The sequence below is a fragment of the Salvelinus namaycush genome, chromosome 35 (genome assembly GCF_016432855.1).
Source record: "Salvelinus namaycush isolate Seneca chromosome 35, SaNama_1.0, whole genome shotgun sequence".
Taxonomy (NCBI): Eukaryota; Metazoa; Chordata; class Actinopteri; order Salmoniformes; family Salmonidae; genus Salvelinus; species Salvelinus namaycush.
The window spans coordinates 8918164-9060729 of NC_052341.1; the positions used below are offsets into that span (position 1 = coordinate 8918164).

The following is a 142566-nucleotide window of genomic DNA, read 5'->3' on the forward strand; positions in this document are numbered from 1 at the left end:
CATACTGTATGCGTCTCATATTTTTTCTGTTAGAAACATTTAAATGTACCCCTCCTAAATATACTTAAGTATCAAATGTAACAAGTACTTTTGGGTGGTAGGGAAAATGTATGGAGTAAAAAGTACATTATTTTCTTTAGGAATGTAGTGAAGTAAAAGTTGTCAAAAATAGTAAAGTACAGATACCCCAAAATACTTCATAAGTAGTACTTTAAAGTATTTTTACCTAAGTACTTTACACAACTGTATACTGTATAGATCTATCTATTACAGCAGCATGAATCACAAGGATAAACTATGAATGTAACTTTTTCTTAACTCTTTAGACTTTTATTCAAATAGTATTTTACTTTTACTCAAGTGTGACAATTTAGTACTTTTTCCACCACTGACAGTATATTTGATACGATTTGTATTTGACAGTGTGGTATTAACGTTTAGCTTTGGTTTAGAATATTTATAGGAAATGTGAAGTTTTTACTCTCCGTCTCATTATGCTTTTTAAACAACCACATTACTTTAGTTCCCTTTTCCTTTAGATTGTATCACACATCTAAAGCAACTTCCATATTTCTTGGTATGGAAATCCCAGTAATATGAAGTTGGACTAGGAGTTTGCTATGCATCAAAGATGGTTACTTATACAACAAACTGATACAGGGACCAGACTAGTGCTTTCATCCATTTGACATTCAGTCAGTCATTTACCTTCAAGATATACTGCAGATCACATATCAGATACACACTACTACCAAAATAGCTTGCAAACTCAGAGCATTTTAAGCAGATCTTGCTTTACTGCGGCGAGCACCTGGCACTGTTATTTTATACCTCAGACTGACACCAGCAAGTTAGCAACTGTCCACTCTTAGCAACCACCACTTCAGAACTCTTCTTTAGACCAATGAGCTTGCAAGATGTTGGTAAGTGGCTTACGAGTTACGCCCCATTACACCATGGAGTCCATGGTAGAGGCAGTTTTTGAATCGAAGTTATAACTTAACTGTGGGCCAAGGAGAACTTAGATTATAAGCATGTAGTTGTGATTTACCAATGTAGTTTAAACCGTTATTTTGTAAGACAGCATTTAATCTTTTGGGTCATGGGCCCGTTGAGCAGTGTTTAGCGAAAGCTTGTAGCTAGCCGCGGCGTAAGCTAACGTTAGCCGTTTAGCTAGGTAAAGTTAGGTGGCTATCGGAGATTCGAGGTCGTTTGCTAGTTGTTACGTTGAACTTTTGCGATATGCATAACATTGACATGTGGTATTACTATAACGTTATGCTTTTTTTCTCCATTTGCAACTTCTCACTACGATAATTTGGGGTGGCTGTCAAGCTTCCGCTAACGCGTTAGCTATCTCTTGCTTTGACAGTTTACAAAGATAACGGTCAACAGAGAAGAAGTGAAAGTGCTGTCTGGTATTAATATACCAGATATCTTGTAACGTTAGTTGTCGCTACTTGAACAAGCTATTACGCAGTACAGAATGCTGCTCTCCCTTGTTGTGCACACGTACTCGTTGCGGTACTGGTTTCCTGCAGCGGTTATGATAGGCACAGCTCCGGCTTATATACTGTCATGGGGTGCTTGTCGCTTGATTTCGGCTTTCCTACCATCAAGAATATACCGCAGGATGGACGACCACCTCTATAACATCTACCAGAGCCTCGTCCTCTTTTTCTTTGAAAACTATACCGGGGTGGAGGTGAGTAGGCATACATTTCACTTAGTTTAAGGATACACTGACTTACAGCTTGTGAAGTATCTTGTATGGTGACATGTTATTACATGATGTCACCAGAGAAAGATAGTATTAGGTCTAATGGTATGTAGTAAGAGTGTTGGTAGTCATTAGTGCCGGGCTACTTGGCCAGTACTAGAGATCAAAATAATGGCTAATTTAAAGCTGAGAAATGAATGTGGTCTGTATACATATATTAGGCCTATACGAGTCTGGGACATTGCACAAGGCATCCAGTTTTACCTGTGGTATGCTGTTTTTTTCCCGTCTTTTTAAAATTTTATTTAACTAGGCATGTCAGTTAAGAACAAATTCTTATTTACAATGACGGCCTACTCCGGCCTAACCCGGACGACGCTGGGCCAATTGTGCACCACCCTATGGGACTCCCAATCACAGCCGGTTGTGATACAGCCTGGAATCAGACCAGAGTCTGTAGTGATGCCTCTAGCCTTAGACCACTGCGCCACTCGGTTTATCAGTGTTTGTCTGATCAGTCAAATAGTTAACTTCACAGCCACCCTTTTTTCGTTCATCTTGGTGTTTTCTATTTAAGCCTAGTCTGGTGGTGATTTATTGTGGGTGTTCTTGAATATGGCTCTCATAATGATATAATTGCACATATGCCTACAGTAGGAATACCAGTAGACCCATTGAAGACCTGGAGTTCCGTACTGTTTCAAACATGTTATCTTATGAAGCACAGCAATGCCTCAGGTGTTTGAACAGGTGACAAAGTTTAGACGCTCTTGATTCATTATTAACAGCTTGTATAAGGCTATTAAGATGATGAGAACAGTTTATGAACAAAAACACTGAGACATGGCTGGTGTGCCATTGGATTTCTCAGTGCCAAGTGGATTTTCCACGACAAAATCCTGGGTGAAAGTCTAATTACAAAGGTTGGCACAAATTATATCAGTTTGGCAACCACCCAAATTTCTTCCATTTTGTTTCTGATGTCCCTCATTATGCCATTAAGGTGTCTTTTAGGCCTAAAATAGTGCTCATTCCTCCTTCTTTAGATTGTTATTTATGGAGACATACCAAAGAATAAAGAGAATGTGGTCTACCTTTCCAACCATCAATGCACAGGTGAGCTTTTCCTATTCAACAAGATGTTTTACTAATTCATCTCTTTTCATTCTGAGATAAAAGTGTGGCATATGATGTGGTGAAATTGGAGGATTTCATCAGAACGCTGCAGTTTGCACTGCAGTTGGACTAAAACCCTTATTTTCCATTGTCTTGTCATACAGCGGACTGGATCATTGCTGACATGTTAGCCATTAGGCAGAAAGCACTTGGCCATGTGAGATATGTCCTGAAAGATGGTCTGAAGTGGCTCCCATTGTACGGATGGTATTTCTCTCAGGTAATATATTTATGTAAAATATGTAGGCCTTTGTTTCCTTTTTCTGTACGTACTGAGTTTATTACTTATGAATACTTTAGTTATGTACCTTTTTGTAATGTTTTTTTTTTTTCTTCATCTGAGTGGCAGCCCCCAGGTATAACGTGTGTGTGTGTGTGTGTGTGAAATAACGAATGAAAAATAAATTAACTGAATATGAAATTAGATTAATTTAAATATTATACCTGTAACAACCCCCCCCCCCTCCCCCAACAACAAATTATTACACTTTGGTCACTAAAAAATCGGAAAGATTTTTGCACTGTCAAAGATATGTTGTGTGTTATACTTATTGGTATGATTCATTTAAGCCTGTTTTTTGTACATTTTTTTTACCAAATGTTTAATTTTATTTATTTATTTTAGCATGGAGGTGTCTACGTGAAGCGAAGTGCAACGTTTGACGAGAAGGCAATGAAAAAGAAGCTCTCTTCACAGACAGTGTTGGGAACACCAGTAAGTATTTATGGAGCACACTGACAGAAACTGTCTATGTGAATGTTATTTCCTTACAAAAACCATTTTGTAAAAAACCAACCGTTTTTTGCATTGCAGCCTATAACTTTTTACATGGCTGCCAACAAAACGAATGTTTAATACTGTCACTTCATTCAAATGGATTATATTGATGGGCTGTCAGTGAATACCATGAAAATGCTCTTACATTATCCAAATTGTCATTTTTTTAAAGAGCATTGCTATTCTAAAAGATACAAAATACATGAAACCAACTGAAATATTTATAATGGCCTTTTTGGTCACTGGCATGTCCCTTCTAAATGTTTCTCTGTGTCTAGTCTATATCAGGAAGGACAGCTGTTGCCAAATAACTTTTTCCCAGGACATGAAGATCCACAGCTTGTTGTTTGGTCTTCTGGGCTAGCGTTTTGGCATGATTTTATGACTTGTCTAGTCTACATGACACCCAAGTTGCAGAGTTTTCAGATGTGCAGCCATGGGTATGTAGAGTATAGACAGGGATGTATGAAATGGGTACCAGTCAGTACCTTGATGTCTAGTAACCTTGCTGTAAAACTGTACTCGTATACTACTTATCTTAAGAGCAATGATGTGCTGATCTCCCCTGTAAGACTTCCTGTCCTAACTCCATCCCTGTTTGTTTTGTTTTCTGTGCAGATGTATCTTGTCATCTTCCCAGAAGGAACCCGATACAACCCTGAACTCAAGAAGATGATCAGCGACAGTCAGGCTTTTTCCGCTAAAGAAGGTGCTCTTTCATACTTTCAAATGTAGTATTATTGATTTAGAGGGAGTGTATTCTTGCATGACTAATAGCAAAGCTTTGGGGATGAAGAATGAATGAGGGGTCATGTATGTTAATGCATTGCAACAGGTACTTCAGCTTCTACAAAGGTTTTTAATACAATTCGCAACATGAAAGCAAAATCCATTTACTATAACAGCAGATACGTTCTACCCACAACTAACTTTTTGCCATCTATGTAAAAATGTCAAGACCCAAGTATTTGTTGACAGCATTAGAGGGGGAGCTTAGACAAAATGAAAAGCCGCCTGGCTGTTTTGTATTTTTTCTCATCGTCAGTGGATTGCTGGTACAGCGCCAAGAGCTTGGCAGCTCCAACCAGTGATCAGCTTTAATGAAATATCCCAGAGGCTGTAGCTTAAAAATTGGGCAAAAGATTAACTTGTGATTACAAAAGTATTTTACTGCTGGCTGATAAGTGATTTATAATGTTGCTAGACCTAATTCGCAAGGGCAAATTGTAATGGTTTAAAAGCTGGTGCATATGACATTTTGTTTAATAATTAGAATATATTAGTTTGGTAGCAGACATTTTGTTTAATAAAGTAGGATTTATTAGTTTGGCAGCCGACTGACTATATTACTTATAGTTTACTATAAGGTACTTATTTTTTTAAATTTAAAGTGGAATATTAATAAAAATTATTAATTCCTTGTCTGAGCTTATAACATTTGTCCATCAGATTTCAGATTTCCCAATGAATTGCTTTGGCCCTCACAGCTATATCACCATGTTATGGAGCGTAACATATACACAGTGTGGTACTTGATAAACTGCAGTCCTTTGCGTGCGTAGCTACAGATTTAACTTGAAAAATCTGTCACTGAAATCAAAATGTGAAATATCACCTGCCCCTCTAAGTCCTAGTAAACCGCTCTAGGGATTTGGGCTTGGCACATGACTATATGATCTGCTTGCCGTAAGGTGGGGGGTATAGTAGAGAAAATAATCAAATCAAATTTTATTGGTCATATACAGTGGGGCAAAAAAGTATTTAGTCAGCCACCAATTGTGCAAGTTATCCCACTTAAAAAGATGAGAGAGGTCTGTAATTTTCATCATAGGTCCACTTCAACTATGACAGACAAAATGAGAAAAAAAAATCCAGAAAATCACATTGTAGGATTTTTAATGAATTTATTTGCAAATTATGGTGGAAAATAAGTATTTGGTCACCTACAAACAAGCAAGATTTCTGGCTCTCACAGACCTGTAACTTCTTCTTTAAGAGGCTCCTCTGTCCTCCACTCGTTACCTGTATTAATGGTACCTGTTTGAACTTGTTATCAGTATAAAAGACACCTGTCCACAACCTCAAACAGTCACACTCCAAACTCCACTATGGCCAAGACCAAAGAGCTGTCAAAGGACACCAGAAACAAAATTGTAGACCTGCACCAGGCTGGGAAGACTGAATCTGCAATAGGTAAGCAGCTTGGTTTGAAGAAATCAACTGTGGGAGCAATTATTAGGAAATGGAAGACATACAAGACCACTGATAATCTCCCTCGATCTGGGGCTCCACGCAAGATCTCACCCCGTGGGGTCAAAATGATCACAAGAACGGTGAGCAAAAATCCCAGAACCACACGGGGGGACCTAGTGAATGACCTGCAGAGAGCTGGGACCAAAGTAACAAAGCCTACCATCAGTAACACACTACGCCGCCAGGGACTCAAATCCTGCAGTGCCAGACGTGTCCCCCTGCTTAAGCCAGTACATGTCCAGGCCCGTCTGAAGTTTGCTAGAGAGCATTTGGATGATCCAGAAGAAGATTGGGAGAATGTCATATGGTCAGATGAAACCAAAATATAACTTTTTGGTAAAAACTCAACTCGTCGTGTTTGGAGGACAAAGAATGCTGAGTTGCATCCAAAGAACACCATACCTACTGTGAAGCATGGGGGTGGAAACATCATTCTTTGGGGCTGTTTTTCTGCAAAGGGACCAGGACGACTGATCCGTGTAAAGGACAGAATGAATGGGGCCATGTATCGTGAGATTTTGAGTGAAAACCTCCTTCCATCAGCAAGGGCATTGAAGATAAAAGGTGGCTGGGTCTTTCAGCATGACAATGATCCCAAACACACCACCCGGGAAACGAAGGAGTGGCTTCGTAAGAAGCATTTCAAGGTCCTGGAGTGGCCTAGCCAGTCTCCAGATCTCAACCCCATAGAAAATCTTTGGAGGGAGTTGAAAGTCCGTGTTGCCCAGCAACAGCCCCAAAACATCACTGCTCTAGAGGATATCTGCATGGAGGAATGGGCCAAAATACCAGCAACAGTGTGTGAAAACCTTGTGAGGACTTACAGAAAACGTTTGACCTCTGTCATTGCCAACAAAGGGTATATAACAAAGTATTGAGAAACTTTTGTTATTGACCAAATACTTATTTTCCACCATAATTGCAAATAAATTCATAAAAAATCCTACAATGTGATTTTCTGGATTTTTTCTTCTCATTTTGTCTGTCATAGTAGTGAAATGCTTGTGTTTCTAGCACCACCAGTGCAGTAATATCTAACAATTCACAACAATGCACACAACCTGAAAGTAAAAGAATGGAATTAAGGAATATATAAATATTAGGACGAGCAATGTTGGAGTGGCATAGACTAAAATACAGTAGAAAATAATACAGTGTGTATATATGTGTATATATGAGATGAGTAAAGCAAAAATATGTAAACATTATTAAAGTGGCCAGTGATTTCAAGTCTATGTATATAGGGCAGCAGCCTCTAAGGTGCAGGGTTACGTAACCGGGTGGAAGCCGCCTAGTGATGGTGCCACTATATTCTACTAACAACAGGATGGGACAACACATTTGTTATGCAGTAGTAGTTGGTCCCAAAGAAAAACCTGTGGACTTTGGACAGAGTACAATCAAGATTAAATCAGGGGAGAATAACAGGCCTGTTAAATGACCTATTAATTGTGTGTATATATGGTTTTAGATAATTTCTGGTCTCAAATGCAGCCAACAATCTTTCTGATCAGTGATTACAACAACCGGGTGACATTTGGAAGACGTCATTATGGGATAGTTTGACCGTTGCTAATTAAATTTGTCCACTGTTGTCTACCATTCAGTTATGTGAACAAGTCAAGGTTATGTGACCTGATCATTTGAATGGAGGTCTTTATTCCCCAGACACTATACTTTTTCTTGGCATTCATTGAAAGATCCAAGTGAAATGCTGGTACTAGAAACAGTGTCTTGTTTAGCACTGCTATTGGAAACTTGCTATAATTAACATTGCATGTCACCTGGCACAACCAAGAGATTTGACAGCGGCAGGTAGCCTAGGGGTTAAGAGCGTTGCAACCAAACTCCAGTAACTGAAAGGTCCCTGGTTTGAATCCCGAGCTGACTAGGTGAAAAATCTGTCTGTGCCCTTGAGCAAGGCACCGAACCCGAATTGCTCCTCTAAGTGTCTCTGGATAAGATGTAAATGTAAAAAAAGGAACAAATGCTCTCCTGTTCATTTCCTTCAGGACTGGCTGTCTTGGACCACGTTCTGACCCCAAGAATGAAAGCCTCGCACATTGCCATAGAAACCATGAGGGACCACCTGGATGCTGTGTATGATGTCACCGTGGTGTATGAGGGAACACTGGGCACAAGCAGTGAAAGACATCCTGCCCCATCAATGCCAGGTATGAGGTTGTTCCAGATAATTCAGTTCTTTCAGGTATTACGGGGGGATTTTGATGCATGCAATAATCTTCTAAATTCCCACACGCAACTGGAGTTACTCAGTTCATTATCAGTATAACATTGTTCTCCTAATTAAAACAGAAAATAAGTTGGCTTCCTGTAAACAGTGCGTGTTATGTTGTGGTGTTTTTGATTCCTCTGTGTTCCCAAAGTGTTTTTGAAAAGCCTTGGTGTGAAAACATCCTGTTGCTTTCAGGAATAAACAGTGATGTACTGGTAGTAAACAGCATGGGAAGAATAGAAAAGCATGTTTGTCTAAGTACACCTCCTGTTAATTTCCCAGTATTTCACATGTTATTGAGATGACTGTATTGAGGGAAGAAATGATTGGACCGTGTTTGAACTGAAACCAGGAATGTTTTACTCACTGAAACGGTTAACCTTCTTGCAACCAAACTCAATGGGTATCAAATCATTTGGAAATCAAATCTTGTCACCCCTAATCTTTCACCCTTATTGATAAAACACACAAGCATTTGCTCTGATTGGCTGGTGTCCAGGCTATTCCTGGTTTCAAGCTAGGTTGAAATAACAACGGTTAAGACAACGTAATAATTCCATGCAGAAGTTTTTGAAAATAAACAAATTCATTGGACCAGTCTTAGAGCAAAAATGACTGGAGGTGAATGTTTGCACTACAGAAAGTTTGCCATCGAAGTGGAAAATAAACACAGTCTTAGTGAATTTCAGCTAACTACTCAGCAAACAGATAGCATACCTGTTTTACTGTCTATTCATTTAAATGTTTTTCAAATTATCTACAGCCAATGCTGGTCACGATTTCAATAAATCCGCAACAGCGCTGGTCCACTGAATGTGTTTCTTTTCGAATGCTCCGCATTGATCAGTCCCTTAACCTGCATATTTTTGACCTAGGTATCATGTGAACCCATGTTGATATTAACTGAAATCAAATGTAATATCCATTGAATGACTGATGCAGTGGTTATGGGAGTTTGGTTGAAATTATTCCATGGGAATGTTTCGATGCACGGCCCCAGATTCAGCTGTTTGCTTACTTTTAACGGCAACGTTTCCATGGGAGCTTTCAGCTAAGCTGTCTGACCAGAGTTATTGTTTTGTTATGTACAACATGCGCAGGGATTTTACTTTTCTCTAATCTTGGCTTTTAACCTTCATGTGGCAGGATTCAAAATGCTGCCAGTCCTCAAGACTAATGCCCCTCTTGCATTGATGGAATTATCATGACATCAGAACATGTCAGTGATGTTTGATATAGTGGTTTTAAAATGTCACCTGCGATTAGGACCTCTAATATTTATCGGATGACGCCATGTCTTTTGAACAAAATGGCTCAAGGAATTGAAGACCATCCGAGCATTCATTCTTGTCAAATCAATTCTCGAGAAATTTGACATACGAATCAGAGCTGGTGTGTAATGCGTTTGTCTATCATGAGATAATAGCTCTACGCTTTAGAATCACTGTGCCATCTTGACCTTCTTTAAAAGGCAGGAGTTAGTGTAAATCAACCATGTAATGGATGTTTTCTAATGGGTCACAGGAAAGGCTGACTTCTGTCATAAGTGCTCTCCCTCTGGGGAGGCTCGAGTGACGTGACATGCGGTCTTTGGGCTTTCTTATATCTCAGGAGGCTTTTGTCAAACTATCCAGCTGTTTCTCCATTTCCACAAATTGCCCTCACGAGTGTAGTGTGAGGGATAATGATTTTAATCACAGCTTTACCCTTGTGGATCTGGCTGATTGGATGAGTCATATGAAAATGCCAAATGGGTACTATGATTACGAATAGGCCTATAGGCTAATCTGAGGGCCTGTAAGAAAAACAGAGCAGGCAGGGCTTTTGAGGAGACTATAGTTTCTAAAGCTGGTCATTCAAATCCTGCTCAGATTGTACAGTGTTTTGTAAACACACCTCTGTGGAAGCTGTAGCCACTTAATTCCTGTTTTTGGAGTTAGAGGACGGAAGTTCAGATCCATAAGATACTGTATCTGAACCTACGTAGTGCCTCATTCACAAACACAATTTGATGGCTACGTGGTCTTTGGCTGCTATGGTCTTCCTGATGTTGTTTTCTCTCTCATTCATGTTTTCTCTGTTTGACAGAATTCCTGTGTAAGGAATGTCCCAAAGTTCACATCCACTTTGAACGTGTGGACGTGAAGGAAATTCCTCCGGAGTCTGTGTTTTTCCGCAGGTGGCTGCACGAGAGATTTGAGATCAAGGACCAGTGAGTATCCTCTTTCCACCCTCTCTCTAACCCTGTCTGACATTACGACACTGACCGATGCACCAATTCCACATTTAGGCCAAGGTTGAGTTCATGTTAAGAAAATGTATCTGAAATGAATCTGAAATGCCCGGCAGCACTTCAACTACTCAAATGGTGGACTGCAATATTAGGTTTAAGGATGCTGGAGCTAGTCTGCTTTGATAACTAATTTAATAATGTGTTGATGCCCCCATTGCACATGAAGTGTGCACTGACTACGGTTGCAAAATTCTGGTAAATTGCCTGGTTTTACAGAAATCCTGGTTGGAGGATTCTGGATTTTGTGGTTATTCTCACTTAATTACGGGACTCTTTCCACCAGAATTACTGGAAAACCTGGGAATTTTGGGTAAGGTTATTGGAATTTTGCAACCATACCACTTACTAACAATCACAGTTATAAATTGTCATGATTGGCTGATTAGACATGAGCTGGGGATATGCTTTAACTCTAAAGGGAACCTTCTCTCTTTCGCCACAGGATGTTGACTACTTTCTATGAGTCTGAGGATCCAGACAAAAAAGGCAGATTCCCTGGAGAAGGTCAAAGGTCCCATCTGAGCATTACGAAGACGTTGCCATCGCTGCTATTTCTGAGCGGGCTAACACTGCCAATGCTGTTGACAGAGTCTGGCAGGAAACTCTATGTCCGAACCTGGGTGTATGGGACTCTGTTGGGATGGCTCTGGGTGAATGTTAGTCCATAGGAAGCTCATGGTGGTCATCAATGCCATCTGCTATGGCTATGGAAAGACCTTGCCCTTTCACTCACCCATCAGGCAGGGGGCGTATGTTTTTCGAAACAAAGCACTTGTTGCTGTTAAGGTTTGGTTCTTCTAGAATTCTGTCCAAATGGATGGCTCATTGCCTACCTAACAGCTGTAAGAAGAGAGATAGGGAGATAGATAGAGAAGCGGTTTTGTTTCTTGTGCTGCTTCTTCATTGCTCTATGGTTGTGTGCATCAACTTGCAACCAGATAAGGTGAGAAAAATAGAAATGGGGATGTTGTATGTATATCTTTCCTTGAATTTCCCCCTTTTATCTCAGCCATAAAGTATGAATAGACAGATTTTCTTCCCTATACCGTTTAGCCTATTACATAATTAAATTCTGTGCTTTTGCATATCCAGTGTCCAGCATCCCTTTTCAACATGAGTTTACCAGAGTTAGGGTTCAGCTCTCTGTTTGAGATGATATGCTGTGTTCATGTGCTCTTGGAATTATTAACAACTCGGGACTGAGAAACTCTCAGAATGTTCATAACTCTGAGTTGACAATGTCCAAAAAGTTATTTATGATCATCCAAGTAGGAAATAGGAGAGGGGAGATAACATGTATCGTCCTCTGATCTGTCCAGTAAGATAGTTTAGACTTTCTTATTCTGAGGAGCATGTGAACCCAGCATTAGAGAGCAGATTTAATTTTCAGTACTAATTACAAAGTACTCATTGCAAAAGAGAGTGATTAGTGTTTATTCATTGTCCAATTAATACATTATTGAGGGTGATGGAGTGTTTAGGTCTAAGTGATGGTTACTTAGCCATGTGTTTAAAGTTCTCCTTTTTATTGCCCGGTTACAATGTGTCTGCTGTATATGTGCTTTGTTTGAGTTTTTGCAAAAGTTCCACAAATTGTTGCCAAACTCTATACAAGTGCAGGGGTATCAAACAAGTGTTTTAGTTAGAGGAATGTATCTGTAATCAGGTCAGCTGTACCTGAGGAACCAATATTGTATTTTTTAATTGACCTAAAGAGCTTGTTATAGAGTAATTTTTGTATATGCTGCCTTTGCCATGTTACAGATTACACAAAAGGTAGAGATAGCTATATATTGAGAAGGCCAATTGTAGTGTATCACAATATAGAATTCATATTCCTTTGTTTACAAAGTCAACTGTATATGCGTCACTATTCTAAAAACAGTTATATACTGTATGTCCATCATTTTTCATAATGAAAACAACTTTTTCAACTGTTGTCACTTTACATGTTGGTATTCTTATTTTATTGAATAATTAAAGTGGTCTTCCAATATGGATTAAATTAGCCCATGGTAATTACACCTGCCATACCAAGGTCTCATTTACATATCCTTCCTTTAATAACAATGTGGAATGGCAATAGTTTAAAAACTTTAATTCATTCAATTTATTTTGTTCAATTCTGTCAACTTGATTAAAAAAAACTGATTGTAAATAATCAAACAATTCTGGTAGACACTATTGTGCCAATTGAACCCAGAAATGTGTGCCTTCTACCAGAGGAGTTAGTCCTCAGCTTCCACCCAGAGGACTGCACTGGGACTCTATCTACTGGACAGCACTGGAACTGTTTTGCACAGCATAGTTTATTGGTGTAATTGTCTTCAGTTATGAGCTTTTGGTGTCAGTAGTATGTGGTTGAATATTGTTTTTAAAGGACTTGATTTTGAGAAACAAAAGTAATATGTTTTAGTTTTTATTTCCTTTTGTAAATAAAGTACCTCTTGGTGTTTCATCAAGTAAGAGTTTATTGTCCATGTTGTCTTTTTCATACTCTGGCGCAAAGCTACAAGTCTTTTTATTCCGTTATTACAGTAATGTGTCATGCTTTTGAATGTCACTGGTCAAAAAATACATTGTGGCTACCAAACACACCCACATACAGTGCAAAATGTTTACCCAATGCCATGGTATAAAATGTTCATAATCACAAATGTTGCTATTTCACTCTGTTCCAATGGTATTTTATTATTCACTTTGGAGTTTGTTTCAAGTATACTTTTAAATTCAGTTTTCTTTGAAGTTGTTTATCATACACAACATCTACAAAAGTATGTGGACATCCCTTCAAATTAGTGGATTCGGCTAATTCAGCTACACCCGTTGCTGACAGGTGTATAAAATCAAGCACACAGCCATGCAATCTCCATAGACATACTTTGGAAGTAGAATTGGCCCTACTGAAGAGCTCAGTGACTTTCAACATGGCACCGTCATAGGACGCCACCTTTACACCAAGTCAGTTTGTCAAATTTCTGCTCTGCTTGAGCTGCCCCGGTCAACTGTAAGTGCTGTTATTGTGAAGTGGAAATGTCTATGAGCAACAACGGCTCAGCCGCGAGGTGGTAGGCAACACAAGCTCACAGAACGGGACCGCAGAGTGCTATAGCGCGTAAAAAAATATTCTGTCCTCGGTTCCAACACTCACTACTGAGTTCCAAACTACCTCTGGAAGCAACGTCAGCACAAGAACTGTTCGTCGGGAGCTTCCATGGCCAAGCAGCCTATCACCATGCGCAATGCCAAGCGTCGGCTGGAGTGTGTAAAGTTTGCCGCCACTGGACTCTGGAGTAGTGGAAACGCGTTCTCTGGTGTGATGAATCATGCTTCACCATCTGGCAGTCCGATGGACTAATCTGGGTCTGGTGGATGCCAGGAGAACGCTAACTACCCAATTGCATAGTGAGAACTATAACGTTTGGTGGGGGAGGAATAATGGTCTGGGGCTATTTTTCATGGTTCAGACTAGGCCCCTTAATTCCAGTGAAGGGAAATCTTAACGCTACAGCATACAATGACATTCTAGATGATTCTGGGCTTCCAACTTTGTGGCAACAGTTTGGGGAATGCCCTTTCCTGTTTTCAGCATGACAATGCCCTCGTGCACAAAGTGAGGTCCATACAGAAATGGTTTGTCGAGATCAGTGTGGAAGAACACAGATCCCTGACCTCAACCCCATCAAACACCTTTGGGATGAATTGGAACGCTGACTGAGAGCCAGGCCTTATCGCCCAACATCAGTGCCCGATCTCACTAATGCTTGTGGCTGAATGGAAGCAAGTCCCCGCAGCAATGTTCCAACATCTAGTGGAAAGCCTTCCCAGAAGAGTGGAGGCTGTTATAGCAGCAAAAGGGGGACCAAATCCATATTAATGCCCATGATTTGAAATGAGATGTTCGACGAGCAGGTGTCCACATACTTCTGGTTATGTAGTGTATTTACATGGACAGACTGTTTTGTTGACATCCTGTACCTTACTTGAACAGTTGTGCATGCCTTTCCTGAAATGCAGATACAAAAAATCCTATGAATATAGAATGAAAATGTTACCTTGTTGATTGAAGAGATACATTTATATTTTGTATTTGTTAATTTCCTAAATATTCCTCTCAAATTATCTAATGCGCTGCTAAGAAAGTTCAGAAGATTGTGCTGCTCTTATGCATATCCTTTAATACTTGTTAATGCAATGCAGAAAAAGTGCCTTAGTCATAAATGTACTTTGACCTACTCACCTTGTCCTATACCACATTTGAACCTGATCTGACACCATAAACTTGTTCAATGATTCAATTATGCTTGTGTTCATTTGTGTTTTTGAGACTTATGTAATAACGGAATGACAATCAAAAGCGTTTGGTATTTTCTTTGTTCGTTTCTTTTTCGTTATTAATTTCTTTTTTATGTATTTTTTAGTGGGTTATTGAAGACAGGTTGAAAGGGAAGTGATGCAGTTGTGAGCGCGTAATTTGTACGCGCATGCGCACTTTCACATAACACTTCCTAGTGCCACTGGGCGAGTTCGTTTTGCATGGACCGGTACCCGGGTGGCTAAAAATTTAACCTAAGCACCAATGGAATGGTCGCAAATGTACTACCTCCACCCATCCTGGACACCGGGGCATGCAAAACGAACAGACCCATTGGGACAACAGGCGTACATTTTTACTCATTTATTTTACGTTTAAATGAGCAAATACCAGGTATAAATGAATTCATTATATTCCTATCTGAGTTGTATGCATATATTTCAAGTGGTCAGTGTTTGTCAAGTGTCCGTTTCCGTTCGCTACATAATTGTATCTAGCTACAGTATCTTGTAACAGTTAGCAATGTAGTCTAAGATGAATTGGTGTTTACCCATACTCCTGCTCCACAGCACTGCAATGGCAATTGACTGGCTTGGATTTGGCTACGCTGCAGCCATAGTCTTTGGGGGATTCATGGGATACAAGAAAAAAGGTAGGAGTTTCTAGTCAAGCAGTTCAAAATGCACAAAGCAACATTAATTTGTCATTATCACAGTTTCATTCAAGTTTCAAGTTTTGAATGTCACTTGCATAAATAAGTACAGTGAAATGCCTTTCTTGCAAACTCAAAACCCAACAATGCAATAATCAATAACAGTGTAATACTTGAAAAAACACCAGAAAGAAGAAGAAATATGAAGAACACAATAACTAAGTAATTATACTGTGTACAGGGTCAGTTCCAATACCATATTAACAATGTGCAGGGATACTGGAGTGGTGGGAGGTAGATATGTATAGGGGTAAGGTGACTAGGCAACAGGATATAAGATAAACAGAGTAGCAGCAGCAGCTTGTATGTGAGTGTGTATAGAGTCAGTATAAATGTATGTGCATATACTGTGAGTGAGCAGATGATGGAGTGTGTGTATGTGCAGGGCCCTGTGCAAAACTAAAAGGTAAATAAAGATTGTCCGTGTAGCTATTTTGTTAGCTATTTATCAGTCTTATTGCTTGGAGATAGAAGCTGTTCAAGAGCCTGTTGGTGTCAGACTTGATGCACCGGTACCGGTTGCCGTACGGAAGCAGACAAAATAGTCTATGGCTGGGGGGGTTGGAGTCTAACGATTTTCAGGGCCTTCCTTCCACGCTGCCTGATATAGATGTCCAGGATGGCAGGGAGCTCGGCCCCAATGATGTGGTGGGCTGTCCGCACCATCCTCTGTAGCGCCATGCGATCGAGGACGGTGCTATTGTCATACTAGGCAGTGATGCAGCCAGTCAAAATGCTCTCAATGGTACAGCTGAAGAACTTTTTGAGGATTTGACAAACTTTTTCAACCTCCTGAGGGGGAAGAGACGCTGTCGCGCCTTCTTCACGACTGTACACGTGTTTTTGGACCCCGTTCCTGTAGTATATCATAATCAGCTCCTTGGTCTTACTGACTTTGATCCTGTTAACAAGCTGAGCAAGTAACAGATATTCTATATATTTTTTACTACAGGTAGTGTCATGTCACTGATAGCTGGGCTATTGTTTGGCAGCATAGCCGCCTATGGGGCCTTCATGATTTCAAATGACCCAACCAAGACTTTCTACTCCCTCGGTTAGTATGCCTGCTATGCTGGGATGTATACATGCTGGGATGTGTATATTTTAGGTCTTGACATGTCTTGACATAGAATTTCCTACATCTTCTTTTTTTTCTCAGTTGCCTCAGGAGCGCTGACAATAGTAATGGGAATGAGATTCAAGAAATCTGGTAAAATAATGCCAGGTGGTATCATGGCAGGACTAAGGTGAGAATCATCAAAAGTCCACTATACTCATTATTGCATGGTTTTGAAATATATGGAGGTTAGGTGAAACTCTTTGCTGATTTTCATTGTATTTTGATGGCTGTTACAATTGACCCTGTTTTGGAATGTTTCTAATTAAATAATTAATGTGCACAATCAATATGAAGTTATCATATCTGTTTTCTTTACTCAGTGTGCTGATGGTCCTACGACTTCTCTTCATGAGTGTCATTGTAATGTGATTTGAACAATACAACAACCAACTAAAGCAAGATGGAAAATGTCATCACAAGGGATGAATTTGCATTTGCACATTGTTTGTGCTTGCCTATATGTATTATTGTAATCATCCTTAATGTTTGTACGTTCTTTAAAGAACTTGATCCTGCAACCTATGATCATATTACTGCTTTTATGTAATTCCTAAAGTATGCAGCACTGGGGCAATGAGTGCACATACACAATGACTAAATGCTATGTGAATGGTGAGTAAAAAGGTTGTTACAGTGCCTTGCAAAAGTATTCATCCCCCTTGGTGTTTTCCCCATTTTTTTGCATTACAACCTGTAATTTAAATTGATTTTTATTTGGATTTCATGTAATGGACATACACAAAATAGTCCAAATTGGATGAAGTGAAATTTTAAAAAGTACTTGTTTAAAAAAAATCAAAAAAATTAAAATGGAAAAGTGGTGCGTGCATATGTATTCACCCCCTTTGCTATGATACCCCTAAATAAGATCTGGTGCAACCAATTACCTTCAGAAGTCACATAATTTGTTAAATAAAGTCCACCTGTGTGCAATCTAAGTGTCACATGATCTGTCACATGATCTCAGTATATATAAACATGTTCTGAAAGGCCCCAGTCTGCAACACCACTAAGCAAGGGGCACCACCAAGCAAGCGGCACCATGAAGACCAAGGAGCTCTACAAACAGGTCAGGGACAAAGTTGTGGAGAAGTACAGATCAGGGTTGGGTTATAAAAAAAATCAGAAACTTTGAACATCCCACAGAGCACCATTAAATCCATTATTAAAAAATGGAAAGAATATGACAAACCTGCCAAGAGAGGGCCGTCCACCAAAACTCACAGACCAGGCAAGGAGGGCATTAATCAGAGAGGCAACAAAGAGACCAAAGATAACCCTGAAGGAGCTGCAAAGCTCTACAGCGGAGATTGGAGTATCTGTCCATAGGACCACTTTAAGCGGTACACTCCACATAGCTGGGCTTTATGGAAGAATGGACAGAAAAAAGCCATTGCTTAAAGAAGGGGAAAAAAGCTAACACATTTGGTGTTTGCCAAAAGGCATCTGGGAGACTCCCCAAACATATGGAAGAAGGTACTCTGGTCAGATGAGACTAAAATTGAGCTTTTTGGCCATCAAGGAAAACGCTATGTCTGGTGCAAACCCAACACCTCCCATCACCCCGAGAACACCATCCTCACAGTGAAGCATGGTGGTGGAAGCATCGTGCTGTGGGGATGTTTTTCATCAGCAGGGACTGGGGAAACTGGTCAGAATTGAAGGAATGATGGCTGGCTCTAAATACAGGGAAATTCTTGAGGGAAACCTGTTTCAGTCTTCCAGAGACTAGACTGGGACGGAGGTTCACCTTCCAGCAGGACAATGACCCTAAGCATACTACTAAAGCAACACTTGAGTGGTTTAAGGGGAAACATTTAAACGTCTTGGAAAGCTCAGACCTCAATCCAATTGAGAATCTGTGCTATGACTTAAAGATTGCTGTACACCAGTGGAACGACTTGGGGGGTGAATAGTTATGCATGCTCAAGTTTTCCATTTTTTTTCTTATTTCTTGTTTCACAAAAAAAAAAAGCATCTTCAAAGTGGTAGGATGTTGTGTAAATCACATGATACAACCCCCCCAAAAAATCCATTTGAATTCCAGGTTGTAAGGCAACAAAATAGGAAACATGCCAAGGGGGTGAATAGTTTCGCAAGCCACTGTACTTCCTTGAATAGTTATGTGTCTCATAGGAAATTGTTTAAGTTGAATGAAGTACAGTCTAACTATTCACTCAGTCATTGTAAGAACAAAGGAGCACTTTTTGTTGAACAATTAAATATACTACTGGTTATAAGCACACAGGCTATGATTTGTTCAATGGATATGGGAACAGAAATACAATGACATTTACTACTCGTACAAAATACATTTATAGCATTGCAGGTTTGACTACTTACCTTTCAATAGTTTTACATAATCATATTCAGTTGCATGACAGTAAATATCCTCTATCAATGATGGAAAACTCACAACAGACACGGAGGGTTTAATTACAGCGGATATTTTGTTTGTTCAGCAGCCTTTTTCTTTATGTGCACATTATTGGAAAACCTAAAATACTTGTGCTCGTTAAACAATTGTCCTTACAAATTGTAATAGAAACTACCATCAAGGACTCATCAAGTCAATTAGTAAATTAACTTTATTAAGAGTCACACCAGTGGAAAGGTTACAACAAATTCTGCACACTCAGTACAGGTCGGTCAGAAGCTCTACGAGGGGACTGTCCCCAAGCACCTTTTATACTAGGATACACACAACTCACACAGACATGATTCATCCTCAGCACGAGGAGTTTTGGGTACAAAAGAGAATGTGTAACAAGACACCTGCTCCTGATAAAGTTCTCAGAGGCTATTTCTGGGCGTTCACCCAAGTAAATCAAGGTTCTCTCTTGGGTATTGTCGGAAACTTCTTCTTGTGAGCACAAAGGGAACAAGTTATAAAACAGTTTTGCAACCAATACACCACACTCATATTGCCAGGGTTAAACAATTCATAAGCTTATGTCATAATTTCTCCACCACAACATGTTACAAGAAATTATGACTTTGGAATGACAATATGGAATAATGTATAGATAATGTATTATATTAGCTTCAACTCTTTAAAGTCAATTTTACTTGATGTTTAGATGAGCATCAGAGCTTGAAGTCTAACACCTCACACACAGTCTTTACATATACGTCATCTGGTTGAGGCTTCCTCTTGCTGCCTGGCTGCAGGAACTTGTGAATGGCTGGTAGGCTTTTCATCCTCCCTTGAAAAGCCTGAAAAGAAAACCATTCACACCCAATCAAGAATGAATCAACTGAAGTATTCATGGATCTTTTTACCCTTCTTTTAAATCTGCTGTGTAATATGTCCTAATCATCTATCCTTCCTCCCAGAGTGTGCACTTGTTCACTTCCCTTCACTGATTTGAAAGGCAATTACTGGTAAAAGAAATATGCCTCCACTAATCCAATGCTTTGAGATTTGTGGGAAGTACTGAAAGAGTATAGACTTCATGAGAGAGGAGAGATTATTGGGACACACCCAGGGTTTTGTAGCAGTACATTTGAACCGGTATGGCCAGTCATATTGTATACTGATATCTAACAAATGTGCTGTGGAGCTGGTATGTGATATTCATTTGCTACTGGGGTTATGTCAACCTCTAACATGTTTTGATGAGACTCAAATGTAACAAGATGATTTGACTAATGATTATTTCGTCAAGAACAAAATACATTTGTAATCAACTTTACCTTAACAACAGGGAATTTGGAAAGAATTGTTGGACATTTCTCCTCCAACATCAAGGTGGTTTCAAGTAGCAGGACATCAGCACAGCTCAACTGATAACCCACCAGGTACTGGGAGCTAATTAGCGCCTGTGAGAAAATCACAATCAAATCAAATCAAATGTATTTGTCACATACACATGGTTAGCAGATGTTAATGTGAGTGTAGCGAAATGCTTGTGCTTCTAGTTCCGACAATGCAGTAATAACCAACGAGTAATCTAACAATTCCACAACTACTACCTTATACACACACGTGTAAAGGGATAAAGAATATGTACATAAAGATATATGAATGAGTGATGGTACAGAACGGCATAGGCAAGATGCAGTAGATGGTATAGAGTACAGTATATACATATGAGATGAGTAATGTAGGGTATATAAACAAAGTGGCATAGTTTAAAGTGGCTAGTGATACATGTATTACATAAAGATGGCAAGATGCAGTATATGATATAGAGTACAGTATATACATATACATATGAGATGAGTAATGTAGGGTATGTAAACATTATATTAAGTGGCATTGTTTAAAGTGGCTAGTGATACATTTTTACATAAATTTCCATCAATTCCCATTATTAAAGTGGCTGGAGTTGAGTCAGTATGTTGGCAGCAGCCACTAAATGTTAGTGGTGGCTTTAACAGTCTGATGGCCTTGAGATAGAAGCTGTTTTTCAGGCTCTCGGTCCCTGCTTTGATGCACCTGTACTGACCTCGCCTTCTGGATGATAGCGGGGTGAACAGGCAGTGGCTCGGGTGGTTGTTGTCCTTGATGATCTTTATGGCCTTCCTGTGACATCGGGTGGTGTAGGTGTCCTGGAGGGCAGGTAGTTTGCCCCCGGTGATGCGTTGTGCAGACCTCACTACCCTCTGGAGAGCCTTACGGTTGTGGGCGGAGCAGTTGCCGTACCAGGCGGTGATACAGCCCGACAGGATGCTCTCGATTGTGCATCTGTAGAAGTTTGTGAGTGCTTTTGGTGACAAGCCGAATTTCTTCAGCCTCCTGAGGTTGAAGAGGCGCTGCTGCGCCTTCTTCACCACGCTGTCTATGTGGGTGGACCAATTCAGTTTGTCCGTGATGTGTACGCCGAGGAACTTAAAACTTACTACCCTCTCCACTACTGTCCCGTCGATGTGGATAGGGGGGTGCTCCCTCTGCTGTTTCCTGAAGTCCACAATCATCTCCTTTGTTTTGTTGACGTTGAGTGTGAGGTTATTTTCCTGACACCACACTCCGAGGGCCCTCACCTCCTCCCTGTAGGCCGTCTCGTCGTTGTTGGTAATCAAGCCTACCACTGTAGTGTCGTCCGCAAACTTGATGATTGAGTTGGAGGCGTGCATGGCCACGCAGTCGTGGGTGAACAGGGAGTACAGGAGAGGGCTCAGAACGCACCCTTGTGGGGCCCCAGTGTTGAGGATCAGCGGGGTGGAGATGTTGTTACCTACCCTCACCACCTGGGGGTGGCCCGTCAGGAAGTCCAGTACCCAGTTGCACAGGGCGTGGTCGAGACCCAGGGTCTCGAGCTTGATGACGAGTTTGGAGGGTACTATGGTGTTAAATGCTGAGCTGTAGTCGATGAACAGCATTCTCACATAGGTATTCCTCTTGTCCAGATGGGTTAGGGCAGTGTGCAGTGTGGTTGCGATTGCGTCGTCTGTGGACCTATTGGGTCGGTAAGCAAATTGGAGTGGGTCTAGGGTGTCAGGTAGGGTGGAGGTGATATGGTCCTTGACTAGTCTCTCAAAGCACTTCATGATGACGGAAGTGAGTGCTACGGGGCGGTAGTCGTTTATCTCAGTTACCTTAGCTTTCTTGGGAACAGGAACAATGGTGGCCCTCTTGAAGCATGTGGGAACAGCAGACTGGGATAAGGATTGATTGAATATGTCCGTAAACACACCAGCCAGCTGGTCTGCGCATGCTCTGAGGACGCGGCTGGGAATGCCGTCTGGGCCTGCAGCCTTGCGAGGGTTAACACGTTTAAATGTTTTACTCACCTCGGCTGCAGTGAAGGAGATCCCGCAGGTTTTGGTAGCGGGCCGTGTCAGTGGCACTGTATTGTCCTCAAAGCGGGCAAAAAAGTTATTTAGTCTGTCTGGGAGCAAGACATCCTGGTCCGCGACGGGGCTGGTTTTCTTTTTGTAATCCGTGATTGACTGTAGACCCTGCCACATACCTCTTGTGTCTGAGCTGTTGAATTGCGACTCTATTTTGTCTCTATACTGGCACTTAGCTTGTTTGATTGCCTTGCGGAGGGAATAGCTACACTGTTTGTATTCGGTCATGTTTCCAGTCACCTTGCCCTGGTTAAAAGCAGTGGTTCGCGCTTTCAGTTTCGTGCGAATGCTGCCATCAATCCACGGTTTCTGGTTTGGGAATGTTTTAATCGTTGCTGTGGGTATAACGTCGCCGATGCACTTTCTAATGAACTCGCTCACCGAATCAGTGTATTCGTCAATGTTGTTGTTGGACGCAATGCGGGAACATATCCCAATCCACGTGATCGAAGCAGTCTTGAAGCGTGGAATCAGATTGGTCGGACCAGCGTTGATCAGACCTGAGCGCGGGAGCTTCTTGTTTTAGTTTCTGTTTGTAGACCAGAAGCAACAAAATGGAGTCGTGGTCAGCTTTTCCGAAAGGAGGGCGGGGGAGGGCCTTATATGCGTCGCGGAAGTTAGAATAACAATGATCCAGGGTTTTACCAGCCCTGGTAGCACAATCGATATGCTGATAGAATTTAGGGAGTCTTGTTTTCAGATTAGCCTTGTTAAAATCCCCAGCTACAATGAATGCAGCCTCAGGATGTGTGGTTTCCAGTTTACATAGAGTCAGATAAAGTTCGTTCAGGGCCATTGATGTGTCTGCTTGGGGGGGAATATATACGGCTGTGATTATAATCGAAGAGAATTCCCTTGGTAGATAATGCGGTCGACATTTGATTGTGAGGAATTCTAAGTCAGGTGAACAGAAGGACTTGAGTTCCTGTATGTTGTTATGATCACACCACGTCTCGTTAATCATAAGGCATACCCCCCCGCCCCTCTTCTTACCAGAAAGATGCTTGTTTCTGTCGGCGCGATGCGTGAAGAAACCAGCTGGCTGCACCGACTCCGTTAGCGTCTCTCGAGTGAGCCATGTTTCCGTGAAGCAAAGAACGTTACAGTCTCTGATGTCTCTCTGGAATGCTACCCTTGCTCGGATTTCATCAACCTTGTTGTCAAGAGACTGGACATTGGCGAGTAGTATGCTAGGGAGTGGACAGCCTCTTTATGCAATACAACTTGTGCAAACGTGCCAACCTTCTTTTCTGTTGCCTTAGCAAACATGGTATGTTGCAATTGTTATGCTAATATAACAGCTTAGATTAGATTTCCTCCCCTTAGTGAGCTCTACTCTTCCCATCTGGCCAAGGCCCAAATCATACAGTACCTTCTCGAACACAGGGAGGTAACGGCTTGTTGCTTTCCTCTCTATCTCCTCCAGTTTAGTTTTCTTGGCGTCAGGCGGCATGAAGGGCAACGCCATCATCATTTGCATCAAGTCCTGCACGCCCTCAGCATACATGTCAATCCTAAAAGTAAATGAAAACCAAACCCTTTGAAACCATAGCAGATTTCCCTCCTTTTTTGTACAAACAGCTTCACTTATGTCTCTGCAATACAACCAAACAAGTAAATAAAAGTTAGAATTCAATCATAAAAAATGTCATACATACATGACTCGTTCTTTTAAGTCTTTCCCATAGAGATTGTATTTCCCTGCTATGTAGTTCAGGATAGCCTTGGTTTGAACCAGCTTCATTCCATCCATTTCCACCAAGGGAACTTGCTCAAACATGAGTGCTCCATCTAAAAAGAATTAAGGTGAAACAATTAAACACCCTTCAAATCAATGAGCATGTTATCAGAGTTCTATTACCATTGTGACCAAACTTACCACTCAACAGTTTTACATATTCCTGGCGCTTTGTTATATTCACTTCCTCAAACTGTGGACATAAAATGTATATTTTAATTACGACAGAACATCCAGTTCAGTGATCCATCTGTGGGCATCACATGTTTGTCAAGCCACTATTTCACTCTAGCCACTATTTCACTCTAGCCACCATTTCACTCTAGCCACCATTTCACTCTAGCCACTATTTCACTCTAGCCACTATTTCACTCTAGCCACCATTTCACTCTAGCCACCATTTCACTCTAGCCACTATTTCACTCTAGCCACCATTTCACTCTAGCCACTATTTCAACTCATGTAAACAACCTACAGTAAAATTGTGTTTTATTTGTTCAGCCTACTTACCTCAACTCCAACAACTGCTAAAAGCCATCGAATTGACTCCATTCTCCCCCTCCCATTAAAATAAGTCAACACCACTTTTCCAGACATGGTGAAATTGTAGTTTACTGTTGGAAAGAAATAACCACATTCCATTACGCTTTCATGTGTGCTAGATGCATTGCATTAGATTTTTTGGTGCATGCATGCCTGTCAAATACATTACTGTACATTGTGAACAGCCTACTCTGAAACTAGAACACTGAAACATACAAGAAAATTAAGCTGAAAAACAAAAGCATTCAAAACATGCGGTTGTCTGTGTAATTATCAACCAATAATTTCTAGATAAGTCTAAGTAATACTGACCTTATATGTCGAGAGTCAAGTATGCACCTTTAATGTGGGGCAGCAGGGTAGCCTAGTGGTTAGGGCGTTGGACTCGTAAACGAAAAGTTGCAAGTTCGAATTCCCGAGCTGACAAGGTACAAATCTGTCGTTCTGCCACTGAACAAGCAGTTAGCCCACCGTCATTGAAATTAAGAATTTATTATTTACTGACTTGCCTAGTTAAATAAAGATAAACTAAAATAAAACATTTGTGTGAACTCCGAATAAGTTAATTAACAAAGCTAACGAAGCTAACCTCAAGCACTGTGTCATATGACCAACATGAGAGTTGAGTTGGAGATTTGCATGTCTGCAAGGCATCATGGGTAAAATAACAAATGCATTTTGAAACAATCATATTAGAAGGCAAATCACATATTCTCCGACTCTTTCCATCTTACCGGAGATGTTATAACACACAATATTTTAAAATACGAACTCCAAAAACAACACAACCCGTAACTGCAAATCGTATGACTCTTTCTTGGTATATAAACCGACGAGCTACTCCTCTACTGCGGATGTGAGGGCGATCTGGCTGCGACATCTGTCACCCCATTGATCGCTAGGGTTGATTCGGCTGATCTGGCTGGCTAGGCGGGTGTCCCCTTCCTCCCTCACCGCTCCATGTGCGTCCCTCCCGAAGCCCCGCGCTCGGTGGAAGAGGACGAGTTTCCCGGACGAGCATCGTTGGTATACGCGTAGCTGCACTCCCTGCTAGAACCTCCAAACAAGCTCAAGGCCCATTTGTAGGAGAAACGTAGGGAAGTCAAGCTCCAAGACTTCAGACACATCCAAATGAGGCACTGCACGTGGCAGTCTGCCTTCTTTTGTAAAAAAAAATTGTAACTTCGCTTTTAAACAGTAAATAAATACACTTCAGCAGTTGTCAAGGTTCTCTCTTCACTGTCAGGCGATTTGTTTTATCTGGATTGGTTTGCCTTGTTCGTTTGTGGGGGGCAGGTAGCCAAGTGCGTTACAGAGCGTTGGGCCAGTAACCAAAAGGTCGCCGGATCGAAACCCAGAGCTGACAAAGTAAAAATCTATTGTTCTTCCCCTGAGCAAGGCAGTTAATCCACAACAACTCGGTAGGCCTTCGTTGTAAATAAGAATTTGTTCTTAACTAGTTAATTACTAAATCAGACGATATACACACATCAATGAGTTTATTGATTATAAACCAGAACTATGTCAAAGAGATGACCATTACAAAAAAAAAAAACAGTTGTTAATGAAATGGTCATTACAATACCACATAAATAAAATGTTAGCAATGGCATTTGGTAACTGGCAGTTATAAAAAAAATTACAATTTGGCCCAGCAGATAAACCAAGTCAACGTACAGTAAATCTCTCAATAAAAAAAATTGAGCCACACAATTCATTACAAAGAAAGATAACACTAAAGCCAATTGTGTCATTAATTCTGATTGAAATAAAGCAGAGTTATTGTTTCAGAGAAAAAAAACAATGAATAAAATATAAAAATGAACACGATACAAGCGTTTCCTGTATTCCAGAATGTCTCATGAAAGAAAGCACCAAGAAAAATGTTTAAAAAAATAAAAAGACAAATTGGCAACAGAAAAACAGTGTTGGCCAAAATATCACAGTGATATTTGCAATATAAAATGCATAAAGACTGGATCGTGGGGATGTCATGGGGACGTTTTACAAAATCTATGGAACAAACATTTTAAGAAGGGGTTGAGAAAGTTATGCTACACAATAAACAAAACAAAAAAATTGTATGGAATTTGTCACTGAACAAAATGGAACGACACCAACATTTTGCAGAGGTCATTTATCCATATAATACACACATACACTGAAAAAGTTGTACATTGAACAATATAGACACAGATTAATACAAAACCAAGGTTATTGCTGTATAACATGTACATACTTTGATATGAAAACATACATTTTTCCTTTTATAGGGAAAAGACAAATCTGAAGTACTGAAATAACACAAGTGTCCCAAAGAGGCCACTAGCGGTGTCCATATTTGGCAGACCAGTCTGTGCGCACATGGATGGCCTGTGCTGGGGGGCGAGACCGTAGGCCAGGCGTAGTCTTGGTGGGCGACGGCACATAGGACGAGGCACCCATCTGACTTCTGCTAGACGACCTCCAGGTTGCATAATCTGTGACAGCAGAGACAAGCCACATTATTACCTTACAATAGAATTACATTACTCCACAGCACCTAGCCTGGATTGACAACTGTGCATCGAGACTACAAAGATCCCTCACTTAATGCTGTCAAGTCCCCTATAGATCCCTCACTTGATGCTGTCGAGTCCCCTATAGATCCCTCACTTGATGCTGTTGAGTCCCCTATAGATCACTCACTTGATGCTGTCGAGTCCCCTATAGATCACTCACTCGATGCTGTTGAGTCCCCTATAGATCACTCACTTGATGCTGTTGAGTCCCCTATAGATCACTCACTTGATGCTGTCGAGTCCCCTATAGATCACTCACTTGATGCTGTTGAGTCCCCTATAGATCACTCACTTGATGCTGTTGAGTCCCCTATAGGTGCGAGTTGCACTCTTTGCCCGGCAGAGCCAACCTCTTTTTTGTAATAGTTCGGTACATATCCACTTGGAAGAGTATTTGAACCTGTGATTGGGCCATCAAAGATAACAGGAAATGTACCTTACATTTAATACTGTTAGCACACACCACAGATAGACATCACCCTAGCTTATACCACACAGCCCTCTCACTAGTGTAGTAGGATGACAGGTGATAAACATGCAGGACATTGGTCCCAACACAAATCATTACCATGAGTGCCTCGGTTAGGAAGTGTTCCTCCAACAGGAATGTTGCTGCCCCAGAGGTTGCTTTCACTGTAGTTGGAATTTATTGCCATATTCTTTTTAGTACTTAAACCTGCAGGGTTAGATAGGATAGATTAGGAAATAGAGTTTGCTATGTAATTTCCATTGCAACAAGCTGCCCCTTGTGGTTCAACAAGACTACATCATCATGACTCAGCAACATAGCCACTCTTGAGATGATGATCATTGATAATCAGGTGCTGAAAAGAATGTGTGGTTTCATCCAGGTTTGAAAACCATTAGGCATTCTATATCAGAGCATGTACATATGCTTATGCCTCTGATTTGGTAGACAAATGGCAGTTACATCAAGTTCAAAGTTTACTGACAAAGAAGGCTCAATGCCAATTAGTTACCCCATTTTATGATATAAACCACCGTTCGGGGTCACAGAGAAATGTCCTTGTTTTCCATGAAAACATACCTGAAATGAGTTGCAAAATGAATAGGAAATATAGTCAAGATGTTGACAAGGTTATAAATAATGATTCTTAATTGAAATACTAATTGTGTCCTTCAAACATTGCTTTCGTCAAAGAATCCTCCATTTGCAGCAATTACAGCCTTGCAGAACTTTGGCATTCTAGTTGTCAATTCATTGAGGTAATCTGAATAGATTTCACTCCATGCTTCCTGAACCTCCCACAAGTTGGATTGGCTTGATGGGCACTTCTTACGTACCATACGGTCAAGCTGCTCCCACAACAGCTCAATAGGGTTGAGATCCGGTGACTGTGCTGGCCACTCCATTATAGACAGAATACCAGCTGACTGCTTCTTCCCTAAATAGTTCTTGCATAGTTTGGAGCTGTGCTTTGGATCATTGTTCTGTTGTAGGAGGAAATTGGCTCCAATTAAGCACCGTCCACAGGGTATGGCATGGCGTTGCAAAATGGAGTGATAGCCTTTCTTCTTCAAGATCCCTTTTACCCTGTGCAAATCTCCCACTTTACCACCACCAAAGCACCCCCAGACCATCACATTGCCTTCACCATGCTTGACAGATGGCGTCAAGCACTCCTCCAGCATCTGCGTCTCACGAATGTTCTTCTTTGTGATCCGAACACCTCAAACTTAAATTAATCTGTAATTACACTGTTTTCCAATCTTCCAGTCTGTTCTTTTGCCCATCTTAATCTTTTCTTTTTATTGGCCAGTCTGAGATATGGCTTTTTCTTTGCAACTCTGCCTAGAAGGCCAGCATCCCGGAGTCACCTCTTCACTGTTGAAGTTGAGACTGGTGTTTTGTGGGTACTATTTAATGAAGCTGCCAGTTGATGACTTGTGAGGCGTCTGTTTCTCAAACTAGACACTCTAATGTACTTGACCTCTTGCTCAGTTGTGCACCGGGGCCTCCCACTCCTCTTTCTATTCTGGTTAGAGCCAGTTTACGCTGTTCTGTGAAGGGAGTAGTACACAGCATTGTAGATCTTCAGTTTCTTGGCAATTTCTCGCATGAAATAGCCTTCATTTCTCAGAACAAGAATAGACTGTTGAATTTCAGAAGAAATGTCTTTGTTTCTGGACATTTTGAGCCTGTAATCGAATCCACAAATGCTGATGCTTCAGATACTCAACTAGTCTAAAGGCCAGTTTTATTGCTTCTTTAAAATCAGCACAACAGTTTCAGCTGTCCTAACATAATTGCAAAAGGGTGTTCTAATGATCAATTAGCCTTTTAAAATGATGAACTTGGATTAGCTAACACAACGTGCCATTGGAAGACAGGAGTGATGGTTGCTGATAATGGCCTCTGTACGCCTATGTAGATATCCCCCTTTTTTTTTTTTTTAAAGCCGTTTCCAGCTACAATAGTAATTTACTACAATGTCTACACTGTATTTCTGATCAATTTGATGTTATTTTAAATGGACAGAAAATGTGTTTTCTTTCAAAAACAAGGACATTTCTAAGTGACCCCAAACTTTTGAACAGTAGTGTACATTGGCACTAACTGGAAGTGCCTTATTAGAAATATCCACTTGGAAGGAAGGTAATGTTTTTGTATTTTCTACCTGGTAGATATCTTGACTGCTTCAAGTAATACTGTTTGGCAGAGGCTGTCCTCGAAGGCTCCTGGTAGGACATGGCCTTGTTCAGATTCAAAGGTGCATCGTCACCTGTCGTCACCTGCCCCTTAACTTTGGGGCTGCTAAAATCCAAAACATTTCCGTACCTGAAAGGCATAACAGAAATACATAAAGCCCTTATCTGAAAAGATCAGACTGATAACGCAGGTCACTGGGATAAAGCAGATTAACGCAGTTCACTGGGATAACGCAGGTTAAAGCAGGTCACTGGGATAACGCAGGTTAAAGCAGGTCACTGGGATAACGCAGGTTAAAGCAGTTCACTGGGATAAAGCAGGTTAAAGCAGGTCACTGGGATAAAGCAGGTTAAAGCAGGTCACTGGGATAACGCAGGTTAAAGCAGGTCACTGGGATAACGCAGGTTAAAGCAGGTCACTGGGATAACGCAGGTTAAAGCAGGTCACTGGGATAACGCAGGGAGACCATCTTCACCTGCTCAACGTCTCCTCTCTTCGTTTTTCTGTAGGAAATTTTGTTTTGCCCAGAAAAGTTAGTGAGGTCAGCTCCGTGTCCTCAAAGTCATCCCACTCGTCACCCTTTAGGAGGCCTGTGCCATGGCCCCATCGCCGGCGTCCTCCACCCTTAGGTTTCGTCTGATAGCTTAAGAAGTTGGCATTCTCAGCCTCCTGGGTCAACTGTTAAAAAAAGGAAATGGTGTATTAACAATCTCTATGGAGAGAGAAGGAAGAAAAACAGTTAAATTACATTTCTGAAGAATTCATCAACTTTCCATTCCTAGCCATTTCATTTTGTATTCATTTAACAAGGTATTCTAACATTTAATGACATTACACTGATGAATGCTTGCCGTGCTCAAGTAGCCCTGGTTGGTGACTAAAAACTCACCTGGCTCTGCAAGCTCTTGTCAACAACGTAAGTTAAGTGAGTCTGTGGGGCCCTCTCAGTCTCCTCCTGCTTCACCATGCGGTTGGGCTGCTCTCGCAACAGCTTTGAGTGCCTCTGGTATGATGGAACTGGGGTGGGGGCTGAGACTGGGGCTGGATGGATCTGTTGCAAGGGCCTGGACGAGGTGAAATGCTGATTTGGGGGTGCTGGCTGGGGAGGGGGCGCTGGCTGGGGAGGGGGCGCTGGCTTGAGCAGCAGCAGTGGTTGTAGCTGCTGCAGGGGCTGCTGTAATGGTTGTGGTGGCTGTGGAGGTAGGGGACCTGGCTGAGGCCTGCCCTGCTCCAGGATCTGCTGAGGAGTGCCCAACGCCTGACCCACGTAGAAGTAGGAGTACCTGAGGGCCTGCAAATGTAGAATAAAATAATTGATTGGCTTTGAAGGATCCCTAAGCAGGACATATTAATCAGTTAACATGCCATGAAATGTTAGAATATCTAACCTGTTTAGCAATGTACAAGCTAACATAGCTTTAAATCTAATAATTATTTCAGTATTCACCATTCTATCGGTGGATGGTAAAATAACTATTCTAAGGATCCATTCTAAACATTTATTTAAGCATAGATTATAACAGAGATATGCCCCAGCCAGGGTTTGCTACATGGGCAGAGGCTGGCCTCTTCTTAGGGTCCCACTGGAGTAGGGCTCTCATCAGTTGGATGGCCTCAGTACTGGCGTTGGGGATCAGACTGCTCAGATTACTGGGGACACACTGGGGCCAGCGGAAATTCATGGCTGCTGACAACTGGAAGCCCTCCAGCCAGTCATTCTAGAAGAAGTGGATCCAACACAATGATTATTGACCTGCTTATTTTACCATATAGTAATAAAATAGATAGATGTAACCGTTTTTTAAATGTTATGACAAAAATAATCTGTGAAGTTTGTCATTTCAAAAGCACATTACACAAGACTGATCACATCTTCAGTGAAGTTTGATTTATGTATTTAACACCACCAAAATACATTTTACATGACGATGTGAGGACAGTATAGCTTGCTTTTGGCTGATATTCTGGATCTAACAGCCCCGGAGAACAAGGCTACCTTCATTGGAGTTCCCAGGACTTGGCAGATTTTGAAGATGGTGTCCACTTCACTGGAGCCAGGGAACAGAGGCCTGAGGGTGTAAAGCTCTGCCATGATGCAGCCCACAGCCCACTGGTCTATGGGAGAGCTGTACGAGGTGGACCTCAGCAGCACCTCTGGAGCTCTGTACCTGGAAGACAACGCCGGGAAGGGAGAAGGGCTTTATAGGCTGGTCGATGCTCCCCATGATGAGAGAAATACAAGAGGTTTCATGTCACAAATTGACAGTAAATTAGACAAATAAATTCAGATATAACTAAATATGGTGTCAGTAGTTAGGTTTCCATCCAATTGGTGAAGATTCTAAAATTCGCATTGAAAATATGTGCATTTTCCCACCAGTGGTGTTTCCACCAAACTGACGTGTGTGATGACGTAGTGCACACAAAATGCTTATGTTTTTATGTACCGGATAAAAATCTAAAGTTCAATGTGTTTCCATCGGACTTTCAACTCTATCAATAGTTTTGTCACAAAAAGTGTTGCGTTAAATAGCAAATGTGTCTACTCTGGGCTTGGCACGTGCGCTCTAGCCAACAGCGCACAGATACAGTACGGGTAGGCTGGCCTACTGTATATGATGAGATTATGGATAAGAGCGAGAATATTTTTTTATTTGTCAAATGGCATTCAAGCATCGATCATCATGTCACCAGAATAAGACCCTCAATATTTATTGGAAAGCAGCATCAAGCTCATCACCGTGCACTTTCACCACCCTGTGAAGTTCATCATAACTGATTTCATCTGTAGCCTTATAAACTGTATGGTTTCCCAAGTCGTAGTGGGAGGGCCAAACACCATATTATCGAGTGACTCAAAGTTTACTTTGATATGTGTGAGGGAAAAAAATTGTATTCACCTTATCTGTTTGAGATTAATAGTTAGAAATGATTTACTTAACTAATACTGTAGTAAGATATTTCCTTCATCCTGAGTGAAATGAGAGGAGTTTTTTGAAGCTGGGGCTGGCAACTGATTAAGTGATGGCTAAGTAAAAACCTACAGCTGGCATTCCATAGATAAGATGCGGTGGGTGTCACCGAGATAGAGAGAGCCTGGAGGAACAGAGCGAAGGCCTTAGTAGTCCCAATCTTCCTGGCATCTGGGAGACAGCACCAGAGGCAGATGACCATAGGATGAACCCAAAGTGACTTATCTATATGAGGGGGGGGGTGAACCAGCTATGATTGAGCAATCTTGGTATGAGGTATATAAGGAACAGCATGGTCTGTAAAGGGTAGGCTCTCAGCCTAACAGTCAAGACTGAGTTGACGGTTTCATTATTGCAATAAGATGATTGTTTGAAGAAATGACTAAGTCTCTCTCAGTACTGAAATTCCACGACATATGATGGTTAATATATCAATATTTGCGCATAAAGGCGTTTCCACCGCCATTTCTCGCATTATTAACTTTACCGACACAAAAATATCCCACCATGTCGAATTAACAAATTATCTGTAGGCATTTATACAATTGTACCGAATCTTCATTTTTCCATCTCAAATGGCGTGATTTATTTTTTATATACGGTATGACTTTACTCGCATAAAAACTGTGGATAGAAATGTGGTTAGTGACACATAAACCCATCATATGGAGGTAACAAAACTAACCATCTTGTTGAAACATAATCTGTGTATGGCGGCCGAGATCTTATCTCACGGGCAAGCCCAAAGTCAGCTATTTTCACAAGCTCTGGTCCCATGCACAGAAGATTCTCAGGTTTCATATCCCTGTGAAAAAATCCTAGGGGGAAAATCATACAGTGAGCATACAAAGTAACAAGTAAAAAGCATTAGTAAAAAAAGTGCTAGTGTATCATTGTAATCATACCATGCTTATGAATAAAAGCTAATCCCTGCAGTATCTGGAACATAATATTTCGCACGGCAGATTCAGGGAACAGCCGAGACCTGTAACATGATACAAATAACAATATATGAGCTATGATTTTGACCTACTGACATTTATCCCCAAAGCACTAAACCCATTTCAAATAGCCTATATTTAAGCTATGTGAATCAAAAAAAGCTATATTTACCTGTCTTTCATTAGTTGATACAAGTTCTCCTTCATGTATTCAAACACAAAGTACAAGTGGTCATTTTCCCGTATAACCTCCTTGAGTTTGACCACATTCGCATGGTTGAGTTTCTTCAAGGACTGAAAGGAGTGAACAAATTAGATGGTACCTTAGCAATCAAGACAAAGCATGAGGGAAATAACCTCAATCTGTAAATCATCAAAAACAGCTCTGCAACACTCCATCATGGCCAGACTTAGATACCACAGGATGCTGCTGAGGGGAGGACGGCTCATAACAATGGCTGAAACGGCGCAAATGGAATGGCATTAACCACCTGGAAACCATTTGTTTGATGTATTTGATACCATTCCAATAATTCCGCTCCAGCCATTACCACGAGCCCATTCTCCCCAATTAAGTTGCAGTCGGCCTCCAGACTTAGAAACATAAAAAAGGTAAGACATAGAAGATCTGACCCTTAAAACTGGCATACAACAAATACGCTTTAGTTCAAAATAAAAACATTGATTGACAATCAAAGCATGAATAAACTGTATATTATCTTGGGTACAGTGTGGGGAACAACTGGTATTTCTTAAGGTGCAGCCTTTAGGGATTTCTTTATGCTTTATAACTCAGGTGTAATAAAGAAAACTAGAGCAGATCATAGTAAATGCGGGTGAAGTTTTCCCATGCGCTGAAAAGTTTGGAGGTAAATGGAGGCAACTTTCACCATGCCATAGTTTTGAGTAGAGGGGAAAGTCGTTATGGGTCTTGGTGGTGGCACATGCTATTTACAGCTGACATTCTAACCAAGATCCCTGGAGGGCTGGTTTCTTCTAGAATGCTGCTACGCTCCTTTGGATTCAAGCTCTCGGCAAAGAATGAATGTCTGGGTCTGAGTGAGGAACTAGAGAGTTAAAATCCAAAGACAGTACACACAAGAGTCACCTTCTAGATTCTTTGTGCTGGTTTCTGTGGTTCTGAGTAGAGGTGGAATTGAAATGGTGGTACAAAAACACTAACTGGTGAAACAGTAGACAACTGAAAGCATAGGATGTATTCTTTAGGCTGCCCTATACCGGTGTGGTGCAGTGCCTACCCTTTCCACCACTGCTGGAAAAAATCCTAGGGAAAACACTGCAATAGGTGGAGCATTTTACCCACAAGCATCATATCTGAAAAGGAGAACTTACTATGACTTCACGAAGATTCATGCATTCCTCCCATGAGTAGAATTTTCTCTTCATTCTGAAACAAATATGCAATCATTTATGATTAGCCTAACTGAATTAAAAGGACCAACATATCATAGATCATACTTTTTATTGAAAACATATTGGGACTCTTTTCATTGATATAAGAAGTTGGATGAATACGCATAAAATGTATGATTGAAAAGAGCAGGTTTATAACATGTAGGCCGAGGCCCTGTCCATTTCAATCTCAAGAGAGCGACGCCACCAACATCATAGATTTATGCAACTATTCTGTGGCTGCCGAACCCCCCACATACTTCCTGTCAAAGCTATAACTAGAAGCCCAAAGTTTTTATGATGCTGCCCAAAGGTACTCACCAACAGATGCCTTTTTTTCAAATCAGCCAAATAGGTGGGCCTGTCAGTCATCCGTGCACTTTCATTCGTCTACATCTGCCTAGACAGCTGTCAGCTTAACCACGCGTGGGATTGGCCACCGGCTAATGCCATTCCTAGCGAATCCCATAGGCACTGGCAGCTAATTTTACTACACGGCTTAGCAGCTAAAACAACTTGTAAGCTGAAGCCCTTCAATTTAGGTACCAGAGGATAATATGTAACTATACACCAACCCTTCAAAGATGGGACTGCAATTGCACACAGAGATCACAGCCATCTTTTTTTCATACTAACAATGCTATGACAATGTGACCTACACTCACTTCTTAATTGCGACCAGTTCTCCTGATTCCAGGCTGCGGCCGAGAATGACTGAGCCGTAGGTGCCATCCCCGAGCTGCCTGAGCGTGGTGTATCTATTCATGGTGCTGCCCTCTCCTCACCATCGCCCAGGGGCAGATCAGATCAATACGTGCTGAAGGAACACAGAGAGGTGGTAGGCTGGCAGCCCCCTGCAGCTGTTGAGTGTAACCTTTTGTTCCTGTGACAACAACAGTGGACCACAGGCACAGCTGGAGGACTCATGTTGTCATGGGCTTCTTGCCTCCTGAGGAAAAGGGATGGGAAGGGGTGGGGTGTCATTAGAGGAAGCCATAGAACCAGAAATTCAATCACAGGGGGGAAATATACACTTATTTTTCCGTTTCCAGACAATACAAGTTATCTGAGACAGATGGTTTCTAATTTCATGCAAATTATCTTCTGACTAGACCTTCAACAGACAGTAGTCAGACTGTTTTAGCCTATTTCATTACTAGCTACCTAGCAAACGTTACCTACAGGGCAGGCATGCATAAGATGTTAGGAGTAAAAACTGTCTGGTCAGATTTCTGACCAGAATGTCATGTTATGGTTACATAGCTACTGCTGCAACGAGAAACAACAGATGTTGCAGTCGAGCTAAGGTTAACGTTAGCTAGACACACGATCAATCTGTGACTTCTGCTGATAATAATGACAAAAAGCAAAGTCAAAATAGTTAAAAAGACACTCACCCAATCCGTTTCAACTCGAATAACGGACATTTGAAGACAACACCACTAAACTATTTGTATAGAGTCGAGCACACTCACTCACATTACCTCCAGGCCCATCACAATAAATCACAGCTGCGCGACCAAGGGCGTCCCAGATTTGCGAATTCTACATCAGTGGTGTTTGACGGAGGTTGGCAACCAATGTTATGTCACATTACCGCCATCTACTGGACTTGGTGTTCTTACCACATCTGACCAAGACTGCGTTCATAGCGTATCATCTCTGCTTTGACCAATGATTTATATAATGCCGCGTTCAAAAGAACTCGGAACTGGGAACTCGGAAATGTCCGACTTCAGTGCGTTCAAAGCAACTGAAAAATACGACTGCGAAAAATCGATCTGAACGTGACAATAGCATATGCAATCCAGGGTTTATGCCATGTTCAAAAGAACTCATGACGTCAGTGGTTTGAAAGTCGGAGCTCTAGAAAGAGTCCCGAGTTGGAATTCCAGCCACTGGTCGGCCATATTGGCACTCCCCAGAAGGAGCGGTCCTCCATAGCAATAAATGGAATTCTACGGTATTTCATTACATTTTTCAAGAACAAAATAACATGTATTTAATATATTTTTTTTTGTAGTGGGGACAGTAACAGAACTTTCAAAAAACTATACTTTAAAGAAAATGTTTTATATTTACATTTACATTTAAGTCATTTAGCAGACGCTCTTATCCAGAGCGACTTACAAATTGGTGCATTCACCTTATGATATCCAGTGGAACAACCACTTTACAATAGTGCATCTAACTCTTTTAAGGGGGGGGGGGGGTTAGAAGAATTACTTTATCCTATCCTAGGTATTCCTTAAAGAGGTGGGGTTTCAGGTGTCTCCGGAAGGTGGTGATTGACTCCGCTGACCTGGCGTCGTGAGGGAGTTTGTTCCACCATTGGGGTGCCAGAGCAGCGAACAGTTTTGACTGGGCTGAGCGGGAACTGTACTTCCTCAGAGGTAGGGAGGCGAGCAGGCCAGAGGTGGATGAACGCAGTGCCCTTGTTTGGGTGTAGGGCCTGATCAGAGCCTGAAGGTACGGTATAAGGTATACTTTTCATCTTTTATTTTTCTGTTTATCTCACATAATATATTTGAAAAGTATTCATTAAGGTGTCTGAAATAGAACCAACGTGGCAAAAACAAATGTAGACATTAATAAATGCATTTCTATAGCTTCCAAAATATTTTTTACACCGCGAGGGAGTGCCAAGATGGAGGTGTGGTGGCTTCAGAACAGTGCCCCCTGTGCACAATCTAGTGTATATATAAATAATTTGACCTGACACCAAGCCAATTTTCAACACATAATGCCATGTCATATTGTTATGTTGAGTCAGTTGGAGTTGACTAACGTTAGCCTCTTCAGCAGCTTCACAGTTAGCAAGCTTCACCAAGCTTTCGTAGCTGCCAACCCACACTCCCTGCTTGGGTCCAGGTGACCTTTCCTGTTTCTACCCCCTCTACCAGTTGCGTCACTGGTGTCAGAAGTGGGAAGGCGCCTCTGTGAAGCTTTCGAAAGAGTTGGTATAACGAGTTCCCTCCCTGACCCTCTCCTTGGCCCTAACCCTTCGATGTTTGAAGATCTGAAGGGTCTGAATAAGTATATGGAGGAGCTTCCACCAAATTGCTTCCACCTTACAGATCTACTGGGGAGGGTTAGGGAACGTGGCTGGTTGAGTAATGAGTATGGAGAAGCAGGGGTCCAATTGGGTCAAGGTATCCAAATACTGCTACGGTGAACTAAATTGAGCTTTCCCATTTATTTTTGATGAAAATTTACAGTACCAGTCAAAAGTTTGGACACACCTACTCATTCCAGGGATTTTCTTTATTTTGACTATTTTCTATATTGTAGAATAATAGTGAAGACATCAACACTATGAAATAGCACATACGGAATCATGTATTAACCAAAAAAGTGTTAAACTAATCTAAATATATTTTATATTTGAGATTCTTCAAAGTAGCCACCCTTTGCCTTGATGATGGCTTTGCACACTCTTGGCATTCTCTCAACCAGCTTCATGTGGCAGTCACCTGGAATGCATTTCAATGAACAGGTGTGCCTTGTTAAAAGTTAATTTGTGGAATTTCTTTCCTTCTTAATGCGTTTGAGCCAATCAGTTGTGTTGTGACAAGGTAGGGGTGGTATACAGAAGATAGTCCTATTTGGTAAAAGACCAAGTCCATATTATGGCAAGAACACCTCAAATAACCAAAGAGAAATGACAATCCATCATTACTTTAAGACATGAAGGTCAGTCAATACGGAAAATTTCAAGAACTTTGAAAGTTTATTCAAGTGCAGTTGCAAAAACCATCAAGCGCTATGATGAAACTGGCTCTCATGAGGACTGCCACAGGAAAGGAAGACCCAGAGTTACCTCTGCTGCAGAGGATAAGTTCATTAGAGTTACAAGCCTCAGGAATTGCAGCCCAAACAAATGCTTCACAGAGTTCAAGTAACAGACACATCTCAACATCAACTGTTCAGAGGAGACTGCGTGAATCAGGCCTTGATGGTTGAATTACTGCAAAGAAACCACTACTAAAGGACACCAATAAGAAGAAGAGACTTGCTTGGGCCAAGAAACACGAACAATGGACATTAGACCGGTGGAAATCTATCCTTTGGTCTGATGAGTCCAAATTTGAGATTTTTGGTTCAACCGCCGTGTCTTTGTGAGATGCAGAGTAGGTGAACGGATGATCTCTGCATGTGTGGTTCCCACCGTGAAGCATGAATGAGGAGGTGTGGGAGTGCTTTGCTGGTGACACTGTCAGTGTTTTACTTAGAATTCAAGGGACACAGCATTCTGCAGCGATACGCCATCCCATCTGGTTTGGGCTTAGGGGGATTATTGTTTGTTTTTCAACAGGACAATGACCCAACACACCCTCAGGCAGTGTAAGGACTATTTGGCCAAGAACGAGAGTGATGGAGTGCTGCATCAGAAGACCTGGCTTCCACAATCCCCCGACCTCAACCCAATTGAGATGGTTTAGGATGAGTTGAACCGCAGAGTGAAGGAAAAGCAGCTAACACGTGCTCAGTCCCTCAAGACTGTTAGAAAAGCATTCCAGGTGAAGCTGGTTGAGAGAATGCCAAGAGTGTGCAAAGCTGTCATCAAAGCAAAGGGTGATTACTTGGAAGAATCTAAAATATAAATTATATTTTGATTGGTTTAATACTTTTTTGGTTAATACATGATTTCATATGTGTTATTTCATAGTTTTGATGTCTTCACTACTATTCTATAATGTAGAAAATAGTCAAAATAAATAAAAACCCTTGAATGAGTAGGTGTATCCAAACGTTTGACTTGTACTGTACGCTGGGAGTCTGTGATTGGCTGCTTTTAGGGTGGGACAGAGGTGAGGGTACCACTTTTTTTATGTTATGAAGTTTAATAAAATTAAAGGTACAGTCAGGAATCAGGATCACTCTACGATGGAACGATTTTAGCAAAAGATGCTAATCAAGGAAGGATGATACTTTTTTTGTGTGGCCCATGTACTAGCCTACAACAAAATCATTAAAGCAGAAAGGTAAAAACTTCTATGATACGTGTGCTGATATAGTGTAGAATAGTTAGTCACGTGGTGTACCGACGTCACGCCCACACACCCTTGTAAGTGGCTTTCTAGCTACACACAGTACTCAGCACGTCGTCGAAATGGCTGCATTTCTGCGATCCCTCAAATTTCCACGTTGTGTTGTCCGTTTTTCTGACCGTGATCTGTAGACCCTTTCCTGAAAACGTTTACGGACAACAGAAGAGCTTACAGATAAGCCATAATGGTAGCTCAATGTCGTTTGTTTTTTAGGCTAATCCTTGCACACGGCTACTTGTTGTCGAGCTAGCTAGCTAGCTAACGTTAGCTATGGTCACTCACGCCTACTGCTGGTGGTTGCATGACGTGTCCCGTAGTCGTAAACATGCATGTAAAAAATGTAACCTTTTGTCAGTTAAGAACAACTTCTTACTTCCAATCACGGCCGGTGTGATACAGCCTGGAATCGAACCAGGGTCTGTAGTGACATCTCTAGCACTGAGATGCAGTGCTTTAGACTGCTGCGCCACTCGGGAGTCCCACAATGATACGAACTAGTAAACGTTTGCTAACTAGTTAGCTACTGGTAGTTAATGTATTGATACATTAAAAATGACCAGCTGTCAAAAGATGAATAGACAAGCTTAACTGTCTGAAAAGTAAATTCTGGCAATGTGGCGTGCTAAACCATGCTTGCTTCCTGTTCGTCACATGTTTAGGTAACGTTAAGTTAGTGCCTTGCTGGGCAGAGGCGAAAGCCAATGCAGTTCGTCTCCAGTTAGCTAGCTATGTGGTGGCAAATTTGTTTGATTACTAGGAGCTAGCTAGCTATGTGTTCTACTTAACGTATGCACATTGTGCATGCTACACCTCAAAGTAACTTCAACCGTGATCCCATCCTGCTTGAATATTTGTTGGGCTTGTCTTTCTGTCCAACCACATTACTCCCATAAACAAAGCTTGTATTTGGTTAATGACTTCAATATTTGCTGATTTATTTCAACCCTATTTGTTAGACAGCCAAACAGTCCATGTTTTAGGCCTAGTTATTTTAACAAAACATGTTTTTCTGCCCAGGCTGAAAGCGTTATCAATTCTCTTGGCATTGTAGAAGATCAAGATGGAGAGAATGGAAGTACTGATGATGCAAACCTCTACGTAAGATGACTTGTTTGACAGAATATTTTGTATTGTTATTTATTTAGCCATTATTTAACTAGGCAAGTCAGTTAAGAACAAATTCTTATTTACAAGCTACCCCGGCCAAACCCTAACCCGGATGATGCTGGGCCATTTGTGCTCTGCCCTATGGGACTCCCAATCACGGCCGGTTGTGATACAGACCAGAATCGAACCAGGGTCTGTAGTGACACCTCTAGCACCGAGATGCAGTGCCCTAGACCGCTGCACCACAATACAAAGTCTACACAATTATTGTTACGTCTCAGGATTGCGTGATAATGAAGTCTTTTTAAATGTAGAAATCCATATTGACTTTATTAAATGTTTTTCATGATAGCAGACATGCACTCAGTTATGATTAACAAAGCTTACACGATGGAGTGTTGTAGCTCATGCTTTGTCATTTTGTGTGTGTACACATTAAAGTCTTAAAGGCACCAGGTGTATTTTTTTTTGGGTTGGCTGAAGATTATGATCACTTGCCCTGAGAAATTTTACAAGCTTTTTACATGCAGAAGTGCAATATTATATTGGCTGCTATTCACCTACACATAGGGGAGGAATCAGAAAGATCAGTACTGGAGTTCTTTGTGTTTTGGTTGTTCTCAGTAAAAAAAAAAATATCAAGCAGGTCTTAACTTGCCGGATTTACATCAATTGTCAGTCTTTTACTTAAACAATAGGGAGGAACTAGAAAGATCTGTTTAAGGCTACTGGAATGCTTTCTTGTTTTCACCTGCCCACTGGGGTAACCTCAGAGCAGGCTAAACTTACTAGACTGCTCACTTTACTTGACCCAGGCAATAAGAAAACGCTTCATGTCAGTCACTTGTACATCATTGTCCATATGTCTAGGTGGAGCTCAATGTGTTCAGGGCCCAGTGGATGTCTGAACTGAAGCCCAACTCTGCGTCCAATGGGGGGAACCGAGGACTGTCGTCGAGAGCTGCAGACATGAAAAGAAAACAGGAACTGGCCCGGGAGGAAAAAGTCAGCCCTTTTGTTTCAGCCATTTAGAATAGTAGTTTTACAACAGATTTGACTGCATGCTAATAGTCATCTTCATTATCGTTACCATCTTTTGTTTCTTTGTCTTAGGCCAGAGAGTTGTTCCTTAAAGCTGTTGAGGAAGAAGAGAATGGAGCTGTTTATGAAGGTATGCATGTCTGTGAGACAAGTTGAGAAAAGCAAAATAGCACTCACTTTTGAAAATTAGTATTTTTTCTCAGTATGGTTAAAATTATGGACCTTTTAAAGGGATGGTTCACCCAATTACAAAGTGACACATTGGTTTCCTTGCCCTCTAAGCAGTCTATGGACAAGGTATGACAGCAATCCATGCTTTGGTTTAGTTGAGTAATATTTTAGCATTTGTGGCAAAACTCTCATTCAAGTCATGGAACCGATATCATTTTTTTTGTGTCATGTCTAAAGGAGTCCCTTGATGGATTCTATAGGGCTTGACTACAGGTAGGGGCCTCAGTCACTCACTGGTTTCCTTGTTGTGATGTGCTAATTATCATAGTCAGTATGTATCTAAAATGTATTGTGAAGCTCAACAAAGTATCTTATTGATGATTATAAAATGATGCGGCAAAAAATACTAATATCAGTAACATGACTTGAATGGGATTCTTGTGTGACTGTAGTTGGGATTGGGAATAATGGTTTTACATAAAAGCACAGCTAAACCCTTTTCCTGCCCTAATTTGCAGCAATTAAGTACTATCGCAGGGCAATGCAGATTGTGCCTGACATTGAGTTCAAAATCAACTACAGTCGTTCCCCTGATCCAGATGGCGGGTAAGTCTTTTTATCGTAATACTTTGGCAATTTGTAACACTACAATGAATACCGTACACATTGAAAGTGTGCTCCATCTGAACTCATTGTCACTCCTCTTTTCCATACAAGTCCTACCATGTGTGACACTGCATATCTGTTTCCTAGCAATGAGAATGACATGGATGGTGAAATAGAGGATCTATTGGCTTACTTCCATCAGCAGCTCACTCTGCAAGACAACTCTCTGAAGATATGTGTTCCTGAGGTGGATATGGCTCAGATGCACATCTCAGGTAGGGAGAGCTCAGGCAATAATAATAATAATATATGCCATTTAGCAGATGACTTTATCCAAAGCAACTTAGTCATACGTGCATACATTTTACATATGGGTGGTACCGGGAATCGAACCCACTACCCTGGCATTACAAGTGCCATGCTCTACCAACTGAGCTACAAAGACCACTGCAATTCAGGTCCTAGACAGAAGGTATGAATAACATGTCAAAAGTAATGTTGGCAATGCTCATAATATGCTCCCACAGTGGTTTATTAAGACACACACACAGTGTTTCAATCCCACTGGGATCTTGGTCAGGATGGAAACGTCTCAATAAACCACTGTCTGGAAGCATATTAGATTGGCACTACTCTATTATTATACTGTATTTACGGTCTGGTTTCTGTCCCCAGCCCTGCCCCCAGAGGTCTTGATGTACATCTTCCGCTGGGTTGTGTCCCGTGATCTGGACCTACGTGCCCTGGAGCAGCTCTCCTTAGTCTGTAGAGGCTTCTACATTTGTGCTAGGTCAGACCATAGACTATACAAATCCAACATATTTTCAATGAACATGGCTTGGATTCATTTTAATTCACGCCAGTGCTGTGAATGACTGGTCCTTACACTGGATCAAAACAGGCTCCTAAATGACGTATTGGTTTTTCAAATGAAACAGAGATGATTATTTTCCCTCGATGTTGATATTTCCAGGGACCCAGAGATTTGGCGTTCGGCCTGTCTGAGAGCGTGGGGCCGGAGCTGTACCAAACTGGTCCCCTTCAACTCCTGGAGGGAGATGTTTCTTGAGAGGCCACGTGTGCGCTTTGATGGTAAACATTTAAGGAACATTAATTATTTATCTTTCTTAGAGAAAGAAAAACCCTTCTAAGATAAGTGGGATTGTTTCATAGACTAGTCTATTTCCTCAATACCAATGCACAATTGACATGTCTAGCATAAGTTGCATAGCTAAAACTAGATTGTTTTATTTGGTAAATTCAATCTGTGGTTTTCAATGTTGATTTTGAAGGTGTTTACATCAGCAAGACGACATACATCCGTCAGGGAGAGGAGTCCCTTGATGGATTCTATAGGGCTTGGCACCAAGTGGAGTATTACAGGTAGGGGCCTCAGTCAGTCACTGGTTTCCTTGTTGTGATATGCTAATGATCTATCATGCAGTCAGACAAGACTAGGTGTACTGTTTGTGTCCCCAGATATCTGCGTTTCTTCCCTGATGGCCAAGTCATGATGCTGACCACGCCTGAGGACCCACTGGTCACTGTTCCCCGTCTACGTAGCAGGAACACCAGGTATTTAGAACACAACATACACTGTCATCCAAGTCTGGAGTGTAACATTTCAGGGCAATATTATTTTGTTGTTGTTGTTGTCAGAACGGTTTGATTTGTAACATTAATGGCTTTAATTTTCCCTTTACACAGGGTGGAGTCCATTATGTGTGGTCATTATCGTCTGTCGCAGGACACAGACAATCAAACCAAAGTCTTTGTTGTTGTCTCCAAGAGAAAAGAAGAGGTGAGAGAAGTTACAGCATTGGACAGGGATAACTTGATGTTGAAAGTTATTTGCATATTTTCCATTCCTGTTATAACTTAACACAACAAGATAGGCAGTTTCCTCACACATTAACTGGGTCAACTGGTGCAGTGCAGGCCACAGAATACAAGGAGAAAATTACAAATGACCAAATCGTTAACACTTCAGACTTCTTAGACCTGTGTCATCGTCCACAGATGATTGAAGAGTGCTTTGGCTGTCCAGTTCTGACTCCCTGTGTGTCTTCTCTTGACAGAAGGTGGCAGAGTACCAGAGAATCTCTCGGTTCTGCCGGCGGATCCCAGCGGCGCCCGAGACAGAACACAGCTTTCACGTTGGACTGCAGTTGTCCTCCGGGGGGCGCCAGAGCTTCAACAAGCTGAATTGGATCCACCATTCCTGCCACATCACCTACAGGTAATACATTGGTTAGCCAGGGTTTTGATTTTGACAGCATTCAGTCTATGAATGTCATTGCAAGAGAAAAATGATTGGGAACATAAAATTTGATATTAATGTTGACTTTTTCCTGCAGATCCACCGGAGAGACAGTTGTCACTGCCTTCGACTTGGACCAGATGTACGCATCTTTTTACTTTGCACGCGTGAAGAGCTACACAGCATTTTCTGAACGCCCATTGTAGGGCAACCGAGACAGAAGAGTTTACACATCACCTAGACTAAATGCATAACTCTCTTCCTGTTGGTTTGTGGCTGAAATTATGTTTTTTAATGAATGTATGTATACCAATCAACTTGCATCTGCTTCTAATCTTATGGTGTGAGTGGGTCACATAGCCATTATGTTTTTGGCTGTCACAGAAAACAAAAATCATTCCTTCTTTTAAAGACTGGATCGATGTCCAGTATGATGACATAAAATGGCATTAGTAGGATGTTTTTCACCTGTTCCCAACAATGAATGTTTTCACATTTTGTTAATTCTGTAGTAAGCTATTTTCTCCCATCTGGGAGATCAACTGGAATAAACACATGTGGGAACTACGTAGTTGTTTTTCTTGTCAGATTTAGGATGAGAGGGGACACACTCAACAGTAGTGTACTAAGCATTGCATTTGACTTCTCAAAGCATTTGGTATAATATATTACACTATAAATTGAAGTTTTGAATTAAATGACATTTTTCGGTGGTTGTAGCTGCCTGGTGCAGTGAAAACGTGTGGCCTACTTTGGCACAGTAAGTAGTTCACTAGCTTTTACAATCCAGGAAATGGAATCCGTGCAGCAAACTGAAATCTAAACAGTGCTGTCATCTGTGACTATAAAGCGTAAAGCGTGCACACACACCAACAACCAAAACACAACTCTGATAGAGTTCTTACACAACCCCAATCATAATACAACACTGCCCCATACCCAACACAAGAAAAAATCCCAGGCACACATAATCCACCTATTACATATTCTAGGAACCCAGGGCTGAAAAGATGAAACGGATTAGAAAAATATTTGATCTACTACATTAAATTTGTATCGGATTACAAAATATGATGATTGGAAGCTTGCTGCGTCGCATCACTACCTTATCGTATTAAAGGTTCTCTTTAGCAAATTTTATCAAAATGAAAATGGTTGAATGCAAAAATTCAATAAAAAATTAGCTTTCCTCTCATGATAATGGGGAAATCTGATCTTTCACATGACCTTTGATAGTTGTCCAGGTGTCATGTTGGGGTGTGTCCTCATAAGCACTGTCATAATACTGTCATGTTTTCATGCTCTTCAAGGTCATGATTATAACCCATGGATCAAAGTCTGTGGATTGAACAGAGTATTCCCCATGTGATACTTTGGTTCACCAACCAGGGAAAATTAACATACAACAGAGGAAGAAATCATCAGAGATTTGTGAAATAACAATCCCCACAAGCTTGAAATGATGATTACTTATGGGGTGCAAAACTGAATACACACTTTAAAATGATTTATATCTATAATATAAATAATAAGCTTACTGTAAAATAGCTGGCTTAATAATAACAAGGAGCGAGAGATACTGTAGCTAGGGAATATCCGTGTAAGTGATAATTGCAATGTGCCCTGAGGGTGATGATGCTAATGAGGAAGCAGTAATGGCTGTGGCTTGATCAGAGTGCTCCATCTAGATTCTAGAATGATGCCTGAAATACACCATGAGAGATCCAGACGAAGCATGAATGCTTTTATTAATTCCAATCTCAGTGACATTACAAATGCAACAGCTTCGAGGCTGGCTTCACTTGTATTGTTAGAAAACTGAGTACATTTCTACAGATTACTGTGGATCCAAATCTGATTTTGCAGTCTATTCGCAGATTGTGAGGACATAATAATGTTGTGTCCTGCTGTTTCTCTCTCAAAACGGCATTCATCTGATCACATTTCAACAGTTGATGACATAATTCATGTGACCACATTTACAAAAGTTGATTACATTATTCATCTGACCACATTTCAAAAGTTGATTACATCATTCATCTGACCACATTTCAACAGTTGATGACATAATTCATCTGACCACATTTACAAAAGTTGATTACATCATTCATCTGACCACATTTCAAAAGTTGATTACATCATTCATCTGACCACATTTACAACAGTTGATGACATCATTCATCTGACCACATTTACAACAGTTGATTACATAATTAATCTGACCACATTTCAAAGGACACCCAGAACTACATCATTCATCCGGCCACATTTACAACAGTTGATTACACCATTCATCTCACCATATTTCAACAGTAGATTACATCCTTCAGTTGATTTAGGTTGCGTTTAAACAGGCAACCCAATTCTGCTATTTTTTCCACTAATTGGTCTTTTGACCAATCACATCAGATCTTTTCACATCAGATCTACTTCTGAGCTGATCTGACTGGTCAAAATACCAATTAGTGAAACAAATATCAGAATTGGGTTGCCTGCATTGGGCTGCATGTGTAAACGCAGCCATAGAGAAGCGTTTCCACTTTTCAGTGCTAAGTGGCTTTAAATGGCTTTCAAAGCGAGACACATCTCTACAACAGAAGTTGGCGATTTGGCCCCTGTATTTCATAATTAAGGCATACATGGACTACAATATAATTCCATAACGAAGAGAACAAGTTAAACATATAGGTAGCAACATCTATTAAGGCAACGCTTTGGAGAAAACACAATAGTCACATCATGGCTTGATGTAACGTTTATCCTGATTCAATCTAATGTGGCAAACACTAGTGTAAGAGGGAGGAATGGGTTTAAAACACAGCACATATAAACTATATTAATATGATACAGAGTTTAAGTTTAGTTTATAATTGTATTCATTGTTTTCTGCAGTCCATGGAGATGAGGTTGAAATTCTAAGCAAACAGATGACAGTAAAACGGTGACTTCGGGTTCAGAGAGATAATGAGAATATATGTCATATAATAATAGCCATTTAGCAGATGCTGTTATACAAAGTGACTTACAATCTTGCATGCATACATTAATATCATATCGGGCTGAATTCTGAGTAGACACATTTAACTATTTCAACATACTTCATCTATTTTTAACACAATCCATGACACTATCAGTGTGATTTTAGCTTTTTGTTGTATGTGTTGCAATAAAGTAGGAAATAAATATTCCAAACTGGGAAAAGATTAGATAGAAACTAAATTGCTACTGTAGAGGCCTAGTCACAGACACCCAGAACTAAAATCGCATAATTGCGTCAGATGCTCGATTTCTGTTACCTGCATCTGTCCACAAGAGATTAGGGCTCTCATAAAATGTTCTTGTACGTAAACTATTGCTACAACAACAGCAATATCTAAAGCAAGACCTAAAATAAAACTGTGAATTTATAGTATTTCTTGTTCACATAAAGTATTGTTCTGTTCAGTGCCATTTGACAGCCAAATACTTTTCAAACCTGTTTAACTGATACAGACAATAGACAAATCTATTATTGCAACTGGTTTTAAACTAAACTTTACAATGCAAACAATGAAGGTGAACCTCTCTAAAGTTACTCAGTGGACACATTTGACACTGTGACAGCCTTGTCTCTACGCAAGGGAATCCCCAAAATAGATTTTGTCCCGATTTGTCCAATCAGGACACAATCTAGCATGTAGACAAGTGCATATGTTGTGAATTAAAACATGGAAAAACATTGTTATTTCTGTATGGGTCAAGGTTGCTTAATAAAACGATGTCCCACCAGACATAGTCAAAGATCTTGTACAGCATTAAAAGGAAGTGGGTCTCTGGGGCTGTGCTGTACTGTGCTCCCTCTGCTATCCTTGTTACTTAACTGTAAAGAACTTAGATTCAATATGAATAATAACAGGCTGCGGTGTGCAAAACATTAGGAATCTCTTTCAGATAAACATGGCTTTTTGTATATTGTGAATAAACTAGCTATGCTCTTCTAATACATTTCTTTATAAGAAATCCTACATCTCTCCTAGCAATATTACATACATAGTAGATATGCACAAAAGTTAGGATTGTGAGGTTATTCAAGCTTCAGTCCGCCCGCACTTTCCTGTGTGTAATGGTTTCCGTGGGTGTCACCCCATTCACATGGCCATTCAGTGAATCAACAGAGCCATTCTGGTGATACGCCTTCTTTTGTGAAACACGGTGTTTCTTGTAAGTCTAAAAACAGAGGCAAGAAGTCAACACATTAGGATGTGCTCAAAATCTGAAGAACACTACTGTAGACAACAATGCAAGATTTTATTTAACCCCGTCACCACCAGTGTAAAATACTTAACACCATAATGAATTGAAATAATGTCTAATTAATGCAAGAGTTTTACATTTGCTCACCTGAATGTAGAAGTTTGAGAAAAAGACAATAAGCGAGACTAAATAGAATATTTGGAAAAACAGCCAGCCTCTGGGGAAACCACATGGCCATATGACTGCACAGATGGTCTGGGACATGGTCAAAAAGAATTGAATCTATAGAGGAATGAGACAAAAATGTAATTAATTGTTTGTAAACTAAGTCAACATCAATACGCACATGCACACACAGTATGCATAAATAAATACCATCGATCCAATGGCCTACAGAATACCTTAAATGGATGGGGGAAATATTGCACTTTCAATCTATACCAATGGTTCATGTTTCATCTCATTGGGCCTTTGTCACATTCACTAAAACCCTGAGATTGGCTGAGATATACACTGGATGACACAGGAGGTTAGTGGCACCTTAATTGGGGAGAACAGGCTTGTGGGAATGACCGGAGCAGAATGGTATCAAATACATCAAACACAGGGTTTACAGGTGTTTGTTGCCATTCCATTTGCTCCGTTCCGGACATTATTATGAGCCGTCCTCCCCTCAGCAGCCTCCACTATGGTTGATAACTATGGATGTGAAATCCCATCTCTGAGGTTTGAATCAGGGACATGCAGGCTCACCAGCTGGCCTTGTGTGATATATTTCTTCCACCATAGATAGGGCCGTATGGCCGGGACAGCAGAGAGCCCATAGTAAGAGTACATCAGGATATGGATGAAGCTGTTGAGAGAGGCACCAAAGTAGGCTAAGGAAGAGAGGAGAGAGGGGGTGGATGAATCATCTAGAGTACAGTAGCAGGGTCAGAGACATCAGTGAAATACAAAATTACAATTCTTGCTGTTTTATAATAGTAAGAAATAGCTGCGTCAATGGCATAGAGTAGAAAGCAGCTGAGGTGTTCATTCTCAGAGTCCACTGTAAAACACAGAGCTGTAAGACATCGGTCAGTGTCCTGTTCTAGGACACAGTGTGCCACACTGTCAGTGTAAAGCAAGTAGGAGGAAAGTGTATGGTATATCACTGAAATAATACATGCTGTGCAGTCCTGAAATAGCAGTAGGTTCAATTCACACTTGATTTCTTTACCATTTAACAACAGATCAACTTCACTTGAAAGTATCTCAGTCACAGAATCAATTAAAGATAAACATGTCATCTATAACACCTGTATAGCTACTTAAAAATATAACATACCATGTATATACAGTACACTCTTAGGGAAAAAAGGTGCTTCCTAGAACCTAAAAGGGTTATTTGGCTGTCCCCATAGGATAACCCTTTGAAGAGCCCTTATTGGTTCCAGGTAAAAACCCTTTTGGGTTCCATGAAAAACTTGTCCAGAGGGTTCTGTGGCTCAGTACCGGTACCACCTGTATATAGCCTCGTTATTGTTATGTCAGTTTCTTGTGTTACTTCTTGATTTGATTATTTAGTAAATAAAACAATATTTATTCAACTGCATTGTTGGTTAAGGCCTTGTAAGTAAGCATTTCACAGTAAGGTGAAATGCCTGTTGTATTCGGCGCAGCCCCCTCCTGTACTCCCTGTTCACCCATGACCGCGTGGCCATGCACGCCTCCAACTCAATCATCAAGTTTGCAGATGACACTACAGCGGTAGTCCTGATTACCAACAACGACGAGAAGGCCTACACGGAGGAGGTGAGGGCCCTCGGAGTGTGGTGTCAGGAATATAACCTCTCACGCAACGTCAACAAAACAAAGGAGATGATCGTGGACTTCAGGAAACAGCAGAGGTAGCATCCCCAATCCACATTGACGGGACAGTAGCGGAGAAGGTGGAAAGTTCCTCAGCGTACACATCACGGACAAACTGAAATGATCCACCCACACAGACAACGTGGTGAAGGCGCAACAGCGCCTCTTCAACCTCAGGAGGCTGAAGAAATTAAGCTTGTCACGAAAAACAATCAAACTTTTACAGATGCACAATCAAGAGCCTCCTGTCGGGTTGTATCACCGCCTGGTACAGCAACTACACCGCCCACAACCGCAAGGCTCTCCAGAGGGTGGTGCGGTCTGCACAGCACATCACCGGGGGCAAACTACCTGCATTCCAGGACACCTACAGCACCCAATGTCACAGGAAGGACAAAAAGATCATCACAGACAACCACCCGAGCCACTGCCTGTTCACCCCGCCATCATCCAGAAGGCGAGGTCAGTACAGGTGCATCAAAGCTGGGGCCGAGAGAATGAAAAACAGCTTCTATCTCAAGGCCATCAGACTGTTAAACAGCCATCACTAACATAGAGTGGCCGCTGCCAACATACAGACTCAAATCTCTTGCCACTTCAATGGATTTAATAAAGGTAACACTAGTCACTTAAATAACACCAATTGAATAATATCTACATATCCTACATTACTCATCTCATATGTACAGTTGAAGTCAGAAGTTTACATACACCTTAGCCAAATACATTTAAACAGTTTCACAATTCCTGACATTTAATCCTAGTAAAAATGCCCTGTCTTAGGTCAGTTAGGATCACCACTTTATTTTAAGAATGTGAAAAGTCAGAATAATAGTATGATTTATTTCACCTTTTATTTCTTTCATCCCTTCCCAGTGGGTCAGAGGTTTACATACACTCAATGAGTCTTTGGTAGCATTGCCTTTAAATTGTTTAACTTGGGTCAAACGTGTCGGGTAGCCTTCCACAAGCTTCCCACAATAAGTTGGATGAATTTTGGCCCATTCCTCCTGACAGGGCTGGTGTAACTGAGTCAGGTTTGTAGGCCTCCTTGCGTGCACACGCTTTTTCAGTTTTGCCCACATATTTCTATAGAATTGAGGTCAGGGCTTTGTGATGGCCACTCCAATACCTTGACTTTGTTGTCCTTAAGCCATTTTGCCACAACTTTGGAATTATGCTTGGGGTCATTGCCCATTTGGAAGACCCATTTGCAACCAAGCTTTAACTTCCTGACTGATGTCTTGAGATGTTGCTTCAATATAGCCACATAATTTTCCATCCTCATGATGCCATCTATTTTGTGAAGTGTACCATTCCTTCCTGCAGCAAAGCACCCCCACAACATGATGCTGCAACCCCGTGCTTCATGGTTGGGATGGTGTTCTTCGGCTTGCAAGCATCCCCCTTTTTCCTCCAAACATAACGATGGTCATTATGGCCAAACAGTTCTATTTTTGTTTCATCAGACCAGAGGACATTTCTCCAAAAAGTACGATCTTTGTCCCCATGTGCAGTTGCAAACCGTAGTCTGGCTTTTTTATGGCGGTTTTGGAGCAGTGGCTTCTTCCTTGCTGAGCGGCCTTTCAGGTTATGTCGATATATGACTCATTTTACTGTGGATATAGATACTTTTGTACCTGTTTCCGCCAGCATCTTTACAAGGTCCTTTGCTGTTGTTCTGGGATTGATTTGCACTTTTCACACCAAAGTACGTTCATCTCTAGGAGACAGAACGCGCCTCCTTCCTGAGAGGTATGACGGCTGCATGGTGTTTATACTTGCGTACTATTGTTTGTCCCAAGGATGAAGCAGACTTGTGGAGGTCCTAACATTTATTTCTGAGGTCTTGGCTGATTTCTTTTGATTTTCCCATGATGTCAAGCAAAGAGGCACTGAGTTTGAAGGTAGGGCTTGAAATACATCCACAGGTACACCTCCAATTGACTCAAATGATGTCAATTAGCCTATCAGAAGCTTCTAATGCCATGACATAATTTTTTGGAATTTTCCAAGCTGTTTACAGGCACAGTCAACTTAGTATATGTAAACTTCTGACCCACTGGAATTGTGATACAGTGATTTATAAGTGAAATAATCTGTCTGCAAACAATTGTTGGAAAAATGACTTGTGTCATGCACAAAGTAGACGTCTTAACCGACTTGCCAAAACTATAGTTTGTTAACAAGGAATTTGTGGAGTGGTTGAAAAACGAGTTAAGGACTCCAACCTAAGTGTACTGCCGACTTCAACTATATATACTGTATTCTATACAGTCTACTGCATCTTGCCTATGCCGCACGGCCATCGCTCATCCATTTATTTATATGAACATATTCTTATTCATCCCTTTACATTTGTGTGCATAAGGTAGTCCTTGTGAATTTGTTAGATTACTTGTTAGATATTACTGCACTGTCGGAACTAGAAGCACAAGCACTTCGCTACACTCGCATTAACATCTGCTAACCATGTGTATGTGACCAATAAAATTTGATTTGATTTGAAAACACTCAGTGTTGAGGATAGAAAGGGAATTTTGAGTTAGAACACTCACAGTGACCACAGGGCACCCAGTTCATGACGAACCACCAGATGTTGAGCATGCTAGCGTGGTGGTAGATGTGCAGAAACGTGATCTGATGGTTGTTCTTCCGTAGGATGAAGAAGAAGGTGTCCATAAACTCTATGATCTTGGAGAAGTAGTACCACCACAGCACATTTATGATCTGAGATGATACAAATATAAGAAGAACAGTCAAGCTTTCAAGCAATACAATGTATTTTCTAGTAGTTCCCTTTCCTGCAAGGACATACTCAATGTTCCTCCTGAGAGGCATACATCGGCAGATTTGTATTTTACCTAATGAGGACTGGCCAGTGCAAATAATTTGACCAAAAAAGTGAAATGTTTTGAGAGACAAAGATGATTATCTGCACTTACAGGCCTATGAAATATTTATTAAGGACAAAGTGAAAAATAAGTTCAATCACTGGTGTAACAGCAGGGACACTTTTACATGTTTTAATCAGCGCAGAACTGCAATCCAATCGCACATTTCAGTGAGAATAAGTTTCCTCTCAGTGTTCAATGTTCCCAAGGGACATTACAGAGAGTAACTACTGATGACACAACAGTACAGATTAAATAAACTGTCTGTCTGACCCTATGGCTTATCTGTTAGGATTTGCAGGTACTGTCTGACATAAAATGTACCAATAAAATTGGAAGCCACCATGACAAAAATAGCTGGAGAGAACAAAGTACATATTGATCTGGAAATATCATAAAGGGAATGAGTGACAGGGTGAAGTCCAGCTGGTGTCTGGTGACGATGCATTTGTTACCCCATATACAGTCCATATTTTGAACCTAACACAGATTGTTCACTTATATAGAATCTTATATAAAACAGAGGGGTGACATAGTGATATTGAGTAAGACCGTCTTACCTTGGTATCTGTTTCTCCCGCACTGCGTGTGTCTTGGCAGTAGAAGTTATAACCCCCTTGCCACACAGCAGACACCAGCTGGAGACAGAACACAAGGTGATGTAGAAACACATAGATTGTCATGTCTTTGACATCTTCAAACAACGTGAATCACCCAAATACTGCACTGCCCTTGTAATATCAAATGCATTTCATTATTGTATTGCAAGTGTCACAAGATCCAAATTTAAAATCACTTGCAACATCAATTTGCTTTCTCCCACCCAAAAGCTGATTGTAAAACTGTTTACATTGGCATTTAGGATGCTAGCTTCACATACTTGCTGCAGGAGTGGAAAGAGGAAGTAGTGGACAATATTATATCCCAGAGTCTGTCCTCTCCATTTAGTCTCCTTTACCAGAGATAATATCATTATCCTTTTTGTTGCCACTGCAACATTGGGTCCCTGTATTGTTTGTTATTGAGCAGGCCAGTGATGTCACCGTTTTTAAATAGAGCCCTTGTTCACACGTTTCATCTAATTTGGGATGGATGGAAATAGCTCTGCCTTTATCCACCACTGCTTTGAATAACTGACAAAAACAAGGAGTTAAATGTATAGCATCTAAAGACATACCAAGATTCAGGTTCAGCTTCAAGTGTTTTGTGCTCAATATGACCTCAAACTCAGAGCAGAACCCATGGTCAGAATTGCCCCCCTGGTTATGTTCTACTGAATAAAACATGATTCTGAGGAATATTAAGCTTCCCCACAAGATTTTAGTGCATTTGGCTCAAGACAGGACCCATTCCAGAACAGGATGGTAAAAAAGCAGTGCAAAGCAGGGATCTAATTACATTGATGACTTCGAGACATACAGTGGCATTATCCGATGATTGTGGCACCAGGAGAGTGACTGCCCTGCATGTGCCCATGGGGATGAAAGCAGAACAAGGACAGGCCTGGGATTGGCAGATGTTGTGCTCCACTACTCAACTGGGTAATCCCGAAACATGCAGAGGACTCATTGAAGAACAAGCCAAAAGTCTCTACACAGAGAGTCTAATCATTCAACAATACCACTGTCATGCCTTTCGTTGTTTTAAACGTGCTGCTGCTTTGACATTTTTACTGTGTTTTAACAGCATGATTATTAACAACAATATGCTGCAGGCTAGACTATGTCCCTTGAGTTATAATACACTATTTATTACTAATACACTACTACTAAATCGTCTTTATTCGTATTATGTAACTCAAAACAAAGGACAAATGGGCTAAATGTCCATATAGATTAGGGTGGAACAGTGCTGATTCGTGATATTAGTGAAGACGCGGTTTCCTGCAGAAAAACCTGTTTTAATTAGCTTAAGAACCAGCGCATTCCAATCGATATTGACTATGTAAAATGCAGAGTGAGCTCAGGATCTGTTTCTAAACCTAAAGTCTTTATTGTGGCCAGCTTGCATCCACAGTAACTTAACGAACCTACAAACCCATCAGGCTTATGCCCTTGGCTATTTTGCTATTCAGTATGGCTATTTAAAACACATGTTAAATCAAGCCACACCAATAACATTTTTAAAATGCAATTTCTATAGGTGCCGTAGACATGGGATAACAGCAAGCAACTGCTTTGTACTTTAATTGGAATCGTGTGACATTGATTTATGAGGGCTAAAAGTTCTCCCTAAAGCAGGGGTAAAGTCAGAACGAGAGAGTTTAATGATTTACACAGCATGGGCACAGCCAATTTTTTCAGTGGTTATGCAATGCAGACCAAATTGAGCCCATTTGGCCAGGGTGGTGAGAACAGAAAAGACTTTAGACTTACAGGTGCATGGAGTACAGACTTTGTCCCTCGGGATCAGTATAACTAGCTCATGACATATAGATAGTGTAATATGACATTATGTTGACATATTTACTACAACAACTGATTACACTACAGAACGCATTGGCAGCTCACTCTCTCTCCCGTCTCATTACACTATACAATAATTAGGGATAATGCTACTAATCAACTACTAGCCTAGATATCCACTGAGGATACAGACAGTTCATCAGTATATACTGTCAACCGTTTCAGAACTAGACGTTGCAACTTCAAACATTCTAATAATAGTAGCAGGTTTTCAGAAAACAATTAAGGTTTGTGTTGAGGTTGGGTGAGAGATTTGTTTGTGTTGACAACAATCCTGTCAGAGACCAGCTGTGCCCCACTCACTCCCCCACAGCATTGTGTCCCGGGGTGGCTTCAGTGCAAGACGCCATTTGTGTCTAATCTGAATCAAAGATCACAGTTTCCCTCATCCTCACAGAGTCCTTTAGCGACTTCTACCAGTCACCCGATCCTCTCACTTCCCCTCATCCGCCAGCAGTGTTGCACTGCGATGATACCAACACCACCTTCAGGTGCAGCCTGCCTACCTCATAGAACATATAGAAAGATAATAGAGTGAGGGCCAGATTGTAGAGCACCAGGAGGCCCTGGCAAGACACCGGCTGTCTGTGTCTCATGTACTTGGGCCCCAGCCATACGATCAGCAAGTACATGAGTGTTAGTGCAAAGGTTGGAGGGTAGTTGTCTAGCAGCAGCCATCCCTGTACCCGTTCATCTGAAATACATAGACAACAGCCTGGTATTACAACATACAGTAGAATGTTCCCTTTTTTTCTGAACCTTATTCCCATATTTACTGTATCCCCTGAACCAGTGCGATAGCACTGAGCGTAGAGAGGGGCACAGATGTAAGGTCTTAATTTGACCTATGTTGTTCACAGCAAAATAATCCTGCATTAACAGGATTTCAACATTTAGTATATAATGTTGCTTGATCGGTGGTTAGGCTATTAGCTGGCCATAATTAGGCTACATGAAAAGTGCAATAGTGTTTATATAACCGTGTGTTAGTGTGGGTTTTCAGTGAAATTATGTAAATCACAAAGCTCATCAGCAACAGAAAAGTGATCAAATTAAGATCCTACATCTGTAGCTACACTGCAGGCCGGGCATATTGCTTGGAGAGGGCAAGAGAACACAACACAGTTTGAGTGAGAATTGGCAGTGACTACCGAAGCATGTTTGTTTAACTCCTGGAAAGGTTATGCTAGAATCATGGAGGTGCAAAAAGACCTGGTGCATTCCACTGGAGGACCATGTATTAACGCATAAGGCAAACATTTTGTGAGGAGATATATGGTTATAAATCATTTTATGTCAATAGTCCATAACTAAGTATTTAGTCATATGATAATTATACTGTAATTTAATCTACAGTAATGCAACAGTAATAAAACTTACCTCTGGGACCCATCCATGAGTCTATGTACGTGTTCAGTTTATGATTAAAAGCCTCCATTTCTAACCTGAATAGACAGATGAGAGAGTACCTACAGTCACACATTGCAGCTTATCACCAGAGCCATAGTTACAGTATACACTCTGATAAGACTGAAATGTATGGTAAACTACTACCACTTAGGTCAGGGATCATCAACTAGATTCAGCCGGGGGACGACTTTTTCTTGAGCGGATGGTCAGGGGGTCGGAAACCATAATTGCAAATAATTTGTCAACTGCAAATTGACCGCAAGAAGCCCAAACGGATATAATATTTCCAAAATTAAAATCACTTGAAGCTGATTTGCTGGTGTTTTTACAGTCTTTTATGTCCAACAATAAAATAATAATAATAAAATATATATATATATATATATAACTACAAGTCATCACTCACAATATCTTTTTATTTTTTTTGCTCAGAAACTTGGGGGGGTAAATAATAAAATCACCTGCGGGCCGCCAGTTGGGGAACCCTGATTTAGATATTTAAAAAATACCATATTCAAGCAGCACTGCTGTTGAGTGACGGCACAAATCAGCTTAACTGTGTTGACAAAATATGTATGTCTGTTTAATTCCATAAAGCAGCTGAAGGGAAATCAAAGCTTGGTTCATTGTAACAGAGGTACAATCATTGTCACGATGACGTCACAATAAAACCACTTTCGGACTGAAGAAACATGCAAAGATGCCTGTCTACTTACGGCTTCAACGTTCATTCAGAAGGTTAAGGCTGGAGCTATAATCCTGACTATTGGCCCAATGCAATAGTTCATTCCAGTTAATTATTAATGTCAACAGAATTCTAATTCCAAATTTTCCTCATGGAAAAGCATTGAAGAGAATTTGAATTAGAATTTCAGTGTACTTCCTGAATTGAAATTGAATTGACCCCAACTCTGTTAAGAACGCTGATATGTTTTATCATTCAGATATTTCCTTTATAATGATTAAGTAGATGAAGTATCTGCTCAAGCAGTCCCAAACGCACAGAAATACAAACATAAACATTTACATTATTCTTGGAAGATAATTTCTGGCTCAACAGAGGTCAATTACTTCTCTTTATTGTGAGTGATGACTTGTAGTTATAACTGACTTGTCTCAAAATATTGTCCTTTGATCAGATCTAACTAGCACATAAACATGTTAAAGTTCTCTAATAAAAACAATGCAAAAAAAACTAGAGAGAGAGAGCATCATAGCCAAATAGCGCTACAATGTATTATATATAGCAGCCAAGTTAGATAGCCTACGGCTGCTGTGCTGGATCAGGATGCAGGCTACGACACTAGGCTACTGTCTAAGTGTAGTCTTGTAGACAAATCCTATATTATAATTATGTCGTTAACGAAAAGTAAAATGTCTAAATCATTAGCCCAACTCTTATTGCACACATATCGCAAACAACAATCGCAATCGTTCGCATCACAGAGGTCACCGATTTAGGATCAATTGTTTTACATAGCCTACATACATGATCTAGCTAGCGAGACATGAAATAGTATGAAATCGCTGCTAAAAGTAGATTATCAAGTATATCAATTATGTATGCTAAATACTGTTACAGCATTTCCAGAACAAAAAAAAACGAAGACAATCTTATTTCCAGCCACATTCTAGCTCATAAAACGTACCTCTGGAGGATGCGTAATCTTGCCTGCCCAGGTCCCAAAGCACAAATGTGCAGCCTTGTCGGTCAGTGGAAACAGCGGGAGAAACACATGAACTCAGTCTATATGGCAAATTGTCCTGAGCGTCATAAGTGACGAGATCTAGCTATTAGGCTATCATCTTCAGATGGTAGATAATTGGCTATCAGCCACCCTAATGGCCTACCTCATTGGCAGTGATCATCACCCAGAAGGTGATTTGACCGTCTGCTGATGTTGGCGTCCCACTTAAACTAGGTTTCCATTCAATTGGCGACAAATTTTCATGTGAATATTTTAAAACCGGCATAAAGAAAATATGGGCATTTTCCTACCAATTGTTTTCCCACCAAACCGACTTGTTGCAAATAAAAATCAGTGCGTGATGACATAGTGCACACAACATGTACCGTTTCTCTTAAATTCAATGTGTTTATAGCATTTTCAACTCTACCGATTGTTTTGTGACAAAAACTGTTGCATTAAATAGCAAATGTGCCTACACTGGTCTTGTCATGTGCGCTCTAGCCAACAGCTTGTAGATGCTGTGCGGGTAGCTACATGATGAGATTATTATGGAGCGGCCAAGCATTGATCATAATTTATTGAAAATGAGCATCAAACTCATCACAGTGCAGTGTCTCCACCCTGTAAAGTTTAGCATTATTTAATCTGTAGACTAATAAACTGCATGGTTTGCTGAGTAGTGAAAATCTTGGTTGTAGAGGCAAGTTTTAAATGCACAACTGCGCATTTACGTATGCCAAAGAGCTATTCTCTTTTAGCCAATGTGCTTAATAATATTTGTGCACTCTTGTACATTTTGCCTGGGCTACAGACACCCGGGATGTACATTGTAGTCGAGACAATGTTATTCGTGAGGTTTTATTCGTAGCCTATAGTATAGTAGGTGACATGCTGGATTTAGAAAAAGTGACAAGAAAACGTGTCCAATGGCCTATGCCCCAATGCTGCGTTCAAGGGAATTTCCGACTTGCTAACTGGTTGAACGCGGCACGTGTATAACTACAACCTAGTTCAGTTGCCAAACGTTCTCGAACGTTGCAGATAGAAATGCAATGACTAGAGCCGATGTGATTCCTTATATATGCCAGAGAGGCATGTTTGAGCTATATTTTAACCTATTTCTATCTGAACGTTCCAAAACCTTCAACCCTGCTGAACGCGTCCCAGATAGCAAGTCGGTAAGCAAGCGATGTCACCCCATTCATTTCGCATCAGTGGAGTGACCAATCAAATCAGTGCATTACTCACAACCAGTTAATAAATCAGTTAGCAAGCCGATGTCACCCCATTCATTTCTCGCCAGTGGAGACCAATCAAATCACTGCATCATTCACATGGTTACACAGAGCAGAGCTCAGTAACCTGTGTTGTGATACTGATGGATTTTTGAGACGGATGGTCTGTACGGTTGTGGATACTAGTACAGCGCCATCTAGTTGTCGCGTCGGGGATAAGAGTTGTTGACAACCGTAGCATTTTAGCTAGGCCTAACCCTAACTCTTTTGCTAACCTTAACCTCATTCTCCTAACCTGCTACGTTAATTATCTTAACCTGCCATGTTAATTCTCCAAACCTACTATGTAAACAGACATCCAGTCTCAACAATCCATCAGTATCACCACACCGATATGTGTTGTCTTATAGTGAGGCAGAATGTCAATCTCTAGAGTGTAGGCAACTAAACAGAAATACATTTTTCTTTTCAAACTGTATGTTTTATAAATATATGGCTTATACACATCAAATGTCCAACTGTCCAATTGCTGCAACAAACCATAGCCTAGCTAGCCTACTATGTGGAGACTTCAAAGCCTGAAAACAGTTTGAACTGCTTGCCTTACAAAACATGGCAGCATCTTTGAACATTTTGGCTAGGAAAAATATGGCCTTGGTCAGATGGTGATAAAGTTGAACATTGGCACTATACTAGGATGACTTGCTGAACAAGACTAATCCGATTAATAGGTTGGCATTTTGACACTAACCAAGTGTAGGCCTACATTTTTAGAGCTTGGAACACCATCAGTTCTTTACATTTGCACTGATTTGTCATGTACGTGATGTTCCCTTGGAGGTACTATGTAAATCACAGGTGTCAAATGCATTCCATGGAGGGCCGAGTGTCTGCAGGTTCATGCTCCACTCTTGTACTTGATTTGAATTAATGGTCACTAATTAGTAAGGAACTGCCCCCACCAGGTTGAAAGGAAAAAAGGAAAACCCGCACACTAGGCCTTCCATGGAATGTTTTCCACCCCTGAAGTAAATGGACTATATTGTTAATGCATCCATCCTTAATATGTTAATCTATCATCAAAGAGGTTTACGTTGAAAAGATTGGCATAAAGCTCCAAATGAACACATCTCCATAATGGGGCAGCAGGTGGTTAGAGCATTGGGCCAGTAACCGAAAGATTGCTGGATCGAATCCCCAAGCTGACAAGGTAAAAATCTGTTGTTTTGCCCCTGAGCAAGGCAGTTAACTCACTGTTCCCCGGAACCCAAAGACGTGGATGTTGATTAAGTCGATCCCCACACCTCTCTGATTCAGAGGGGTTGGGTTAAATGTGGAAGACACATATCAGTTGAAGGCATTCAGTTGTACAACTGTCCAACTTTCCTTTCCCATATTGTCCATTTGGCCACATTACAGTCATGTACATTATGTATATGTCACCGGCAGCCTCTAGTGGACTAAAGGCCTCACTCCACATTGAGCATATTATCCAGAGATGTTTTTTTTTTTTCACCTTTATTTAACCAGGTAGGCCAGTTGAGAACAAGTTCTTATTTACAACTGCGACCTGGCCAAGATAAAGCAAAGCAGTGCGACAAAAACAGAGTTACACAAACAAATGTACAGTCAATAACACAATATAAAAATCTATGTACAGTGTGTGCAAATGTAGAAGAGTATGGAGGTAAGGCAATAAATATGCCATAGAGGCAAAATAACACTGGAGTGATAGATGTGCAAGTTGAGATACTGGGGTGCAAAAGAGCAAGATAAATAACAATATGGGGATGAGGTAGTTGGGTGTACTATTTACAGATTGGCTGTGTACAGGTACAGTGAACTGTAAGCTGCTCTGACAGCTGATGCGTAAAGTTAGAAAGGGAGATATAAGACTCCAGCTTCAGTGATTTTTGCAATTCATTCCAGTCATTGGCAGCCAAAGGAAGTGTTGGCTTTGGGGGTGACCAGTGAAATATACCTGCTGGAGCGCGTGCTATGGGTGGGTGTTGCTATGGTGACCAGTGGGCTGAGAAGGCAGGGCTTTACCTAGCAAAGACTTATAGATGACCTGGAGCCAGTGGGTTTGGCGACGAATATGTAGTGAGGGCCAGCCAATGAGAGCATACAGTTCGCAGTGGTGGGTAGTATATCGGGCTTTGGTGGCAAAACAGATGGCACTGTGATAGACTACATCCAGTTTCCTGAGTAGTGTTGGAGGCTATTTTGTAAATGACTTTGCCGAAGTCAAGGATCGGTAGGATAGGCAGTTTTACGATGGTATGTTTGGCAGCATGAGTGAAGGAGGCTTTGTTGCAAAATAGGAAGCCAATTCTAGATTTAATTTTGGATTGGAGATGCTTAATGTGAGTCTGGAAGGAGAGTTTACAGTCTAACCAGACACCTAGATATTTGTAGTAGTCCACATATTCTAAGTCAGAACCATCCAGAGTAGTGATGCTAGTCGCGCAGGCAACAATCGGTTGAAGAGCATAACATAGAATCATGTAACCAAGTGAAATACTATGCTTAGTCAGTGCTGTACACAGATTTATTGATTGAGACAAAACATTCCAATCAAACGTTCACTTCAATGCAAGAGTCCTTTAACATTTTTTAAAGATTTTACTATATCATCACAGCAAATCAAACACTTTCATTTGACACTTCTCACATTAAAAGGCCAAATCATTTGACAGATAATGCAGATATAGGACATTCGGAAATGAAATAACCCTTGTTAAATGTTTGAAGAGCAGATCAAAGTTCAGTATTTACAGTAGACTTAAAGATTAAAATGAATCTAGTCTACAACTTTGTTTGCTGCATTTACATAATTTCACACTCAGACTTTGTTAGCATGAACACAGGATATCAAATTACATATCCAATTGCTATCACACATCCGATTGAATTTCACTTATTAAAATAATTTTCGAATTGTACAAATCTGATACTGTATATACAAATGCAATACACCCGCTTGACCATCGCAACTATATTCTCCATTAAAACTGAATTTGTTTGGACCACTTTGTCCAGACAGATATTTGGTCTTTTTCATGCTAATGAGTATCAATGATGATGGACAACACATTCATTAATTGATTACAGCTGTGACAGTAAGTTCATTTGCCCCGATTGACTGGGTCACCAATAAGTTCTGGGCATCGCTCCTCTCCTTTTGTGATGCTGTCACACTTGCGGAGTAGGTCGTAGTTGATTCTGTCAGTTATGACACTGTCTTGCTTGTATTGGGGGTGCTTGTCCACAAACTCCCTCATCCATTTAGCCATGGTCATCAGTTCACCTACATCAGCAACAAGAACAATGTGAGCAAACATCATGTTTATTTTTTTGGTTGATAATTAAGATACATAAACAAGTGCATGTTTGGCATTTATAACCCTGTACATTAAATTGTTAATGTGGCTTGAGTTCAGATTCAACACTGTAAAGCACGAAGGCTGCGTTTAGACAGGCAGCCCAATTCTACACTTTTTTTCACCAAATTGGTAATTTGATCAATCAGATCTGCTCTGAAAAAGATCTGATGTGAAAAGACCTGATGTGATTGGTCAAAAGATCAATTAGTGAAGAAAAAAAAAGTTCAGCATTGGGCTGCCTGTCTCAATGCAGCCAAAGTGTTATCAAACCTTGTTGACAGTTTCAGGGAGCAACATGTGCGTTATACTACTGGAATGCTGCATGCTTTTGCTAATCTCCACCAATGATGTGGAAAGCCCACAACAATACCTCACAAAACCCTGTTACCCAACCCAGAGTCAAATTGTCAGTGTTAATTTGCTAAATATACCAGAGGCACGTCTCTTGATGAGCTTCAGGTAGTTCAGGATGGTGCATCTTGTATCAACATCCACCTCCATGTTTTCTAGGTAGCAGTTGAGGATTGGTATCAACCCTTGAAAAATTCCTTCCTAAATGATAAGAAACAACAACTTATGGTTTAAAGTAAAGAGTGCAGTAGAAAGATATATTTAATGATATTATTAAAAGAGATTGAACATGATCTTTACCACTTACAAATTAATAACATATTGTATAAATTGGAATTCGTAACATATCATATGATATGCTTTTCCCCCCCAGGACGTTACGTAACATACAAAATGGATGATGTTGTACTACTGGCTGAAATGATCCAAAACCTTTATATTGCATCTTTAATAAGCACCTTTCCATTGATGATTGTGTCAATGCTCATCAGTGTGTACTCATTGTCGCCCTCACTGTCCAAGCCATTCTGGGCAGCCGATGAGGAGCTATCGAGGGCAGGGTTGCAGCCTATGGGAGGACACAAGAGAAGCTTTAGCATCAACCTGTTCAGGCATTTCGCCAAAACGCTCCCCGACCAGGTTTCAAAACACTGGAATCTGACTCGTATCCTCTCACCTTTATAGATGTCCTTCCGGAAGTAAAACATGCCCTCTTGGACTGCATTTCTTTTCTGGGCAACTTTCATGTTTTCGTCAACCTTTTGATAGAAAACAGAATGCGTAAATGGTATATCATTACCCTACATGCACTAGAATTTCCTAAAATCCAGCTAATTAAAAGTGTATCAGAAGAACAGCTGATCTCACCTTTGACAAGGGGATGAGAAAGTCCAGTTTATAGGACAGTATAACCCTGGTGAGCAGGACGATGAAAACAACGAATGCAGAGTTTTCAAAATCGGTAAGTTGCACCTGGAACAAACGAAAACATGCACTCAATATTTCTACACTAAACATTGTGCAAAAAACTGGTTAAGACACAGTACATGTAAATACTTAAAACAATATTTACTTAACACAATGTGTATTTCAGGTAAATATCCAAATGACATGCAATCTTGTGTGTTAATAGAGTTGTAAGGCTTATGTTACCTCCATGGGACGGAACTCAACTCGCCATCCGATGTCCGAGTTTGGAGGAGGAGGTTTGAACCTCATTGTCTGCCAGTTGGTTGACTGCAGATTCTACAAGACAGACAAATGTGATTATATCAACTAAAATGCCTCCTTATAAAATCAAAAAAATCACAGGTATTAGTCTAGTCGCAAACAGTCACGTCGTCACTATAAGTCAGTATAGGGTGGGTATCATTTTTACCTCAAAATGATCAGACTCGTTTTCATCATCCAAGTAAATTTTCTCTTCAAATAGTGAGAGCGGATCCCGGATGAAGAGATGGGCTATGTGTTGGGCCAGCAGTTTGTCAATCCCTACAAATACAGATTTTGATCACTTCTCTATAGAAGGTTTAATGATTAAAATACGAATAAACACATTGTTATTGTACAAACAGTTTCATTGCTTGAAAAATACATAAAAAGTTAATTTCACATTTCATCTTGAAAGTCTTTTTCACCAGTTACTTATCCTTCACCATATTTTATTATTTCTATACACCATCTAGAATCGACTACTCACGTCATTGTTACAAAGTTCTTTACCTGCATCCAGCAGTTGTTTGTTGATCTCCTCGTCTATTGTCAGATCTATGTCATTGTACCTATCGCCACAGCTGGAGAGGTAGCTGTCGATTGAATCATATCTGGATTTCAAGATTCGAAATTTGTTGGTTTTCAAAGGCTGCAAAGAAAACACATTTCCACGCATATTGAAAGAGAAGTCTGATAAACCTCTTGACATTTCAAGGAACAATGCAGACAAATAACTGAAAACCTGTTCTGGCTAACATAATTGAACACCAGGAAATCAACAGAGAAATGAATAATGCCTGTCTGAGCCTGACACTATCTGAGTCTTACATTCAACCCGCTGAAGCAACTAGCAACAAGCGAGTGGGCCTTGTTTGGGTGGGTCATGTTTCTTTAATTAGGAGCCAGTTTTTCCTGATTCATCTGCTCACCTCCAGCCCCCTCTCTTCCCCGGTCCTGTCATCTACCGAGGCAGAAATAACTCCCCAGCGACAATCAATGTCTGACACATAGCCTCTGTAGAACGGCGAAGCAGCACTGAGGGCCATCTATAAACAGATCAGCAGTTAGCTTTCCAGTTTCCACCACAGAAAAGGCACTCGAAAAAACCAAAGCGTTATTGAATACTGTAAGGATTCAAAAATGTGGTTAACCAAAGCTGTTTACGACACCTTTGAATTTTTTTATTACCATTGAGGCAATTAATACTTTTTCCTGTATGTTTTCTAAGAAAATCTTACCATTATAGGGCAGAATGTTGCTAGTTGGTCATAAAGGTACCTCGCCTCTTCAATGCTGCAGGCTTGGAATGTCACCTGGAAAAACATTATAAAAAGGGTTCAAGTTAATTCAAAGATTACTCAACCTGCTTATATAAAACATGTCCATGACTTTAAAAATATTCTCTAGTCTAGTAAATTAACATAAGTATACCAGGTTTATAGTCCTATAATGTGTTGCGTATACCTGAAGACAGCAGTTGCCCATTCCAAATCCCATGGCATCCATGTAGATGTGATCAGGTAGAGCTGCCCTGGCGGCCTCCCCATCATCTTCCGGAAACTTCTCCACAAATGGAGATGGGGTGCATTTGTCTTTAAAGACTAACAAGGAGAAAGAAGCACAAAGTAAAGTAGATACTGATAAGAAAGTCGTTGCAACTAATAAAAAAATGTTGCGCCAAATTTGGGGCGATGGGTAGCCTAGCGGTTAAAAGCATTGGGCCAGTAACAGAAAGGTCACTTTTTCGAATCCTCGAGCAGACTAGGTCCCCTTGAACAAGGCCTTTAACCCAAATTGCTCCTGTAAGTCGCTCTGGATAAGAGCACCTGTTAAATTACTAAATTGTAAATGTGGCCTAAATTTGACCACTGACAATAAAATATGACTAAATGTATTTGACTGAAAGGTGTAATTATTGAGTGCAAATGGTGAAGACCTGTTCTGATTTAGACTTACTGGGTACATTGATCACCACCTTCTCTCCTCTTCTGTGACGAATGTTTCTGGTCAGGGTGCTGAAAAAACATTCACAACATACTTTGTTAAATGGGATGCAAATATAGAGCTCAAATGTCACATATCATGCAGTGACACAACATAGTGCAAATACCTGTGACAAACTTAATACCATAGCAACCTCTATAGAACAGTTGGTAGAGCATGGTGCTTGCAACGCCAGGATAGTGGGTTCGATACCTGGGACCATCCGCATATCGAATATATATTATTCAAGCCTACCTGAATCTTGGGTGTCTGTTTATGGCTTCATCTGGGAAGAACAGTGATTTTGACACTCCCTTTTCAACAGGTGTTGGCTTGTATTCTGGCTGTGTGAAGCCTGGGCAGCCTAACCTAAAACCATTGTTACAAGAATAACAATGTTAAGGTACTATAAATAAAATCCAACCGTTTCAAGTGATTTAGTGAAATACAATAGGTAGTTAACTACCTTGGGAATGACGTGATGGTGGCAAGTGTTTCATTCTTATTCAGCACAGATGAGGCCTCTCGCCTTCGCTTCCCCATGTTGTCCTCCACTGTGTTGAACTCTGACATCGTCCCACCGTAGGGCTGCCCCGGAGTCCCTTCGATCATGTAGCTGCCATACTCTGGCCTCCAAAGGGTAGGATGGCTACCAGGAAAAACAATGCATTATATATATTTTAATAAGCCAACTTCCATTTTTAGAAGCCATTGAATAATGTTGTCTAACAAACAAGGTCTCTGTCCGACAGAGTCGATTGTATTATGCCAATCTTTCACATTAAAGTAAACATGTTTTTGTTATTTTTTTTAATCTGATGTGAGCCACTATCTCAGTGGATGGAAATTGCTGTGGGCAATGCATTTGTGCTACAGGGCACGTGCTCTTCAATATGTGCGACAGAGAGGCAGTAATGAGGAATGCTACAGCTATAGTTACAATTCCCCTGGGTTAAGTCGGCTTCACAGATTTAGCACGTCATGGACAGTTAGCAAGCAGACTACTACAGTGAGGCTTGTACAAAAACATTCACATCAAATGGAGATGAAGGCTTTTTAACCCATGTTAAAAATTTAGTAGCCCAGGGTAGAGCGGCAGGTTGAATACCAGTGCAATTTGTAAGGTAATAGTTCAAGAAAACAAAACATGTAAAACTCATGCTGAAGTTGCAAACTTGTAAAGGAGCTTTTGCATGAGCCATGAGGGGAGTGCCACTTTTATAGTATGTTTTTATTCAAAAGTTGCAGAACAGGCTAATGGAACACTGCCTTATTGAGCGACAGAAGCGGTCTTTAGTTCCTGCAGTGTAAACCACCCAAATGAGTTAGCATAAAAGGCCGATACATAGCAGCCAATTTCACACACAACCTGGTCATTTTCTAAACAGATTTAAAGACGACTTACTTGGGGTTGGTCTTTTCTCCTTTGTCTTGAAGGGTTTCCAAAACCTCTCCACCATTGAGAACAAGACGAACCTTTCCATTTTTCTCATCCATTTCAATCAACATGTATTCCACCTAAAAGGGCAAAAACATTATTATTATTATTATTTATTTATACATACGTTTGTATTTCGAACCATAAAAACTGTGCAAAGTCAATGCCTTTCATGTTGAAATCAATTAGGCCTACTGCACATGTTGACATATGAGATTAGAAGACACCACAGAGGCTTTCAACATCAATAGGATGGTGTGGCCTAAATCGCAAAACAGTTTTTTCCTATTCTCCAATGACAATGCAAGATTATCAGCCATGAAGCTAAACTTTTGTTGTTGTTCATTAGACCAGAATGGTGCAGACCATGTCTACAAACACCACCTTTCTTTCCAATGTGCGTCACTGTGTAGACCCAAAGCCTTGATCCATATTTCCCAAGATCAAAACGGGGCGCCATCACATCCATTCCAATTCATCAATTATGTTTCCTTGACTTTGACTCTAGTACCCTGTAATCCCTCTGTCTGAAAGAGGGATTAATCTGTAACAACAACATTCCACATGAAATTGAGGCACACTGAAGGCAGTACAGACAGAAATCACATATCGACTACATCTAGATGCTATGTGCAACTTTTTTTAAACAACCTATCGACATGCCAGATGCATGTTAAGGGACAACCTTTGAACATGTTTAGAAGCATATAAAGCTCAGATATTTATTTTTTTTGATTTCTTATCTCAATAGGTGCAAACCATGTTATGATAAATAAGCATATTTATTCCGTTTTAGACATTTAACGTTACTTACCAAACCATTTTTCGATTAGACATTTGTAACACGTTTGTATTAAGTATGCATCGGTTCTCATGAAAATGTAAACAATTGTATAGATAAGAAATGTTTAAAAAATATATTTCACATACACCGAATGGATAGGTTGTTGTTTTACGAGGTCAGCCACACTTGTATGGTTCCTCTGGAGCAAATTCGGGTTAAGTGCCTTTCTCAAGAGCACATCGAGGTATTCAAACCAGCGACCTTTCGATTACTGGCACAACGTTATAACCGCTAGGCTACCTGCCGCTCCTAGCAACAATATAAACGGTTCAATGGCCTAAGTAACTTAATAACACATCAGTTACTGATTCAAGTTGTCTAGATCTAAAACAGTTATGTAATGGTCAGATGCTTTGAATGGGTTCATTGTCTATGGACGGAGTATAAACATCTAAGCATTCGCTACAACTACTTGTACTGTATGCACTACTATCCTGACGACATGATGTAGCCTAAAACACTTGTTACACTTTGCTGCAATTCGGTTACAGTCTTTCATCTGCACAACCTAAGTTGGCAACATAGTTATAACTTCACTTAACTGGTGATAGAGCAGACTCACTGACAATGCCATTTGTGTGGATCACATGTACATTTTTGTTATGCAAAAGTAAAAAATAAATAAAAAAAAAAGCAGCATGTTATGCAAAGGTTAAGTAATACGACACCCTTACCTCATCGCCCCACAATAAGACATCTTTCTGTCGTTCTTTCACCTTGTTATAGATGTTGAGAAACTGAACGATGCCATGTTTCCTAACATGGTCTGCATATTTTTTGGTTTCTTCCCAGTTGAGCGGTGACCCTTTTGACAGCAAGCCCATATCGCAAGTGTTCGGCACCAACAGCGAGACTGGCGTTTGCTATTTTGTTTAGCTATCTATACTTTTTGCTCGCTAACCTGTCAACAAAACAGAACTTGAACCCAACCAACAATGGTCTTGCTATTTTAACTGTAACGCTGGATACTTGTTAGCTAGCCAACAAGGGGGAGGCCTTCACACATCTCTTGTTATCTAACGTTATCTATCGAGCTAGCAAGCTATTAAAATTACCCGCTGACACAATGTCCCAAGCGCCAATGATAATGCCAAGGTTGTCCCCACAGCAATACCTATGTAATTCAGCACCTACACCTAAATATATTTTCCTTGATGAAATCACTTCTATATAGTGAGGACCGGTCAATTCACTCAACTAGCCAATAATCCTCTGTTTCAGTGTGCAACACCGAGTGAACAAAATTTCCTTCCTTGTACTCTTCACACTCACAGTGACTGAACACGTGTGACTGTGGGCGCGTTTCTCCGGTCAGACGTTTCCTATGCTTTGTCTGACAGATCTTACAACGCCTGGAGAGATATTTTACATATCAACTAACCACATTATATGTTATAGTAATCTGTACATCTATGACGTTGTGAATTAGTTAAACCACAACAGGGGAACGCGACCTGTGTCACAGGCGGAACGCGTCATTATGACTCAGCAACCTTTCCCTCCTCCCTCAAAACAGTAGACATACGCCTACTTAACCGCTATATTACTGCCGCGTTCAAAACAACTGGGAATTGGGGGCAAAAAATAGCTCCAACAAGGAAAACCTTTTGAATGGTCATTCAACTCGGGATTCCAAGTTGGAAACTCGGGCATCTTTGTATAGCTCCGATTTTGTAGAGCTCCATCATTGTAAAAACGAATGTGTTCTTAACTGACTTGCCTAGTTAAATAAAGGTTCAATTATTATTTGACCTCGGTTATTTCCGAGTTCACAGCTGTCTTGAAAGCACCATAAGGCGTGTCTTTAAAAAAATGAAAATATTGTAACGATGACAATGCAAGTGATTGCACGTACTGTGCTGGTCTTTCACCTAGTTTCCCATTTTTTGCCAAACTGGGCGTTATGCAAAAGACATAGTTTGGCATAATATAATGAGTAGCCTAGCCTATAGCCCAGGAATAAATGTGTTGAGAGCTATGTGGCTGACACCACACCGTGCACCACTCTGTAAAATTCATAATATAAAAATAAAAAAATCTGTAGCCTAATAAACTGTAAGAGAACATCAGGAGTGTCTACTATCTGTTCCAATATCACCACTTAGTCAGAGTGTAATTACATTGTGTTGAGATGCCAGCCCGGAGGAATGCAAGTAAAGTTGGGCTAAGGGCCGGTGTCAACTGGGGACAATGTCGGGCGAAGAAAAAACGGAAGCCATTCATTTTCAATGAAAGAAAAGCAATGAGAAGCGAAGTGGGGCGAGGCGGGGGACAGTTGGGCGATGCAAACATAGGTGAGGGAGCGTGAGGAGGGCGGGACTTAAATTGGGAAAATCGGGACTTTATGCAAATACTTGTCTTTTGATTGACCAATCAAAGCTCACTATAGCTCCTAACCGCTACTGGATTGGCAGTTGATACCTAGCACTTTAGGCGAAGGTAAGCGAAACAGTGCAATTTAGTTTTATTTGTGTGTTTTTTGTTAGCAATAGGGTAATGGTGTACTAATTTGATTCCCTTTATTTGTATTTATGTACTACAATTTGTTTCTCTTTGTATTTGTTACTTTTTGATATTTATGAGTGTAATGATGTGCGCTGAGAGTCGGGAAGCAAGTTCAGGGAATGAGTGTTAATACAAAACAAGAAACATGCAGTTTATTAGGTTACAGATTAATTAAATTATGATGAACTTCACAGGGTGGTAAAAGTGCACGTGATAAGCTTGATGCTCCTTTGCAATAAATACAGAGGGTCTTATTCTGGTGACATGATGATCGATGCTTGGCTGCCGTTTGACAAAAAAAATAATTTCGCTTTTCTCCATAATAATATCATCATGAAAATCTGTGCGCATGGAAATCTGTCGCCAATTGGATGGAAAAGTATCGACTGTTAAAAAAAACACCCTATCCTAAAGCAATGTAAGCAGATGTGAAACTCACTCCTCAGCATGAAGTGTCCCCACTTGCGCTGAATCAGGAGGAAGCAAGCACAAATCCTATATCACACAAATAGAGTAACACACTTATAAAGAGGAGACCCTGATTATTGCACTTCAAACAAGAAACACACAAACTAAATTGCACCACTGCCATCTAACCCTGACCTTTCTTGCCTTCCTTGATGCAAAGTCATCAATTAGGAAACTGCCCAGCAATTGCATGGTTAATACTGATGACAGCAAGGCCACCAAGGTGTTCCTGTGACATGGTGGACCTCATGAAGGATTTGATGAGCTTCAGCTTTGAAAAGATCCTCTCTGCTTCAGCTACGGTCACTGGAAGAGTAAGACAAATTCTGAGAGCAGACCACAAATGTGGATACATTTCTGAGAGCTCCCTTTCTTGTATAAATATCAGCAGCTCAAGCAGGGTCATGGTCTTTGATGGCAAGTCAGGCAAGTTCTTCAGTTCCTGTGCAAGCTCTCTGCCATCCAAGTCTGAGTGTTCTTTATAGTGCAGTGTCATACTAAGGGCCTCACAGTGTTCTATCAGCTCCTCATTTGAGAGACTTTGGAAGGTTGTCAGCACTCCAAACTTCTCTCCCACATTTTCCAATGTGGAAAATCTTTCCTGAAGGGCTGAGGTTGCAGCATCAACGACGACATTAAAAAATGTCACCTCCAGCTTCTTCAGGGTATCACTCAAAGGCTCATCAAATGATTCATATGAAAAGTGCCGCTTTGTGGACCTCAGCCTTTTTTGTTGTAGAACGGCCTCTACATTCATACCCTCACAAATATCCTTGGCTGATGTTTGTGCAGTCATAAAGCCTGTTGCCCTGTAGTTGCTAAGACCTCTCTCTGTCTTTCTGAAACTGACTGCAACATCCACATGCATACTGTGAGACTGCATCAGATTGCTCACATGTTGGATCTGGCTAAAGATGTCATACCACACCACTGTACAGATGCTGAAGCGGTATGATCCCACCTCCTCTGACAAGGACTGGGCCTCAATCTTTATCACAGGTTCTTTGGTTTGATCCCTCACCTCAATCAGTGCCTCTCTCACCGCTGCTGCCTGATACCTCAGTGGCTCGACACTCTTAACTTACCTCTCCCACCTTGTCTCAGTCCACATCTTCAAAGTGATGTCCACATGTTTTTTCAGGATGGCCCATCGCTGTGTGGAGGCTGGGAACAAGGTGTACAGTTTGTGTAAGATGCCAAAGTAACCTGTGGCATCGACAGAACTTTTAGCAGCATCAGCCACAACCAGGTTCAATGTGTGAGCCCCACATGGCACAAATAGAGATCTTGGATTCATTTCCAGGAGTCTGGCTTGGACACCTTTGTTTTTGCCTCTCGTGTTGGCCCCATTATCATAAGACTGTCCTCTGCAGTCCTCAAAAGGAATTTTTAGCTCCTCTAATCTTTTGAGAATCAGGGATACCAAATGTTTGCACGTGGACTCCTCTGCCGCCAAAACCCCCATAAAATGTTCCTTTATGTAGGGCTCCTCCTTCAGTGACACAATTCTAATCACAACTGACAACTGTTCAGTGTGGTTGACATCTGAGGTGCAATCTAGAATGATAGAGAATAATTTTGCCATCTTGATGTCACTCACCATTATTGAATTGACCTTGCTGCTCAACAAATCAATGAGTTCATTCTGTATTTGGTGGCCAAGGTAGCTGGTGGTGTGACTCCAGGTCCCCTTTTGGACACGGTTAAGGTGCTCTTTCATGACTGGATCAAATTGTGCCATCAGTTCAACCTCTTTGGGGAAATTTAAATTTGATGGAGAGTACAGTGTTTCTGTGTGTCCCCTTAAGGCCAGATTTCTAATTGCCAGAGACTGCACAATAGCAGTCAGACGTGTCAACACCTCTCTCCATCTTATCCTCTCAGCCTCCATAAGTGCTATCTCATGCTTATCAATTGTTTCCCCTTTTTTGATCCTGATTGCCAGTTCTTTCCATCTTTTCATGCAGTTTTGGTGTTCGTGACTGCTGTCGTGTGAAGTCAGCAAAGAACTTGCATGTTTCCAGTCTGTCAGTCCTGAGTATGCTAAGTTAATTGTCTGCTTTGAAAATAGTTTACAGCAGAAGCAGAAGAGGCTGGTGTTTCTTTCAGAATACACCAACCAGCTTCTCAGGATTTTTTCACCACTCACCAAGGTCTTCCTGAAATTCTGGTGGTGGCAACTTCTTCCATCACTCTCATTCCTTTGGGAAACTAAGTTAGGTGGTACCTCACTTGGTCTTCTGCAACTAGTTTTGCCCGAATTCTGTCAGTCAGAACTGAAGGCCAGTCAGCAGGGTCTGTAGACAGTGGTTCATCCTCAGCAGCAGGATCTGGTGGGGATTCTGCTACAGGCATTTCTAATGGAGAGCACATGGGCATTCGTTTACACACATTATTCACAGCATTTATAGTGATGGAACATCCCACATACATACCCAGTAATAATAAAATTATTGTTACCTACAATATGGAAACTCAAACTTTGCAAAAGGGAAATTATTTATTTTGTTTATGTTATGCAGGGATGCACACATAAACACATGTGCGTGTACCCAGACACACACACACACACGTGCGCACAAACACACCTGAAGAATCCTGCTGGGGGGAAGTGGAAGAAAATGAGTCTTCATCCTCAGGTTCAGACAACATTCGTGGAGACGCCTGTGTGGCTGAGGAGGTGGATGGCTCCTCATCCTGGCCAGTGCCAGAGGGTGCTCCAAAATATTTCAGAAGTGCCCATGAATTTGCATTGAAATACAGTATATGAGTCTGACACAAAATGTATTTGTTGCGCAATTAAATATACATGTCATTATGCACAATTTATGAAACTTTCAGAATAGGAGCCAAATGAACCATACAACATCCTTGGCTAATTCTAGGCATAAGACACCCCAAAAGACTCTATATATCACAAAAGATACTAAATATCAGCATAATGTAGACCTTTTAAGTTAGCCTACAGCATTGGAAATTACCCTATGCAATCAGTCAAATCAGTCACACTACGAAATGCTACCAAATAAACCACAATTCATTCATAATACTGTGGATATATAGTTTCACACACATATTGTTGCATTTTTTTCTGGTTTGTGTGAAATTGTTAAGAATAATATAAAACCAGTCTGCACACCACCAAGGTGAATTGGTTTAGTCTTGACTCTTGGTTGACAGTGTTGGGGGATGGGTAATGTAGTCTTGACTCTTGGTTGACAGTGTTGGGGGATGGGTAATGTATTGATGCTCCAGTGCCAAATCAACACACATGGATAAGAAAAGGTCTAAGCCATCAGGTGTCCAGTTTAGGAAAAAGAGGAGAGAAGAAGAGGAGAAACAAGCAAAAGATAAAGGTATGCAGCTATGTCATCTCTTTATGAGTATAATATTATGCATGTAATGAAATAGGCTAGTATAAAACTTATGTTTGTTAGCCTATGTTGCTATGTTGCTTGCTATGCTGAGTAAGTTGCATTAGTACTGTACAAAGTTAGAGGTGCACTATTTGATAGATTCCCCCGCTCTCCCTACCTCGGACTTCCAGTGGGGAGACTGTTACAATAACCTGACTGTTATACAGTATACATTCATTCCAATGCCTACTATACTAGTTATAATAAATAAATAATACAGTAATACAAATAATACTGTACATTGAATTTGTGTAGCACTTCTAATTACAGAGTTATCTCAAATCTTTACTTAAGAAAAAAACAACAACATACATTTAGAATCACAGTAGGAAAAATAGAAATACTGGGCTAGGTGCTAAAAATGTGTGTGTGTGTGTGTGTGTGTGTGTGTGTGTGTGTGTGTGTGTGTGTGTGTGTGTGTGTGTGTGTGTGTGTGTGTGTGTGTGTGTGTGTGTTTTTGTGTGTGGGTGGGTGGGTGGGTATGTGTGCGCATGAGTGTCTGGATGTGTGTATGTGTTTTTGCATATGTGTGAGTGAATGTATGTGCGAGAGCATGTGTGCTAAGTTGCGAAGAGTCAGTGCAAGGAGACTGTTGATGTACAGGTGGTCGTCTCGGCTCAGGTGTTCAGCAGTTTGATGGCTTGAAGGTAAAAGCTGTCCGGTGGTCTGTGTCCCGATGCTCCGATACCGTCTGCCAGACAGTAAAGGAGTGAACAGGTTCAATGTGTGTCCACGGTTGTTGCACAAGGTTTAGCCAGCCCAGTTAAGGAAGTCAGCAGCCATAGAGCACTTGGGTTAGTCAACATGGATGTTAAAGTCTCCCAGAATTACAGTGTTGGAGAGGGTGGGGCATACAGAGATTATTAGTTCAGAAAAATCTGAGATAAAAGAGGTGCTTGTCTATTTGAGGAATTCTACTATTCTCTTTGGTACTCTCTCTCTCTCATGATCCTTCAGATCTCTTCCTCTCTCTTCCTCTCTTCCTCTCTCTTCCTCTCTACCTCTCTCTTCCTCTCTCTTCCTCTCCCTTCCGCTCTACCTCTCTCTTCCTTTCTCTTCCTCTCTACTGCTCTCTTCCTCTCTACCTCTCTCTTCCCCTCTCTTCCTCTCTACCTCTTCCTCTCTCTTCCTCTCTTCCCCTCTCTTCCTCTCTACCTCTTCCTCTCTCTTCCTCTCTCTTCCTCTCTTCCTCTCCCTTCCTCTCTACCTCTCTTCCTCTCTACCTCTCTCTTCCTCTCTCCCTCTCTCTCCCTCTCTACCACTCTCACTCTCTACACTCTCTTGCTCTCTCCCTCTCTACCTCTTCCTCTCTCTTCCTCTCTTCCCCTCTCTTCCTCTCTACCTCTTCCTCTCTCTTCCTCTCTTCCTCTCCCTTCCTCTCTCCCTCTCCCTTCCTCTCTCCCTCTCCCTTCCTCTCTCCCTCTCTTCCTCTCTCCCTCTCTTCCTCTCTCCCTCTCTCTCCCTCTCTCTCCCTCTCTCTTCCTCTCTACCACTCTCACTCTCTACCACTCTCTTGCTCTCTCCCTCTCTCTCCTTCTCTACCTCTCTCTTCCTCCCTACCTCTCTCTCCCTCTCCCTCTCTACCTCTCTCTCCCTCTCTCTCCCTCCCTACCTCTCTCTTCCTCTCTACCTCTCTCTTCCTCTCTACCTCTCTCTTCCTCGCTACCTCTCTCTTCCTCTCTACCTCTCTCTTCCTCTCTACCTCTCTCTTCCTCTCTACCTCTCTCTTCCTCTCTCTACTTCTCTCTTCCTCTCTACCTCTCTCTTCCTCTCTTCCTCTCTCTTCCTCCCTTTGTCTCCTTTCCAATTATTCAAGTTTATAATCAAGTTGATTAAAACAATAAAGTTGATTATAATAAAGTGAATAGGACATCTTTATAACTTTAAAAGGTTTACTTTCTAAACCAAACTACTATACAATGAAAAACAACAATGTAGGTTTTTCAGATATCAAAACATACTTGCTGTCTCTTGAAAATAGCAAAATAATGGAATAATGAAGTCATAGAGTGACCTACACTACCGATCCTTATTGCATTACATATACACACTTAACTTTAGATCTGTATTATACTATTGATACCTCACAGACGTCGTAAAATAGGTCTGTATTATATATACTGCAAGTTATAGGACAAAAACGTTGTTTGTACATTTCGGCACTGTGAAGCGGACTGAAAATGACGCCGTCTGTAGTCTTCTACATTAGGTTTGAACCTGATAGTCACAATGATTCAACAACTATGACTCTTAGACCATGAAACAGGGTGACTCACATACAGGTGGCTTTATCTCATCTATAGTATTCATAGGCAAATATGTCTCACAGCCACTGGATTTACTGCACTAAAGCAAGGTAAGCTCATACATGCTCAGCAGACATGGGTCAAATGCATGTCATGTGTACTTGAGGTGTGATCTCACTCCTTCAATTAGATTACTCCCTTGGTTCCATTGTACAGGGCAAACTTAAACAACTACTCAAGTACAGTTGATATACTGATTGATGAGGCGTAACTTTTTTTGTCACACCCTGATCTGTTTCACCTGTCTTTGTGCTTGTCTCCACCCCCTCCAGGCGTTGCCCATCTTCCCCATTATCCCCAGTGTATTTTTACCTGTGTTCTCTGTTTGTCTGTTGGCAGTTTGTTTTGTTCGTCAAGCCTACCAGCGGTTTTCCCCTTGCGCCTGTCTTTTTCTATTGGCTGTTTTACCGGTTTTTACAATTCTGCCTGCCCTGACCCTGACCCTGAGCCTGCCTGCCTGCTGTTCTGTACCTTGTCATACCACCCTGGATTATTGACCTCTGCCTGCCCTGAGACTGCCTGCCGTTCTGTACCTTATGGACTCTGATCTGGTTTACTGACCTCTGCCTGACCCCTGTTCTAGTAATAAACTGTTGGCCGGAAAACATGATAGTTTTCCAGCCAAAACCGAAAGCAAAATGCTTCTGTGGCCTCGTAAAAATATGAGAACTTATGCCAAAGATAAAGTGAAAAAGTGTTTGCATATATGATTGTAAAATATAGCTTTGCATAAATTACAGGAAAAGACAAATTCAGACTATTTATGTAGGATTTTTTTTATACTGGTGTATTGCCTTGAAAATGGTATGGCGAGACTAATCAATTCAGCTTCACCTACAAGTGAGGGCATGTTTTGTGAAAATTAGAACCATCCACCTCTTACACAATTTCAGTTATATATCATACACACAACTTTTTAAAATGTTTAATATAAGAACAAAATAAATCATGAGCTGTCAGGGAAATTACGAGGCACTGTTGCAGAGTGCCCACACCATTAACAGCTCAGGCTAATAGCTGTATTTTCCAGTATTCACTCTTTTTACAAAACAAATATTCCCAATGTCATAACAACTTTTTCCCAACAGCTTCTTCTGAGTCAGGAAAGTACATACAATTCACATGACTGTCGTGTGTTAAAGAAAACAAACAAACAAGAAACCAGCAGCGTCTACTCCTTGTAGCTACAATATCATCATATTTCAGCAACAAAGAATGCTCAGTAATTCCTTTATCTTCTGCATTGACATCTGAAGATTTTAAAGGGAAATGTATGATCTCTAGCAGCACCACAACATCAACATACTGGATGCAAACCGATGATGTCTGTGAAAACACTCATCTTCCTCCATCTACATAGAAACACGCCATCATTTACATATGTTGTATGTTGGGGTGGTGCTGGAGATGATGAATATGAGTTTACATTTTTTTTTTTTTAAATGTCCCTTTAAATGTTAATCACAGTTGTATACCTGTATATCACAGGAGGTTGGTGGCACCTGAATCGTGGAGAACAGGCTCGTGGTTTACCATGAGTTTGATGCCATTCCATGGATTCCAGACATTTTTATGAGCTGTCCTCTCCTCAGCAGCCTCCACTGCTGTATATGAGGATTTAAGTCAATGGTCTTCCATCATCATCATATGTCCAGTCGTTGATTATACGATATACAGTGTATTTAGCTTTATGTCACTGGAAAATAATGACAGTGACATAACAAGGGTTCACCATATAGTCATGTTTATGTGTATTGTACAAATAATGCAGTTACTATTAGCACATATACACCAACACCAAAGAAGTTTAATATTGGGAATCAAATCTGTGGTCTACGGAGAGTAGGGCTGATTCAACTATTACGGCTGAATTGGCCCCAAAAGGAAAGAAATGTTTCCCTTGATAATAAAATATTTAAATTTGTCTCACAACACAAAACAACTTCCTGAATTCATGTCGCACATAACAGTTTTATGATTTGCCTTAATTTGGAAGAAATTCCATCCTTAATAAAACGTATAAAAAACTATTTGAATATATCTGATTCAATTCCAAATTAGATGTGTGTGTGTGTGACACACATGTATGTTATCAGTTTTTTTTCTGAACTCAAAGAGGGATGATCACTTTCTGCATAAAGGATTTTCTGAATTGGACTGGCTCGAGGATTTTTGGTCCTCTAGCAGACTACATCAAACAACCTGACAGATTCTATATGCTGACTGGTGCAGATGAAACTGAGCTGGCCCTGGACTCTCGTGTTTTGCGTGTGGGTATGGTAACGACACAGCATGAGATGCCAACTGTAGCCTCTGGCAACTCATCATCCTCAGTCCATACATTGAGGTCAGGGTTAAACACCTGGATGCATTTCTTGTACTTCTTCTCAATCTCGTTCCAGCCTCCAAGGAGATAGATCTTATTATTCATGCTGACTATACCAGCAGTGCTCACTCCTGTGTTTAGCGGGGCAGAGTAGCTCCACTGTCCATTGTGAGGGTTGAAACACTCAACAGCCAAGACATCCACCCTCTCTCCACGACCACCCAGCTGGCTGCCACCAATCACATAAGCCCGGTCTCCGACTGTAGCAGCGGAATGCCAGCCTCTAGGGGAGCTCAAACTGTTCTTATCCTGCCACATATCAGTGGAAGGGTTATAGCTGCACACAGCCCTGGAGTACGCATTGTTGATGTAACCACCACTAACAAGGATCTTGCCATCAATGATGAAGCTGGCATGGCAGCACCGGGGGATCTCCATGGGGGTTTTCATCTGCCATTGGTTGGAGGAAGGCACGTAGCACTCCATTGAAGCTTGGCATCCATCAGAGTTACGACCTCCAATAGCGAACAAGAGACCATTGAAGGTGTTGAGACTGAAGTGGGTGCGCTTCTGGATCATGTTGGTCAAATGAATCCAGGTGTTGAATCGAGGATCATACCTAATGGACAAAGACATGTTATTACATACAAATTATTAATTGAATGTACAGTACAATATCTTGTCATGGTCTGTGTAATATCAGCCATACTTTAAGAGCAGAAAGGATACATTTACAATAGAATAAGCTTATACAGAATCAAATGTTCACCTGCAGAAGTTGCTGACAGCATGTTTCGCCTGGTTCCTGGCATCATTCTGGTCTTCGCCACCAGCAACATAAAGGAAGCCATCCAGGACTGCCACACACTGATTGAAGCTCTTGGCTGGCATCTCTGTCAGCCTATTCCATACGTCGTCCTCATCCCTGTAGAGAACCTCTTTGCTGAGAGATTTTTCCGCCAAGGCTGGTCGTCCACCCACTGTCAGCATGACACGGAGGCCACCACGTACCTTTGTTCTGCGGGACTGCAGAATGTTCTGCTGGTAAGGCAACAGGTGGTAATTCATGGCGTCCACCAGGAGACGATGGCACTCGGGGTCCTGCATCATTCTGGGCACACTCTGGACATGATTGACCAGGTCCATAGCTGAGATGGTGCCAAAGCGAATGTTGGTCAGAAGATCTGGGGCGTATTTCAGTCTCTTCTCATCGAAGTCCAACCACTTCATGGCTATCTGGAAGGCTGTAATCTCAGAGGGCAATTGCAGGGAGTCATCACTGAGGAAGTCATTGATCTGCTCATAGGTGAGCTTCCGGAACTGTTCCATCTCAGAGAACTCGATAAAGTTCCCCCTCATGAACTTCTGGGCGGCCTCTTTGGTTTCTTTGAGGCCGTAGGTGTCGGCAATGTTGGCCACGTACATGCAGTTCTCCACGCTGAGTTCCTGCATGAGGAAGTCGCTGCACATCTTCACCAGGGTGTTGATCTTCAACAACATGGCTGCTGCAATGGTGCTGCCAATGCTGTACAATGACAGGGTTAGTTTACCTGAGTAGGCGTATGTGATGGCAGTGGCCAGGCCTGTGGGTGAAAGGTCATTCAAGTCGATCTTCGTGAGGGCGGAATCCTTCTTCAGGATATTCTGAATGTACTCACTGCAGGAGGCCATGACAATTTTGTGGACATCAAAGGACTTTGACTTGGTGGAGACGGTCAGGTCACAGAGGAAACTGTCCTGCCTCATGGTACAAAGACCTTCCAGGAGGTTAGGAGCATAGACAGGGTCAGTGACTTCACTTGAGATGCAGGTGAAGCTGTTTCCTCCCTCCAACAAGGTGTTCAGCCCGTTAATGTTTTTGATCGGGCTATCCTCGACCATTATAGTAATTTCATTGATATCCCCTTTGTTCTTTTTGGCAGTCTTGTTTTTTTTGGGTGCCATGGCTGCAGCAGATGGACACAGCCCAGACCTACTGGAAAGAAAAGAATAATAGGTCAGAGCAAGAGCAACCTGTTGATATGAACAATCACAATCACAACACCATATGGCAACTAATAAATTTATGCCAAATCTGACAGATGTACAGTTGAGTGAAATATTGTCACACAAAATATTGTCAAATTCAAATGTCTAATATCATAATCATTACAGCTTTACTTGTATTTGTGGTTATAAGTAGGCCTTCTTTTCGAAAAGTCAGTCCTGCATCTAGGCATGTGAAGGCCCATTCTATCCTACTTGCATTTTTTTACATAAAAATTTGATAACAATTTAAAGCAATGTTGTTAGACTTAATCAACGTAAACATGATTACAATAGACTACCATTTTTTTCTCCATCAAATAAGTTAAAATGACATATAGTAGGCCTATACCAGAATAATGCTGTAGCGCAAGTCAGCGAATCAACATTCCGCTATCTGCATCTGTCGCGATGTATCAGTGTCATGACCAGGAATAGTAACGCTGGATAGCTCACCCATGACGTTCCTTTTATAGACTTGTGTCAGGAGGACCTAGCCAAATGTCCTTCTAAAAAGTTCAGTTAATTCTGAAGATTTAAAAAAAGAAGGCCCAATGATCAACTAATAAATTAAATAATTCACCTTTGTAGAAATGATAAATGTAAAGAAACTGAAAGTTGAACGAAAAATCCAAAACATTATCCAGAAAGTCAGCAGATCTATATTATAGCCTATAAAATAATCAGCCTATAGTAAAAACTTTCCTAGTTCATTTGAAATCTGATGGAAATAAACTGACAATAAAACTATGGTGTCAAACTTACACATTAGGTTATTGTATTGTGTCACTGTGCCAAAATCAAACCAAACATGTTAACAAACATTTAGGCAACTTTTGTAATTGACAGACAGACACAAAGACATTACAAACATAGGAATAATATGGCCTAAACGTGGCTTACTTACCAAAGAGATGAGAAGCAGGTGAAAAAAGACTTGCACCTCCAGATAGTGTGCAATAGAGACTGGTTATACTCAACAGTGCCAGAAAAGTGGAGCAAACTCCTCCTCTGAGCATGCGAATGGAAGTATTGCGCAATAGCGTGAGGGGGACACAATACTAGTCTACTGACTTGTAATATGGTAGCTGGGAACACCCTGAATAACTTCAATCAAATTCAATCAAATTTATTTATAAAGCACTTCTTACATCAGCTGATGTCACAAAGTGCTGTACAGAAACCCAGCCTAAAACCCCAAACAGCAAGCAATGCAGGTGTAGAAGCATGGTGGCTAGGAAAAACTCCCTAGAAAGGCCAGAACCTAGGAAGAAACCTAGAGAGGAACCAGGCTATGAGGGGTGGCCAGTCCTCTTCTGGCTGTGCCAGGTGGAGATTATAACAGAACATGGCCAAATAATAATAATAATCACAGTGGTTGTAGAGGGTGCAATAGGTCAGCACCTCAGGAGTAAATGTCAGTTGGCTTTTCATAGCCGATCATTCAGAGTATCTCTACCTCTCCTGCTGTCTCTAGAGAGTTGAAAACAGCAGGTCTGGGACAGGTAGCACGTCCAGTAAACAGGTCAGGGTTTTAACTTGTCATATAGCTTAGGCTATATTCAAATCCATCTCTCTGGCTTGATTATTACGGGTAGGGCCTAATTGTCAACCCAATGTAATAACTCAAATAGACGTCATGGTTATCTGGTGATTCATTCGACTAGTGATAAAGTTCAGATTGCAAATGGAGAAACATTTTTATCATGAGGATGAAGATTCTCAGACAACCGTGATGTCTAATGTGTCTAATGGATGTGTAATTTGTGATTTTAGGACCACATCATTTAATCGGCTCATTTGTATACTAAAGGCTTTTTGGGATGCTCTGATGTAGAGGGGGTCTTTTACAGTGTCTTTTACAGTGACATTGACATCTGCTCACGTTCACTAATTGATATTTGTATAATTGGACATATCTCTTTAATAAAATCACTTTGACACCGCCCCTTATATAATGTGACCGTGGCGCAATAGAGCTTTCGGGTCTGCAGGTGAATGAATGCACGTGAGCCAACGTGATGGATGCACTTGACGTGTCGAAGAAAGTGCTGCAGTTAAAACTTCAGCTCAAAGAAACGACAGAATCAAAGAAGGTATTTTAGACGCACTAATAACAAGTGTAATTGCTTGTTGTTTTAAGCCGGTTCTTTATTGTACAATTACTCTACCTGGACAGTAATAAATAGATTAACACCAATGGTTCAAATTTGATAGCCTTCTCGACTGAATCACAATTATTGTACGGTAGGCTAGTGATGGAAGCACTGAGGTTTACAAAATAAATCACGTGGTCTATATTTGAACATATTCAATGTCAGCAGGGCTGCTCCCCCAAATCAATTCATTAAATGCGGGTTTTGTTTGACACGAATGTTTGGAAGAGTTTATGAACAACTTTAACAACATGGGAATCTTGTGACTAAGTATATGCTGGTGATGATGCGTTGTCTGAGCATGTGTGCAACAACTTCATATTGGGGTAGGCGTGTGGAGGAGGATTATGGCAGAAAGGGCTGCAGCTAATGTCAAAGTTACGTCAAAAATTGCCTGTTCGAGTCGCGTCGGATTTTGGGGGGATTTTAGTTGACCCTTTTCCCTACCTTAACACAATTCACATAACCTGCTACGAAAAGTCACATTTGACATACAATGCATCCCGTCTAGTCAACCAGTGTGGAGTGGGGGGGGTTGTTGGGGGGGAATGAGAAGTGCTCTGGCGCTATAATTAACAACCCAGCCAGTTGCCCAACTTGTGGCTACTGTCTGTCAACTCGGCACTGATTTGCGGAAACACTTACTGGAATAGTTATGTTTGAGAGAATTATGAATACAGATGAAATGTTTGTCACGTGAAGACCTTGTTTCAGGTGTGTCTTGTGTTTCTGGGTTGGATGTGAGGCCTCTGTTGCACACATGCAGTAGGCTACATACTGTAGTCAGCCATATTTTTTTTACAACTGATGTGGATGCAGGCAAGCTGGGAGGGGATTGTCCCATACTTCAGCAATTTTGACTTTCTAGGAGTACTTGACTCAAACTGAAATAGGATCTGGTACTCACTTTCGGTGCTGTTACTGTTTCTATGTAGGTGCAGGAGCACCACAATACTTAAGAGGAACAGGACCTCAATCAGTGGAACATTTTAGGTGCCGGTACTCTACTCCGGTGCGCTCTTGTCCAAATCAAGCACTGATTTTTAGTGAACTAAAATTAGGATTACCATATTGGGCATGTCTGTCCATTTGTCCTGTTGATGTTTCAGCTTTCGATAACTTTTTTAAACAATTTTTTTTCATACAAACTCAGCATGATCCCAGTGGTAGTTGTTCATGATAAGCATGATCCACCCCCGTGGCAATTGTTCATGATTAACATGATCCACCCGTGGTGGTAGTTGTTCATGATAAACATGATCCACCCCTGTGGTGGTAGTTCATGATAAACATGATTCCCCCCCTGTGGTAGTTGTTCATGATAAACATGATCCACCCCTGTGGTGGTAGTTCATGATAAACATGATTCCCCCCCTGTGGTAGTTGTTCATGATAAACATGATTCCCCCCCTGTGGTAGTTCATGATAAACATGATTCCCCCCTGTGGTGGTTGTTCATGATAAACATGATCCACCCCTGTGGTGGTAGTTCATGATAAACATGATTCCCCCCCTGTGGTGGTAGTTCATGATAAACATGATTCCCCCCCTGTGGTAGTTGTTCATGATAAACATGATCCACCCCTGTGGTGGTAGTTCATGATAAACATGATTCCCCCCCTGTGGTGGTAGTTCATGATAAACATGATCCCCCTGTGGTAGTTCATGATAAACATGATCCCCCTGTGGTAGTTGTTCATGATAAACATGATCCACCCCTGTGGTAGTTGTTCATGATAAACATGATCCACCCCTGTGGTAGTTGTTCATGATAAACATGATCCACCCCTGTGGTAGTTGTTCATGATAAACATGATCCACCCCTGTGGTAGTTGTTCATGATAAACATGATCCCCCTGTGGTAGTTGTTCGTGATAAACATGATCCACCCCTGTGGTAGTTGTTCGTGATAAACATGATCCACCCCTGTGGTAGTTGTTCATGATAAACATGATCCCCCTGTGGTAGTTGTTCATGATAAACATGATCCCCCTGTGGTAGTTGTTCGTGATAAACATGATCCACCCCTGTGGTAGTTGTTCATGATAAACATGATCCACCCCTGTGGTAGTTGTTCATGATAAACATGATCCCCCTGTGGTAGTTGTTCGTGATAAACATGATCCCCCTGTGGTAGTTGTTCATGATAAACATGTTAGCCGTTCTAAACGTGCAAGGACAGTTTTGTAAAAATGTTTGGAAATGGGCACTGTTTGCATCCTAATGTAAACTGAAAATGTATACCATATACAGTCTATGGTTTATGCATAGCCATCTGTTTATTTTACAGGTCCTGAAAATCTTAAAGAAACTAAGGGAGTTGGATATAACCCTAGACATTCTTGCAGTAAGACACTCCTATACTTAAAATTGTGTGTATTGCATGAAGAGTTGTGGTTTGCATGTGCCCATTTGTACTCAATTGAATATTTTTATCTTGATTATGATTAGGAGACCGGAATCGGCAAAGCTGTAAACTCTTTGCGCAAGCATGGGGATGCAGGAGAAGCCGTCAGGCTATTGGTCAGTCACTGGAAGAAATTGGTTCCAAAAGAAACCTTGAGGTATTGTACTTAAAACACTTGCTTTGGAATAATTTGAATGATTGTCCAGTGTTCATTACTAGAGTGTTTGAATTTCTTCCTCATACAGCCATACAGAGAAGGATGATGCTTCGCAGAGCAAGCTTTTGGTAACTGATGCAGAGTTTCAAAACTGTTCAAAAGAGACGTGCTCAAAAATAGAGGACCGAAGTCAAAATGCTTCAGATGATGAGCGTTTAAAAACCGATGAGGACAACCAAGATGGGCCTACTTCAAGAGGGGTGCATTTAAAAACCGATGAGGACAACCAAGATGGGTCTACTTCAAGAGGGGTGCATTTAAAAACCGATGAGGACAACCAAGATGGGCCTACTTCAAGAGGGGTGCATTTAAAAACCGATGAGGACAACCAAGATGGGTCTACTTCAAGAGGGGTGCATTTAAAAACCGATGAGGACAACCAAGGAACTTCAGAAAAAGAGCATTTGAAAATTGACAAAAATGAAGAAAATTTGAAAAATGAAGACAAAAACCGAGGTTCTGCAGAGATATCTCATTTACAGGAAGTAGATGAAGACTCAAGTGAATTGAAAAATGATCATTTTAAAAGTGAGAAGGAAAACAAGTGTACTTGGAAGAAGGACAAGGATGAGTGGAAAAAACAGAAGGGGACACGAGAGTGTTTAATGGTTACTGGGAAAAAAAGTAATTGGAGTAGAAATTCTGAAGATGAAAATGTTGTGTTTGGAAGCACAACATCTAAGAGCAGCCACAAGAAAGCCAAGTCGATTTCCAGGGAAGAATCTAAAAACAATTCGGATAACGGCGGGAAATGTGGGATAAGGAGAGACTCCAATAGAAAAACACTGCCGTGTCCAAAACCATCCAGCGAAGAGTCTTCAAAATCTAAACCTGATAGAAAATGGACAGTTATTGACAAATCCAATGACCAAGACAACAAAAAAGCAAGTGACTCCCTAGGTTGTAATGGAGAGAGGCGGAAACCAAGTGAAAGAAAGCAAGTCTGCCATGAAGACAAAAAGACTAAACAAGAGGGAAAATCGAAGACCAAAGAGAAAATGGCGATTATTGAGAACAAGCCGAATGGCAATGACGTCGAGGTGCCCTCCATGTCTTTTGAGTCTTTCTTGAGCTATGACATCAACACGCCTAAGAGGAAGAAAAAATCTGACAGTAAAAAACCACCTAAGAAATTTAAGACTGTTGAAAAAGAAGTAAAGGTTGTGAAGACACCCAGCACGAAATCCAGTAAGCAGTTACCTGCGGCGACTGCAGATTTGTCACTGCCTAAAAAGGTACATTTGGCATGGAGTTGTAATGCATTACAAATATTTCATAAATGTTTTGTGGTGACATTCTGATTCAACAATGTCACATTGATCAAGGACATCCTTTTTAAGGCTATGAAGGGGTCTGTGATGGACTTGCTTAATATTCCATTGCCAACATTTCTACCCGAATATGATGAGCTCTCCAACTTCAACTACTATGACAGGAAAAGTGAGTGTCAACTGTGGTTTGTTGTGATTGAGCAAGCTTTACAAACTTAATCTAACTCCACTGAATGCATAGTTGCATGTCATGACTTGAATCCTATTTAATCTTGCTATGTAAAATGCTGGGCTCCCTTGTTAGACTTTGGTCTCAATGGGACTCCCTGTTGAATTAATGATCAAATAAAATATTTTCGGGGTGTTGCGTGTAATTTGTTTCAGTGGAAGACAAATCTAAAGTCTTGGTCTCTGAGGGCCCGGTCTTCACTGGTCAAAGACTCAACCGGAAGATGCAGGTCTATTCTGGTGTAAAGTCCGCCTTTCTCCCAACTATGATGTCCTTGTACCAGCAATGTATCCGGGCACTGCAGAACAACATTGACTGTGAGTATGGCCCAGGCAGGGAACCTCAACACTCTTACACAGGCTGTCCTTTGGATGGAGAGAATGTTAACGCTCTGATCTTTTCTTAGTGCTCTATGAGATCGGAGGGGTCCCATTTGAAATCCTTGAGCCAGTACTAGAGCGCTGTACACCTGATCAGCTGTTTCGTATTGAAGAGTGCAACCCGGTAAGAATCCCATTAAGTTGATTTGGGGAGGCCTGATTTAAGTGTTGTGCCTGCAAGGGTTAATGCTGGACAGGCCTCCCATCACTTAACTTGACCTCTGAGTGCCAACCTGCAAGTACTTCCTGTATATCTGATAGTAGTGCTGCATAGGTATTATAGCTTTACCATGGCAACTTGGTATAAAAATAATATTCTTACACCAATTTGACACTTCATAGCTGTGAATACTGATGGCTTAGATTTGTAAGGTTTGGTAAGAAATATGGGTACGGTGAGCAGATTTGTCATTTTGACTGATCAGCCAATAGATGGGTTGGTTGTTTAGCAAGAAAACTGACGCTCACGCAACTATGGGGCAAAACAGACTTGGTTGGCTTAGATTATTTACAACATGTAAGCTATATTTCAATGTTTAAATACATTTGCACAATGAGTGTTTGTCTCAAATACATTGTTATCGTTGTTGGTTGGCTAGCTTGCAATTTTTTTGCCAAATTAGCATAGACATGACATTAGTCAACACCTCAAGACATGGTATCAAGAACAAGCTGACATGAGCCACCTACGATTCCCCACATGGCAGGTTCTTATTGTTGCTAGCTATCTGGCCATCCAGAATCGCAGGACTTCTGCCCCATTGAATCGTGCACATTGTTTTCGTGACGTTGTCAGCTAAACCGTCTATGCTCTCTGACAGATGTATGTTGGAGTGACTGATCACTTATGGGAGAAGCACTGTCAGCGGGACTTCAGGAATGCCCATCTAGAGGAGTACGAGTCCTGGAGAGAGATGCATATGAGGCTATCTGAGGAAAGGGAGAGGAAGCTCCAAAGACTGACTAAAACCATAGTCTCTGCCCATTCAGGAAAACCCAAAGGTTTGCTATTCCATCACGTTTTTGTATTGCTTCACATCATTCACAGGAACACCTTGACATTCAATTTCTTGGACAGGTCAAAAAGTAACCCTAGATGACTTACCAATCAGCCTTTGGACAGTGCTCATGCTCTGTTGACGTTAAGTTATGCTACCTTTTGAACTGAGATCCTCCGCTTTACAAACTCTGGTCTTGGGTTGAAAGGGACTGAGCAACAGTTGGCCCAGTTGTTTTGAAGTGATCTGAGCAAGACTACTCCTAAATGCTGACCAGGCAGTGGGTTAATGTCGACCTGGCCATCTGTCCCCCGACCAACAGAGGCTATGAATAGATCTGAAGGGAGACTGGCTACGGGGTTAAATCTAAACCTTGTTATTCTGTCATGGCCTCTGCTGGACTTGTAGGGCTGGAGATTATGTAGAATGAGGTTCCTAAAGCCTTTCCCATCACTGACTGGGGTTCTGTAAAATCCATATCTCCCCATTTCTAATAGTAAACTAAATGCTATAGTGCAGTTATCCCTTAATGTGTAAATGGTAGTATTTTAATTATTGGGTCAAACAGCTTTGGTTTAAGTCTCTCCAATCATATCTTCTAGACTCCACACAGTTGGCATATTTACTTACTGTAGGTCTTTTCACTAATAGTAGTTGTGGAATAAGAATTTGTCTTCTAAAATGTAATTTCTTCCCTCTTTCTCCCACTCCCAGGCCGGCAGGTGAAAATGGCGTTTATTAACTCTGTTGCCAAGCCGCCTAGAAATGTGAGAATTCAGCAAGAGATCCATGGAACTGCTAGACATCCACGAATCCAGCAGGAGAACAATGGAACTACTGGTGTCGTACTGCCGCCTCACCCACTGGACAGGCCCAGGTCTGTCCTCACCATCCTGTCATTCTCATATTGACCATGGTGACAAAGATGCCTACTTACAAATATATATGCCAGAAAATACATTCTTCTTGCTCCAAGTATGACAATCATACATCTTATGGAGTTGCTATCCTTTGAATAATTGATCATTTTAACTGAAATTATTTTTTGTAAATTTCTTGATAAACACATTTTTTTCGAATCTAATTTCATAAGATGGGTAACAACTCAATACTGAGCCTGATGTATGCACTAGAGGATCATAACACATGGTTGACATTCTACTATTCAATGGTTTACTCATGTCATTGTACTTTCGTTGGTAGCTCAATCACCTGACCACGGACAGTTTTTTTGTTTCCGTGGTCTACGCTCTACTCCCCCAAATGAAAAATAACCAGCAACGGTTGCTAAGCAGAGACATAACCTGGCTGTTAAGATCGTGATAGTGCTAGATTAAATACCTTTCTCTCGAGTAGGGTGCCGTGTAGACTGGTTTCATTCTGGTTAGTCATTCATTCTGCTTGTCCTCAGATTTCCACTGCAACAAATCATTGTAACAGACATTGTTCACTAGATTTGACTTAATACATTTGGCAGTATCAATACAACAAATGGTTTTAGACATTTCTGGTGGTGCTTTTGAACTGATGCCATTTAAACCGGTTAAAATACAGGTTTGTTCAAACTCAAACATGTTGATGTTAATCCTTTTCTGTCTGAGAATGGTTTACGTTATCTCTAACAGTGTTATTGAATCATTTTTGGGTGTGTATGCGATTGGGATGTAACCGCAATGTCGACGCCACGCTCTTAACACTGCACTTACCCCTCCTTCTCAGTGTCAAGGCCCAGGAAAACAGAGCCAGACCATGCTATGTTGAACCTCCTAGGCCTAGCACCACTGTCTCCGGGACAAGCCAAGTACAAGACTCCCGCAAAAAAACACGTAAGTAGAATAATTTGGCACCTAATGGGTTAACGATACTTTACTACTGATTCATGAACAGTGTAATTGTATTGACATTATTTGTAACTTTTTACTCCAGGGACTGATTCCTTTTGTGAGGCTTTTGGCTAATGGTAATTAGAGGTCGACCGATTATGATTTTTCAACGCCGATACCGATTATTGGAGGACCAAATAAAGCCGATGCCGATTTGTTTTACATTTTTTTATTTGTAATAATGACAATTACAACAATACTGAATTAACACTTATTTTAACTTAATATAATACATCAATAAAATCAATTTGGCCTCAAATAAATAATTAAACATGTTCAATTTGGTTTAAATAATGCAAAAACAAAATGTTGGAGAAAGTAAAAGTGCAATATGTGCCATGTAAGAAAGCTAATGTTTAAGTTCCTTGCTCAGAACATGAGAACATATGAAAGCTGGTGGTTCCTTTTAACATGAGTCTTCAATATTCCCATGTAAGAAGTTTTAGGTTGTAGTTATTATAGGAATTATTGGACTATTTCTCTCTATACGATTTGTATTTCATATACCTTTGACTATTGGATGTTCTTATATGCACTTTAGTATTGCCAGTGTAACAGTATAGTTTCCATTCCTCTCCTCGCTGCTACCTGGGCTCGAACCAGGAACACATCGACAACAGCCACCCTCAAAGCAGCGTTACCCATGCAGAGCAAGGGGAACAACTACTCCAAGTCTCAGAGCGAGTGACGTTTGAAACGCTATTAGCGCGCACCCCGCTAACTAGCTAGCCATTTCACATCGGTTACACCAGCCTAATCTCGGGAGTTGATGGGCTTGAAGTCATAAACAGCGCAATGCTTGAAGCATTGCGAAGAGCTGCTGGCAAAACGCACGAAAGTGCTGTTTGAATGAATGCTTACGAGCCTGCTGGTGCCTACCATCGCTCAGTCAGAATGCTCTATCAAATCATAGACTTAGTTATAACATAACACACAGAAATACGAGCCTTAGGTCATTAATATGGTCGAATCCGGAAACTATCATCTCAAACAAAACATTTATTATTTCAGTGAAATACGGAACCGTTCCGTCTTTTATCAAACAGGTGGCATCCATAAGTCTAAATATTCCTGTTACATTGCACAACTTTCAATGTTATGTCATAATTAAGTAAAATTCTGGCAAATTAGTTCACAATGAGCCAGGCGGCCCAAACTGTTGCATATACTCTGACTCTGCGTGCAATGAACGCAAGAAGTGACACAATTTCACCTTGTTAATATTGCCAGCTAACCTGGATTTCTTTTAGTTAAATATGCAGGTTTAAAAATATATACTTCTGTGTATTGATTTTAAGAAAGGCATTGATGTTTATGGTTAGGTACACGTTGGAGCAACGACAGTCCTTTTTCGCGAATACGCACTGCATCGATTATATGCAACGCAAGACACGTTAGATAAACTAGTAATATCATCAACCATGTGTAGTTATAACTAGTGATTATGATTGATTTTTTTATAAGATAAGTTTATGCTAGCTAGCAACTTACCTTGGCTGCTTACTGCATTCGCGTAACAGGCGGGCTCCTCGTGAGGCAGGTGGTTAGAGCGTTGGACTAGTTAAATAAAGGTGTAAAAAATAAAAATCGGCAAAATCGGCGTCCAAAACTACCGATTTCCGATTATGAAAACTTGAAATCGGCCATTCCGATTAATCGGCCGACCTCTAATGGTAATATACGTAGATCAAATTGTACTTCTCCCATTTTATGCATGCAGCTGTCGTAGGCCAGCAACTCCTAGTAGAAGTCAATGCTTGTGCCTTAATGCAGGATTACATTTTAACCAGCAGGTGTTAAAGGTAGGCATTCCCACAAAGTGGGGGATTTGTGAGAAGTGAGTTTGACTGTTGGATTACATCAATACTCTGCTGAATTACTTTGTGTAGGAGTAGAAATGGTCTGTTCACAATGGCTATATAACATTTATTTGTTTTCCTTGAAATATACCAGCATCTTTCATTTGATTCAGAAATGCGTTTTGTCCTACAAAGGCTTGGTGTATTCATTACGGAAACTGTTTACTCTTTATGAACCAAACGGAAGCAAACAGCGCAAAACAAGAGTTTCTACTGGACAAATTCAGGTAGGTCCCTCCCTGTTCTGTTTGCTTCAGTTTACGCTGATTCTGTTGAAAAACATTTCTTAATGAATACACCCCAGGCCAATGGTATACAGAAGGTGTACTTGTGAAGATCAAATATAGAAATCAACATCAGTCTGGCTGGTCATAATCCTAGACCGGTCAAATTAGCCTGTGGAACCAGCTTGATCGGTGTTAACCATAGTTTTTACTGTGAAATACACCATTGAGGCTTGTTACACCAGGCTATGGTCAAGTTGTGAACATTCTGCTTCTTTCTCTTGAGGGGTGGCACCTATGATGGCAAAGTCTCTGAAGGCCTTTAAAACGATGGGGCGTAGATGAAAGCCCTAAGAGGATGGATGGACTGCTGGAAACTGTGGATAAAGGTGCATTAATTCCACTTCATGTGTTATTTTCACTACTCTTCATTCCAGGCCAAATGTCCCTTTCTTGGCCTACTTTACTTTTTGAGACCAAATTGGAGTTGTACCTATACACTGAGTATACAAAACATTAAGGAAACCTGCTGTTTCCATGAGACTGACCAGTTGAATCCAAGTGAAAGCTATGATCCCTTATTGATTCACTTCAATCAGTGTAGATGAAGGGGAGGAGATGGCCTAAAGAAGGATTTTTAAGCCTTGAGACATGGCTTGTGTATGTGTGGCGTTCAGAGGGTGAATTGGCAAGAATGGTACGACATCCAGCGAACTTGACAACTGTGGGAAGCATTGGAGTCAACAGGCCATCATCCCTGTGGAATGCTTTTGACACTTTGTAGTGTCCATACCCCAATGAATTAAGGCTGTTCTGAGGGGTGTGGGGTGTGCAACTCAATATTAGGAAGTTGTGTTCTTAATGTTTTGTATACTCAGTGTAGCTATTGGGCCGGGCCGTCTTTGTATGAAGTTTTTTGCCCATGCTGCTTGTAAAACAATCGCTGCATTTGAATGATGGGTATGTTTCAATGTTATTTGTTTGTTCATATTGTAAAACACTGAATTGCACTATTAAATATGATGAAAACCATGCATTGTTTTTGGCCTTTCATCTATTTGTGGACATAGTTAACTGCCAAAATAAAAGGAAACCCCAACAGTGGCTTAATAGGGTATTAGGCTACCACCAGCCAGAAACGCTTACATTCTGCTAATGTCTGGAACTCTATTGGAAGGATCCCACACCATTCCGCTAGTGTCTGGAACTCTATTGGAAGGATCCCACACCATTCTGCTAGTGTCTGGAACTCTATTGGAAGGATCCCACACCATTCTGCTGTGAGAAATTCCATTAAGTGTTCTGTTGATGGTGGAAAACGCTGTCTCGGGCTCCAGCTTCAGATTCTCCCATAAGTGTTCAATTGGGCTGAGATCTGGTGACCGAGACGACGATGGCATATGGTTTACATGCTCATCAAACCCTTCAGTGACCATTTGTTCCCTGTGGATGGGGGCATAGTCTTCTGATGGTGGCATAGCCATGGCAGCAAAAATACTTTAATTGCCTGCCCAGCAATTTTAAACATGACCCTAAGCATGGTAATTGCTTAATTCAGGAACCACACCCTTGTGGAACTACCTGTGTTCAATATACATTGTATCCCTCATTTACTCAAGTGTTTACATTATTTTGGCAGATACCTGTATGCCTGTTATTTTCAGGGGGCTAGTGTTGTCATTTAGTATGTTTTAGTGCCTCTTAGTGGATAAGAGAAGAAAATGCAAGTGTTATGCCCATATCAACAATATATTTTTTTCACCATCGAGCAGTGGTTCTCAACATTTTTGGTTACTGGACACAGGTGTCAAACTCATTCCATGAAGGCCTTGTATCTGCTGGCTTTTGGTTTTTCCTTTAAATTAATACCTAGAAATTAAGAGCGGAGTTCCTTACTAATTAGTGACCTTTATTCATCAAGTACAAGGGAAGAATGTACCTGCAGACACTGGTCAAACGCATTCAACAGAGGGCCATGTGCTGTACACTCAACACATTTGGCTCTACCCAAAATATCCCATCCACTTATCACAATGCCCATGTTCTTATGAGTCTTCCCAAGTACCATCTGTGGGTATGCCAGGTACTAGTGGAGTTACCCCAGGGTGGAGACCCGCTGATCTAGATGTTCATCAAGTGAAGACTGATTAATCCTGAATTAAAGGCAAGTGATGACTTGAGTTCAGACGGTACACCCTCACTATTTTGAAAATTGGTTCTATATTTGTATTCATTGCTTTTTGGTGGATGGACCTACATCAATGGTGCATTCAGTACGACAACGGTGTTCAACGTTTTAATTCAACGGAACCGGTACTGTACTGAACGACCAGTGAAGAACTGCGTGGTTATGGTGGCCCAGAGGGCGATTGTGTATGAGTTTTGCGATATCTAATGGTCACACCCATATTGATAAGGCCAAACGGGAGAAAACAGGCCTACCTCAAAGGCTGAACTGTGTGCACTGTTCTTGGGGAAAGTGTTGTTCAGTAGGCTACAAACTAATGCAACGTAGCAAATGTTGAACCAAACTGAACGCACCCCAGGTTTACATGTACATTTCTGACAGCTGCCCGTAAAGACAGATTCATATTTGACTTACAAATGACACTGCTTTTTGCTTTTTTTTTTTGTATGTTACCTACTCTATAGTGTGTGTATTTTAAATTGAACCAACAACTAGGCAAGTCAGTTAAGAACAAATTCTTATTTACAATGACTACCAAACCCGGACAATGCTGGGCCAATTGTGTGCTGCCCTATGGGACTCCCAATCACAGCCTGGATTCGAACCAGGGACTGTAGTGGCGCCTTTTGCACTGAGATCCAGTGCCTTTGACCACTGCACCACTCGGGAGCATAACTCCCAGAATAAACTGTTAAGAACAGAGTATAAAAGACACAACTAGGATATTTCAGGCTAAAATAACACTGAGCTGAGGTACAGTAGGCCAACTGAAGAAAGGCTACTGATTCAATCGCGATCCTCCCTCTTGCTTCTACTTTTCCAGAGGGTGTGAGTGAAATACAAAGGGAGGAGCAGTTAGGAATGGTGACGTCAGATTGAAACGAGGGAGTGAATGTTCCGGGTCAGAAACAGGGGTGTAATCATTAGTCCAAACAGTTGCAGAAACGTTTTGCAACTAAAACGATAGTTTCTATTGGACTAATTCAGGTAAGTCCCGCCCATGTCGTTCCGTTTGCTTCCGTTTAAGAAACATTTGGCAACAGAATCTGCCGAATGAGTACACCACTGGTCTGAGGGGAAAATAACTCTGGGACAACAAAAACAGTAGGCTACACGAAATGAGACCTATCTAAACAGAGATGTGTTCGTTTTCGGGAGCCGATTAGAAAAACTAACATTCCAGAGGCGACGTGAGTAAAGAATAAAAAACCAAGCCTACAAAAGTATTGAATGTGAGAGCGCTGGACACCGTTTTTATTCCATGGTGCCCAGTGGTATTTATTTACGCCTGGGGGAGGTGGTTAAGATGTTTGCTTTGGAAATTCGTTCTAACAACTGCAAGAAAGTGTTCGACAAGCAATCTAGTAGCTAGGTGGCCGTATTCAGTTGCGCCTTCCGTTTCTTTAACTGGACGTCTATTCGGGATATTTTTTAAGAACGGATTTTGCCATCACCCGGTGATGTTTCACTGTATACCTCTGTGGCGGTGCAACCGTCATGTTGAATTGATCGATAAGCGGCACTGCTCTCTGTTGTACGTCCCGGATGAGATCTACCGCTACAGTCGGAGTTTGGAGGAACTTTTGCTGGACGCTAACCAACTCCGCGACTTGCCCAAGGTAAGCAGAATGTGTTTGCTAACTGGCTTAACTAAAACTGTATTATGCATAGTTCACTGATGAGATGTAATGTTACGTGGTGTCATGTCAGGAAAAAATAGTTGTAAATTTAAATGTAATCAATGACGAGTTATTTATGCCATGGAAAATAACCTACCGTTTATACAGGTTACGTGGAACAGGTGATTTGGGTACATGATTTCAATTCATGGGGACATAATCATTATACAATATTGCAATTCGTCTGGACCGGACAGAGATATTAAAAAAAAAAAAATATTAATTTAACCATTATTTAATTAGGCAAGTCAGTTAAGAACAACTTCTTATTTACAATGACTGCCTAATCCGGCCAAACCCGGACAACTCTGCGCCGCCCCATGGGACTCTCTATCACGACAGGTTGTGATACAGCCTGGAATCGAACCCGGGTCTGTAATGACGCCTCTAGCACTGAGATGCAATACCTTATTCCGCTGCGCCGCTCGGGACCCCCGAGTGGCAAGAAGGGATACAGCTTTTGTCAAATGAACATCAGAAGTATATATTTTTTGGTTTACGGTTGAGCTAACCATAACCTAATTATTCTAACCTACTGGGTGACATCCCAACCTGCTACGGAAAGCTACATCTGACGTTAAAATGACAAGCTGGATCCCTTCTAGCCAAGACCCTGGACAGAGGACACCGCATGTGGTATTAATTTCCCATGTTGGGGACTGTTTTGAAATGATGCGCGCGCTATTATTTGACATTCTGCAAACTGCAACACTTCTGCTGCTCCAACAAGTTACAATTTCTACTGTCATGTAATTTAATCTTTATTATGAGGATGACTAGTTGGCTACGAACGTCTTCATTGAATAGCCTAGCTACATAAAAAAAAAATTAGATCAGCATGATTCACACATTTGTCTGGCTGTGTAGAGACTATATGGAACTGGTATTTGAAAGATAAAGGGCTTGTTCCATTTTTTTTTTTTTTCTCAAACCTTTTTGGCCGCACCCCTTTTGATTTGATCGTAACCTCCCATATATATTTGCACATCGTAAAAGTGGTCAGACAGTGACTTTGGACCTGAAATTCAGGTCACAGTGCCAGAACATTCAGGAGATAGAGGTGCTCGAAGTTGACCCATTTTGCATACACCACCATACCATGAGTCATCCATGATTTAAGGTTGAGTTTGATATCATTTAAATGCTTACAAACAGGGTTGTCAAACTTGAATAGTTTCTTGAAAACAATGTTTTCAGCAAACATACATTTTCATCCCAGTCATCATTCTCTAAGTTCGCATGTCATTTCTTTGTGCGAGAGTCGGAGGGGAAGAGGGTTACGCCCTTGCATTGCATTCCTTGCAGTAAGATGGACCACAACCATTGTTGGTGTTACTTCACATGCAACTAATACCATCTCGGCTAGCTAAATGAACTCATCTTGAGTCCAACAGAATAGATTATCCAGGTAACTGTTGTACTGTGCTCTGCTAATTGTGTGGTCTCATCAGATTTGCAACCAAGGTGATGTAACACTTGCCTTAACACTAGACAGGCCTATAGTATGAGTGTGTTCACCATTGGGTTGTTGTGACAATGGTACAGCATGAAGAATATAGCCTGTCTGTTTCAAGATGAGTAGAGTTGAGGAAAAGGCTGGCGTAGGCTCTTTGATTTTTTCATCTGTATCTTGAGAAGTTCTTGATTGGATAAATTGGGATCATCCAGGCTGTATCACATCCGGCCGTGATTGGGAGTCCCATAGAGCGGCGCACAATTGGTCCAGCATCGTCCGGGTTTGGGCGGGGTAGGCTGTCATTTATAAATAAGAATTTGTTCTTAACTGACTTGCTTAGTTAATTAAATAAAATTCTGATTTAACGGATCATATAGCTTTCTATATAGCCTACATAATACCGTGATACATTTCTTTTCTTTTTGAAAAGGAGTCATTGCAGAGAAAATGCAGACTGGGCTTTTTATCGACTTGTGGAAACATGAAACGGGAGTGAGTTGGCCACGTTTCTGGTTTTTCCTCTTTTCCATCACTTTCTCATGAGTGTTGGCGAGGAACTCGTCTTCAGAGAAATGAACCGTTTGGTGCACTACAATTGCCAGAAGATTTGTGTTAGTTTATTAGTGGTTAAATAAATCTCTGATTTTTGGGGGGGATAGCAAATGGTCAGGTAGTGAATGATTGGACAAGAAGTAGCCTAGATTTTGAGGATACATATCAGGTGTTCCTTTCATTGAGGAATCAAGCAAGGGATGTATAACTGCATATACTTGCAGGCTAGCCTAGCTAGCCTAACTTGTAGAACTAGCTGTGCCATTGTCAATAGAGCTAGTGATCTCTCCAAGTCCTGTTAGCCTAGGCTATAGGCAACAGATATACTATCATTTCCCAAAACTCGGCCCTGTCCTAGGCTATTTTACTTTTACATCTTCACTTAGCCTAAATAGTAGGAACTCCAGAAAAAAAGGGAGCTGTTCACCTAACTCCAGCACTAGCCTACCACATCTCATTTTTGAGATGTTGATCATTCTGCATTAGGCTGGTCTAGATATCAGTAGAAATTGGTAGTTTGGGATTTTGATTATAAAGAGATGCCTCATTACATTTTCAGAAATGCTTATTTGAAGAGGTGAAAATTTGACAAATTAATAGGCTATAGCTTTATTTCCCCACCCCCTCTACATTTTTTCCCACACATTTGGCATAGGGTGGCCTAGGCTATTCAAAAGTCCAAATCACCAATGTGGAATTTAGTCTGACCTCAGTAGACTAAAGGGCATAGGAGCCTAGTATAAGAAGAACCAGCCATCTAGTTTGTTGAGCGATAAGATGCCTTAGTCATGTCTGACAGCCAGCAGGTCTGTTCTTCCTCACATTGAGCCATGAAAACAAGGAAGTTGTTAACAAAGGTGCAGTCAGTATCAGGGTGTTATGGCGCAACATGAGTCTTCCTTTGTTCTGTCAAGCTCTAGGCCTAGCATCACCTTTGAAGTTCATTGCCATTGTCTTTATGTTAAGTATTTACAGATGTGCTAACTTCGCCTAATATACCAAAGCCAGTCCTAATCAAAACTGTTCTTCTCATCCAATTTGTAGCTTTTAAGATGTAGGCTAGCCTAGGTGTTGTCAACTTAGCAACACAGGCATCAAATTAGTAGTCTTAAGGCATCCGCATGCTTCCAAGCCGAAAGAGTTCATTCATATGTGACTTGTTCAGGAAGGTGTATGTCGCGCATCACTACTTCACAGGAGAGCAGTGGTGGAAAAAGTACTCAATTGTCATACTTGAGTAAAAGTAAAGATACCTTAATAGAAAATGACTCAAGTGAAAGTCACCCAGTAAAAACTACTTTAAAATGAATTTTATTTGTCACATGCACTGAATACAACAGGTGTAGACTTTACAGTGAAATGCTTGCTTACAAGCCCTTAACCAACAATGCAGTTTTAAGAAAAATAAGTGTTCAGTAAGAAATAATTAAAGAGCAGCAGTAAAATAAGTGACGAGGCTATATACAGGAGTACCGAGTCAATGTGCGGGGGCACAGGTTAGTCTAGATAATTGAGGTAATATGTACAAGTAGGTGAAGTTAAAGTGACTGGATTGATGATAAACAAAGTAGCAGCAGCGTAAAAGGGGTGGGGGGGGGGGGGGGGGGGCGGACAATGCAAATAGTCTGGGTAGCCATTTGATTAGATGTTCAGAAGTCTTATGACTTGGGGGTAGAAGCTGTTTAGAAGTGTTTTGGACCTAGACTCCGGTACAGCTTGCCGTGCGGTAGCAGAAAGAACAGTCTATGACTGGGGTGGCTGGAGTCTTTGACAATTTTTAGGGCCTTCCTCTGACACCGCCTGGTATAGAGGTCCTGGATGGCAAGACACTTGGCCCCAGTGATGTACTGGGCTGTACAGGATCTGAGGACCCATACCAAATATTTTCAGCCTCCTGAGGGGAAATAGGCTTTGGCGTACCTTCCTCAAAACTGTCTTGGTGTGTTTGGACCATGATAGTTTGTTGGTGATGTGGACACCCATCGACGAGAATGGGGGCGTGCTCGGTCCTCCTTTTCCTCTAGTCCACAATCATCTCCTTTGTCTTGATCACATTGAGGGAGAGGTTGTTATCCTGGTACCACACGGTCAGATCTCTGACCTCCTCCCTATAGGCTGTCTCATGAATGTCGGTGATCAAGCCTACCACTGTTGTCGTCAGCAAACTTAATGATGGTATTGGAGTCGTGCCTGGCCATGCAGTCATGAGTGAACAGGGAGTGCAGGAGGGGACTGACCACGCACCCCTGTGGGGTCCCAGTGTTGAGGATCAGCGTGACAGATGTTACCTACCCTTACCACCTGGGGGCAGCCTGACAGGAAGTCCAGTATCCAGTTGCAGAGGGAGGTGTTTAGTCCCAGGGTCCTTTAGCTTAGTGATGAGCTTTGAGGGCACTATGGTGTTGAACACTGAGCTGTAGTCAATGATAAGCATTCTCACATAGGTGTTCCTTTTGTCCAGATGGGAAATGGCAGTATGGAGTGCAATAGAGATTGCATCATCTGTGGATATGTTGGGGCGGTATACAAATTGGAGTGGGTCTATGGTTTCTGGGATAATGGTGTTGTGGGCCATGACCAGCCTTTCAAAGCACTTCATGGCTACAGATGTGAGTGCTACGGGTCGGTAGTCATTTAGGTAGGTTACCTTATTTTTCTTGGGCACAGGGACTATGGTGGTCAGCTTGAAACATGTTGGTATTAGACAGTCAGGGACAGGTCAACTGTCAGTGAAGACATTTGCCAGTTGGTCAGCGCATGCTCGGAGTACACGTCCTGGTAATCCGTCTGGCCCTGCGGCCTTGTGAATGTTGACCTGTTTTAAAGGTCTTACTCACATCGGCTACGGAGAGCGTAATCACACAGTCGTCCGGAACAGCTGATGCTCTCATGCATGCTTCAGTGTTGCTTGCCTCGAAGCGAGCGTAGAAGTATTTTAGCTCGTCTGGTAGGCTCGCGTCACTGGGCAGCTCGCAGCTGTGCTTCCCTTTGTAGTCTGTAATAGTTTGCAAGCCCTGCCACATCCGACGAGCGTCGGAGCAGTACAATTCAATCTTATGCCTGTATTGACGCTTTGCCTATTTTGATGGTTTGTCGGAGAGCATAGCGAGATTTCTTATAATCTTCCGAGATTGTCCCGCTCCTTGAACGCGGCAGCTCTACCCTTTAGCTCAGTGCGGATGTTGCGGAAAGTCTAAAAGTATTTGGTTTAATATAGTTAAGTATCAAAAGTAAATGGAATTGCAAAAATGTACTTAAGTATCAAATTAGTTTTATTAAGCAAACCAGTCGGCACAATTTGTATACTTAAAAAAAATAAATATATATATTTAATGGATAGCCAGGGGCACACCAACACTCAGACATACTTTACAAAAGAAGAATTTTGTGTTTAGTGAGTCCGCCAGATCAGAGGCAGTAGGGATGACCGGGGATGTTCTCTTGATAAGTGAGTGAATTGGACCATTTTCCTGTCAATGTAATGATTACTTTTTGGTGTCAGGGGAAATGGATGTAAAAGTAAATTATTTTCTTTAGGAATGTAGTGAAGTAAAAGTGAAATTTGCAAAAATATAAATAAAGGACAGATACCCGAAAACTATTTAAGTTGTACTTTAAAGTATTTTACTTAAGTACCTTACACCACTGCAGGAGAGCCATTTGAACGCAAACTTTTTTTATTTGATCAAAATTAGTTTTTTGTCAGAAATGCCTTCTGGAACATGTGAACTTTCATGTGCATTACTAACAAACGTGTATGCCATCTGTAAATATGAATAAAATTGTTAAATTATGAGCCTAGTTGGTTTAGCCATGGAAAAAGTCAGGAACCTTCCTGCTAGCCATGATTGGCTGAGATAATGGATGGGCTGGACATGCCGAGAGATGAATTTGGATTTAGCAGACCAATCCGAACTGTAGTATTTGTAGGTAATCCTTTCTAACGCAGCTTTTTTGTTGTTGAAAGTTATCAGTGTTGTTCTCCACTTTCTGGTGGTCCGAGTTTTGAAATCAGTGGAATTAGAGTATGATAGCTAAGGAGATTCAATGTTCTCGAAAAGAGAACACAGAAGGCTGGAGAAAATACCTGTCTCCGGATTACATCTTCAAACTAAGGGAAACCATGGCATCCATGACAGAGAGGGAGTAGCATCCATCCATGTATTTCAGTTATAATACATTTCTAATTTTGCCAGTCGTTTTCATTTCAAGTTAAAGCGTACTGTTAGGTCGCTAGCTAATGTTAACTGGCTGGCTTGTTAGCTAATGTTACAAGTATGATCTGTATCGTAATATTATTCATATCTCAGAGCCATTTTCATTGCGAGTTATAGCCTAATGCAGGGCTGCCCAACCCTCTTCCAGGAAATCTACTGTCCTGTGGGTTTTCAGTCCAACCCTAATTTAACACACCTGATTCTACTAATTAGCTGCACAACAATACCTTAACTAGCTGAATCAGATATGCTAATTTAGGGTTGGACTGAATCTACAGGACAGTAGATCTCCAGGAAGAGCGTTGGTCAACCCTGGGTCTAATGTTAGCTAGCTAGCTAACATTGAACCTGGTTGGTTAGCTACCTTCAGATTCATGCAGGGTAGGAACATTGAGTTAATGGTTCATTGTTTAGCTAACTAAAATACACCATTTCAAATTTTGCTACATGAGATCGAGCCGGTCGGTCACACATTATGACTAGATTTTGTGTTTTTTTTTTTTTTTTTTTTTTTTTTGGAATTTGGTAAGGGTTTTTTCGGCTGTTCGGGCACGCTAGTTTTTCTCGGTCAGCTGAAGTTCGGAAGCTGACGTCTACGCCCCTTCGTTCATGATTGGTCAACTGTAGGGATTCTTCAATTAAGTATTTTGTCATTCAACGAGAGATGACTCGTTTTCATGCACATTTTTTCATTTGAGAAATACTGCACCAAACATCTTAGTCACACAATTTTACATCTAACTAAGATCTCCTCTGCAAAATCTTCATAATTAATGACAGATGTCTTGTGGTATCTAAGATTAATTCTGACTTTTGAGGAAGCGTATTCTGGCTTTGGTGTCTCAAAATGGTCAAACAGTACTATTTGCTTGAAAAACGAGATAAAAAAGCACAAGGTCTTTTAAGAGAGTATGCGAAAACACTCGTTCTGTTTCGGGTATACTTCAGCTAGCCGCAGCTAAACTTAAACATGCTGACACCTTTAGTCCTCATAGACCACACCGTAATGTCTTCATCTAGGGCAGGGATTATCAACTCAATTTAGCCGCTGGACATTTTTAAAATTGTATTAATTTTTTTGAGCGGATGGTAGACTGCAAATTGACCAAAATAAGGCCAAATAGATATTTGACTTAAACATAATAATTTCAAACCTTGCTTACATTTGTATACAATCACATATATCTCTTTTATGCATGGGAATACTTTGGAACAGATTTCCAAAAGGAAAATCACTGAGCTGATTTACAGGTGTTTTAGTCTTATGTCCACTCCCCAAAAAACGTGAGATTTGTTTTGCTCAGAACTTGGGGTGACTCCAGTTGGGAACCCTGATCTAGGCAATCATTTCCCCTTGAAAACTATGAAAGATGTTGTAGAAAGTAACCATGTCAAATGGCTTGGAATGTTTGACAAACCCCTTTACCCCTAGCCATTTTGGTTTGTTTAACCTCTTGGGGCCCCTCATTTTATATAGGCTAGACAGAGTCAGTACCGGTAGTTTGTTAGGTTAAGTTAATTCATTTTGGCATCTGTTTGAACAAGTCGTCCTTGAGCACCTATGACTTTGAATGGTCTTAATCAGGCTTGTTCAGTTTAGTTTAGAGAACCTTTGAGCTAGGCCACAGGGAATATGCCTAGGTTAAACTAGGTTAATTGTAGGCTAGTTTTTTTTTTTCCGTTTTCAAGCTAATACCTTTTGCTTTGGGTAATGTTCTGTGCAAGGTACAAGATAGACACTGAACTTCATTCTAAAGAATAGCTTAAATCATGAAATAGCCTATTTCATCATCACTGGTAGCCTATTTCAAACAGACCAAATGAACAGATCACTCTAACCCTGCTATGCTGTTCAAGCTGAGGGGAGTTCAACTCTGTTGTCTACTAGATTTTTCTTTTGTTGATATTTTTCTATTTTTAAACAGGAGCTCTTCCTTTTGTAAAGAAACTGGTATAGAGACAAATTGAAAGTTTAGTTTGTGGGAGTCATTAGGATACCCCTCAGTTGAATCTAGGATAACCCAAATATTGACTTGAGTGGAGCGGTTTATTATTTCAGTTTTCATGGTGCAAATCAAATCATTCTAATTTTATTTGTTCCGTAGACATATTTTGCAGATGTTTTCGCAGGTGCAGTGAAATGCTTGTTCCTAACCCCAACAGTGCAGTTATACCTAACAATACACAAATCCCCAAAATAAAGATATATCAGGATGAGCAATATCCGTCTGAAATATAAATATACACAGAGCAAAAATATAAACGCAACATGTAAAGTGTTGGTCCCATGTTTCATGAGCTGAAATTTAAAAAAATGCACAAAAGCTTATTTCTTTCATTTTATGCACACGTTTGTTTACAGCCCTGTTCGTGAGCATTTCTCTTTGCCAAAATAATCCATCCACTTGACAGGTGTGGCATATCAAGAAGCAGATTGAACAGCATGATCATTACACAGGTGCATCTTGTGCTGTGGACAATAAAAAGCCACTCTAAAATGTGGAGTTTTGTCACAACACAATGCCACGTCTCTAGTTTTGAGGGATGTCCAACTGGCCTCTCAACCATAGACCACATGTAACCACGCCAGCCATGGATCTCTGCATCCGGTTTCTTCACCTGTGGGATCGTCTGAGGGGGGATGGGTGTTGAGGAGTATAAAGCCCTTTTGTGGGGAAAAACTCATTCTGATTGACTGGGCCTGGCTTCCAAGTGGGTGGGCCTGGCTCCCCAGTGGGTGGGCCTATGCCCGCCCATGGCTGCACCCCTGCCCAGTCATGTGAAATCCATAGATTTGGGCCTAATAAATTTGTCAATTGACTGATTTCCTTAAATGAACTGTAACTCTGTAAAATCTTTGAAATTGTTACATGTTGCGTTTAATATTTTTGTTCATTATGTGTGTCTGTTTTTTATGGACAGTAATATGAATAGAAAAGGTGTGTACAGCAGTACTTCTAGCCTATTGGATGAGTTGGGGGCGTGCCGTGGGGGGTGAACGAAAGCCTAACCTGCCGTTCCTGTTTCTGACATTGTACTCTGGAACGGCTGATTCAACTTGTTGTTGGGACATTAGAACAGACCAAGGCCTAGTCTATATTTATAATGAACAGAATAGAGGCTTGTATGCTCCTCTCTCTGTCTGGTCATAAGGTTGTTGAAACCATGAGTTTCAGGTCATGACAAACATGAGATGAAACCTGTGTTAGTTTCATCTAGGGCTGTCTTGTCTGGGTGTGTCTGTCTGTGTCTCTGTCCCATGAATACCTGTTTTCAGTCCAGTTCTGATTAGGCTAGGTTTGTTGTGGACGTAGAAGAATGCGGTATTGTGAACAGGAAAATGTAAATTTCCGACAAACACAACAACAGCATTTAAAAAAAACACTTATTTTTTTTATCAGGGAACAGCACAAGCACAGTCGACACGAAAGGCATGTAGGCGTATTAGCTTGTTTAGTAAATTGGCTCTCGTCTCCATTTTAGCTTGTTGGTGTATTAGCATGTTTAATTGTCTCTAGTCTCCATTTTAGCTTGTCATTGTCTAACTGATTCATTCTGAGTAGGCCTAGTCAGGTCAATACATGTAGGTTGAAGTTAGTCCTATCCCACAACTTTGCTACCGTTCAAACGCTAGGTTATTTATCCTAAATAGCCTTTATGCTAGGCTAACTCTCTTTGTCCTAAAGTGCTTAAATCTCATACTTTTCTGTAGGTTTACTTACCAGTAGAAGGTCTAGGATACATTTGCAGTTAATTGCAGGTAGAATATGTCAAAGGTGGAAGCCTAGATTGAGTGTGCTCTTAAATGCTAATTGGAGTCCAGTTCACCGTCATCACTGATTGCCTTGGGTTTGCAATCAAAGTAGACTACTTGTCCTTAAAATAGGCCTACTTCATCTGAGATTTTTTGTTTTTTATACCAGTAGCCTATTATTCATAATTCAATTAAAGTGGAGGGCTATATATATAATTCCCTCACGACTTCTGTGAAAAGACAATGAAGATTGTGATATCGCTTTCAGTTAGTAGTGGAGATCTATAATGAGACTTGTGCAGGACATTGTTCAGTGTGCAGGACATTGTTCCGATTCGAAGCGTTTCCAACCATCTTACATAGTGTTCTTGAAATTGTCTGTTTTTGAAACAGGTCCTTTTGGGGAGTAATTTTTATATCTATGAAACGGAGACGGTTAAATTGCATGTTGACTTGGGGTGCCTGGCAGTGTCAGGATAAGGCACCATCCAAGTAGGTCATCATCCAGAAGAATAGATGATTACGTCAGAGAACTGGTTAGGAACTGAACAATATTTCCCAGGCCACTGACCACCACTCTTAGGCCTAATTGCTTTACTTTTTGCTGGTTTAAACTTATTTACTGAGTTGATTTGTGGACAAGTATGGTTAGCCTATAACCTGTTTTTAAGACTCACTCAACATTTAATTTGGTTCAATCTGGGAAATGTTTTGTTTTATCAACGTACTACTGTTGCATCACATTTTCAGGATCGGACTAAGCTATTGATCACCATGTTGTATCGTGTTTGTTCACACTGAATGTTTCCTATGTCCATGTCAACTGTAGGCCTACTGCTAATCTAATGTGTGTTGTCTTTTTCAGCCATTTTTTCAGCTGGTAAAGCTACGAAAGCTGGGCCTGAGTGACAACGAGATCCATAGGCTTCCACCAGAGATAGCCAACTTCATGCAGTTGGTAGAACTTGATGTCTCTCGTAATGGTGAGAAGAGAACCACTGCTCTAAACTAGGGGTGTGACGTTTAAACTAAATTGGGATTGTTAACATAAAAAAAGAAAAACTAAATTGTTTTACATTTTTTAAAATGTTTATACAAAGTTAAAATCACAGTGCAGTTATCAAACTACCACTAACAAACAACTACCACTAACAAACAACTACCACTAACAAAAAAAATTGAAACTGCAATATGTATCTTTTTGGGCAACCCAACTAAATTCACATAGAAATGTGAGTTATAAATCTGTTATTCTCATTGAAAGCAAGTCTAAGAAGCAGTAGATGTTCTATGTGCACTACTTCTATGCTTCCAGTCTTAAGTTTTGTTTTTGCGTCTTTTGCTTTCGGTTTTGTACACCAGATACAAACAGCTGAAAATACAATATTTTGGGGTATTAAAAATATTTAATTGGTTTAGATGATTGTTTTGTAACAAATTGAAATTTAGAGAACTGTTCGAATTTTAGCAACCAGGAAATGGCTGCTCGATTTCTGCGTATTGCACCTTTAAATATACACCTAATGCAACAATGTTGTAACGTTAGTAGGAGGAGATATGCATCTTTCAAATTATTTGCCATGAATATAAAGATCTCTGCACGTCATCCTCATTAACAGTTGAAAAAATGGCAGCGAGTGAGACCGGAAACGACAGTAGCAAAGTCCTGTATGGCAATACTTTGAGAAGTTAAATGAGAAGGTTGTGAAATGCAAACTTTGCAAGGTGGAATTGAGCTACAGGTGCAATGCTGAATGGGAGGCACCGTGAAACCCAACCCGTTGCTGGCAGCAGTGAGATAAGGGACGGAGTCAGAATTGCAGCGCTGATTGCAGTTGATATGCAGCCATTTGTCTATGGTAGATGACTTCGGCTTCAATGTTGCCCTAATGGTATGTCTAGAACCAGATTACAAGATGCAATGCTGAAAAACTGTGATGGCCCGGATGGATAAATTATACAATGATTGCTCTGCAAATAGCCCTACAAAGCTCTTAAACACCATACGTGGCAGAACAGATTGTTGGACGTCTATGAACACGCTGTCATACATCACTACAACAAACCAAAAGGGTAGCGGTGTGGTTAAGGTTATGTTTAAAACCACATTTTAAGAAGAGAAATTGTAGAAATAGGCGGGCTTTATGACTTTGTGGCTGTGGTAACTAGTGGCGACCGTCTGGTAGCCAGCCAGTACTGTGGTTGATTGAACTGCATTGCCACCTGGCGGTCAAAAGCAGGACCATATCTGAATTGTGAATTCATGTAATTTGAAGATTTTTTTTTCTTATCGTTTAAACAATAAATGGTAGTTTAAACGTTAAGAATGTTTTAACATTTTTCACATCCCTACTATAAACACTTGGTTGGAGGGATTTTCAGCCCCACCAAACAGGCCTAAACTCTCATTGACTCGACCACTGGTGCTATGAATGAAGACATTTTAAACTGCCTGCTTATTTTGATAATGCCTCAGTTATGACTAGGCTCTTTGTTAGAAAATGCAATAAATGTCGGACAAGCAATAGAAGTAGCTCAAACCACCATTCAGTGCTATCAATCCCCTTCACTGTACAGACTCAACATATTTTCAGAGCCACATTGGTGTGGTTTCTCCCATAACTTCTGGACTAAAAGGGTTAACATTTCTCAAAGAGAGCTGCCATCGCAGAGCTTCCCAGTAGGACAAAATCCAGAATGCTAGTTATGTTGATTTATAGAAGTTCAAATGGCAGTTTCACATGCAGCTCTCTATGTTTGCCACCACAACCATAATCATTTTGTGGTGATTCTAAATAGACGTTTCTCCTTTATGGATATCTATTAACATTGTCTGGATCACAAGCTTTAAGTGGAATGCCTAGTTGGATGGACGTTCTGAACTAAGTTGTAATCTTGACTGAGGCACGTTATAGTTTGGCCAAGAAATCTCAGGCCTGGCTAACAAAACCGGTCTTCATTTTATGCCAGTGTTTAGTGTGTTTCTCAATACCATTTACAGGGTGTTGATCAAGATGTTTCTAACATGAAGTTCTTTCCTCCCTCATATAGACATCATAGAAATTCCAGAGACCATTTCTTACTGTAAAGCTCTCCAAGTAGCAGACTTTAGTGGAAACCCATTAACAAGGTAACTGAACTTTGAATTCATGTCTCCATAAATGTTTAGCGAATGGGAAGGATAACAAGACGGACATTACAGCGGTGTAGTAGCACTATAGTAGGCTGTATGTAGGAACTGCATGACAACTTCAACAGAGTAAGAATCGTTTGAACACTAGCAGACTGTTGTAAGAACTATACTGGAAGGAAAATTGAATAACTTTTTTATATAGGTACATCTTCAGACAGCATTTATTTGTTGCTTTAATAACTAGCCTATCTGACGGCATTTAACTAAAATATTGTTCAATTAGCATGAACTAGTCATTTAAGTTAATGAATATAATTGTATGGGATATTCTCCCCCCCCCTAGTTTTCCTGTCAGCTGTATCATGCAGAGGAGGCTGGTGGGAAGAGCTATAGGAGGACAGGTTCATTGTAGTCCCCCTATAGCGCCTTCCACCAGCGTCCTCTGGTCTCATGGTAAGGTCTGTGTTTAATTTGCACCCCAGTGGAGGCAAAGCCACAATGCCATATGGTTCAGTTTGGGACTGGCCATGCACTGGGCTGTGTGATTAGCTGCACATTGGTACTGTACATATGGCCTAGATCAGGGGTATTCAACTATTACCCTACGAGATCCGGGGGCCTGCTGGTTTTCTGTTCTACCTGATAATGAATTGCACCCACCTGGTGTCTAAATCAATCCCTGATCAGAGGATAACAATGGGGAAATGCAGTGGAACTGGCTTCAAGGTTCAGAGTTGAGTTTGAAGGGCCTAGATGTTCTTGTTGGAAAGCTTTACTCAGTTCCCAGGAAGAGAATATATAGCTGGCACTCTGTGACTGACCTGCAGATGATACAACATGTTTAAGCGTTGTTTGGATTTGGAATGAAATGTGGCCAGGCATTACAACCCACAAATAAAACTTTCACTCTCCCACACTGACAGTAGCATTGTGTGTCGGAGATTGTCTCTGGGTTACCATGTTAAATATGAGTGGGCGGCAGGTAGCCTAATAGTTAAGAGCTTTTGGCCAGTAATTGAAAAGTTGCTCGTTTGAATCCCTGAGCCGACTAAGTGAAAAATATGTCAATGTGCCCTTGAGCAAGGCACTTAACCCTAATTGCTCCTGTAAGTCACTGTGGATAAATGACTAAAATGTAAAAAATATATCTCTGGGTGACAATTTTTTAGATAGGAGTGAATCAGATCACGAAGGCTTAAAACCATAATATATCAAATGGAAAGTTAGTTCCTGTTGATCAGACACTTTCCTGTCAGAGGAAAGTAGTTGGCCTATGTCAGCTTTATAGTATATTTTATGGATGTTTCCTTATTGCCTATTAATACAGTCAGATCCATAGATTTTCAAGAATCTGCATCCATTTATTGTCATCTCGCAAGGATCTGATGTATATTTGAATGCCTCTTGTTTTTCCAGATTGCCTGAGAGTTTTTCAGAGCTCCAGAATTTAACTTGCCTTTCCATCAATGACATTTCGTTGCAGATTCTTCCCGATAACATTGGAAAGTAAGTACCTCATCCTTTTAGTCTTAAAAAAAACAAAAACAACATTTGCTTCATCGTCCTTTTCATACAGAATCGTCTTTTTTATATTAATAATATTTAAAATTAATCTTTTGGTCATTTTTATGAGGATTCAGTGTATAATTTCACAAAGGGACAAGAATGGTGTTATTGGATTTATGGCAGATACATTTACAGGGCTAGTTTTATCAGCAGATTCTGCTTCTTTCCTGTCCTTCTCTATCCCCAGCGGCCCTGTTAATTTCCTGTGTAATTTTCTCCAGCGTGCCATGTTCCTTGATGTTTCACTTGCAGAAGAATGCCAGCGCTCTCTTCCTTCAGATAAAGGATTAATAAAGCACGGAGCAACTAGTGTAAAACTAAACAAAGCTCTGTTTTGATTTGACATATTGCTGTAAATTAGGGATTACTGTATATAGCATAGCCTTACATGATTAATACACAGATGGTATTTTGCAGAATGATTCAGTCTTGTTTTTCTCGCTACGTGATTAGTAGGTCTAGATTATAGACTTTAAGTAATGTTACATTCATTGCGCTCAGCTCGATTAAGTCCTATTAAATCTGTGTTCATCTGAGTTACCATGGTGACCTAGTAAGAGCACCGTGACAGTTAATGTTAAGACGGACCTACTTGTGAATAAATGGAGAGCATTAGCCCAGATATTGATTGTTCATCCATTCACTCATCTAGCTGTGGAGGACTGAAATTATATCACCACATGAGGTTGTACACAAAAGGTGTAGGCTTTATGGATTTATAGAAAAAACACTTTTCTACACCGCTGTTAATCTCTCGGACAGGCTCACCCAACATAAATGGTATCGTACTGTCTGTCAACAGATTGTAGGATGTGACAACTGAGAACCTTTGTTTAGATTTTTCATCACTGATCATTTAAACAAATCACAATTTCAAAGGTGTTCGCATCTTTCGAATTTCCAAAAGGGGATATTTGTCCCATTGACTGTAACTTCAGAGAGAGGGGGGTGACGCTGACGCTCTGCTTCTTCTCCTCGTTCTAGTGTCTTTTCAACACATCTGCCCCCAGAACTTAATCGAGCATCTGATGCAATTACACAATATTTTAGTACCATGTTTCCGAAATTACAATTATCAATGTGGCCAGCTAACATCTCACCTAGACACCATTGTAGTAGCTACATTTGGATAACCCAGGCTGGAAATCATCCAGCATTGATATACCATATCAGTGTTTTTGCATTTGAGCCATTGATCTATGCTCTTACTTTCCCAGTTTGACAGATAGATTTCTCTATTGGCTTTCCACTGGATCCGACTCCCATGCAGAGTGGTTTAGAGGGCTCAGGGATAACAGATCCGTTTTCAGAGCTATTCCGTCTATCTCCCGATGGCATAGGATTCTACCTCCGCCTAAGGCATGTGTACCATACAGATGTTAGATCTTAATTTGATCACTCTTTTGTTGCTGAGAATTTTCTTATCGCAGGAAAGGCAGATGAATTCAGTGAACATGCACTACCACACGGTTATATTAAGTGTTGCACTTGTCATGTTGTCTAATTTTGACCAGATAATACCCTAACCACTGATCAAGCAATTGATTAACGTTCAAATCCTGTTGCTGCAGGATTATTTTGCTGCGACAGTAGGGGTCAAATTAAGATCATGCATCTATCAGACTTGCATAACTCAATGAGTCGGGGCATGTCAGTATCTGCCCTCACAACTAGGGGAGTTAATGACTGATAACTAGAACACGGTTGAAAAACAAGTTGGTGTGGCTCAACACCGCATGTAGCTCTCCGTCATAGGGGTGAATGGCACTGACACCTTATCAACTCAACATGGTAATAGTCAGCTGTCTGGCTCTGTCGCAAAACATAATGTATGGCCTAGTGAGTGTTAAATTGCGCCTCTTGCAGCATGTTGTGAGTGGTTTGGTTGGCTCTCTGGGTAATCTGAAATGCTAGGGCTAAAACTGCAAGCATCAGAGCTACAAGAGATTTCTCTCTGTCCTTTTAATCTGGCCCAGTAACCTCACGTTGTGACGGGGGAATCCAGAAAGACCCAGTCGGGTTAGTCACCGCAGAGGGTTAGCCTGTCATTCAGGAGAGATTGCGTATAGATTAAGAAGAATTCTACTCTGTTTGTCCCGCCGTTTGAGACTTCATGGCTCACATTTTATTTGCTTTACTCCCATTATTAATGTTATTCCTGAGACCAAAGAACAGACTGTCAACTGTCCTGTCTCTATTAAAAGCTCCCGAGCCAGTAGACCATTCAAATAGTATTACTTGTTAAAGGATTTGCTGCCTCCCTCCCTCCAAAAACTACTTTAGGATTTTATTTCATTATACTGTCACTGAATGAAATGCACCATTTAACAAAATGTGAGCACGAGAGGGGGGGGGGGCTCTGCGGTACTGGAACGCATGAAAAGTAATTCACATTTATAATAAAGCATTGCATGCATATCGCATTTGCGTAGTGGAATAGAGCAGTAGAGTAGAGGCGCTTGCATTAGTTGCACACATGGGGAAATATTTTTGTAGCCTAAGGTCCGGAGAAGAATTTGGCCTTTTATTAATGTATTTCATGCAATTCCAGGTCATTTTACATTACTGGAGTCTTTAGTAGAATATTTTTAAAATGCGCACAAATTATCGAAATGACCGGCTCTTTAGACACTGAGAATCTGAGCTCAATAAAAATGACCTAGTCTTGAATCCATCAATAGCCTAGGCGATGCGCTCGTGCCAAAAGCATATCTCGTCTTGTTTTACTTTGTAAAACAATGCTGTTCACTTAATAGGCCTATTTGGAAGTTAATAAAATATGTTGGTAGCCTACAGCAGACAGACTAGTCTTCTCTTTTCAGCAGGAGCCATTTGCTTTCCAACCTGTGTTTTTCCGCTATTGTATTAGAAATATTGCGCAATGCCTGTTTTGGCTGCATGCTGTTCACTGACAGATTTACTGCGTGTTCCAGACTGTAGGCTATGTCTTTTGATTGGGCTACACACAATCCACAGCTAGGCAATTAAAAAAAGAAGAAAAAAAAGCTATTGATCGTCTGTGGCAAAAGGAATATGCCTCCTCCTGGTGTAGTATTCTGAATGATTTCATTTCTTTCTGAACAGACAGCAGTAATTCTGTAACTTTCGCAAATGTATTTAAAATGTTCAGGGGTGCTGCAGCAGCCCCTTTCCTGCGGTTATGAGGAAATAAATGAAGTGCAACCCTGTTGAGATGAGTTGCAGGCTCATGTCTAGCAGAGTGGAGAGAGATCATAGAAAGTGAATCTTATTCTAGTTCTGTGAGAGATACAGGCACGCTTCTCTCTCACTGCAGCTACAGCCACGGGTTGATCTCTAGGCTACAATGTTGCGCAAACCATGACACTGGGCTGGCTCAACCTGAATAAATTCTTAGAATATCAGGCGAGTGCTGAAAATCTATGCTTTCAAATTACGTTTTTTGTGAGACGAGAGAATTAGAGAGGAGGCGACTCAAATGAACTCTGATCGCTTTTATTAGAATGTGCTATTATTAGAATGTTCCGGCAGGACCCAGCTCAAATTAACCACAGATTTTATCATAACCTAATGGTAATTCGATTATCTTGGTTATTACTTTCATTTGAAACAACACTGAAAACATTACCTCTAAACACACACACACACCATTATGTAGAGAGTGTACATGGACACGCCAGTTAATCAACAAGATCAAACATGTTTTTAGAGTGCCATACTGTATCATGGTCTATTCATGTTCAATTCTTTAACTAGGTCTAAATGGATAGTCCTGACATGGACCTAAAGTACACTTTTTTTTTTTCTTCTTTAAAAACAAATCTGTACTTTGATTCCGGAAGTCATAACAAATGCTAAGACTTCACTCGTAGCGTTGTGTCAATCAAGTTAAGGCCACACTTTATATAGATTGATTACTTTTTGTGCAATTTGATTTGCAATAAGCCAAGATTGATTTGTGGCTTGAATGTTCCAGTCCACAAGATTTAGAGATTCCTCTGTGCTTCTGATGCAATTAGGCCTGTAGTTCACCACTGACGATGTCCAAGCCATATCTCCAGAGACTTGCACGAGTGAGTCGCATCACTTTACCACCCACCCGTCAGCTGGAATCAAAAGTGCTGTAATTATTTGAATACCTTTCTTATAGGTCACAATCAGATGGAAGAAAATATGGCAAGAAATATCTAGTTACAGATTGTGCGTACTTTTTTTTTTTTTTTTTACCTGAGCTCCGTGGTTCCCTTTCATTGGGGATCAAAGATATTACCTCAGCCATTATTTTAGTTGGTATTCGTGCTCCTAAAAGCCTTAATTCTTGGAATTCATAGACTGTCCGAGATGGCTTCAAATAATCTTCATAAAAAGGACAAATAGGACACATTTTTCTCTCTGATTTTCTGTTTGTGATAATCTGGGTACAACAAATAGCCACTTCTCTTTTGTCTCTCTCCACAGGCTCTCCAACTTGGTGTCACTGGAACTCAGAGAGAACCTGCTGACGTATTTACCAGAGTAAGTACTTCCCTAGACACAGTGCATTCAGAAAGTATTCAGACCCCTTCACTTTTTTGACATTTTGTTACATTACAGCCTTATTGTAAAATGGTTTAAATTGTTACTTTTTTCCCCTGAATCTACACGCGACACCATAATGACATTGCAAAAACAGGTTTTTAGAAAAAAAAAGGATATCATAGTATTCAGAGCCTTTACTCAGTACTTTGTTGAAGCACCTTTGGCAGTGATTACAGCCTTGAGTCTTCTTGGGTATGACGCTACAAGCTTAGCACACCTGTATTTGGGGAGTTTCTCCCATTCTTCTCTACATATCCTCTCAAGCGCTGTCAGGTTGGATGGGGAGCGTTTCTGCACAACTATTTTCAGGTCTCTCCAGAGATGTTCGACCGGGTTCATGTCCGGGCTCTGGCTGGGCCACTCAAGGACATTCAGAGACTTGTCCCGAAGCCACTCCTGCATTTGTCTTGGCTGTGTGCTTAGGGTCGATGTCCTGTTGGAAGGTGAACCTTTGCCCCAGTCTGAGGTCCTGAGCACACTGGAGCAGGTTTTCATCAAGGATCTCTCTGTACTTTGCTCCGTTCATCTCTCCCTCGATCCTGACTAGTCTCCCAGTCCCTGCTGCTGAAAAACATCCCCACAGCATGATGCTGCCACCACCATGATTCACCATAGAGATGGTGCCATGTTTCCTCCAGATGTGACGCTTGGTATTCAGGCCAAAGACTTCAATCTTGATTTCATCAGACCAGAGAATCTTGTTTCTCATGGTCAGAGTCCTTTAGGTGCTTTTTGGCAAACTCCAAGCGGGCTGTCATGTGTCTTTTACTGTGGACTCGCTTCTGTTTGGCCACAGCCATAAAGGCCTGATTGGTGGAGGGCTGCAGAGATGGCTGACCTTCTGGAAGGTTCTCTCTTGGTCACCTCCCTGACCAAGGCCCTTATCCCCCGATTGCCCAGTTTGGCCAGGCGGTCAGCTGTAGGAAGAGTCTTGGTGGTTCCAAACTCAATTTAAGAATGATGGAGGCCACTGTTCTTGGGGACCTTCAATGCTGCAGAATGTTTTTGGTACCCTTCCCCAGATCTGTGCCTCGACACAATTGTCTCGGAGCTCTACGGACAGTTCTTTCGACCTCATGGCTTGGTTTTTGCTCTGATATGCACTGTCAACTGTGTGACCTTGTATAGACAGGTGTGTGCCTTTCCATGTCCAATCAATTGAATTTACCACAAGTGGACTCCAATCAAGTTGTAGAAACATCTCAAGGATGATCAATGGAAACAGGATGTACCTGAGCTCATTTTCGAGTCTCATAGCAAAGGTTCTGAATAGTTATGTAAATTAGGTATTTTCTATTTTTGTTGTCTTAATAGATTTGCTGAAAATTCTAAAACTTGTTTTCGCTTTGTCATTATGGGGTAGTCATTATGGGGTGTTGTGTGTAGATTAATGAGGGGGAAAGGTAATTTAATACATTTTAGAATAAGGCTGTAACGTAACAAAATGTGGAAAAATTGAAGGGGTCTGAATACTTTCAGAATGCACTGTATATGCTTTGTTTCAGGGCAAATATTAATTGAAGGCTCAAGACGACTAGGCCTACTTTTAGTCCGTCAGAGACTGAAATTCTTATTTTTCCCTGCTCCCAACCCGCCCCAGACATCTGTGTTCCACAAACGCTCTGAGAGTGGCACCCATTCCCCTGAAAAGGGATGTAATGAAGTTGGGTCATTACAAGCATGTAGCCAATTAGACTGTAGGTAGACCACAGATGAAGCCTTACGTGTTTCACATGACAGGCATTTATATATAAGATTATATTTAGACTTTCGAGGTGATGTAGAGCACAGTGTGCTCTTTGAAGAGTTGTCTGTCTTCAGCCAATGTTCTACCTGGGTTCTCCCCCGGATTGTGTAACAAGGTGGTGTTGGTGAGTACAGCCGACAGTGCCCCCCTTTGGATTTACAGATTTTAGCTTTTTTAACACCTGTAACTTCCATTTCCTGCTATCTAGAGAAACAATTTGCCTTCTCTGATGAGAAATAAAGCGAGGGGGAAAAAATTATTTGTTTTTACATAGTGGGGCAACGCCTCGCTTACATTCTTTGGGGAGAACCCTTTCAACTTATGTTGGCACAACAGTCTCTCGCGGACTGTCTAACCGTCTCACTGCTTGGTATGTGGCCAATACATTTTCACTCGCACATGGTTAAAATGAAACTGCAGTGAAACAGACCGAGAATGAGAAGTAGATCAAATGTACATCCATCTCTGTGTGTGGTGAGTTTGTTGCAAAGCCTAGGCCTACACAGTATGTGATGTTTTAGGATATTTCCTACCCCTCTGGTGCATTCCACAGGTCACTATCGCTACTTCACAGACTTGAAGAACTTGACCTGGGGAACAATGAAATTTACAATTTGGTAAGTTTATCTGACTTGTTTGCACGTAACCTTGTAACTGATCTCAGTAAGGATGTTGATTTTGTGGGGAGAGCATTCACACTGAAGTAAACAATGTGCCAAGCTAAACGTGTATAGAATGGGCAGCACTCAAATCTCACTCAACACTTTTCTTGTTATGTGAAACATAATTGTGAGTAATGATAAAGATACCTCCGTCTTGTCATTCTGAAGGGGTAGTGTGACAGGGCCATTTTAGTTTTGTAGTTTATAGTCTTACAACAATGTCAGGTTTAATGTTTATGCAAAGGTAACTCTGATACAGAGAGACACTTCCTGAGAGATGAACTGAAACCAGATCAGGCTAGGGAATGACAGTTTACACATGGTTGAAATTCTTCCACAGTCTTGTTTACATTTGCCTCAGTCACCTGTGTATAATTTTTTCCTCGCTCTCACTATCTCTTCTCTCTCCTCTGCCTCCAAAATCCTTCCTCCCACGCAGCCTGAAACAATAGGCTGTCTTGTCAGCTTGAAGAACTTGTGGCTGGACGGAAACCAGTTGGCTGAATTACCTGCAGTAAGATATGTTTAAGACGTTTGCACTAATAATTCTGTCTTATTTAAAAAAATGTCTTAATATTACAGTTGAACTTGTAGAATATGGTTTGATTCCCCAAAAAGTAAAAGGCTCCCACCCATTTTAAAACATTGGATGTGCTTAGACTAAATTAATATTGCAACTTGTGTTGATATAATGCAGTCACGAGATGCACCATTATTGTTAAGGGCTAACACGGACTGGGATATGCATTTGTAATTGAAGTGTGTTCAACCCGTAGGAGATAGGCAGCATGAAAAGCCTCCTGTGTCTAGATGTATCAGAGAACAAGCTGGAGCACCTTCCAGAAGAGATCGGCGGCCTGGTCTCCCTTACTGACCTGCTGGTGTCTCAAAACCTCATCGATGCTCTGCCAGAGGGCATAGGTCAGGACGCTGTTGCACTCTACACCACCATAGTGTCTTTGAGACATGTGTGTGTGCTGCTTTGCATTTGTGAATGTTGATCCATGCTGATACTGATTGGGTCAAAACTGGGATCAACATCAATGTAAACTGAGCATAAACAGGAAATTAATCTGAACAGATTAAAATATATTGCGTAGTTATATCAAAAAGGCTTAGGTTAACCACATGATAAAGAGTCCACATTTGGTAACATAACTGACTTAACACTGGTGATGTGGCCCTAGGGTACAATATAATGGATGAATGGAAAATGTAATAATTAAATCCATTTAGCATTATTTGATTTAAAAGAAAATATGTGTAATTTTATTCCCAATAAGAAGACTGAGATACAAACATTGACCTTCGTTGTTGTGTTGAATGGAATCACAAAATGTTCTGTTTTGTTAGACTGTGATATATTGTTTTGTTAGCCATAGGTGTTGGTTCCAATTAACTTGTTTTATGAATGATAATGATTCCCATACTATCCTGACTACCCTCATGTATATGTCTGAATCACAGTAAGTAATGCTTTTTGTTTTGCAGGAAAACTAAGGCGACTGTCTATATTGAAAGCAGACCAGAATCGTCTTGCCCAGCTGCCAGAGAGCATTGGCAACTGTGAGAGTCTCACTGAACTGATGCTCACAGAGAATCAGTTACAGGTGTGTTTTTGATAGCACTGTAGTTCCTCATATATACATACTGTTGTGAGGGCAGGTTTGATAACTTAGACCCAATTACTTTTCTTTTATGTAATCGAAATCAAAAGACAACTGTTTCATCCAACGACAAGCAGTTTAATTTATGTGCTAGTGTAACGGATGTGAAATGGCTAGCCAGTTAGCGGGTACGCGCTACTAGCGTTTCAATCAGTTACGTCACTTGCTCTGAAACCTAGAAGTAGTGTTGTCCCTTGCTCTGCAAGAGCCGCGGCTTTTGTGGAGCGATGGGTAACGACGCTTCGTGGGTGACTGTTGTTGATGTGTGCAGAGGGTCCCTGGTTCGCGCCCGTGTCGGGGCGAGGGGACGCCATAAAGTTATACTGCTACACTAACAAGGTCAAAACATTGTCCTCTTTAGCTACTGTTGATTTCTACAGTAGTAATGGCTGTGATGGCTGTGCTCTGATGGCTGTGCTCTTCTATCCTTGGAAAGACCTTCTGACCTACAGTACAGCATGACACAATTTTATCTTCCTTCTGAAGGGATGCATCTCCTATTATCTTGTAACCTTTGACCTTCATTATGCCCTTAGTCTTCACTTCCTAAGAGGCTAAAAACATCTAAGTGTGCGCCAGGGACTTATCCTCACTTAGGCACTAACAATTAGATTTGTTTATTTCATCCTGACAGGAGGACTGTAAGTAATCCCCATGCTGGGCCACATGCCAGTCAAGTGTCACTGCTATACCCATTACTGTATGTGCAAAATGTAATTATTTCTTACTGGTTGTTTCCCTCTTTAGAGTGTGCCAAGAAGTATTGGAAAACTAAAGAGACTCTCCAACTTCAACTGTGACAGAAACCGACTAGCATCATTACCAAAAGAGGTATGCTATGGTCTTTCCAACATGTAGTAGTTTGAAGCAAAGAAGCATAGTGAGACTTGTTGAGACTTGCTTCAAAGGGCACCACAGTTCATCGTCTCCTATATTATGGGCTTAGATTTTTATCTTGTAAATGCTTTATGTTATGAGGACATGATGCCTCTTCCTTTGAGTTTCTTTCTGTGATAAAATAAGGGCTTGTTTAATGGCTCAGAAAGTTTGACTCCATCTTCCTTTGTGATTTTACCATATTTATCACATTTGTGATGCAGCAGTGAAGTCGCTCCACAGTACATTGATTTACAACACAATTCTTGTATTATATGAAGGAGTGCACTGTATAGACTGGATCAAAAAGCAATTTGTCCTCTTGCTGCTGTGAGGTACTTTTTTGAATTATTTCAAACTGTCACTTTCTCCAATTGGCAGAACTTCTTTCCTAGCTCTGCTGTAGAAATAATCCCCCCCCCCCCCCCCCCCACACACCAGTTTGCCTTCAATTTAGACACAGGAAATTAACTTGTATACGTTTTTTTTTTTTATGCTTCGGTACTATATGTGTGAGGGAACTGTCAATTTGCATGTAATGCTAAGCTAACCATTTTACCCTAAGCAAAATGCTTGTGCATGCTCAGTCTGAACATGCTCAGAAAAAGGCTAACGTACACCTTGATCGCATCTCATTTTGCCTTCATGATTTACCCTGCTGCTCGGATCAATGATGTAAAATCATAGAAGCCTCAGTCATGAGTAAGTGTAATCTGGTTAGTGCATCCCCCAGTAATCACTGTGATTTGCATGCAGAATTTATCTGCACTAGACTTGACCCCTTCTGATTTTAGTGGGGATTGTGAAATGCTAATCCTCATACCTGCTAACCAGGAAATCCAGTTTCTGTGAACTGAATCTCATTCAGTAGAAGCGTACAGAATGCCACTGTGGTACTATGCAGACCAATGTCGATTATCAAATCGACCTGACAACTCTGTCATAAAGGCCATCTCCCACTGTGACTGTGCCACTCATCATTCTCGGCATGTGACTGTCTGTACAGTAGCAGCTGCATGATTTTAGCTCCTAGGCTGGTGGCATGCTATCTTTTGTTTCCAGGAGATTCAAGCGCAGACAGCAAGCACACTGTTTTTCACAGACAAAACATGCAGCCCCCCCCCCCCATCCATTTATTTTCTATTATCTTCTGCAGTTCTCTGGCGTGTTCAGCTATGGTTTATTCTCCGAGTGCTGTATGTTTATTCTAGCATCTTGCCTGTTGGAGAGAAAGCAAGCTCCCTCTGGTTAAATCGTTATCTGAAAGGCCCTTTAGTGATTATACAATGCCCCTGTGTCTCAGTGACGCAAGTGAGTCCACAGCACTTGGCCCAGATAATGAATTGATAGTGTCATTGTTTTATTGTCTCAAACTGTGAATGCTGCATGACCTTTCTAATGTTAACAGTAGTCCTGGTACTAGACGAGCATTTGTTCACCACAATACAGTGGTTGATGTTAAATCAATATTTATGCCTCAAAGTCTGATATTTGCTTATTTCCATTTTAATGCAAATATTTTAACAAGGCATTTCATATTCATTTAGTGTTGAATAGTATTTACTTAGGAAGATCTCCATAGACAAACAATGGTATTGATGTTGTTTCAGCGTAGCCCATGCATGGGCCTACGCTTTTGTATAGCTTACTTCTGAGGTAATGGCTAGACTTTGAGTAGCCTACTTTGTAGCCTACTAACTGGGATTCCTGCTGGTATTTGGACTTCTCTTCTTCAACTCTTATTTACTCCAGTGAGGGCTTCAGCTTAGCCAGATCCTTTTAACATGATGAGACTCCATTACTGTATTTGGTTCCTGTTCAAGTCTGTCTACTGACTGATTTAGTAGATTAGTCTGACTACAGCTGACCCATCAGGTCCCTACTTTAACACACTAGTAATTGCAGCTAATTTTAGCTCCAACTCTGCCAAACACCTTAGCCATTCAATACATTTGAGTATTTTAGCAGACACCCTTATCCAGAGCAACTTTCATATTTTTTTTCATACTAGTCCCCCGTGGGAATCGAACCCACAATCCTGGCATTGCAAGTGCCATGCTCTACCAACTGAGCTACACAGGACTTTAAATATGGCCATTTCTGTGGCAAAGCTCCCAAATGCTCTGAATGGTTTACCTTTCTATGCCCATTACACTAAATGGATATTTTGAACAATGAAGGTATACACACACATCACGTTTTGAAATGGTAAAGTAAAAATGTAACTTTTTAGATTTTTTTATTTTACGTAAATTGTTCTAACCAAAGCTTTTTCCCTCTTCCTCCCTGCTCAAGATGTCTGTGTGCCTCAGAACACGGAAAAAATATGCAATTGTGTGGGTGTTTGACAATGACTTAAAGAATTAAAGACACTGTTTTCATGTCTTATTTGTATGTCTTTCCTACCCAAATCAAGATTGGAGGTTGCAGTAGCCTGAATGTCTTCTGTGTACGAGAGAACAGGCTTACAAGGATTCCCTCTGAGATCTCTCAGGCTTCAGAGCTGCATGTGTTTGATGTCTCTGGAAATAGGTAGGCTACATTCAAATTCAATGCCACTTTATTAACATTTTTAATCATATACACATATCATATACAATATTTACATTTGAATATACACCAGACCCAGTAAAGCTTTTAGATGTGACTGGTGCTCACTGTAAATCATAATATTTGACACCAATATACTCGTTCTTAGCTGTCCACAAATCAATCAGGTTCACAAAACATTTTGCAATATTCTCTGAAGCCTGTCTATACCATGTCATCTCTCTCCAGACTGCTCCACCTACCCATATCTCTGACCGCGCTGCGACTCAAGGCCCTGTGGCTGTCAGAGAACCAGTCGCAGCCTCTGCTCACCTTCCAGAATGACATAGACCCAGAGTCTGGGGAAAAGGTGCTCACCTGTGTGCTCCTGCCCCAGCAGCCTTTAGAACCAGATAGTAAAGGTAAGGTCTTCTCATGGGCTTCCAACTCAGTAGCCTTGTGGTTTGTGTCCGCCCTGAGATTGGAAAGTTGGGAGTTCGATCCCTGGCCGAGTCACACCAAAGACCTGTAAAAAATGTGACCCGATGTGTATCTGCTTGGCATTAAGGAGGTAGATTAGGGGTAAGGCCTGCTATAGACAAGTGTCCTGTCCAGGGGGTGTACTTGTACATCAAGCTGCCTTGGGCTACAGAAACGGGAGATAGGCTCCTGCGCCTATGAGTCTTTCCACCTCGCACAATCCAAGACGAGGGGCGAGGGTGTGGGTCTTTTTGTCAATAACAGCTGGTGCGCAATGTCTAATATTAAAGAAGTCTCGAGGTATTGCTCGCCTGAGGTAGAGTACCTCATGATAAGCTGTACCAAGAGTTCTTATATAAACTCAGCAAAAAAGGAAACGTCCTCTCACTGTCAACTGCGTTTTTTTCAGCGAACTTAACGTGTAAATATTTGTATGAACATAAGATTCAACAACTGAGACATAAACTAAACAAGTTCCACATACATGTAACTAACAGAAATGGAATAATGTGTCCCTGAACAAAGGGGGGGGGTCAAAATCAAAAGTGACAGTCAGTATCTGGTGTGGCCACCAGCTGCATTAACTACTGCAGTGCATCTCCTCCTCATCGACTGAACCAAATGTGCCAGTTCTTGCTGTGAGATGTTACTTCACTCTTCCACCAAGGCACCTGCAAGTTCCCGGACATTCCTGGGGGGAATGGCCCGAGCCCTCACCCTCCGATCCAACAGGTCCCAGACGTGCTCAATGGGATTGAGATCCGGGCTCTTCGCTGGTCATGGCAGAACACTGACATTCCTGTCTTGCAGGAAATCACTCACAGAACGAGCAGTATGGCTGGTGGCATTGTCATGCTGGAGGGTTATGTCAGGATGAGCCTGCAGGAAGGGTACCACATGCGGGAGGAGGATGTCTTCCGTGTAACACACAGCGTTGAGATTGACTGCAATGACAACAAGCTCAGTCCGATGATGCTGTGACACACCGCCCCAGACCATAACGGACCCTCCACCTAGAAATCGATCCCGCTCCAGAGTACAGACCTTGGTGTAACGCTCATTCCTTCGACCATAAACGCAAATCCGACCATCAACCCTGGTGAGACAAAACCGCGACTCAACAGTGAAGAGCACTTTTGCCAGTCCTGTCTGGTCCAGCGACGGTGGGTCTGTGCCTATAGGGGACGTTGTTGCCGGTGATGTCTGGTGAGGACCTGCCTTACAACAGGTCTACAAGCCCTCAGTCCAGCCTCTCTCAGCCTATTGCAGACAGTCTGAGCACTGATGGAGGGATTGTGCGCTCCTGGTGTAACTCGGGCAGTTGTTGTCATCCTGTACCTGTCCCGCAGGTGTGATGTTCGGATGTACCAATCCTGTGCAGGTGTTGTTACACATGGTCTGCCACTGCGAGGACGATCAGCTGTACGTGCTGTCTCTCCCTGTAGCGCTGTCTTAGGCGTCTCACAGTACGAACATTGCAATTTATTGCCCTGGCCACATCTGCCATCCTCATGCCTTGCAGCATGCCTAAGCACGTTCACGCAGATGTTGCAGGGACCCAGGGCATCTTTCTTTTGGTGTTTTTCAGAGTCAGTAGAAAGGCCTATTTAGTGACCTAAGTTTTCATAACTGTGACCTTAATTGCCTACCGTCTGTTAGGTCTTAATGACCGTTCCACAGGTGCATGTTCATTAATTGTTTATGTTTCATTGAACAAGCATGGGAAACAGTGTTTAAACCCTTTACAATGAAGATCTGTGAAGTTATTTGGATTTTTACGAATTATTATAGACCGGGTCCTGAAAAAGGGATGTTTCTTTTTTTGCTGAGTTTATATTCGTAGCCGTCTATTTAACACCACAAACCGATGCTGGCACTAAGACCACACTCAACGAGCTGGATAAGGTCGTAAGCAAACAAGAAAATGCTCATCCAGAAGTGGAACTCCTAGTGGCCGGTGACTTTAATGCAGGCAAACTTAAATCCGTTTTACCTCATTTCTACCAGCATGTCACATGTGCAACCAGAGGGGAACCCCTCTAGACCACCTTTACTCCACACACAGAGACGCATACAAAGCTCTCCCTTGCCCTCCATTTGGCAAGTCTGACCATAATTCTATCCTCGGGATTCCTGCTTACAAACAAAAACTAAAGCAGGAAGTACCAGTGACTCGCTCAATACAGAAGTGGTACTACGCTACAGGACTGATTTGCTAGCACAGACTGGAATATGTTCCGGGATTCATCCAATGGCATTGAAGAGTATACTACCTCAGTCACCCATCTTCATCAATAAGTGCATCGACGACGTCGTCCCCACTACCGTTCAAAAGTTTGGGGTCACTTAGAAATGTCCATGTTTTCCATGAAAACAAACATGAAATGAGTTGCAAAATGAATAGGAAATGTAGTCAAGATGTTGACAAGGTTATAAATGATGATTATTAATTGAAACAATTGTCCTTCAAACTTTGCTTTCGTCAAAGAATGCAGCAATTACAGCCTTGCAGACCTTTTGCATTCTGAAGAGATTTCACCCCATGCTTCTTGAAGCACCTCCCACAAGTTGGATTGGCTTGATGGGCACTTCTTACGTACCATACGGTCAAGCTGCTCCCACAACAGCTCAATAGGGTTGAGATCCGGTGACTGTGCTGGCCACTCCATTATAGACCGAATACCAGCTGACCGCTTCTTCCCTAAAATAGTGTTTGCATAGTATGGAGCTGTGCTTTGGGTCATTGTTCTGTTGTAGGAGGAAATATGGCTCCAATTAAGCGCCATCCACATGGTATGGAGTTGCAAAATGGAGTGCTGTTTCTCAAACTAGACCATCTAATGTACTTGTCCTCTTGCTCAGTTGTGCACCGGGGCCTCCCACTCTTTCTAATCTGGTTAGAGCCAGTTTGCGCTGTTCTGTGAAGGGAGTAGTACACTGTTGTACGAGATCTTCAGTTTCTTGGCAATTTCGCATGGAATATCCTTCATTTCTCACAAGAATAGACTGACGAGTTTCAGAAGAAAGTTCTTTGTTTCTGGCCATTTTGAGCCTGTAATCAAACCCACGAATGCTGATGGTCAACTAGTCTAAAGAAGGCCAGTTGTATTGCGTCTTTAATCAGAACTGTTTTCAGCTGTGCTAACATAATTGCAAAAGGGTTTTCTAATGATCAATTAGCCTTTTAAAATCATTAACTTGGGATTAGCTAACACAACGTGCCATTGGAACACAGGAGTGATGGTTGCTGATAATGGGCCTCTACGCCTATGTAGGTATTCATTTAAATATTTTTTTTTTTTTTTTTTTTTTAAATCTGCAGTTTCCAGCTACAATAGTAATTTGCAATGTCTACACTGTATTTCTGATCAATTTGTTATTTTAATGGACAACTATTTTGCATTACTTTCAATAACAAGGACATTTCCAAGTGACTCAACTTTTGAACGGTAGTGTACATATCCCAACCAGAATCCATGGATTACAGGCAACATCCGCACCGAGCTAAAGACGAGACCTGCAGCTTTCAAGGAGCGGGACACTAATCCGGATGCTTATAACAAATCCCAATACGCCCTTAGACGAACCTTCAATCAGGCAAAGCGTCAATACAGGACTTAGATTGAATCCTACTACACCCGCTCTGATGCTCGTCGGATGTGGCAGGGCTTGTAAACTAGAAAGGGAAACCTAGCCGCGAGCTGCCTAGTGACGCAAGCCTACCAGACGAGCTAAATGTCTTTTTATGCTCGCTTCGAGGCAAGCAACACTGAACCATGCATGAGAGCACCAGCTGTTCCAGACGACTGTGTGATCACACTCTTCTTAGCTGATGTGACCAAGACCTTTTTTAAACAGGTCAACATTTTACAAAGCCACGGAGCTAGGCTGATTACCAGTATGTGTACTCAAAGCATGCGTGGACCAACTGGCAAGTGTCTCCACTGACATTTTCAACTTCTCCCTGACTAGTCTGTAATACCTACATGTTTAAAGTAGACCACCATAGTCCCTTTCCCTAAGGAAGCGAAGGTAACCTGCCTAAATGATTACCGCCCTGTAGCATTCACGTTGGTAGCCATGAAGGCCTTTGAAAAGCTGGTCATGGCTCACATCAACAGCATCCTGGAAACCCAGTCCAATTTGCATACCGCCCCAACAGATCCACAGATGCAATTTCAATCACACTTCCCATCTGGACAAAAGGAACACCTATGTGAGAATGCTTATCATTGACTACAGCTCAGTGTTCAACACCATAGTGCCCACAAAGCTCATCACTAAGCTAAGGACCCTGGGACTAAACACTTCCCTCTGCAACTGCATCCTGGACTTCCTGACGGGCCGCCACAGGTGGTGAGGGGTAGGGAACAACATATCTGCCACGCTGATGCTCAACACTGGGGCCCCTCGGGTGCGTGCTTAGTCCCCTCCTGTACTCCCTTTTCACCAACGACTGTGTGGCAAAACACGACTCCAACACCACTAAGTTTGCTGACGACACAACAGTGGTAGGCCTGATCACCGACAATGATGAGACAGCTTATAGGGAGGAGGTCCGAGACTGCCAGGACAACAACCTTTCCCTCAATGTGAGCAAGACAAAGGAGCTGATTGTGGACTACAGGAAAAGGTGGGCCAAACAGGCCCCTGTGGAGCGGGTCGAGAGTTTCAAGTTCCTTGATGTTCACATCACCAACAAACTATCATAGTCCAACACACCATGACAGTTGACAACACCATGACAACACCTTTTCCCCCTCAGGAGACTGAGAAGATTTGGTATGGGACCCCAGGTCCGCCCGGTATGGCAACTGCTCGGCATCTCACCGTAAGGCGCTGCAGAGGGTAGTGCATACTGCCCAGTACATCACTTGGGCCAAGCTTCCTGCCACCCAGGACCTATATACTAGGCGGTGTCAGAGGAAGGCCCCAAAAAATGGTCAGACCAAACGGCTCCTTAATATCTTTTACCCCCAAGCCATAAAACTGCTGAACAAGTAATCAAATGGCAACCCTGACTATTTGCATTGACCCCCCCCCCCCCCCCCCCCCCCCCCCCGCCCCCACACATACACACCACGATGCGTTGTGCCAAAGAACAGCCCTTAGCCGGGGTATATTGGCCATATACCACACCTCTGGCCTTATTGCTTTAGTAATCCTGGTTTGGGGGACATTACCCCCCCACCTGTTAAGCCTGCAACATGGCAAAGTTGTGAGTTTGGCACTGTTGATCAGCATACATTGCATTAAAATATCAAGAAGACCAGAGGAGCGTACTGGAATTTATTATGCATGTTACAAACTGAGTTGTTCTGATGCTAGCAAGAATGCATTTGCATATTGCAGGTGCACAGCTGAGACACTGTTTATGTAACGTTAGCTAGCAGTTTGTTTTCAGAGCAGTTTGAAATGTCTGACAGTGAAACGTGGATAGCTCTTACCGTAGTTTGGACTATGGAGTAGCTAGCTAGCGAGTGTTGTAAAAGCCCATGGTATGTATTGTAAGGTAGCAGTGTGACACTTTGCCTGATGTCTGGTGTTGGTTTTGCACTGATCTAGCTAGCTAGGTATGTTTTGTGGAAAAATGTAGGATTGGCATTTAGATGTGAGCTAGCTACTTTTAGTTTCTTTGTTAAGGTCCGCTGTTGTCTGGCTCTAGCTAGCTAGCTAATGGTTGAAGTAATTTGTGTAAAAACCTTCCATAACCAAATATAACTATCTACCTTAGTACCTTTCTTCGCCTGTTCACTAACAAGCTAGCTTTCAGCTGACTGGTGTTAGCTAGCTAATAAGGCTAATGTTATCTGCTGGACTTCGGATAAGCAAGAAAACATTAGCTAGCTACCCAACTAATCAAAATATCTGTTTGCATTTCTTGATTAACCTCAGCTTGTATACCACCATATAGATAGCTATCTACAGTAGCCTAGGTTTGTTCATGTATGAATATTCGTACTCAATTTACCTCCACAAGTAGTATGCTTATTGGTCATAGTATGGATATAGTTAGTATGCCAAAAGTTTCTGGATGTCGTATTACAGTCGCCAAAATACAAAGTACACAAGCAGTGGCCACTGTTTCCTTGCTTTTTAGGCCCCATAATGCAATTCTTTAGATTTGAAGAAAATGGCGGAAAATATGCATCCGAAGTCTGAGAGCGGATACAAATTCTTAGCTTTAGCTATGTTCTGCAATGTAATAAAGTAATGACTTTTCAAATAAGTTACGTTATAAGTTATGTTGGCTGACAATTTGTTAGCTACGCTAGCCTTACGATCTGCAAAGCATAATAATAACCGAGCGGCTCGATTCGGTCTTATGTAGCAAATTTGAAATTGTGTGTTTTGGTTTTTTATTACATTGAATAGAAGTAGAGACTCTGCGCTTAAATGGTATCATACACTACAGTTGAGAAACAATGAGAAAGTAATTCTGCTTTGTGAGTTGATAAACTTGTAACCTCACTTGAGAAAATGGCCCTTGAATGTTTTAGTAAAGCTACTGGCAAGCTCTGCTTTGTCTACACCCATTCAACATTGTTCCCACCCTCGTAAGGCTTAGACCAACCCATCTCTTTAAGGAGTCACATGTGAGGCCATGTACTAAACAACCAAAGATCTCAAGACTAAAGGCTGGTTTACACTACGTCTGTCGACAGTTCCACTGACGACATGAACATTCTATTGTCGTCCGACAAACTTGTAGTTATGAAAAAGAATAAACACAAACTACAGGCTGCATATCAGCAGCCTGGTGGTCCAAAATAGCATAACTAGTGTATTTGAACACCATTTAAATGCACCTGTTTTAAAAATGTATTTAGTATATGTCAATATAGCAAACCAGGCAACTAAAAGCAAAATTCTAAACAATGTTTTAGTTAGTTTTTGACTTGTTAGCTGAATAATGACCAGATCGTATAGCTGACAACTTCATATCATTTGTCTTAATTTAAAAAAAAATATATATACACACATTTGAAGTTGGAAGTTTACATACACTTAGGTTGGAGTCATTAAAACTTGTTTTTCAACCACTCCACAAGTTTCTTGTTAACAAATTTATAGTTTTAGAAAATCGGTTTTGACATCTACTAAGTCATTTTTCCAACAATTGTTTACAGACAGATTATTTCACTTATAATTCACTGTATCAGAATTCCAGTGGGTCAGAAGTTTACATCCACTAAGTTGACTGTGCCATGAAACAGCTTGGAAAATTCCAGAAAATGTCATGGCTTTAGAAGTTCTGATAGGCTAATTGACATAATTTGAGTCAGTTGGAGGTGTACCTGTGGATGTATTTCAAGGCCTACCTTCAAACTCAGTGCCTCTTTGCTTGACATCATGGGAAAATCAAAAGAAAATCAGCCAAGATCTCAGCAAAAGAAATTGTAGACCTCCAAGTCTGGTTCATCCTTGGGAGCAATTTCCAAACGCCTGAAGGTACCACATTCATCTGTACAAACAATAGTACGCAAGTATAAACACCACTTTGGTGCAAAAAGTGCAGATCAATCCCGGAACAACAGCAAAGGACCTGTTGAAGATGCTGGAGGAAACGGGTACAAAAGTATCTATATCCACAGTAAAATGAGTCCTATATCAACATAACCTGGAAGGCCGCTCAGCAAGGAAGAAGCCACTGCTCCAAAACCCACATAAAAAAGCCAGACTACGGTTTGCAACTGCAAATGGGGACAAAGATGGTACTTTTTGGAGAAATGTCCTCTGGTCTGATGAAACAAAAATAGAACTGTTTGGCCATAATGACCATCGTTATGTTTGGAGGAAAAAGGGGGATGCTTGCAAGCCGAAGAACACCATCCCAACCATGAAGCACGGAGTTGCAGCATCATGTTGTGGGTGTGCTTTGCTGCAGGAGGGACTGGTGCACTTCACAAAATAGATGGCATCACAAGGAAGGAAAATTATGTGCATATATTGAATCATCATCTCAAGACATCAGTCAGGAAGTTAAAGCTTGGTTGCAAATGGGTCTTCCAAATGGACAATGACCCCAAGCATACTTCCAAAGTTGTGGCAAAATGGCTTAAGGACAACAAAGTCAAGGTATTGGAGTGGCCATCACAACACCCTGACCTCAATCCCACAGAACATTTGTGGGCAGAACTGAAAAAGCGTGTGCGAGCAAGTAGGCCTACAAACCTGACTCAGTTACACCAGCTCTGCCAGTAGGAATGGGCCAAAATTCACCCAACTTATTGTGGGAAGCTTGTGGAAGGATACCTGAAATGTTTGACCCAAGTTAAACAATTTAAAGTCAATGCTTCCAAATACTAATTGAGTGTATGGAAACTTCTGACCCACTGGGAATGTGATGAAAGAAATAAAAGCTGAAATAAATCATTCTCTCTACTATTATTCTGACATTTCACATTCTTAAAATAAAGTGGTGATCCTAAGACAGGGAATTGTTCCTAGGATTAAATGTCAGGGATTGTGAAACTGTGTTTAAATGTATTTGGCTAAGGTGTATGTAAACTTCCGACTTTAACTCTGTGTGTGTGTGTGTGTGTGTGTGTGTGTGTGTGTATATATATACACTGCTCAAAAAAATAAAGGGAACACTTAAACAACACAATGTAACTCCAAGTCAATCACACTTCTGTGAAATCAAACTGTCCACTTAGGAAGCAACACTGATTGACAATAAATTTCACATGCTGTTGTGCAAATGGAATAGACAAAAGGTGGAAATTATAGGCAATTAGCAAGACACCCCCAATAAAGGAGTGGTTCTGCAGGTGGTGACCACAGACCAGTTCTCAGTTCTCCAGCAGGCTACAAATGTGCATGTGTCTGCTCAAACGGTCAGAAACAGACTCCATGAGGGTGGTATGAGGGCCCGACGTCCACAGGTGGGGGTTGTGCTTACAGCCCAACACCGTGCAGGACGTTTGGCATTTGCCAGAGAACACCAAGATTGGCAAATTCGCCACTGGCGCCCTGTGCTCTTCACAGATGAAAGCAGGTTCACACTGAGCACATGAGCACATGTGACAGACGTGACAGAGTCTGGAGACGCCGTGGAGAACGTTCTGCTGCCTGCAACATCCTCCATCATGACCAGTTTGGCAGTGAGTCAGTCATGGTGTGGGGTGGCATTTCTTTGTGGGGTCACACGGCCCTCCATGTGCTCACCAGAGGTAACCTGACTGCCATTAGATACCGAGATGAGAACCTCAGACCCCTTGTAAGACCATATGCTGACACATGCACATTTGTGGCCTGCTGGAGGTCATTTTGCAGGGCTCTGGCAGTGCTCCTCCTGCTCAAAGGCGGAGGTAGCGGTCCTGCTGCTGGGTTGTTGCCCTCCTACGGCCTCCTCCACGTCTCCTGATGTACTGGCCTGTCTCCTGGTAGTGCCTCCATGCTCTGGACACTACGCTGACAGACACAGCAAACCTTCTTGCCACAGCTCGCATTGATGTGCCATCCTGGATGAGCTGCACTACCTGAGCCACTTGTGTGGGTTGTTGACTCCGTCTCATGCTACCACTAGAGTGAAAGCACCGCCAGCATTCAAAAGTGACCAAAACATCAGCCAGGAAGCATAGGAACTGAGAAGTGGTCTGTGGTCACCACCTGCAGAACCACTCCTTTATTGGGGGTGTCTTGCTAATTGCCTATAATTTCCACCTTTTGTCTATTCCATTTGCACAACAGCATGTGACATATATTGTCAATCAGTGTTGCTTCCTAAGTGGACAGTTTGATTTCACAGAAGTGTGATTGACTTGGAGTTACATTGTGTTGTTTAAGTGTTCCCTTTATTTTTTTGAGCAGTGTATAATGAATGATCTATTTTACACTCCTTTTTTCTCCCCAATTTCTATCTTTTATCGCTTCCCGAGCCAGCTCTGGAGTTGCAGCGAAGGTAGAGCGTCCTCCGAAACAACATGACCCGCCAAACCGCGTTTCTTAACACTCTCCCGCTTAACCCAGAAGTCAAAAATCAAATCAAATTTTATTGGTCACATACACATGGTTAGCAGATGTTAATGCGAGTGTAGTGAAATGCTTGTGCTTCTAGTTCCTACCGTGCAGTAATATCTAACAATTTCACAACAACTACCTTAAACACACAAGTGTAAAGGAATGAATAAGAATATGTTCATATATGGATGAGCGATGGCCGTGCGGCATAGGCAAGATGGTATAGAGTACAGTATATACATGTGAGATGAGTAATGTAGGTTATGTAAACATTAGATAAAGTGTTATTGTTTTAAAGTTACTTGTGATACATTTATTACATCCAATTTAATTTTTAAAGTGGCTAGAGATTTGAGTCAGTATGTTTGCAGCAGCCACTCAATGTTAATGGTGGCTGTTTAATAGTCTGATGGCCTTGAGAAGCTGTTTTTCAGTCTCTCGGTCCCAGCTTTGATGCACCTGCACTGATCTCGCCTTCTGGATGATAGCGGGGTGACCAGGCAGTGGCTCGGGTGGTTGTCCTTGATTATCTTTTTTGCCATCCTATGACATCGGGTGGTGTAGGTGTCCTGGAGGGCAGGTAGTTTGCCCCCGGTGATGGGTTGTGCAGACTTCACTACCCTCTGGAGAGCCTTACGGTTGTGGGCGGAGCAGTTGCCGTACCAGGCGGTGATACAGCCTGACCGGATGCTCTCGATTGTGCATCTGTAAAAGTTTGAGCGTTTTCGGTGACAAGCCAAATTTCTTCAGCCTCCTGAGGTTGAAGAGGCGCTGTTGCACTTTCACCACGCTGTCTGTGTGGGTGGACTATTTCAGTTTCCCAGAACTTTGCGTTCTTGGGAACAGGAACAGTGGTGGCCCTCAGCCGCGCCAATGTATTGGAGGTGACATCGTTCAACTGACGACCGAGGTCAGCCTGTTGGCGCCCAGCCTGCCAGAAGAAGTCGCTAGAGTACGATGAGTCAAGTAAAGCCCCCCTGGCCAAACCCTCCCCAAACCTGGATGACGCTGAGCCAATTATGCGCCGCTCTATGGGACTCTCAATCATGGCCGGTTGTGATACAGCCTGGGATCGAACCCAGGTCTGTAGTGATGCCTCTAGCACTGTGATGCAGTGCCTTAGACCGCTGTGCCACTCGGGAGGCCCTTTGTCTTCATTATTACAGAAAAATAAACTATCATTGTTTACAAGTTAATGGCGAGACAATTACAGAAAAATTGCTTACGGTTGTGAGTGTGACGAAATAAAAGCAGGGCATTCTACCAAAGAATATTAGAACTTGGACACTGTCTCGTTGGCCTAATGTTATATCCTAATTTGACTTTGGTGCAGGTCATGCTCTTCACATTACAGTCTCTGGTTTATTTGTCACATGCACAGGATACAGAAGGTGTTGTGAAATGGTTACTTGCATAGTGGAGTCTTTTTTCTTCTTTTTTTTTGATATGTAGCTTGCTAGCTAGCTGAACAATGAACCATAATCACAACTCATAAATCATGAATCTGCAGGTAGCTAACCAACCAGGTTCAATGTTAGCCTAAAGTTAGCTAGCTAGCAATGCAAATGGCTCTGAGACACGAATAATATTACTACACAGATCATACATGTAACGTTAGCTAGCGACCTAACAGTACGCTTTAAGTTGAATTGATAAGTACTTTTTGACATAATTAGAAACATGAAATATCTGAAAATGTAGCTTGGTAGACTATCTTACCCGTATACATGGATGGACGCTTCTCCTTCTATCACGCATGCCATGGTTGCCCTTAGTTTGAAGATGTATAAAACTCCTGTCTCCAGATTACAACATCCTCCTGTGTGTTCTCTTTTTGATTCCCAGTGCATATTTGCAATCAAAGGCCAGAATATTCTCCATCTCCTTAGCTATCATACTCTAATTCCACTGATTTCAAAACTCGGTTCTCCAGTAAGTGGAGAGCAACACTTTTGAAGTTCTACCACGTGATATATGCTTTAGAAAGGATTACCTACACATACTGACCAGCTCATGTTATAGACCAAAGCGTGCTTCATGGCAAACCAATCCAAACTCATCTCTCGGCATGTCCAGCCCATCCTTTCTCAGCCAATCATGGCTAGCGGGAAGGTTGCGGTCTATTTTTCCAAGGCTCGTAATTTAACAATTTAATTCGTATTTACAGATGGCATACACGTCTGTTAAGGCACATAAAAGTTCACATGTTCCAGAAGGCATTGCTGCCCAAAAAGGTATTTTGATAAAAAGTTCAAATGCCAAATTGTGAAGTAGTGACGCGCAACATGCCTAGTTTCCTGAAACAAGTCACATTATCATCACAGCAGTTAACATAACGTTAGTTGGCTACTAATACATCAAACTTGCCAGTATATTAACTATATGTTATCTAACTACCCAACGTTTATTGACTTGATTATTCATGTCATTCTTAGCTTAGCTAAGTGGTATAGTCGTTGTGCGTTGTCAATGGACATTGTTAATGAAGTCCTAAGTTGTCTAGCTAGTCAATTGTTATGCTAACAAACTAGCAAGAAGTTGCATAGCAACAGCATCAACTTCCAGGTAGACAGGCGAAGCCCAACCTTACCTTTGTTTAAGGTTGGGTAAGACATTTTTTATTTTAATTCTTGTGGTTGTTTTAATTCTTGTTAAAGAAACCTTGTTAAAAAATCAGGTAGTTGGTTCTCGTAATGGCCGGACGGCTCCAATCAAGGTGATTTGCAAATTGTCATAGACATTGGTGTCATATTGGATATGATGGTAAGGAGATTTTAATTGAGCTTCAACCAAAGCCTGCAGTCACACCAGTGTGATGATAATTCCCCAGAGTTCTACAAGCATTGATTCTTTAAGTGCCCCATGGTTTTGATCATGTTATTACATGATCTGCACGGAGGAGCACAGTGTCCTGCGTCTCTGATCTGTCGCTGTATTGATTTCCATTAAGAGGAGCCAGCGGGGATCACAGAGCCTATAACTAGTCCTGCATCTGCATGAATTCTTTTGCCCAAACTCGCAACATTCAGGCACTACCTAACTCGGGGCCCGATTTGCTTCTTTCAAATTGAAGGCCCTGCACTGGCCGAAATCAGAAATAACTTCCTCCGTTAGTGTCCATTAGCTGCTCGTCTGTCGGTCCCTGCCTTGCTCGTGCTGCATGCGCTCTGTGCATGGCTTTACTTATGTGAGTATCCATAGCAACGCCTCTGCTTGTTCTGTTCAATGACGAGACAGAGAGCAGTTAGCTGAAAACTAGCTTCTTTTCGTCACTGTAAACTCAGACAACTTAAGGAACATTATTATTTTCGCTAAAATAATCTTCCCTGTGGACTCTGACAATGTTCTTGTCTTATAAGACTTCCAGCCTATAGACAGAAACTAAAACCGGAAGCTCCCGCTCTCAGGTCTGTTCAACGCTGGTCCGACCAATCTGATTCCACGCTTCAAGATTGCGATATGTTCCGCATTGCGTCAAACAACAACATTTGACGAATACGCTGATTCGGTGAGCGAGTTCATTAGCAAGTGCATTGGCGATGTCGTACCCTGAGCAACTATTAAAACATTCCCCATCCAGAAACCGTGGATTGATGGCAGCATTCGCGCGACCCACTGCTTTTAACCAGGGCAAGGTGACTGGAAACATGACCGAATACAAACAGTGTAGCTATTCCCTCCGCAAGGCAATCAAACAAGCTAAGCGTCAGTATAGAGACAAAGTAGAGTCGCAATTCAACGGCTGACATGAGGTATGTGGCAGGGTCTACAGTCAATCACGGATTACAAAAAGAAAACCAGCCCCGTCGCAGACCAGGATGTCTTGCTCCCAGACAAATTAAACAACTTCTTTGCTCGCTTTGAGGACAATACAGTGCCACTGACACGGCCCGCTACCAATTTGATATTTGACGAGGTAGAAGCACTTCTGACACCATGCTATGTACTGTGCAGCAGATCATGAGCAAATGGCTCCGCTTCAAAATGTTAATGATAAATATCGAGCTAGGGTCGGGCAGCAGAGCTCTACATGTAACTGTTCTGGATCTGGGCATATGCTCTACCCCCCCCCCCGGAGGGACAGGCCTGCTCCTCTGCTGTTTTTTTTTTTTTTTTTACTCCAGTGGATTGATAGCTAAAGAGGCTTAACTCCTGACTGGCCTGAAGCCATTAAAAGCCTGCTGGGTGAGGTGAAGCAAGGAGAGGCTTGCTCACTCACTCAGCTGAGTCCTGGAATAATCTAGGCCTGATCCAATTGTTGATTGGATAAAAAATAAAATCTCTAACTCCACAACCTGGTTGCAGCACCAATATGTCATGTTTCTGATTCATTGAATGACTACAGCGTGTGCTCCTTGTTATGACCATCCTCCTTTAGTAATCCCTGATTTCTCTTGGAATGAGAGGACTAAGTGTTTATGTTCATTTCCGTAACCCTTTGTTCACTTGTTGAGCAGAAGATGAGGATCTAAGACTTTGAAGGTCAAGTCTGTGAGCTTGAGTTGGGGGGGGGGGTTGTTTAGCTGTAAGCTTGTAACTAAGCTGGGATTTGAAACTGTGATCTACCCGGTTCCAAGCTCTCATTTATGAGCATTGTGTTACAAGCTGCACAAACTCTCAGCACTGTGTCATGGGACAGCTCCTCTTCACTGGCATGATTGGTTCTCTCAATCTGGGGGGGGGGGGGTGATGTTGCAGAATGAGAGCACGTCAAACACGTCATACTAAACGTGTATACATTTGAATCTGAATTAAGGCTAATATTGTCCGAATGTGGTAGTTTTCACAGGTCTTACATTTCATGCATGCGTTTAAGCATCATTTTGAAAAGCCAGTTATTGCCTAAGATGTAAATGATTAATATCCTCTCACAACATATCTAATGTATCCTGTTTTAGGCTCAGACAACCTTGCTCGCTGCGGTGCTCTGGAGAGCCTGGTGAATGACATGGTGGATGACACCTGGGACGACAAGGCTACGAAGAGGATCAGTGCCATCCACTTCCTGGATGACGATGACGAGGATGATGAAAAGGTGAGAGGAAGAACGAGAAGTGTGTGTGTGTGTGTGTGTGTGTGTGGAGGAGCGTGTGAAGGGGAATGACAGGAGGCGATGGGGTAGAAAAGACGGAGGTCGTTTGAAACGTCATAACTGTCACAAGGGTCATTTGAGAATTCAAAACTGTCACCACTCACGGATCGTTTGAAATGTCAAAACTGGCGCGGCCCAATCACTAAACAAAGAAAGAATAGAGATGCCGCTTGAATTAATGTTCAACTAATATAAAGCCATTGTCATTGAGTCCCTTAACTGGTTGAAAACTACGTTTCATCTTTTAGATCTTTTGAATTATGTCCAAGTTTACACTGAGTATACAAAACATTAAGAACAGCTGCTCTTTCCATGACAGACTGACCTGGTGAATCCAAGTGAAAGCTATTATTCCTTATTGATGTCACTTGTTAAATCCACTTCAAATCAGTGTAGATGAAGGGGAGGAGACGGGTTAAATAATGAGTTGAGACTTTTGATGGTGTATGTGTGCCATTCAGAGGGTGAAAGGGCAAGACAAAATATTTAAGTGCCTTTGAACGGGGTATGGTAGTAGGTGCCAGGCGTGCTGGATTGTGTCAAGAACTGCAATGCTCCTGGGTTTTTCATGCTCAACAATTTCCCGTGTGTATCAAGAATGGGCTGCCTTCCAAAGGACATCCAGCCAACTTGACACAACTTTGGGAAGCATTAGTCAACATGGGCCAGCATCCCTGTGGAACGCTTTAGACACCTTGTAGAGTCCATGCCCCTACAAATTGAGGGCAAAAAATAACATCTACAGTGCCTTCGGAAAGTATTCAGACCGCTTGACTTATTCCACATTTTGTTACGTTACAGCCTTATTCTAAAATTGATTAAATAAATACAAATCCTCATAAATCTACACACAATACCCCATCATGACAAAGAAAAACAGGTTTTCAGAAATTTTTGCAAATGTATTTAAAATCAAAAACATTCAGACCCTTTGCCATGAGACTCGAAATTGAGCTCAGGTGTAACCTGTTTCCATTGATCATCCTTCAGATGTTTCTACAACTTGATTGGAGTCCACCTGTGGTAAATTCAATTGATGGGACATGATTTGGGAAGACACACACCGGTCTATATAAGGTCCCACAGTTGACAGTACATGTCAGAGCAAAAACCAAGCCATGAGGTCGAAGGAATTGTCCGTAGAGCTCCGAGACAGGATTGTGTCGAAGCACAGATCTAGGAAAGGGTGGCAAAACATTTCTGCAGCATTGAAGATCCTCAAGAACAGTGGCCTCATCCTTAAATGGAATAAGTTTGGAATCACCAAGACTCTTCCTAGAGCTGGACGTCCGGCCAAACTGAGCAATC

The 142566-nt window shown here is 41.3% G+C and overlaps 10 protein-coding genes across 11 annotated transcripts in view; 5 read left to right on the plus strand and 5 right to left on the minus strand.

Annotated features, from left to right (window-relative positions):
* The first annotated feature begins 945 nt into the window (after nucleotides 1–945).
* LOC120029735 (1-acyl-sn-glycerol-3-phosphate acyltransferase epsilon-like) lies at nucleotides 946–12924 on the plus strand. The gene is made up of 8 exons (XM_038975003.1): nucleotides 946–1705; nucleotides 2767–2836; nucleotides 3001–3116; nucleotides 3522–3611; nucleotides 4293–4383; nucleotides 7940–8101; nucleotides 10252–10375; nucleotides 10899–12924. The coding sequence occupies exons 1-8, from the start codon at nucleotides 1487–1489 to the stop codon at nucleotides 11122–11124; spliced, it is 1098 nt and encodes a 365-aa protein (XP_038830931.1). The 5' UTR covers nucleotides 946–1486; the 3' UTR covers nucleotides 11125–12924.
* Nucleotides 12925–15043: 2119 nt separating this feature from the next.
* Nucleotides 15044–17482, plus strand: LOC120029773 (transmembrane protein 14A-like). Its single transcript, XM_038975044.1, has 5 exons — nucleotides 15044–15164; nucleotides 15341–15423; nucleotides 16436–16537; nucleotides 16643–16730; nucleotides 16924–17482. The coding sequence occupies exons 2-5, from the start codon at nucleotides 15348–15350 to the stop codon at nucleotides 16970–16972; spliced, it is 315 nt and encodes a 104-aa protein (XP_038830972.1). The 5' UTR covers nucleotides 15044–15164; nucleotides 15341–15347; the 3' UTR covers nucleotides 16973–17482.
* A 1691-nt stretch (nucleotides 17483–19173) lies between these two features.
* Nucleotides 19174–25305, minus strand: LOC120029630 (glutathione S-transferase 3-like). Its single transcript, XM_038974920.1, has 7 exons — nucleotides 24993–25305; nucleotides 24648–24751; nucleotides 24279–24330; nucleotides 24058–24190; nucleotides 23772–23913; nucleotides 20300–20425; nucleotides 19174–19819 (listed from the first exon to the last, which is right to left on the minus strand). The coding sequence occupies exons 2-7, from the start codon at nucleotides 24732–24734 to the stop codon at nucleotides 19691–19693; spliced, it is 669 nt and encodes a 222-aa protein (XP_038830848.1). The 5' UTR covers nucleotides 24735–24751; nucleotides 24993–25305; the 3' UTR covers nucleotides 19174–19690.
* An 857-nt stretch (nucleotides 25306–26162) lies between these two features.
* LOC120029828 (serine/threonine-protein kinase ICK-like) lies at nucleotides 26163–37052 on the minus strand. Its single transcript, XM_038975116.1, has 14 exons — nucleotides 36636–37052; nucleotides 35904–36187; nucleotides 35179–35233; nucleotides 33998–34119; nucleotides 33790–33869; nucleotides 33570–33702; nucleotides 31909–32080; nucleotides 31463–31630; nucleotides 30802–31203; nucleotides 30388–30590; nucleotides 29881–30041; nucleotides 27810–27917; nucleotides 27534–27641; nucleotides 26163–27160 (listed from the first exon to the last, which is right to left on the minus strand). The coding sequence occupies exons 2-14, from the start codon at nucleotides 36002–36004 to the stop codon at nucleotides 27006–27008; spliced, it is 1968 nt and encodes a 655-aa protein (XP_038831044.1). The 5' UTR covers nucleotides 36005–36187; nucleotides 36636–37052; the 3' UTR covers nucleotides 26163–27005.
* Nucleotides 37053–40307: 3255 nt separating this feature from the next.
* fbxo9 (F-box protein 9) lies at nucleotides 40308–46041 on the plus strand. Of its 2 annotated transcripts, XM_038974976.1 has the most exons (13): nucleotides 40308–40476; nucleotides 41307–41387; nucleotides 42267–42401; nucleotides 42510–42567; nucleotides 43127–43214; nucleotides 43362–43489; nucleotides 43890–44004; nucleotides 44188–44306; nucleotides 44507–44597; nucleotides 44694–44789; nucleotides 44922–45015; nucleotides 45293–45453; nucleotides 45572–46041. In XM_038974976.1, the coding sequence occupies exons 1-13, from the start codon at nucleotides 40474–40476 to the stop codon at nucleotides 45678–45680; spliced, it is 1278 nt and encodes a 425-aa protein (XP_038830904.1). In that variant the 5' UTR covers nucleotides 40308–40473; the 3' UTR covers nucleotides 45681–46041. The 2 variants fall into 2 exon arrangements, with proteins under 2 accessions (XP_038830904.1, XP_038830905.1); XM_038974977.1 differs by lacking the exon at nucleotides 41307–41387 and having other exon boundaries at nucleotides 40309–40476.
* A 1156-nt stretch (nucleotides 46042–47197) lies between these two features.
* elovl5 (ELOVL fatty acid elongase 5) lies at nucleotides 47198–60108 on the minus strand. Its single transcript, XM_038974565.1, has 8 exons — nucleotides 59977–60108; nucleotides 58298–58362; nucleotides 57424–57611; nucleotides 55013–55090; nucleotides 54117–54288; nucleotides 50461–50585; nucleotides 49855–49989; nucleotides 47198–49680 (listed from the first exon to the last, which is right to left on the minus strand). Exons 2-8 carry the CDS (start codon nucleotides 58353–58355, stop codon nucleotides 49549–49551), a joined length of 888 nt encoding a protein of 295 aa, XP_038830493.1. The 5' UTR covers nucleotides 58356–58362; nucleotides 59977–60108; the 3' UTR covers nucleotides 47198–49548.
* A 3666-nt stretch (nucleotides 60109–63774) lies between these two features.
* Nucleotides 63775–71868, minus strand: gclc (glutamate-cysteine ligase, catalytic subunit). Its single transcript, XM_038974564.1, has 16 exons — nucleotides 71142–71868; nucleotides 69591–69703; nucleotides 68652–68834; nucleotides 68441–68554; nucleotides 68159–68217; nucleotides 67667–67803; nucleotides 67441–67515; nucleotides 67132–67248; nucleotides 66713–66851; nucleotides 66369–66481; nucleotides 66143–66235; nucleotides 65858–65962; nucleotides 65667–65748; nucleotides 65449–65558; nucleotides 65071–65191; nucleotides 63775–64563 (listed from the first exon to the last, which is right to left on the minus strand). Exons 1-16 carry the CDS (start codon nucleotides 71289–71291, stop codon nucleotides 64382–64384), a joined length of 1893 nt encoding a protein of 630 aa, XP_038830492.1. The 5' UTR covers nucleotides 71292–71868; the 3' UTR covers nucleotides 63775–64381.
* A 9506-nt stretch (nucleotides 71869–81374) lies between these two features.
* klhl31 (kelch-like family member 31) lies at nucleotides 81375–83432 on the minus strand. Its single transcript, XM_038975103.1, has 2 exons — nucleotides 82258–83432; nucleotides 81375–82107 (listed from the first exon to the last, which is right to left on the minus strand). Exons 1-2 carry the CDS (start codon nucleotides 83430–83432, stop codon nucleotides 81375–81377), a joined length of 1908 nt encoding a protein of 635 aa, XP_038831031.1.
* Nucleotides 83433–85534: 2102 nt separating this feature from the next.
* eloal (elongin A, like) lies at nucleotides 85535–92082 on the plus strand. The gene is made up of 9 exons (XM_038974611.1): nucleotides 85535–85609; nucleotides 87960–88016; nucleotides 88121–88233; nucleotides 89102–89528; nucleotides 89619–89733; nucleotides 89949–90110; nucleotides 90200–90297; nucleotides 90995–91175; nucleotides 91886–92082. Exons 1-9 carry the CDS (start codon nucleotides 85535–85537, stop codon nucleotides 92080–92082), a joined length of 1425 nt encoding a protein of 474 aa, XP_038830539.1.
* A 6270-nt stretch (nucleotides 92083–98352) lies between these two features.
* Nucleotides 98353–142566, plus strand: part of lrrc1 (leucine rich repeat containing 1) — a 46685-nt gene continuing 2471 nt past the window's right edge. The window contains exons 1-13 of the mRNA XM_038975095.1: nucleotides 98353–98944; nucleotides 109849–109966; nucleotides 112035–112113; nucleotides 113533–113622; nucleotides 118120–118176; nucleotides 120540–120603; nucleotides 121088–121162; nucleotides 121425–121569; nucleotides 122140–122258; nucleotides 123063–123146; nucleotides 125608–125723; nucleotides 125970–126142; nucleotides 141065–141201. Coding sequence (XP_038831023.1) covers nucleotides 98786–98944; nucleotides 109849–109966; nucleotides 112035–112113; nucleotides 113533–113622; nucleotides 118120–118176; nucleotides 120540–120603; nucleotides 121088–121162; nucleotides 121425–121569; nucleotides 122140–122258; nucleotides 123063–123146; nucleotides 125608–125723; nucleotides 125970–126142; nucleotides 141065–141201 — 1416 coding nt within the window. The 5' untranslated portion in view covers nucleotides 98353–98785. The remainder of the gene's footprint in view (nucleotides 98945–109848; nucleotides 109967–112034; nucleotides 112114–113532; nucleotides 113623–118119; nucleotides 118177–120539; nucleotides 120604–121087; nucleotides 121163–121424; nucleotides 121570–122139; nucleotides 122259–123062; nucleotides 123147–125607; nucleotides 125724–125969; nucleotides 126143–141064; nucleotides 141202–142566) is intronic.

What these genes read in the sequence shown, in the direction of transcription:
- LOC120029773 (XM_038975044.1), top strand. Translation starts at nt 15,348, where the DNA reads ATGGCAATTGACTGGCTTGGATTTGGCTACGCTGCAGCCATAGTCTTT. An exon ending in CAAGACTTTCTACTCCCTCG is followed by an intron (nt 16,538 to 16,642) that starts GTTAGTATGCCT and finishes TTTTTTTCTCAG; the next exon opens with TTGCCTCAGGAGCGCTGACA. An exon ending in GGTATCATGGCAGGACTAAG is followed by an intron (nt 16,731 to 16,923) that starts GTGAGAATCATC and finishes TTCTTTACTCAG; the next exon opens with TGTGCTGATGGTCCTACGAC.
- fbxo9 (XM_038974976.1), top strand. An exon ending in GGCTTCTACATTTGTGCTAG is followed by an intron (nt 44,005 to 44,187) that starts GTCAGACCATAG and finishes TGATATTTCCAG; the next exon opens with GGACCCAGAGATTTGGCGTT. An exon ending in CACCAAGTGGAGTATTACAG is followed by an intron (nt 44,598 to 44,693) that starts GTAGGGGCCTCA and finishes TTGTGTCCCCAG; the next exon opens with ATATCTGCGTTTCTTCCCTG.
- LOC120029630 (XM_038974920.1), bottom strand. Translation starts at nt 24,734, where the DNA reads ATGTCTGGAAAAGTGGTGTTGACTTATTTTAATGGGAGGGGGAGAATG. An exon ending in TAGCAGTTGTTGGAGTTGAG is followed by an intron (nt 24,331 to 24,647) that starts GTAAGTAGGCTG and finishes TTATGTCCACAG; the next exon opens with TTTGAGGAAGTGAATATAAC. An exon ending in ACCTCCCTGTGTTCGAGAAG is followed by an intron (nt 20,426 to 23,771) that starts GTACTGTATGAT and finishes ATTTTCTCACAG; the next exon opens with GCGCTAATTAGCTCCCAGTA.
- elovl5 (XM_038974565.1), bottom strand. Translation starts at nt 58,355, where the DNA reads ATGGAGGCTTTTAATCATAAACTGAACACGTACATAGACTCATGGATG. An exon ending in CTCATGGATGGGTCCCAGAG is followed by an intron (nt 57,612 to 58,297) that starts GTAAGTTTTATT and finishes TATGTATTTCAG; the next exon opens with ATGAACGGGTACAGGGATGG. An exon ending in CTTTCTATATGTTCTATGAG is followed by an intron (nt 55,091 to 57,423) that starts GTAGGCAGGCTG and finishes TTCTGTCTCCAG; the next exon opens with CTGGTGTCTGCTGTGTGGCA.
- LOC120029735 (XM_038975003.1), top strand. Translation starts at nt 1,487, where the DNA reads ATGCTGCTCTCCCTTGTTGTGCACACGTACTCGTTGCGGTACTGGTTT. An exon ending in TCCTGCCCCATCAATGCCAG is followed by an intron (nt 8,102 to 10,251) that starts GTATGAGGTTGT and finishes TCTGTTTGACAG; the next exon opens with AATTCCTGTGTAAGGAATGT. An exon ending in AGATTTGAGATCAAGGACCA is followed by an intron (nt 10,376 to 10,898) that starts GTGAGTATCCTC and finishes CTTTCGCCACAG; the next exon opens with GATGTTGACTACTTTCTATG.
- klhl31 (XM_038975103.1), bottom strand. Translation starts at nt 83,432, where the DNA reads ATGGCACCCAAAAAAAACAAGACTGCCAAAAAGAACAAAGGGGATATC. An exon ending in GCTGTCAGCAACTTCTGCAG is followed by an intron (nt 82,108 to 82,257) that starts GTGAACATTTGA and finishes TTTGTCCATTAG; the next exon opens with GTATGATCCTCGATTCAACA.
- LOC120029828 (XM_038975116.1), bottom strand. Translation starts at nt 36,004, where the DNA reads ATGAATAGATACACCACGCTCAGGCAGCTCGGGGATGGCACCTACGGC. An exon ending in GAACTGGTCGCAATTAAGAA is followed by an intron (nt 35,234 to 35,903) that starts GTGAGTGTAGGT and finishes TATTTGTTTCAG; the next exon opens with AATGAAGAGAAAATTCTACT. An exon ending in TATCAACTAATGAAAGACAG is followed by an intron (nt 33,870 to 33,997) that starts GTAAATATAGCT and finishes ATCATGTTACAG; the next exon opens with GTCTCGGCTGTTCCCTGAAT.
- eloal (XM_038974611.1), top strand. Translation starts at nt 85,535, where the DNA reads ATGGATGCACTTGACGTGTCGAAGAAAGTGCTGCAGTTAAAACTTCAG. An exon ending in TAACCCTAGACATTCTTGCA is followed by an intron (nt 88,017 to 88,120) that starts GTAAGACACTCC and finishes GATTATGATTAG; the next exon opens with GAGACCGGAATCGGCAAAGC. An exon ending in GTTCCAAAAGAAACCTTGAG is followed by an intron (nt 88,234 to 89,101) that starts GTATTGTACTTA and finishes AAAACCATCCAG; the next exon opens with CGAAGAGTCTTCAAAATCTA.
- gclc (XM_038974564.1), bottom strand. Translation starts at nt 71,291, where the DNA reads ATGGGCTTGCTGTCAAAAGGGTCACCGCTCAACTGGGAAGAAACCAAA. An exon ending in GGAGAAAAGACCAACCCCAA is followed by an intron (nt 68,835 to 69,590) that starts GTAAGTCGTCTT and finishes TTTTCCTGGTAG; the next exon opens with CCATCCTACCCTTTGGAGGC. An exon ending in AACAGACACCCAAGATTCAG is followed by an intron (nt 68,218 to 68,440) that starts GTAGGCTTGAAT and finishes ATGTTTTTTCAG; the next exon opens with CACCCTGACCAGAAACATTC.